Genomic DNA, 144179 nt, shown 5'->3' on the forward strand with positions numbered 1-144179 from the left:
ATCGTCACTGGCAACTGCACTGCAAATACATACTGTATAGACTACTGTGCAAACATTGTATGCACTTATTTGATCAAATAACTTCAGACTAGAAGTGAGAAACAGAAAAAACAAACTAAAACATATCAAAATTTAATATTTATTGTAAGCACCTTTAACGTTCAACCATCTCTGATGGTTGCACTCACTTACACGCAGTCTTTCAAGGTACAACTGACATGACAATGAGGAGATCAGGACTCTGTAGGGACGATACCATCTCGTTGCAGGACTGATAACATGTTTAAAGGTCCCATATTTGACACTTTTTAGGTGTTTTAATTTCATTCTTAATATCCATATTTGTGACATCAAAAAATTACAGAAGTCCAAATGGCACATTTGCTGAATACAGGTAATCTGGATTTCTCCATGGACTGAGGGTTTTGACACTTTCACAGTGCTTATTTAGCACCTAGACCTGCTTTATTATCAAAACAGACAATGAATTCTGAATCCAACAAGGGATCTTTAAAACCTTTCACACATGTTTTGTATAAAGTTGTATACAGTAATATACAAACTGGTCTTCATAGTATTGTGTTTTTGCTGTTGGTTTATAGTAAATCAACATAGATATGAGTTTCATACTTACACGAATTCATCAACTTTTGGTTAGGCTTTAAAATGCCAGTGGTAATTAAAACTCAAAGAGAAGGCAAGATGTCTTCATAAAAATTGAATATTTTTTTGTTTTTGCAGATCTTTTTGAAGTTGCCATTTCATTTCCCATTCCATGGGTGAACGTCATCACCACATCACACCACAACACAACGTGAATGCAGCATGCGATTTAACAACGAGGGCCAGGGTGCTGAGAAATGTACTCCAGGCTGCACTGCTTTGAAATAGTATTTTTCTAGTTCACATTAGTGGCATTTAAATAGTGGCAAAACAATTATTGATTAACCTCATAATAATCAGTCACCCACTCAATGTAATCATCATATATATTTAGTGTTGAAGGTACCTAAAAAAAAAAAAAAAAAAGGGAAAACTGTATGTTAAGGAGTTCATCATATAAATTAATTAAAGTAATAATGGGCTATAGTTTAATTATCCCTTAAACAGTAACACTTCATCTGCCCTGTATTTAGCGATTATTAATTGTATTTAAGCATGTTATAATTTCATTATAATTTATTATAAAGATACAAAAATATATTTTATACATAATCTGCATTTAGTGCATGAACCATTAATGGTTGACAATATAATAGAGCTGTGTAATACCAAATATGTATTTATGTTTTATATGAATATGATACAATACTGTTTCGAGGGTCAAGCATGAACCTTCAAGTTCAAACGGCAGATTTGAGCACGTGCGTAAACCATCTAAGTATCTATATACAGGCTATACATGCTAAATGATGTAGATGAGTCATAACTGTTACATAACTAATAAAAAATTGTTGGTTTTAACATCTTTATCATGAAGGACTCTTGACAGATTGATTGATTGATTGATAATATATTTAATTAGTTGTAGGCAGCCCAACATATGTTTGATTTCATATTTAGAATCATAAAACATAGAAAAACACAAGTGCCAAAGTACAATGTGAAGATGACCAGTGGTGATGCATTCACAGTCTGTAGGATGACTGAATCTCCTTCACCTCACTCTCCCCACCTGACGAGCTGCCACCGCTGCCTCCACCGCTGCGTTCTGTTACAATTACAAGATTAATGGACAGGTTGGATTTTGGTTCACAGGAATTAATTGTGTCTCATTTTACTCCCATACCCCGACAGATGAAACAATCAGGGCAGTAAACCTGGTGGTGATTCTTGTCAACTCAAGTGCAGATGCAAATTAATAGATGCTCAGCAGGCCATAACTTACACACAAGTGTTAGAGCACTAAAACATTGTTTTGTTGGTTTTCTCCATTACCTGTTCTCACAGTTAAGATCAAATTGTTGTGTACAGTAAACTTATGAGCTGAAAGTCTCTAACCTCGACAAAACAACGTTGTTCTTTCATTTCAGTGAAACATTGACACCTGCTTTGAGCCGTATCCTAAAATCCAGTGAACTAACCTGACAGATACCTTTAGTACGAAATAATACAAACACTGATTGCAATAGAAACATTCGCTCGATAAGAAAACAGGAAACAGAAAAGTGTCTGTTTATAAATCTGTTCCTGTTTGGCAGCTCAGTAGGACAACACACCAGCAGAGGCACAGGATGGCTGGTTGATTTCTGATTTTTGGTGTCAGATGGAAACACATAAAGGTTAAACAGCCACCGCAATCTTAAAGGTCCCACATTGTATTAATTAAGATTTCCATTTATTTTTTGATTGTGAAGCAGGTCAATGTGATATGTAAGTAATGTGACAGTGTCAAAATGCTCAGTATACAGAGAAATGCACACAGCCCATATTCAGCAACTGTAACATTTTGAACTCCATAAATTTGTAATGTCACAAACTAATGCTTATGCCACGTGTCCGCCCTCAGCTCAGCCCTCTGTCCAACCTTTTATCTGGAAGAAAACAGGGTGGTCTTTCCATTGCTTGCAAGTGTGGCATAAGGGAGTGTTTATTCCTCTCTGGGCCTTGGTGTCATCCCTCAATTACAAGGGCATCCCTAGCCAATCACGGTGGGCGGGCATCATATAAATGCAGTGGGGATTCCCTTAGCTCCCCCCTGACGTCAAACGCGTGTCCCGCTTCCGGTCTGCCTGACTTCCGCCGCTGTTGCAGGTATGCAAGAGTGCTGCTGTATTGTTCTGTCAGTCGTGCGTTTCTGGTGTTACATTGTCTGTCTGTGATTTTGTAGACGATCTCTTGGGCTCCCCTCATCCTGCACAGGTGACTCACCTGCGGGTCAGTGTCGGCAGGTCTCGATTACTCCTGATTTTATTATGTTATGGTGTCCTGCTTAGTGCTGTTTCATTTCAGCGTCACACTGTTGTTTTAATGGAGAAAACTCCTTTTAGCTTGAGCCGTTTTACTGTGCGTGTATTTTCACAGAGGATGTTTAGGTCCACCGTGGGGTTTTGTTTAAATAACTCAGGTTAGCTGATCATCCCTTCTGGATGATCAGCTAACCTGAGTTATTTTGTCTGTTTGGTTTTCTATTTTGTTCATTTTCTTTCTGTGACATGGAGCCTTGTTAATTGTGTTCTGTCTCTGTAGGAGCTGCTGGGCCTTAGGTGGTGGGATTGGTGCCTCCTGGTGTTGGTGTCTCCCTTCGAGTGCTGTGTGGTTTGGTGCACCCCTGGTTCTGAACCCTCTCGTGTGTGTGTGTGTGTGTGTGTGTGTGTGTGTGTGTGTGTGTGTGTGTGTGTGTGTGTGTGTGTGTGTGTGTGTGTGTGTGTGTGTGTGTGTGATTTTGTGCCCACCTGTGATCGGGGTGCCTCCTCTTTTTGGGATCCTCACCTTTAATGGTCCACCTCTCCACTGGTAAGCCGCAGCCCTGAACACTTCTTTTAAATAACTGTTTCGGGCTCTTTTATTAGTAGTTGGTGTTTAAAAAGATCTTGGATTGAATCACTGTTTTTAATATTACATGTCATAATAAAGAATAATTGTTTGTAATGGAACCACGTCTCCTGCTCATCAGTACAATAACCTGAGTGCCTTCTGATTTCTAGATACTGTGTGGGCAAAACTTATTCTTTAGGTGAAATTCCTAAGGTGGCGTTGTCGTGCTCTTACTAATACTATTGGTTAATGTTCTCATAAACTCGAACCACAGCCTCCTCCCACCACACAAGCAGTGGGCAAGCTCTCTACAAGACCAAAGAAAACTTGTGATTGGCTGCGGTGTGCATCACTCAGAGAAGAATCAGCCTATAAGAAGAAAGGGTCACTGATATCTATGCGCCTTAAAGACACAGACACGAAACAGCCTGTTCTTAGTAGAGCTTAAGAGAGAGGCTTATGAGTGGAAGTGTAAAACTAATTTGAGACGTTTTTTGGTATTAAAGCCACTACTGTCTCTTCTTATGGACATGAAGACTGCAAGTGAAATACTAGAAAAGTGTAAAATATTGGAGTAAATCTCCTACTACTTTTGGTCCGATGCTTAAAAGACACCGAAACTGGCCTTGGGTTTAACTCCACAAAGGATACAGCACAGCCTTTCAATCCCTCCTCACAGAGAATCTCCTGAACCAGGCTGCTACTGGCTCTGCAGTGTCGGCAACGTCAAGGATCCTTTGAGCCATTTTGAGTTTCCAGTGATGGATATTGGCAAACAGCTTGCCTCTGTGAGTAAGGATAACCTTCCATTTGATCAATTTTGCACCCGTCTCTAAGACTATACCCTCCAATAAATCAATAGTCTAGATGTGTTTGTCCTGGTGCTTTCCATTCTCCCCAAGCCATTTCCATACGCGTCCGGAACTACCTCCCTTTCCTTTTGCTACTCTCAACACATCATCTTTGATAGCCATGTCCTTTTGTTCTTTTACATCTTATTTTTAAGCTTATTAGTTTGCATGATCTAAAAGCTGTTGCAAATTGCATCGTCTGCTAATTTGTCATGATACGGTATTTCATAGCATTTCCCAGTGTTTGTCATCAAACGGTACTTCACACTTAGCTGTCTGTTTTGGTTCATTTTACAGAGAACAAAGGGAACTTTCTGTATGTAGCAGCAAGGGAGACGCTTTGTTTTGGGCTGTGAAAGCTACAAGAAATGGAAAACCAAACACTGAGGGAATTTGACTGAGAGTCGGGACAAGTGGCAATTTATCATCAAACAATGAAGCAAGGCACTTAGAACAACAGGACTTAGCGTGTTAGCGTTAATATTTTTCCATTAGGATTATTCCAGCCCGCAGAAAACAAAACATTTTTTGCTTTTAATTTCATGTTACAACAGAGTCATTATTTTGTAATACTCACAGGGACACGTTTGTAGATGCCGCAATTAAATTTCCTGAACAAAATACTTTTGGTGTGGCTGTGCAATCCCAGCAGAATTGCTGGTCGCCTTCTCTCTCTCCTAAGATTCAGTGGAAGTTGGTGTTTTCTAATGACTTCAAATAATCTCAGAGCGTCAGCAACATATACCAATTATTAATTAGAAACTGGAAATCCCCGTGAGATGTTGTCTTGTTGTAAGAAAAAAAGAAAAACAAAATTAGGTAGTCCCACAGTTGCCAAGCTGCAAGCCATTTCAAGTCCATCTTCAAATGCAGGGTATACTGCCAAGTATCCACAAGAGATGTATATATAGATAAATCAAAATATCTTTCCTCAGATTATATGGTGTCTTTATATACAGTGACAGAGTTACATGAACTTTTTGTTATGGGTTGCAGTTCCAGACAAACCTTCTGTTACTGCATCAATGTACGCATTTAAAATCCTGAAACGTCAGTATGAAAATGGAACTGGTACTAGATGTTGTGGTGTTAATGAATGAACATGTAGCTCAACAAGAAATGACCCAAAAGAAAAAAAAAAAAAACATGAAACAGACCATCGTAGTAAATAATAATTAAATAAATCAGAGGCTTTAGTAATAATTTAAAGCTGCTAGAACGTATTATTCGGCCACTGCTGATATGTGTTTACGTCATAGACTCTGTGATGGATAAATTGAGGGTAAATGGTGTTAAAAAGGTGTCACAACCCTCGTGACTTCACTCGGTAGTAAGAGAGTCTGGAAGCTCCATGACTAAATTATTTTAACCACACTCAAGTGAGCATCGGGCTAAACCAGAAGTCTCTGATGTGCATGCTCTGCCCATAGAGCATGGTCAGTTTGCATTAATAGGGCCAGTGCAGGAATGTAACCGCAGACAGAGGATGTAAAAACACTGTATACAGTGAAATATAGAGAGATTATCTGGCATTGGTAGGCTTAATCAGCATTGTGTGAACTCGTTTGGCAAGGGCCTGTATGTAACATATTCATTTATATGTAAAAGTCCTGTGCTAACCTATAGCTTCAAAGCTGTTAGAGCAAATTTATCAACAAAAACACTTGTTTTTTTTTTTACACATCCAGATACGTTTGATGCATCTTATTTGTTCAATGTTATCAACAACAAAAACAAATCCACTAATAGCCACTTTAAATTAAAGGTGTACTGGTATTTTTCCAAGGCTACAATTTTGTGGTTTCAACTAGTATTAATTAAAAAAAAGAGATTTTTTTTGTTTTTTTTGATTTATTTATTTTTACTGTGTGGCTATAGTTAGCACAAGTGCTTGTGCACAAACTTTCCCACCAAAACAAATTCATGTACTGTATGTTGAGTTTTGCCTTTTTCACATTGTTGCAGTCCACCAGTTTGAAAGACACCAGGGCTAAAAAAAAGAGTTTCACCTACTTTTTTACATGCTAGACAGGCATATTACGCACAGATTCTGAGTTCATAGATACACTTAATTTATTTGGAATAATACAATGTGTGATACTGGGTAATCATGTGGTCCATCAGAGTTGTTGACTATTTTGTTTGATTGTGTCAAGGAGAGTATGGACGTGTTCTGTTTTGCTGCTCACATGCAAACGCAGTCATTGTACAGGCGCAATATTGTGATCACGGAAGCATGTTCATACTGTGTGACTAACTGAATGTGACAATTCTAATTGCCTAATTAAAGCCTCATGGAGACACACTTAACTGAAGTTTACTATATTCCTGCAGTTGTTGCCTCTTGTTTCCTGAGACCTAAAATTACCCTTAAAAATGACATCCCCCCTGAGCTGAATATTTGGAATGATGTACAGCAGGGGTCTCCAACCAGGAGCTCGTTAAATATGTCAAATAAGTATGTGTGTTTTAAGGATCAATTTGCTATTGTTTACATAAAAGAAGCTTATTCAGCTGGTTTGGTGGACCCCAGCTATGTTAATACATGTTACAGTGTACTTCCAATTGGTCAGTTGCTGTCAGAGGAAAATAAAACGGTTGGAGACACCTGATGTCCAGTCTGTCTCTGCACTAGTAATTCAACTGTTGATGTACATTTATTGCACACGACAAACACTTTAACAGGAAACTGATTTTCAATCCAAAGGAGTGTACAGGACTATTCCACTAATAGTTGTTGAAATGAGAAATGAGGAACCCCTGTACAGCAACGTCTCTCTGAGCTCACACAGGTGTTAGCTGGTTGTTTTTTCATTTCTACAGCTGTCAGTGAAGGTAGCCATATCCCACCCGGAGCAGGTGGACTTGATAATCTGGACTTCCTCAAAAAGTCCACAACAGCAGGTGGACCGAACACATTCGAGGGCTGTCACACCAACCGAGGCACGTACCCCACCCGTGACTGGCTGGCAGCTGCCGTCCTAAATACTATTCAGTGTACATAACAAAGTAATACCAAACATTCCTGATAGTATTATTATTATGCTTCAATTCAAAGACAGGACTTCTGAGGCATTCAGCCACAGCCAATTACTGAATTTCTGACATTATTTCATCACTAATGTTCTTTCACCTGTTTTGCAAAATAGCAAACAGGTGCAGCATTGCTTGGTTAAACTCACATTTATACACATTAAGTGATTACTACTATTGTTATTAGGATTTTTAATTTTGGGGGTTTAGGTTGTGTCGATGTCTGCTGGAATTCACTGTAGGTAAAGAAAGTAAGGACATGAAGAAGAATCAGGGATGTGTTGCAATTCACAACATAAGGAGTAGATGTAAAGATTAAGAAAAGGGCAGAAAGGAGAAACTGGAGGAAAAAAACGAATTTGAAAGCCCTGAAAAGTGATGCTTTTGAATGCTGTTATTTGTTGGAAACTGCAGCAGCAGTAGTAGTAACAGCAGAGAGGAGCAGGGTAGTCAGGCAGCTGGACCGGGACAGAGATCTGAGGATGTTCCCAGACGGGAGAGAGCAAGTTGTCAGGAAAGTGCAGTAAGTAGCTTTGGCTACGTACTCTGGTTGGCTCATTTATCAATCACCATAGCTACTGAGTGTCAAGTAAACAAAAACTGGATCCAAGTAATGTATCATATGAATCAAACATTCTGGATATTAGATTCAAAATGAAAATTTAAAAACAATGTATGATTGCGTTCAATAAATGATAGAGTTCCCAGCAAGAAAAGTAAATTGTTTCAAAAAGCTTCAACAATTTGTTTATTGAGGACATGGACATACCTGCATAGCAGACTGTCTCTGAGTGAGGAATAACATGGGAAAAAGAATTGAACCCATACACAACACAGCATACATTTGATATCATTGGTATTTGTGATACTACTACATTTGAGATACTAGTAGACTGGTTTATACGGTACAATTTAGTAAAGTTAGGGTATTAACAACACTGTCATCACTTGCTGCTAAAGTTGGAGTGCAGACCGAAAACATTTAAAATCCCTAACCGTTATGACCGAGTCTGTATTTAGTCTCTGATTAATGTTTATTTGACATTTCTTACACTGAATAAACAATCAAAGTATTAATTCAGCCCAGCTGAGATAATAAACTGTAGACTGTTTTTTTAATTTTTATTTCCAGAAGTAGCCGTCCATCTTTGACAGTCTTGCTCCTCAATCAAAATGTTCTCCACACCTGCTTGCACTTAATTATAAGAACCTTTGGGTTTCTGCTATTGTATTTTACCTGTGATCAGCGAGGAAATTCATTAAACCTCTGTCTATGATCTTCTTCTGTCTGGGGTCTGGTGAAAAAACAGCAGGACGCATCTCTCATTCTTGTTAACCAAGTGGCTAGTGTTCTTAATGAGCACTATTAAAGGTAAAGTGTCATTACCGCAGCACTCTGTCTATTCATTACAGCCATCAATGTCTATTGATGTCTTTCTTCATCTAATCATAGAACTCTTCTGCGAGCACTTGCCGTCATCTATAACCTCTGCCTCCCATCACACCAGATTTATGTCAGATGACCCTTTTTGCCATTTTCAGTTTTTCTATGGTGTACCTGTGCTCACAAGGCATCAACATTGTCAAAGGGTGGTGAGATAGTGACAAGGCCTCTTGTTCAGGAATAGAGGTGCTTAAATAATATCGGTCAGTCCATTTCTTTGGTCCAAACTGAAATATCTCAACAATAACATTCAGGATTTATTTTGCTGACTTTGATGAGCCCTTCGATTCTCTAGCATCATCATCATGTCAAAATATTGATTTGTCCAGTGGTTTTCAAGCTATAACAATTTGGGGTTCAGTCGATTTGCCAACCTGCTGAACTATGACTGAAAAAAACAAACTGGGATCACGGAAATTAAACCTACTGCATGCTTCGAGCCATGTAATTTACAGGAACATGTAACTTTTTTTTTCAAAAACACATGGTTGGGGATTAAGAAATAAATACATAGTTGGGGTTAGTAACACAAGAACATGGTTGGGGTTAAGGGACAAAAAAACATGGTTGAGGATAAGGAACAAAGAACAACTCAAGAAATGTTTTGTCTCCCACCTGGATTCAATCCTTTTCATCCTGCATGGCAGTTTGCCACTAATGCCATTAAGCCATCCCTCCTGCCTCCCACTGCCACCAAAAAAAAAAATTCTTTGCACTTGGTGTCAAAACCTCTGTTACTGCGATGCACTACACCCCATCTGTCTAGTCCTCATCTTATATCCTTTACAAAAAAAAAAAAACATAATCTTTAGCAGCCCAATGATATTTTGTACATTATCCTGTTGTATTTCATTTGCGTTGATCTATTTGGCAAGAACTCAGGTCAGGATTTAAACTTGAGTCTTTTACAACATGAACACACCACCAAAGCACCTCACAAGTGTGGCACTGTCACGAGTCAAACCTCTGTGCTACATCAAAATCCTGAATATTAATTATGTATGTCATAGACTAATGTAATGTTGTGGTGCAGTCAATTGATTCACACCTCTGCATGGACCACACAGATGTGGAGCAGAGGGGGTGAGGCTCCCTCCTGCAGCTCTGTTGATCACCCCTTGCTTTCCATCCATCGCATTTGATCACTGTGTTTGTTAAATATGAAACTGGTGACCTCATAACGTACCTTTTTTTCAAATATTTTGAATATTTACAATGTTATGATGGCACGAAGCTGTCTGTTATAAATATTGTAGATCTTTATATGATGAAAATATATATTTACAACTCAAATATTTCAATTCAATCATGATCTTACAATACAAATATCCTTTTGATGCTAATTGTTTCTGTTAACTCCTGTTTCACATAGTCTATTTCATCTGCTGATCCGCCTTGTTATCTTAGGTTTACACATTTTTTTGTCAGTATATATTAACAACTATTCACCACCGGTTTAGTCAACTTTAACACAATGGATAAAGAACAACTCAGTACCAAACCAAAATGTGTTGTACACCTGCCAGTCCAATGGAGCGTGCCGTGACACCAACACGTTTCCTTCTAGTGGACTGACTGTGTATTACACGCTATAGTGTGATACCGAGTTGTATTACATGTGGGTGGGCTGTGGGGTGATGTGGAGTTAATTCATGAATATTAGTAGAGATGTAAGTTGACCCATCTCATCACACATTTCATTACCCCTTCAGTAGACACAATATATGTATATATATATATATATAAATACGTGAATATAAAAAAAAGTCTATCAATCCTTTCGGATACTCTGGATTCTCGTTGCTTCTGCTCTTCAACCTTGGATGCTCATTTGTCCCTCCATCCCCATGGCATCTTATTACATGCATCCTCTAATGAAGCAGGAATGGAATTACTGTTTGTTATATCAGCAGGGGTATGAGGACTGTCCTGCATAATTGGGAAGTAAGTGGAAAAGATATGTGAATATGAATAAATAAGCCCTATGTAATTAATGAGGACCAATGATTCGACCGGTGATAATTAAATCTGCCGTGTTTTTCAATTTACATGATTAAGATGTTAGTTAACGTTATGTTGTACCCACACGTTATAGGTTGTTCATTTTCAAAATGTCAACATATCAGAATTCTCAACACTGCACTTAATTATCTTCAGGAGCTTTAAAACTATCAGCTAAATCAATTAACTTTAATCTGCAACCAATTAAAGTGTGACTTTTAGGAATGCTAATGTGCCACATGTTGTACTTATATCACAGCCGGCTCAAACACACATGTCACCCAACATTTCTCAGTGTCTTTAAATGTGGGGGATTGACATGTTGGCTGCTGTGTTAAAAAAACATTTTCTTTCAAATTTTTATCAACTTGAATTTAAGTTTAATTTTTCTGCCACATTTTCTGATTCAAAAGGGGTCAGAAGTGATTTGCATATTTTGACATTTTAAACAATTCACAGTGGCTCTTAAATGGAGTTTTGAAAAAAGAAAAACAGCCCGAAATCAGCCGGAGCGGTTTTGAGGGTGCCAAAGGAAGGAACCAACCTCGGTACTCAATTGTGCCGTTAACATTATACTGTCGCATAAGGGCAGCACTTGACAATGAAGAACAATGAGTATTTCCAAGCCTTTCATGTCTATCCGCCTCATGCCTATTGAGTACAGCACTTCTACTGATATGCTATTTTAATGTTGCATTGACCAAGACAGCAGGGGAAGGTGACGAGGAAGAAGTAGGAGGAAGAGAAAGGAGTAGACAATTTTGCCAGTAAAGATACAGAACACACACATAAGCGGCTCCATTTCACAGACCACCCTAATATCTGAACTGCATTGTAACTCCATGATATCGCCATTGTAACCTTTATTTTTGCCCCACAGATTATAGCAACAGCTCAAACATTAGCGGGACGTGTTTGTGACTGGAGGGAAACTACGGTTGTTTCAATCTCTTCATCACATGGGAAACCGCAGGAGAAGGAAGTGAATGAGAATTGGTCTCAATGGTCCCACTTCCTTTAAAGTTGAAGTGTGACATTTTTTTTTTGAAACACTGAAATGGCACCAGATGGGTTCGATATATTACACAATTACGCTTTGAATGTGTCCATGCCTGTGTTCATGCCTCAATAACTGATCTGACAAGACCGCCAATATGCACTGACATTTGTCGGATACTTTTGAAAAACACTCATGATTGTAAAATTTAAAAAAAAAAATCCAATCATCCATATCCCATATGTTTTAAATTTTCCACCCAAACATAATTTTGAAATACAATAAATATCTGTTTTCATCAACAGGTGAGAGGGAGATCTGATAATCTAAAGCACAAGCTGATATTTCCAAGTTCCACCAAATCCAAACTGAATTAGAGAATACATAACAGCTTTATAACAATGACTCAGTAAACATTGATATTAGTGATTTCTTTTTTCAAAGATTCTCAACTGCAGCTCTTCATTTTCATTGAATATCCGACACCCTGCAACCTTCAAAAAATGGCAGAGAGTTGTGTTTATTACCAGGCCTGGACTTCCAGGGTTTTTAAAAGTCCCATTTTTAAACATTTCTGGTGTTTTCTTTGCAGTCTTGACATTATTTACGAAGATATGTTTGTAGTTTTCAGTATCAAAAACCATCCTAATCCAGTTTTACATCTCCTGTCTCCAGACTCTCACTGGAGCTCAGCTATGAACAGGATATTTTTTGTGGGTGTTCCTTAATACACTGCTCCAAAAAATAAAGGGAACACTTAAACAACACATCCTAGATCTCAATGAATGAAATATTCCAGTTGAAAATATTTATTCATTACATAGTGGAATGTGTTGGGAACAAAATAACATAAGAATGATCAATGGAAATCAAAATCATTATCCCATGGAGGTCTGGATTCAGAATCATACTCAAAATAAAAGTGGAAAAATCAGATCACAGGCTGATCCAACTTCTGTGGAAATTCCTCAAGTCAAGTCCAAATGAGTCTCAGTAGTGTGTGTGGCCTCCACGTGCCTGTATCACTCCCTACAATACCTGGGCATGCTCCTGATGAGATGACGGATGTTCTCCTGAGGGATCTCCTCCCAGACCTGGATCAAAGCATCAGTCAACTCCTGGACAGTCTGTGGTGGACGTGGCGTTGGTGGATGGAACGAGACACGATGTCCCAGATGTGCTGGATTGGATTCAGGTCTGGGGAACGGGCAGGCCGGTCCATAGCATCGATGCCTTCATCATGCAGGAACTGCTGACACACTCCAGCCACATGAGGCCGAGCATCGTCATGCATCAGAAGGAACCCAGGGCCCACTGCACCAGCATATGGTCTTCCAATGGGTCTGAGGATCTCATCCCGGGACCTACTGCCCTGTCTCCTGGTATCTCCTCCGTGCTCTTGACACTGTGTTGACAGACACAGCAAACCTTCTTGCCACAGCGTGCATTGATGTGCCATCCTGGATGAGCTGCACTACCTGAACAACTTCTGTGGGTTGGAGACACCTCATGCTACCTCTAGTGGTGAGGACACTGGCAAAATGCAAAAGGGACCAAAAACCATCCAGAAAGGACAAGGACAGAGAAATGGTCTGTGGTCACCACCTGCAGAACCGTTCCTTTATAGAGGTTGTCTTGATAATTGCCTCATTTCCACCTGTTGTCTGTTCCATTTGCACAACAGTAGGTGAAATTGATTCACAATCAGTGTTGCTTCCTAACTGGACATGTTGATTTCCCAGAAGTGTGATTGACTTGGAGTTACATTGTGTTGTTTAAGTGTTCCCTTTATTTGGTCCATGGCCAGAGATGCATACCAGAGACTTCCACCAGCTGAGCGGGATAACGTGTGGCTTGGCTCCACATCCTAATAGGGATAAAATAATTAAATTCAGCAATTAATGGATCAATTTCAAATGGTGAAACTGTTCATTTTGTGGAGGTTGTGACACTTAAAACATCCTATCCACCATTTTATAAATGCAACAGTAGGCTACAGCCGAGCCTGTGATGTAAGCACGTGTTGACACTGTTTTTGTAATTACTCCCACTGACAGAAGGAGGTGATACAAGTTCTGAGTTGCAGGTTTAAGTTAAGGCACTTAAACAATACATACATTAACAGATTGTGGTCGTGGTTTAAAGAAGCCAGCGCTGCCTTTTGGTGGAATCTCTGGTGTGAACTCTTTTGCAGGTTTTATGGCAGTAACACAATGCCGTGCTATTTCTATCTTTAAGCTGTGACTGCAATGATTAGTCAATTCATTTGAATTAATTTACTGAAAATGATCTGATAGTCATTTAATAATTTCAGTCATTTTCATGCAGAAATGTAATAAACGCTCTGTTGTAGTTTGTCCACTGTGTGGATTGACTGCTTCACAAGTAAAAACGGAATATTTTGAGAATTTGGACTGTAGATCCAATAAAGGAATATGACTCTATCCCCTTGCACCTTGCATGAGACAGATTGATGATATTTTCTAACATTATTAGAGATAATAATGAACTTATGTGTTGGGGAAAATAACTGGCAGATTCATGGATAACGGCAATGATGGTTAGTTCCAGCATATACCAACTTTTGAAAACAAGGCTTTCAAAGTGCCCCACAGTTACATTAATTGATCCACAGTGATATAAGGTAGAGACAAATCGTGTAACAATTAAAAATAGAAAAGAAGAATTTGTATTTCAATCTAAATCTGACAGCAGACCAGCGTAACGTAACCAGCACCAGGGCAATTCTGTGGAGCTGTAATTATAAAGCAAAAGTTCTGAAGTATTTGGAAAAGCTACAGCTACAGTTTTTTGGGGTTTAAATGAGAACATTGTGCATCAGAACGGGCAACATATGAGAAGTATGAATAGTTGGAGCTGTTGGTAAAAACAGACGGCATGTGGCTCACCTTATTCTAATGAAATTAACAGGATTTAACCCTCTTCACCCTGGATGTCCCTTTAACTGGACCAGGCTGAATCTGTCATTAAAACACAACTCAGTGCCATATTTGAAAGGTTACAGAGTGCAGCACATTCAGTGAAGAGGCTGCCTAATACTATCATGACTGAAAAAGGTGAAGTGTTTGTTGTGCTTCATTCCTGTTCTGACAAATTTGATAGAGTTGCAGCTGAGAATTTTTAGAACAGGTTCAATAACATCGGTGTTGACTGAGTCATTGTTAAAAAAAAAAAAAAAAAAAAGGCTGCTATTTACACTCTAATTCACCGTTTTGATGAGGTGGAAAGAAAAGGTTGATTCAGGTTTTTTTAGATCTCACTCTGCCTGCTGATACGGATAAGGAGGCTTGTTGTATTTCAAAATTCTCACAGTTGTCTCGTCCATTGAGCCTCAGGTTGTTCATGTTGGCCTTATATGGAGCTCCCACTCACTTACATTAATACAAAAAGAAAAGAAAAATAATAGCTATAAGGTTTAAGGGGTTAAAATGATTATTTTTTTATTTTTCAACTGAGAACCCAAAAGAACCTCTAGGTTTCTGAGAAGAGTCAGTATTTCCACAATCACAAGCAGTCGCTGGTCAGAAAACATGCAACACGCTGTCGTTTTTCTTGTTCAGACATTTTCCCTTGAAGGCATCTTTCCCAAAGTGGGAAAATATTTCACAGCATTTGCCATGGATGAGCTTGGCCAGTCATGAGCCAATTGGAGCTGTCAAGATGCAGCTAGTGCATAGCTGTGGGGTGTGTGTGTGTGTGTGTGTGTGTGTGTGTGTGTGTGTGTGTGTGTGTGTGTGTGTGTGTGTGTGTGTGTGTGTGTGTGTGTGTGTGTGTGTGTGTGTGTGTGTGTGTGTGTGTGTGTGTGTGTGTGTGTGTGTGTGTCTGTGTCTGTGTGGAGGGGGGTTGAGAGAGGTGTCTTACTCGCAACAACAGCAATGAAGTCAAGTAAAGCAAGGAAACGAAGGAACATTGCGTTTAGGTTAACTGGCCTCGGGCTGGATGCTGTTTCAAGGTGGACTGCTCATCTCGATGAGTAATAGATGTTGAGTCGCTAACTTGGCCAGATTAGCCGGGGCAGCGGTGGTGGGGCGTCTGGTTTAACAGACTCATACACTCAGAGGCGAGAGCGGTGTGACTATCCGTGAGAGTGGGCAAGCTGTGTGCTTTAAATGATTGGACAGTGACTAAAATAATACAAGCAAATCTAAATGAAGCAACACACTCACAAATAATCCCTGTGGTGGTGCCTCGTTGTGCAGAGCCTCGGCGGTGGAAATCGGCAGCACACACTGCAACGGCTCTGTGATTAATCCCACTGACAAAGCAGTAACTAATGATCGATTGAGGACGCCTGAGTTCTAAAGACCATTTCCCCTTCACTTACTTTGCCTTTTTCAAAGTCATCTGATATTTTGATCACTGGCAAGGGCCATGTCAGTGGAATTAATCACTAATTTAAAGCTGGAATATTTTCATTTGCACAAAACTCAGCTCACAGAGGGAGATTTTGAATGATTAGTGAGATTCAGATTCGCATGCTGTCAATTTGGCTTCAGCCTTCACCGCTGTAGTAGGTAACTTTGACCAAAGCAGTAAAACAAAAACATACTTTTTGTCATGTGCTGTAAGTGTCTCTGTGCGCTGACAGCAGGGCATGAGGCTGATGATCTGTGATCAAACTCAGCCTCCTCTGGCGCCTCCTACTGCTCCTGCAGCGGTCTGCTGGGATCAACAACCAACCACAACCCTGACGGACTGTCAATCATTCCCCCCCCCTACACACACACACACACACACACACACACACACACACACACACACACACACACACACACACACACACACACACACCCTCCAGAGGCTCTGACTCGGTCAAGCTCAATAACTTTAGTGAGCGGGATGTCGGACATACAACCAGCTGAAAAAAACACAAAGTAGAGAAAACAGAAGAAGACCAATGAAGAGAAAGATTTATAAGATAAATATGAACGTTGTCAGACGAGCCGTGATAAAACCAGTATAAACGTGCACATGTCTGCTCGACATGTGGTGCTCGACATGTGGTGGTCACCCTGCTTGGTCCATGTGGTGGTCACCCTGCTTGGTCACCCTGCTTGGTCCATGTGGTGGTCACCCTGCTTGGTCACCCTGCTTGGTCACCCTGCTTGGTCACCCTGCTTGGTCACCCTGCTTGGTCCATGTGGTGGTCACCCTGCTTGGTCACCCTGCTTGGTCCATGTGGTGGTCACCCTGCTTGGTCACCATGTTTGTCTGGTTCTCCAGAGTTTACAACAGTCTGCAGCACGTGTTACTGCGATGTAGCGGTCGGCTAACGGCGCTAATGCTACCGGTCAGCTCGTTTAGTCCGGAAGGTGCAGAGGACGTGTCTCCAAGAGACGTCCAGCCAGTCCTATCGGTCTCTCCTGATATGTGTGCGTCTTGCGCTCCCGCAGCTAAACGCTCTCAGAAGCGGCTTACTGCTCCTTCAGCGGATATCGCGAACGTTTCTGATCTCAAACATCTGCGCATGCTCGTTCTTTGACCGCGCAGATACTGTCGGAGACTTTTCATGTGGAAAAATACAAAGATATATTTCTGCTTCATGTTGGCTGCAGTGTTGACGTTACACAGCAGTAATGTGCAGCCTCGGTAGCTGTGGTCACTTCCACAGTGTGGACTGGTGCAGCCTCTTCAAATGCAGTCTGTGGTTTACAATATGTATGTTTGGATTATGTTTGGCCTAGACAATTGTATTTCTACACCTTTAAGTAAATGGTTTGTGTCACTTGATTCAAAATGACCACTGATGTTAGTAGATTGTATTTTAGACTGTGGTCAGCTGGTTGACCTCTCAGCTACACCACTGCCTTCCTTGTTACTGAAAACTGGAAGAGGCACACTGATGTATTAAAACACAAGCAAGGCCAAATTCTGACATTAATCAGGGTTAGTTTAACAAAGTATTTTTCCTTAAAGATGAACCTTTATGATCATTCATAAATCAAACTGCGATCACATTCCCAATTCTGTCTGCTCGTTCCACAGGTCAGAAGTCACCACAGAGGGAGGATGAGGAATCCTGACTTCCAGTATCGTAGTTTATGTTGCATTATGCCTCTGCAACCACTTTACGTTGTTTTATTCTTAAGCAAAATAAAGTTTGACAATATTTCTCAAGTGTTGTTATGACTTGTCTTTGATCATCTACTTAGACATTGCTTTTCAGACATTGCCTGTCTAGTATTTACCCAGTGATTGTAATTTCTCCAACTGTTCTATACTGTTTTAAATTGTCCAAAACATATTTGTATAAATAATACAAAAGGAATACATTTGTGTTTTACATTCATATAATAACTATAACTATAATCTAATCATTTTAGAAACCACACTTCATTGGAGAGATATAAAAAAAATAAAAAAAATAATCTGTTTTCAGTTTTGCACAACCCTCAAAGTATTGACACTTTACAGCGGTGACAGCAGCTATATCCTCCATCAGGATCTGTGGAGCTCACATCTGGCAGCAGGTAACAGCTGGCTGATGATGTCATGTTCGATGTCAGGATGAGGTCACTGGACAAACGTTGCTCCAACACTGCCTGACAGAAAGGCGGGACTGAGAGTTGTATTCCTTCAAATTCTGAGGTTAACTCCACTCTCCTCTCAAAGTTACCTACTACAGCTTTAAATAATGCGCTGTGAATAACAGCAATGCTGATTTTATGACAGTGTATATTTTTATGTTAAGCATTAATTACGGCTTGTGCTTTGAAGTGTGACACTGCGTTGTACTGGGTGGTGACAGAAAGAGAGGAAGACTGCATCTAGGAAATACTAGCATCAGTTACTGTAATGTGCTTTTTCCCTTTTTTTTATATTTACTTTAATATTTACGCTGATTTTAAATGAAGTGAACTCAGCAGTTATTTTTTATAGATCTCTCTACATGTATCCGGTATGCTCCGTGTGTCCGTCAATGAAATCCTCATTCATATCGAGAAAGAGAAACATTGCTCAACATTTACAGCCTAATGCATTATGCAGCAGAAGCTTTTAAAAAAGATGATTGGAGAATTCCCATCTGAAATGCAGCTGCAACATCAAAGCATGAGTGGGAGGAAAATTAAATGGTACAGAAATAAATAATAGTAGACTTGATGTCTTTGCTAATTGGGATCTCTGGCACTTGGGTCAAAAGGCCGCACCAGCTATAGCCTGAGTGGAACAATTGTGTTGTGTTGAGGTGGTAAGGTACAACAACATGTCTTGCTCTCAGACAAACTCTCTCGGCAAAGATTGTTTTACTGTTGTTTTATTGCTTTCCTGTATCTATAAATGCTGCTGTAGCGGAGCAAATTTTTCCCCTTGTGGGATTAATAAAGTATCTATCTATCTATCTATCTATCTATCTATCTATCTATCTATCTATCTATCTATCTATCTATCTATCTATCTATCTATCTATCTATCTATCTATCTATCTATCTATCTATCTATCTATCTATCTATCTATCTATCTATCTATCTATCTATCTATCTATCTATCTATCTATCTATCTATCTATCTATCTATCTATCTTATCAGTGGAACAAAAGGATGCCAAGGAAGTGTTTATGGGTTCAAATGAGTTTCACCAAGACATTCTCACAGGTGTAAACACACACACAAAATATGAAATCAAATAAATAATTCATTGTCAGACACTATACCGGCAAACATTTCCCGCTACACTAGTAGAGCCCCTCCCCCTCCCCCCCAAGGCCTGCTTGGCTGCTGCCAAGTAGCCGCACAAACACTAGAGGGCTCTCTTTATGGACAGCAGCATGGCCCCCTCTGCTGTCACTCATACACTCTGCTGCACTCACACACATACACTCACAGCCATGCAATGATGAGCATGAACTTTTCTCTTAACTGTCTTCATATGTGTTACATTCTCCCCCTTTCCCCTGTCTTTTGTTTAACTGGACTTTACTTTTATCATCATTACTAATATGTTGTCATTAATATAATTGCATTTAAAAGACATGTAACCATAGAACTGTAAGTGTATGTGCTGGAAAATGAAGTCAGCCTGGATGGATAGAACAGCTCTGTATTGCGCCAGCAGGGCCACAGTGTGTGTGTCCATCTGTTCACTGCTTAACCCTATCAAATGACAGTGTAAATGAGCAGGCTCGGCTTCGTTTCACTGGCCGCCTGGCCTATTCCATTTCACTATTAACCGAGTGAAGCGAGAGCCAACTCGTGCGTCGCCGCCTCCATTAAAAAAAAAAAAAAAAAAAAAAGAGTTAGAGAAAAAGAGAGAATAAAGGCAAAATGCAGTAATAAGAACATTTTGCCTGCACACACCGATGCGATATCTACAGCTGTTGGTGGCAATGTGAGACGATAACCTTTGCGCTCCGTGCCTGGGCAGAGCGGCATGCATTCATTTGCGCGCCTGTTGACCCGACTCCTCATCAACCCAATGAGCGCAGCGGAGGGGAGGCTCTCTTCGCCACCGTGCATCTCTCCTCCATCTCCTCCTCACTTTTCCAGTCGGCCAGCAAGCCTGTCGGAGCTCTTAACTACAACCCCAACACTGTCACTCCGCATTGACAAACTGCAGGAAGGATTTCTAGCCTCTCGCCTCCCCGCGCTTTGCTCATTTTCACACGAATGACACCATTGGAGTGTTTGGCGTATTTTGAAGGGGAGAAACAAAACAAAAAAGAAAACGGTGAAATAATGCAGCAGGAAAGGATGCAAGTCTCTCTAGTAAGTACAATCCGCCACCGTGACATGAACACCTAACAGGTCTTGTGCATTGGTGTTTTGTGGAGAGGTTGAGCAGGAGTTCTCACTGCCGCTCTCTTCATCGCGGGGGCTTCCGTGCAATTTACCCGGCACTTGCAGGCGCGAGAGCGGGAGCGACAGAGCAAGAGTAGAGAAAGATATGCAACTTCGGCTATCCTTTTTTATTCACATTTCATGTGCCTCTGTCGCGGTATAAGTCGGTCCTATGGGGCCAGTATGTGGCTTATTTGCCGTAAATTGGAGTGCGTATGCGCTCTACGGTGGCACAGTTGATGCACTGAGACGGACTGATTGGAAACATTGTCTCATCAAAGGCTGAAACTTCAGAGAGAGGGCGAATTTGGGCAATCGGGGTACGTGCTGCAGACTATTGCAGAGGCGTAAAGGCAAGTAGTAGCTCCAAAGTTTGTGGGTTTCAGTGTTTTTTTTACTCGGTGACTGGAACAAAAATGAAAATGAATCGCTCCTGAATGTGGATTTCCTACCTTGGACAGCTCCTCCGCTGCCGGCGCTCGGCTTGCGGCTGAGCTGTCTGGACCGGCTGCTTTCTGGCAGGGAGCTCTCCAACCCCGTGGTGCTGAAACCACTTGCTCAGTCACGCACCACCGCGACTCAAAATGCTCAAGAAAGGAGGAAAAAAAAAATCATACATTCATGTCAGTTATTTACACTTAATTTATATTCTTACAATCATTTTGTATTTTAAAAGCTTTCTGTTCTCCTTTTACTCGTTTTCACTTGGATATATATATTTTATTAACCTGGTCCCGCATCTTCTGGTCTCCAGGTCGGTGTCACAGTAACTCGGATGTCTCCCCACTTTATGAAATTGCAGTTGGCTTCAGGTGGAATTCGTTACAGCTTATTGTCCTTGGAAATGCGCTGCTGTAACCACGGAACATACGGCCACAGTGACACACTGTGTGCAGCAAAAAAAAGTTACCAGAACTAACACTGACACTGTGCCGAAAGCAAGCCGTTCGGTACTGCGATAGCGTGTTCACTTGCGTCAGTTTTTATCTGAAGACAACTCAAAGCCAACCCTTTGTGTCTGTCTGTTTTTTGTTGTTTTTTTACATTCTGTTGGAACACTGCATATCAGACCGAGCGGCTGAAAGAGTTGTTCAAACCTGAACTGTTTCTGATTAAAGGGCAACATTTACATTAGGCGACATCCTTTCTATCATATATTAGAGCGGTGTCACCCTGTTGTAATTCTTTTGTTTTGTGTGTTTGTTTGATTACAGTTTGTTAAAAAACAACGTTATGCTCGCTTATCAGAAAACAGCAGTTCCAGTGTGACATGTAACACTTTTGATTCATTGAATACATCTGCCTCTAAATACCTTCACAATTATCTCATCTGGTTTCCTTTGATATCAGTGAGCTGCAGCGCTGTTGACACGGCTCACCTGCAGTCAGCCTCTCTATCTAAACCTGGCAGTATTGCATGCACACATGCACAGATGTTGAATATATTTTATCTTAGCCTTTAACAATTTATAACCTGGAATCAATTGTCAAAACATTAATCATAAGGAACATGTCATTGCTCAAAATCTTTCTAGCCTAATCCCCAGAACAACAGATTAAAGCAGAGCAATCTGATATCGTGGGCTCAATAGCCCCAGAGTATAGGCATACCTATTTGTGGTTTAGTTGGAGCAGGATAATATGAAAACACGATTGGATTAAAGGGTCATGGCTGCTACAGATGGATCATTTGTAATGACGAACTGACATATTGACTTCCTATCGTAAAATGAGAATTTCCTTCCTGTTTAAAAAAAAAAAAAATCCTTCTTTCATGTTTTTTGCTTCGAGACAGATTTTTCTTCTGCCTCTCATTCTGATTTTTTTCAAATGTTTATTTGACTCCACTTTGTTATTCCTACCTCCCCCTTTCTTCCCCAGCTCCTGTCAACTCATCACACGAGTCAGAGAAAACTAACAAACTGTGATTGCTTCCTTACAGGTCTCCCCTTCGGAATAATGCCAAATGGATGCTGTGCTGAGAGCCTCACCCGCTCACCAACTGCTATGGAGGCATGCCAAGCCATGCGAGTGACCTTTATCACACCATGAATGGAAGCTCCGCCGTTCAAAGAGGACACAAGTAACCTTTTCTTGTTATCTAAGAAGGAGCTGTTGATCTGAGGAGAGGAGGAGAGGAGGAAGGGATAGAACAAGAGACGCAGAGAGAAGAGTCTCGTAAAACAAACAAACAAACAAAACACACGACGACAGGATGCCAAAGCGGTCCGAGGAGATGCTCAAGGATCTGTGGATGTCCTTGCTGCTGGTGTGGATTACTTGTGTTCCGTGCGTGTCTATGACTCCTGTCATAGGCCAGTCCAAAAGTACACAAACTGGTGGGTCCGCAGTGGTGGCGAGCGGTCTTGGCGAAGGACAAAGATTACTGAGCCGTGCCAAGAGAGGATGGGTTTGGAATCAAATGTTTGTGCTGGAGGAATTTTCTGGACCAGATCCAATTCTAGTTGGCAGGGTGAGTGCTGTGATTGTCAGCATTATATTAAGCTCGCTTATCGTGTGGAAACATTAATTCGGCCATTTGAATGCTCCCTCCATTTTTTTGTTTTGTTCTTCCCATGGGCAGTGGGAGGGTTTTGGTTGTCAAGGGGAAACAGAGATACGGGGACAAGCGAGAGAGATGGGGGGGAGGGGTGGGGTCACCGATTGCTCATGGAAATAATTAAACCCCCATCAAATAATGGTGGCACATTTTTTGCTTTTGCATTTGTACGTCCTTGAAATCCAGGATGCTGTGTTAGTCTCATGCAGCAAACACAGATAATTTGGTTGTATCAGTTATTTACACAAAAAGTTACATGAGAAGAATGTCTTCCTTTTTTCTTATTTTTAATCTTCCGTTTCACTCTGTAAAGACATGTGCGAGGGATTGTGCCCAACACAGCGAAGAGAGGACTATTTTAGTTACGGTTAGATTTTTTTGCATTGCGGCTCTGTAATGAACAGAACTGCGGGCTAATCCTGCGGCTGAAGGGCCACCTGCTCCCTGGCCTGTGTGGAAGTGTCGGGCAGGTTTCAGGGGAGTGGAAGGCTGCTGGCCAGCCCGGCCAAAGCAGCTTGTTCACAGCTCATTGCTGGGATACACCTGGGGAGAGTCAGCCTGGCAGCCACGCTCACATCCCTCCCTCTGAATATCACCCAGCCACTCTGGCATGGACAGAAATACAGGCCATCGAGCATAATATTTGATCTTGTTCAGTAATAGCTTTTGCAAACAGTTTATCAGCGCCTAATATTTGATGATGGCTTGGTACGCCTTTCTTGTTCATGATGTTTTGCCATTGTAGTGCATTGAAATATTTTTTTGAACTACTCAGACATGGCAGCTGACAAAACTGCAGCAAAAATCTGGTTACATTTTTTATGCACAGGAAAAATAAATTACTTGTGGTCCAATAAATCCTTTTAATTTCACTCCCCCTTGTTGTTTTTTCCCCCTCGTATCCGGAGTCTTGTCATATGGCAGCATCAATTAAACATTTGCCACCATGCGGGATTTGCACCTGTGTTTTCTAAATACCATACGAACACAAAAATGCTGTTAAGTGATGCATTAATTTTTCAGGCGAGTCAATTAGGCAGCCTCTGCTGGATTCGACAATGGCTGCTCATCAAAATGCTGAAACAAACAATCGCTCACCGGGGCCACGGTGACCATACGTGAGCTTGAACTCTAAAGGTTAGGTCGCAGCTGTGAGATGCTGAGCATCAAAGATTTGACATTTCACCTGGCAAACTGTTATATAGTCATTGATAGTTAAGCTGATTTTTAAAACAGGAAAAAAAAAGAAAAGACAAAGGATAAATTTAATGAGGACAAATGTGTGAAGAACACGGTTGTTATTTCAGTTCCATGCTTACACTCCGTTTTGCTCTGGATGCTGTGATGTGTGCCCCCTGGCCCGAGTGTGAAATGTTCTGCACATTGTCAAGAGAGGATTGGTGGCACAAAATCAAGTTGTGTTCCCAGTTCATGAAGGATGCGTTCTCTCAAGGCCTCAGCTAATGCTTTGCAAACTTGACTGTAGGATAGGTTAGTCATAGGTATCACCGTCCTCCTGTTGAAGGACAGTGTGAGGATTTCACGGCGGGGCAGGAGGAGGTGTGGGGGGGGCATCTCTGGGCGAAGAAGAACGCGGCGAGCCTTTTGCAAGGCGATGATGATGGGTTGCGTTCACTGCAAGGTTAAGTGCTCATGAGTATGCCTGGCAGAGCCAAGATAAGTCCTATGTTCAACCAAGATGGCACCGCGTCGGTTTAAGACCATAAATCTCTCGTCCTTTCAGATCCTCCGTCTCCTTTTCTTCCCCTTTCTCTGTGTTTCTCACACTTAATTAAAAAATGAATCAAATGGGTGGGAGGTGGGATTCAAATGGGTCATACAGCTGTCTGTGTTTTTTGCTCAATTTCCTCTGCTGCGTGTGAGGCCGTCTCTGTCTGTGGTTGTGGACCGATTATCAAGAAAGTCCAGGCCAAGATTGGACCCTTTCCATGCCATATTTAATTTTTTTTTTTTTTTTGTATTATTGCTTCTGCACTCGGAGGTTTAATTATACCATCGTCCCAATCTTTGTCTGCGACCGGACTCGATGACACCGACGTCGGGAATGAGAGTGAGAGATAGTGTTTGTGGCAGAGATTGTGCCATCGATTTTTAACGGCGTGTCATCCACTGTGTTCTCTCTCAGCAGGGACTATTAGCATAAACGCAGGCAAGGTGGGGGTGAGGGGTGGGGGTGTGGGGGTGGAAGTGTGGAAGAGTGAGAAGGACAGCCACAAGGCGTGACAGCCCCCCCTTCCCTTTTCCTGTTCTTCTTCAGCGCATCGTTTCTTGACATTGTGATTCACTGAGCGGCGCGTTCGTCAGCCCCCGTCAGTCCTGTTGGTGTCGGGGAGGCAGACATGCAGTACCTGTTAAAGTGAAGCAGGGGAGACAGCTGTGAAAGCTTGTTGCTCGGCTGTAGCTTAAAACGAACACAGCGTTGGAAGGGATTTTAGGATTACTCATCATGAGCCAGGAACGGTTCAGAAATATCCCGTCATTAAGAATAGAAAAAGGCAAATGGAGTGTGAAGGTAGATAGGCTTGAACATATCGTTCATATGGAACGAGCTCAGAGACGCACGTTTGCTCATTGTTGACAAAGAGAGAGAGATAGCAATACCACTTAAAGCGAGAAAAGACTCTCATGTAGACCATTGGACGACAAGTAGAGGGTAATTTTAGGCAAAGCAGCTCTTGATTTACCATTTCAGCACCACAATGGAAAAGCCGAGCCTGGGTTTTTAAATTAAATACGAGTTCTGTAGAATATAATGCTGTAATTATGTTGAGGGCTCCAAACCGTCAGACATGTTTTCCCACCACTTTGCCTCTTCAATCAAAGCTACTTCAATTATTCAAACATACAACGAAGCAACTCAATTACAGCAGGCCATTAAAGGCAAAACATCACCTTAGAACAAAAGACAAACAGTGAACAAATTGCTGTGTTTTCACCAAAGAGATATCAGAATGTGTTTTCTTTGTAGCGTGAGGCAGATTGATGACAGTTTGTGCTGGAACATCTCACGGCCTCAGACTTAACTTCCCTTTACTTTCAGCCAGTTGTTTCACATATGGTGTGATAGGATTGCCAATGATGGATTCCAGTGCTGAATTGTGGTGTAGCTGTGGCAAATTGACTGATTCCCTCATCCCGTTGTCCAACGCTTTCATCCACCACAGCATTGTGTGTGTTTTCGCACAAAGAGAATTGATAATAAAACATTAATATTCATCAATTCAGGTTGAACTGCGAGATTGCAAGGACAGACAGTGATACAGAGAGAAAAAAAAAAAGGCTTTGATTACTGATTCAGCAAAGAGAACGGATATGTTCGTGAGAAAAGAAAAACAAAATATCTTTGTCTTTCTTCGCGTATGTTCTAGAGGAAGAAAACACAAGCTTTATTCTTGCAAACAAGCTGTTTGACACGATTCCCAACAAAAAAGGCCGCAGCAGTATCAGATTGGAGGTGTAACGTAAGTCTGCCGGCCGTTTGGCCGGAAGCAAAGGTGAGAGTCCGTAGCTGCGGTGCCCCCCGAAACTGAAGACCCTTTTTCTAGTGCTGACTTGTTTGAAACGGTTCAATCTTTCCCTCTTGTTTTCCCCTTTGGACAAACATTCAGCTGAAACTGATAAAATATACCAGCTCCAATTCAACGGTTCAGTGTGTTCTTTGGAAAAGCAGGTGCCCCAAGTATGTATTTATTTATTTACTGCGTTGTGTATCTGATAAAGTGAAATTTCTATGGTTGAGATTTGAGTTTTTCTTTAAATTGTTGCCTCTGTTTACCAGCTCGATATGAACCTGAATGCAGCGTCTTTATCTTGCGTAGTTTTCTAAATTCAATTCAGACCTTTTTGTTGCTTTTGTTGCTCTCTGCACTTTGGACTGGTAGTACAAGATGTGGGACATCAGTCTATAAATACTGATGCAAGCTACTTCTGCTCAGCTGGATTGCCTCTCTCTGTCTCTGGCCCCCACCTCCACCTCCGCCCCTCGCTCTTTCTCTTTCTTTCTTTCTCTCTCTATCTTTCTCTCTGTGACGGGGTGATTATGGAGAGAGTGACTCTTGAGCCCGAATAAGCTTGCCTCCAGGGCTGATGGGGTGTGGTACAATGACATTGTCAAAATTTCTCCAAGTGTTTGGCTTTGGCGATGAGGCAGTGAGGCAAAGCTAAGGCGAGATTGAGTCCTGAATGCGATGCAGCCTGAGACTCTCCCTGGTCCTGCTGGCCGCCGCTTTACAACAGATCAAAGGCTGATCCGGCTTCTTGACCGAGTGGTGCCGGTCTGGCCTCTGATTAACGACGATCTCCCGCCTTTATCTACATTTGCTAAGGCTCCAACAGTTGAGCGGATACGTGGCTATGCCTGTGATTGATGGATGAGGAGTGGGAGTTAATGAGAATATTAGCCGAATTATTGCCAGTGATTGATAGCCATTATGACACATAAATTATAAGCATTGGCTCAGATATAATAAATTCTGAAATATAGCCCAAATTAGACACAGGTTCCAGTGCCATAGTGAGAGGGTTGATACGAAAAGCTGTCAGTAAATCCAGGAAAGGAAAGCCCATCAATGTTTGTTGGAATTCATTCCATTGCATTTGGTTTTCTCACACCCACAACAGCTCCTGGAACACAGCTTTGTAATCTCTCTTCAGGCAGCTCCACACACATCCGTATTGAGCTGCAGTCGAGCAGCAGCTCCTCTGTCTCCCAGCCCTTAGATCTCCATTGCCTCCTCATGTGTAATTTCCAGAAAAAGACAACAACAGCACACTAACATCCCTCTGTCCGCCGCTTCGTCCACCTTTTCCCCGCTCTGCTGCCACACTCCTCTGTTTCCCCGGGTCTCACCTGTACAGTATATCACTAATGCTAGCAGGGCCATTATATCAATGGGCCATGGTCACAGTCTCCCTCTTCCTCTCCAATCTCTCTCTCTGTCTGTCCCTCCTGGTCTGTAATAAAACACTGGGCCCAGCGGTGGCTCTGATAGAGCTGTGGGATCACATTAGTGCTGCCCTCCAAGAGCTTGACAGGTTGTCTATGGCTTTGTATCGTCATCCTGGTTCCCATTAACAAGCTGCGTATGTGTGTGTCGTACAGCGGTCCGTTCGGGAGTGTTGACTAAAATGAGATGAGCGGACGCAAAGGCTCGGATGGAGTATATTTAGACGCGAGGGTTGTGTGTGCAACGGTAAACACAGTGTGTCCGTGAAGCTTTATAGCCGCCGCATCTTCGCAAACATTTGCCGAGGTGTCAGCGTGGTCATATTTATGACAGATACCTCTCTAAACTGCACTCTATGTGCTATGAGCAGAAATTGCAGGCTGAAATCTATGTTTTACATTTACAGGTGACCTCATCCTCACTGGTATTATTACTTTCCCGGCGCGTTGGCATTGCGTGTATCTTAAACGTTACTGCCAAGTACTTATTTTTACCAGCCGACCTGAAGTATCTCTCACTCTGTTCCCCTCTTCATGTCTTTCTAAACACAGCCATACTTGTAAACATGGAGCTCATAATGTCCTGTCCTTCGTCTCGCATGTGTTTTAAATCACATACCGTGTGTTTTTTCCTTGTGTATTTTCATAAAGGAGCTGAAATCATGTTTCAGTTCAGTGTATCATAAGAAGGCACACGGCGCGTCTCATCCGTGATCCCTGGAAGCTCTCCTGTGTACACGCATCAGCTGCAATAATAGTTTAACAGGAAAGCACATTCATTCGCACGGCTTCAGAGTCCCTGAGCAAAATAACAAGCTTGCTGCTATCACTCACATCTGTGGCTCGGCATGATTAAATCCATGTTGTACAGTGAGCAGCTCGTGCGGGGGCCACTTCCCCGAAGCTTCTACATCAGTGCTAATTCATGGCAAATGTCCCCTTTATGGTTTCACCTTGAACTGCCTCCCCGCGATTAACTCGCTCCCGTGTCAGTGTTTGTCAGTCAGCGGTGTCTAACTCCTCCAACGGAAACCCAGAGAAGCCCCGTCCTCTCATTAAGTCCAAATCTCACCCACCCCAGCCCTCTCTTAACCGCCTCCCCCCCCCCCTCTCATCTCCTCCTGCCTCCCTCACACTGCCTGGCTCTCTGGGCTTGGCCTGTGGTGGCTGTGCGGAGGTGGAGCGCTTAGCGGGCTAAATCATCTGGCACTTTTCCTTGAACTTTGCTCTAACTAATTTATAGGAATTAAAGCGCTTCACCTTGGCCTGGCTGGTGCATTGTCTTGTCTAAATTAGTCTTGTTTCTTCTCAAAATGGGAGAGTTTCTGCTCTGTTTGGATTACATCATTTTCTTTTTTCAAAGCATCAAGAGATGCATTTGCAATTTAACAGACTTTCACCATCATGGCCTTTGCCTTGTGCTGACATTTAAATGATTGTTGATTTCTTAAACAAAACACCGACCCGTGTATAATTATATTTTAAACAGGCAGAAAAAAGATGACTAAATTAAGGCAACAAGTAAGCAGAAGGATGTTGGACACTGCCTACTTATGAATCGGTGTTGTGTTTTCAAGTCAAATCACCGGCCAAGCATTAGTAGCAGTAAATGAGGTTACAATTATTCAAATCTGATTATTCAAATCAAAGATTATGATTATCTGAAACCTGCTAATTGGCCCTTGCTTCTGACATAGTCGTTGCGGGCATGAGCCACGGCAGCAGCGGTAGTCGCTAAAGATTCCTGCTTCCTGTGCCAGTGTGCTCTTGTGTGCTCGATGTTTGGCTCAACTCCCCAGGCAGCTCCTCTCCTATGGATAGATCCCAGTGTATGTGAAATGCTGCAGGCAGCTGCAGGCGGCTTATCCCTGCGCCTCTGCTCCCGTACACGTCCCATCAGCCAAACTGGGACTGCCGGAGTAATCTTGTTAAGAATGGATGTTGTTATTGTGTGACTGGATGTGCATTTGGCTTCACGGTTAGCTGGGAGCACACGTGGGCTGGAGCCAGAGAGACAATGGGGAGGGAGTTTTGGAAGTGTTGGGGGGGAGGGAGGTGCATATTTCTGGCACTTAGAAGATGACAGTCCTCAACCCTTCTCCTCCGCCTCCTTAGTTCTCTTCCTCGCTTCTCTTCCTCTCTCGTCCCTATCCTCCTCACCTGCCTCACACAACATAATAACAACAAAGCGGCCTCAATAAACAGTGGAGGTGACATTTACTTGAAGATCGGTGTCTTCACCTATTATGGGTATTAAAGATGATGATTATCATCACTGCCTTAGTGGAAGGCACAGGGTTGCTCACCTCAATCACAAACTTGACAATAAAAAAAATAAAAATAAAAAAATACACAGGGAGAATCAATGGCTCCATCCTTTTTGCACTCTTCTCTCTCTCAATGCAACCCTAACTCTGGTATCTGGGTGCCAACAGACTGTGGCTTTGACCTTTCTCACAAATGAATTATTTCGGTTTAATGATCCCTTCTGCAGAAAGAACAAAAAGATAGCTGAAATAATAGCCAAGGGAGGCGAGGGGGAACGTAAAAGGGCAGCACCCACACCTCCCTCCCCCTCATGCTTTATTCTCCAAACCTTACTCACACTCTACCTGCGAACACACCTGTTTCCCTCCAACAATCCCTCTTCTATGTGTTTGTGTCTCTAAGGTGTGTGTGATACATCAACCCCGCGCTGTATAAATCAGCTGTCGTAAAGAAAGAATACCCTGGATGTAACGAAGCAGGTGGTGACGACGGAAACAAATGCTCCTTTGTGTGCGTGAAAGTGACACTTTGGATATTTTTTCTTTCCTCCTCCAATGTTTGATTAAGTCTCCGTTTTTTTTTCTTTCTGTCAGATTAGATGAAAATACAAAAAAATGTGTGTGTGTGTGGGGGAGGGGGGGGTGCATAAAAAATTCAAAACGTTATAATATAAAATCCAGATGAATCATGAATGCTTAATGGGAATCGTGCAGGATGTTGAACGTCTTCTCGAAGAATCCTGGCGTACGAGCGTCATCTGCCCGCGTGCACAACGAAGGACACGGCGCGCTACGGGGCCGCCCTTAGCTGCTCTCTCTCGATGGCAGCAGAACGAGGTGTTGAGGGACAATGAATAGAGGATGCCAGAAACATGTGAAAAGCTTTTAAGGACTAGAGGCCTTCTGTTACTGAAGTCTGGCTAATTGCCTTTATCCTAGCTGCAACTGCTTGTTGTTCCGCCCGTGGAGTGGACATGCATCGATGGGCTATCACATAAAATATTAACAAATCTCCGCTAACACCTGGCCTTCTCTATTGTGGTTTAATGAAATGCAGAGTTCGAAGAAAAACTTCTGCTATTATGAATAATAGAACATCCAATTAGTGTAACATCATCATGAGTTTAATGAAAGACTGGACTGGTGTAATGTTTGAGGAGTGTGAACATTTTGTTAAGTTATCAAAGCGTTGCAATGTAGTAGCGTTGCGGAGGTTGATTACTTATGACTTGAAAGATTAAGTGTGGAGGAATTAGTGGCATCTAGTGGTGAGGCTGCCGACTGCCACCAACTGGATACCCCTCTCTTCTCCCTCCCCTTCAAAGAGTGTAGAGAAACTCAAAAAACATGGAAGGTCCTCTTTAGGCCAGTGTTTGGTTTGTCGGTTCTGGACTGCGGTAGAAACATGGCGGTGTAACATGGCGCCATGGAAGACGACCTGCTCCCTCTAGATATGGAGGGATCATTTTAAGGTAACAAAAACACAATGAATCTTAGTTTGAGGTGGTTAATCACCAATGAAAACATATTTAAGAATATTATATTTCCACCAATAGAGCCAGCAAAATCCTACACACTGGACCTTTAAACCTTCTGGACTACTTTGATCAATGATTACAAACAAAGATTGTTCACAGGACTTGCAGCCAAACCTTTTTATTTTTTTATTTTCCATGAAGTAAAATAAATTATGATGCAATGATGCAGTTATTTAAAAAATGTCTTCAGATTTTCAAAAGAAAATAAAACCTCTTCCGTACATCATGGTAGAAAACGGGAAACCATGCTCGCTTGGCATCAGTTGACTAATATTGGATGATCAGCATTGCTAGCATGTAAGATACCCACAGTGAGCTACTGACTCTAGAACAGTGTATTGCATGGATGTTGATATAAGATGTAATTTTTCCTTTCTTTCAAAAAGCACACAGTTTGTGTCATTGTTTCCAAGGTTGCATTACCAACAGGGCAAATTAGGTTACTGCCCCTGAACCCCTGACCCAGAGCTCCAGGTTTACTCTATTCCCGTCGATATTATTTGATTAATTGCAATTTGTTAAGAATTTGTACCTCTGACAGGATGTCAACTGTCACGGGTCCAGTGTTCTCCACCTTGTGACACCACTCATACAATCTAGTTTTAAAACCTTCATAAATTTAGTTTGTATTGAGTGCATGTGTTGGAAAATTGTGTTTTATCCCCAAAAAATTGTCAGTCATTTAAAAACAGAAAGCCTCGGACAAGGCTGCATTATTCCACCACAGAACTACTGTAAGGCTGAAATCTCCTATTATATGAATATCTATGTATTATGATCATCAATTCAGTGTGTTGTTCAGTGTGTTGAATTAGTAACAAATGCCCAAATTGATATTTTCAAAGTTCATTATTTTTTCTGACCAAAAGTAAAACCCCTCAAATTTAGAATGTTTGAACAGAAAATATTCCCATTTGAGAGTATTTTTGACAGTTTTGCTCGAAATGACTTCACTGACTTTAAATCAATTATCAGAGTTATTGCCGTGTCAGATCCTGGCTGGTTAGTTTCTGGGTAAAAAAAAATTCAATGTTAAATAGGGGTTATTCGGGGCCAACAGCAAACATTTGCCCCAGGGCCCGTTAAGAGATGAATTCATCCATGGTTGTCCCTTTATAACAGTCAACATTTCAGAGGTTAACGGTTAAGTTTGTATTCCACGGGGAAAATTGAAAGCTAGGAAGCAAGGCTATCTGGCTTGGATTTATAAACTGGAATCACAGCTTTCTATCATTAGCAGTGATTTCTACTAGATTTTGGTCATGAAGAGCTGCTGAGTCATTCTTAGTTTTGTGTTCATCCCACATTATGCAAAGGAGGAGGTCTAACTAGTAATTTTAGCCAGCTTGAAGGGTTTGACTGAAGCAATTATTTTGTACTGCTCGTTCATGCAGAATTTGTATTGATCAAAATACGCAATAATATCAATCAGAAAACTGCCATATTGTAGAACACTATCAGTGCACTAAAGGGTGATTACATTTACACTTCTTTATTCCGTTTTACACAAATAAATACACAAATAAAAAGAAACATAACAGCCAATACTGATTCCTCATTCACATTTTTTTTTATTTCAATCACTACTATAAATTAGACATTACACATGTAGAAGTGATGTGGTCATAGAGGCAGCTTACAATTTTCTAAGTTTATCCCGCTCAGGAGTCACCGGGGGCTTGGCGCCTTCCCCAGTGTGCATTGGGCAAGAGGCGATAGATTGGCACCCTCTCAGGCTACCAATCTATCACAGTCGAGCACCCACACACACATTCACACTCACATTCACACCTATTCAGGCAATTTAGAATTTCCAGTTCACCTAACCTGCGTCTATGGGTGGAAACTGGAGTCCACGCAGCAACACTGTGCATCTCTTATTTGTTAATGTTAACTTTTGGTTATGTTCTTTTGGCGGTATACTAAAAAAAGAATAAAAATATGTAAAAATCAAAATAAAAGCTTCATTTGTTATTCCCTTCTGCAATTAATAATGCCATTTGAGTAATGCATTGAACTGAAAATCCCCCAAAAAACACACAATATTATCCTTTTTCTTGAAGCACTGAGCAGTGAAAACAAGAAGTAAAGACACTTTAAATCTCACAAAAACGAGGAGCAGTGTCGTGGAGGGAAACCCCCTCTGAGTCTCATGAGATGGCTCTCCTCGCCTCTAAGAAGAGGAACTGAACTCTGCCAAATGGCACAGTGCCATTTTATGCTACTTTCTGTGCTTTGTCTGCGTCATGAAGCTGCGTCGCTGCTTGCTGATGAAGACGAGAAGCAGCTGTGGTGAGGCAGTAATATTTTAATGGCTCCACAGATCTTTGAATGGTTTGTCATCGGGGGGAAACGACCTGGGCCAACCCCAAAACCATTGTAGCCTCCGTCTGGATGGAAGCAGTCGCACAGGTCCTCATTTCCTACCATCTCAATCTGTGCAGCGCTCGCAGTGTTTACAGAAGCCGGCGCCCGCTTGAACCACCACTTGCCAAGATGTGGCATGTTTATCAGCGTCTCTCTCTGCACACAGGCGCATAAACACAGATGCACATGCAAACACAAACACACATTGTCTATGTGTCTCGTTGAGTGGCCAGATAAGAAAACATGACATTATCTTTTGGCTGCGTCTGTGTACCTGTGCGCGTCCGCTCACACACACATGCGATTTTGTCAAGTGTGTCCAAACGGTGTGTGCGGAGTCAAAATGCTAATGCCTGATCTGTCTTGATGACCTTTTCTTCTTTGTTGATGCCCGGTGTTTTTATAAATATCGTGCTGATTTCCTGTGATGTGTAATTACCGCACTGCAGCAACACGCTGCCTCTTTATTAGTTTTCTGACAATGGCCTTCGTCTTCACCACTGAGTGCTGTGTGTGTGTGTGTGTGTGTGTGTGTGTGTGTGTGTGTGTGTGTGTGTGTGTGTGTGTGTGTGTGTGTGTGTGTGTGTGTGTGTGTGTGTGTGTGTGTGTGTGTGTGTGTGTGTGTGTGTGAGAGACCATTCTGTTGTCCCGTGTATACAGCCGAATCCTACAGCACACTAACACTCCACATGCTGCTGCTCACACACATCTGATCGAGACAATGGTTTAAGTGTGTGATTCTATTTATGTCAGTTATGTGCAACAATAGTCACAATATCCATAATATCCCATCTCTTATCCAGTTATTCATCTACAGGAGCTTTTCGGAAATGATCTCCAGGGATTCATAGATGGATCATATCCTGTCCAACACGCAGATGGAAATAGGATGGAGGGATTTAGCTGAGCAGATAACTGAGTGTGCCGCATTACTTCAACAAATATCACATCAGATCAAGTTAGGATTCGGATCAGGTGTTCCGAGCTGGATTTCTGCACACAATATGTGCGCTAACACTTACAATGCCAAAGCAGGAGAGAGATTCCTCTCTTTGTTGCATCACTGATGCAGAGGGAAAATTGCATGTCAAAAAAGGTCTATGTGCATGTGTAATGGGATCCTGCTCCGCACCGGCTCAGCGTTTGTCGATAAAGATCACACTCCCCAGGTTCGACTCCGGGGATTAGGGCAGAGGCCGTTTGATCTTGGTGGTTTTGCATCAAAATCACAAGTCTCCTCAATCCCGTAGCAAAGGAGCTGAGTTAGCTAATTGGGAGGTGCCGCCACACACTGGGACGGACTTACAGTGTAGGTTCATGTGGTGTCCTCAAGATGCCTTTGACAACAGTGCAATTACAGTGAAATTCAGAGTGATGTGTTAATGACGCTTCAAAGAGGAGGAGAATAGAGGAGTACTTTGAGTCACAGAGCAATTGATGCACTGTAACCGTGCTTTCAACTGGAGCTAACACACACTGCCTCAATACTGTACACATGTGAGAGCACAATGGCAACTTATCCCAATCACATCAGGCAATCAGACAGGAAACCAAACTCATCCATCATCCAATAGAAGCCGCGGTCAGCCTCGGTGTATCAAAGTGTATCCTGAAATGCTCTCCAGCTGCATTTACGGTCCCCTGAGTCCACATTGGATCTACATGCGCGTAAGCAGCCAACACAGCAAAAGCAGAGAGGGGTGTGCCAGTTACGGAACATAATTGCTACTAATGACCATTAGGAGTTTAGTTTTCATCCTCCAGGGGCCACAGAAAAGGCCTTTCGTCTTATCAGTTGATTAGAAACAAATAGACGGGGCCGGATCCTGCATATTAAGTAAACAGGGGGCTAACATGGTGTTACTCTATCAGGGAAAAGGCTAATGGAGTGACAGGAAGCTCATCTGCTGCTAATGTGTCAGCAAATGGACAACTGCTCACAAATCTCGGCTCCACTTGTCAAATATTGTGAACATTTTTTTCTCCTGCCAGTTGAAATTGTATCCGAAACCCCCCCCCCCAAAAAAAAACCAAACAAAAACAAAACACAAAAACACAAAAAAAACCCCACAAAAAAAAACCAACCAAACAACAACAACAGTGTAAAATCATTCCATCAGCCCTAGGCTTGGACTTTGTTTAGTTTCCTGCTCCGAACAGCATAATGCTGTAGACCTTTGCGCTGCTCTGTAGTAAAGGCACTTATGCTTTTCCAGCAGCAGTGTTGGCATCCAACTGTCAGCGATGGCAGCAAAGTTGTTTTTTCCTCTCAGAGGATTCATTTGCATTATGCAAATTAACAATTGATATGGATCTTCTCCCCTCCGATGAACATTTTGCACAGCAATTTACCAAGCAAGTAATTACTTATTGACAGAATGATATTACACAGGAAATTGTTGTATAAAATGGCAAACTCATCTCATTGAAATGGTGGCAAAAATAATAAGAATAAGAATAATAAAATTAGAAATCATCAGCTAAATGGACATGAGTTGTGGAGGCCTGCACTCATCACGCGCTCTTCACCACCACCTGTGGTTGCACTCTGGGCTCATGGCTTTGCATTTTAATTAATTCCAAACATTATCAAGGATACAAATTCACTGTCTCACTCCACTGCACTACGCAATGTAGTTGAGCTGCAGGAATATCAGCAATTATCCATATTGTGATGGAAAATGTATGCCCTGTTTGTGTAACCTGCATGTCACATTGTGTAGCAGCCACTGATAAAGCTTTCTTTCTTTTTTTCTGGTCTTAATGAGGTGAAACTGAAGAGTTGGAAAATGTATTAAAGTACATGATGAATCATATCAAACAACAGCAGCAATGCCTGCAGTTCAATACAGACTAAGATAAAGTGTAGATGAGGTTTCTCAACATTGTTTTTAAATACAACTTTTAGTTACGCCCATGCTCAGTTTCTTTCAACATGACTCCCTCTGTTGAATTATAAATCAAAGGCTGGATTTATAAATGCTAACACATAGTGTGCATTACTATTTTCATTTATTTTAATGGCTAGTTTTAACAAGTGCTTTATCCAGTTAAAGGCAACAAGAAAGCATCCAAAAAACAGACAGCATCACAACACTGTGACCTTTAGTAACCTTGACAAACAAGAAAAAGAAAAGTCAATAAAGCACTTACTATGACTCCAGCTCGATCTGTGGTCAGTGGGAGAAACATTAGATTTGTTTTTAACCATCTAATTCATAATGACCTATCTCACTCATATTTCCTTGTGCCTGTCCCCACCTTTGTTGCAAAAATAAATTATTTTCCAACACGTTTGCGTCAGCGCCATTCCAGCTCTAATATCGAGCATCCCGAGAGATTGGCACCTGGAGGAAAACAGAGGAGGGGAAAGAAAAAAGGGCCAGTGTGCAGCTGCATTTTCTTCCTCAGTAATCGAATCCCTCAAAAGGGGTCCATTTTTCTTCATCTCCCCAGGTCCACAGGACCTTTAAACAGACCAAGGCACCAAAAGAAGGCACCATAGAACACAATTATAATTCCAATATAGTCTTGTAAAGAAAATGTAAACAGATAGCCAGGCTGCAAAGCTGCCCCCATTTTCCCAGAAGACTGGTAATAAAGTAGAAAAGATGTAATACTGGAAGAGGCTTTTTACCCCCTGTCCTTTTCTCACTCCAGAAATTGAAAAGTGTGGCTCTGTGCGATGATGCTGGTGGAAGGGATGCTCTGAGATTTATGAAAGATTTAAAGTGGAGACAGAGCAGGGGTAGATTTTCCCAGCGGCGTTAATGTGCTTTTGCAAACGAACTTTAATGCACGAGTATTGATAAGAATAAACGGCGCTGTGCAGTGCTGGTATAGAGCCCTTCTTTCCAGTGCAGCAACTGTGCATGTTTGTGTCACCAGCTTAATTTCAGAGCCCTCCCGACTGCCAGGGGATGCAAACAAGCCACCATCCCCTCCAGAAATCGGAACAAGAGCAAATTGGTGGCAAATTTTGATTTGTAAGAGCGTGCATCTTTCCTATTGGCAAATCTTGAATTCTCAGAGCGAAACATTTTTATCCCTTTCCATACAGTAGTTTCCTCCTCTCTTGAATATTCGGTTTGTTGTGTGTTGTCTTGGGGGTAGCATTTGTTTTATGCCTGTTTTTTGTTTTTTTCCCCTCCAGTTTATTCTCCAATCATTGGAATGCAGAGAAAACAGCAATAGGCTGCTTATGATAATTTTCTGGCAGTGGTTGCAACTGTCCTAATAATTATTACTGGTAGTGGAAGCCGCTTGGGCTCACAGCTCAGTGTGTGTGTGTGTGTGTGTGTGTGTGTGTGTGTGTGTGTGTGTGTGTGTGTGTGTGTGTGTGTGTGTGTGTGTGTGTGTGTGTGTGTGTGTGTGTGTGCATACATGACTGGCTGTCTTTTCGTTGCTTCCAATCAAAGCATTTATCTGTCATTAGTACTGTGGCAGTCATGTGATATTAAGTATTTTCTGTTTGTAAAATAAGCTGCATATTCAGACGGTTTTGCTGGATTTTCATCTTTTTTATGGAAATTATTATCTGTTTTAACAAAAGATGTCATGGCAGATGCCAGTTGTGTTGTGCCCTGTGGGCTGTGTGGTGAGGTCTAGGGGGATGACCTTTAGCGTTACGGTGTGAATCCAGTCTTGTGGAGTTACACACTTTGCCTGAGAGAAGAGGCTCCCGCAGTTGGTCTGTGGAACGGCTGTGCGGCTGCACAATTTCCCACCGAGTGTAAATGACAGACAAAAAAAGAAAGGCATGAATGTTTGTTCTTGTGAGAGTGTGCATTTATGAATATGTGTGCGCCTCTTGTTGTCTGTCTGTGTGCGCGCGCGTGTGTGTGTGTGTGTGTGTGTGTGTGTGTGTGTGTGTGTGTGTGTGTGTGTGTGTGTGTGTGTGTGTGTGTGTGTGTGTGTGTGTGTGTGTGTGTGTGTGTGTGTGTGTGAAGCTCAGTCCGGGCCAAGAAGCAATGAGGCCCGGCAGGCCATGCGAGGCGTGGAGGAGGGTGTGTGTGTGACAGTTCAGTGTGAGAAGGGGAAATGGTATGGTGCTAGTGAAGCTAGTCATCCGTCTGCTGTGACACCCAGCGTGCATGGAAGATGTCCCCGGGACTCGGCAAAGGCAGAGAGGAAGTGTGGTCGTGCAGGGGAGTGGGCGGCAGAGTGGAAGTGTCATCCTCTCTGTAAGTGTCACTCTGTCTCGGGTTCCCTGTCTTCTTGTCGCACGTGGCTGCTGTGTCTTTGCTTCGCACTTACTGTTGCTTTCCAAATGTGCGACCACACAAATGCACAAACACTTTTTTTTAACCCGCTGAACCCCGGACTACAGAACAGGCCTTTCAAATACAAAGGTCTGCTTTATATTTAACACCAATTCTTACGGATGAAAGGAAAGTTTAGCGTGTAGCACTCATTTTCGGATATTAGTAGTATAAATGAAACTTGACAAAATCCCCACAAAAGAAAAGAAAGCATTGAAACAGGGATGGATTCACACATGCAGGTGGAGAACCACCACGGACGGTTTTCTCTCTTTCCCTTTGCACGGAAATGGATTAAAAATGCAATATGTGAACCACACACACATATTTTTTTGTCCCGGTGCTGAGCCCAAATCTGTAATGGGGATTTTTGTCTCGCAAAGGACCCAAACAACGCGGCAAAAATGTTCCATTACATTAAGAAAATTGTAACAGTTACAGCCTAATTTATCTCTTTGTGAAGTACACAGGTAAACATGTCTGTTTCATGTTTTCAGTGAAGAGAACTTCTTACAGAGCAAATGTAGAGGAAGTGTTGAAATCAACTCTTGGGAGGCAGTAAACAGTACCCAAAACATGAGGGCCATCCCATCTATTGAAGAATAAATGAAGGCTAACTTATTAGTGAGCACTTTCAGATTTGTTTTTTTCGGCGTTGTTGACAGGGGACACAGATGAGAAACGTGGAGACAGGAGGAGATGGATGATGTGTAGCAAGGGATATGTGGCACTGTGACATTCAAAGATCCTACTTGTGTAAACAAAAGTAGTATACAACTTAAAATTGCTAGATTTTTTTTTTTATTTGTCCCCAGGTCCTAAACAAACAAACAGAAATGCTTACGGTACAAATGGATAGGACGGAGTGTCCTTGTAACAAGGATTACAGAACGACAGTGAAATGACATTCTGAGACTTAATAATAGAATAAGTATAAGTCCAATAATATATTCATAATGTAAAGCTGAACAACATATTCGCATGTCCCCTCTATTGTACAGTTTGGAGATTCATACCGTTTTGCTAGTATGGTTACAGTTTGCAGTGCAGTTTTTGGATGTACAGACAGCCATTACTTCTGATGCTGAAAAAAATATCATAACGATACAATAGACACTACTACGCTGTAAAAATACTCTCTTACCGGTAAAGAACCCACTTTTAACATCACAATGACACTTATCCATGTGCATCATCACTGGCAATAAAATGTAGTAAAATGATCAAACGTGGAAGTACTCACTGTTCAAATAGCCTCTTTCAGAGTGAATTGTGGCAGATAAGCATAAACTGAAAATACTCAAGTACAAATACTAAATACACTGAATTATATTAACCCCGCATTCCGAATCACATGCTATTTCTTTTTACTTTTAGTACGTGCTGCAGCTACCCTCAAAAAATATGTACTGTTGCGTGTATTATGTATACAATTGGGACATATTACTTCATCGTAAAAATGCACCTTGAACTTTGACCCTCTCGGCCTCTGCTGTCCGTAGCGCGACATTTGGAGTAAAAAAGAAAAAGGATACGATTTGGAACGAGTACACTTCCTTTTAATGCCTCTTGTTCTCCTTCTCCAGCTTTATTTTGTGGGCAGAGCATTAGCACCACCAACTGTTTTGGCGACTCAGTCGTCAGGGATTGTGGGTCAGAACAGCCAGAGTAACATGCTGCTCTGCTTACTGTAAAAATACGACCGGACGTAGCAGGACATCCTGGTACTTTTGGCCTACTACACTTAACATACTGTGTATTTGGACATACTAAGTCTTTTTCTGGCATACTAAATAGTATGGTAGTATGGATACTGGAACGCGGGGTAAATTTATCCTCTGAGTAAATGTGCTTTCTTACTTTTCAGTTTGCACTTGTTTGGTCAGTAAAGATCAGCTGGTTTCAGGGTAAATAATTCGCTCTCTTGAAGTCAACATGAAGTCAATTTTGACTTCATGTTGCTGTACCTCCATCCTCTTTCCTGCATTACAAACACAACTTATTAGTGGTGTTTCCTTCAGTATCAAGTCTCTCGCAGGGGTGACCCAGTTGGGAGTGCAAGAAAGACAAAGAGAGATACAGAGACTGAGGGGGGAGACAAAGTTTCTGATATTTTAATGGCTCCTGCTTGCCAAGTGTGGTCACATGAACCTCCAGTGTTCAGACACGGCCTAATCAAAAGCTCCACGTGGTGTGAGTGACAGCATCAAAGTGCATCTGCATACTGGGGGGAATTCTCCCAACTTTCTGATTTCTTCACAATTAAAGTGGGTACGGGAATGGAAATGCACGCTGTGATGATTTCTTCCTCTTCCTTTTTTTGTTTTTATCTCTCCCTCTTTTTTCCTCTTTCCTACCGTAAACAACATGAGAGCATGTCCCATTTGCCTGTTATGTTTGTGTACATTATTTCCCAACCCTCAGGAGGCCCAGAGGAGGAGAGGGAGAATTAAAAAGGGAGACGAAGAGCTGGGGGGAGGAGGGAGGGATGTAGAAAAGACAGCAAGAGAAACACAGCTGAGAGGAAGATGGGGAGAGGCAGGCAAGTCGAGGAGAATGTGAGGGAGCTGCATTTTCGCACCATTACTGTTTGAAGAACATTTTAGCACCCTGAGAAAATATGCTATGTCGAAGATGAAAAAACAAACAAAAAAACACTGCTGCATGAAAACATCTTTCTGTAATATGACAGTGTGACCCACAGCAACAGCAGTTGACCAACACACTGTAAACACAACTTGCATGATTTCCCATCCTAAAAGACATTACACAGTCGCTTGTCTTTGTTCAGTGGCATCCAGCATCCCATCTCTGTCCGTCTTTCCGCTATTGCACATTTTGCTATAAATATTTCAGACACTACAAGCTCATCGTAAAAACAATTTTTGGAGCAGTAGCAAGCAAAAACTCCAGCAGGACAAAATTTATTTGTCAGGTTTATACTTTCTATCTCCACTTCCCTCCCTCCCATTAGCGGATTGGCTGCTCAAGTGCTGTTTCCTATCAAGGGAACTGCAAAACTCTGCATGAGCCAGAATGATGGAAATTACTTTTCTGGCTTCTCTATGTGCCACTCCTATCAGGCCAGGAGTGTATTTCAAATGTAATTGAGTTTGGTGCGTTCACAAAGGCAAAATGGTGTTTTTTTTTTTTGACCAGAGCAATGCACATTATCCTACTTATGGATATGCTGCCAAACCTTCAGCTTGAGTATATTCACCTCTATCCAAAATTCACCTGGAACTTGTTGGCAATGTCATGTGATTGGTTTCGTTTCATACCGGCATCCTTCAGACCTTCCAATCCGCCCGCACCTCTTCTTCCAAAGTGACTCCAAAGCTCCTCCATTTGGCTTTGATGTTTTTAAATGAAAAAACCTAAGGTTGCAACGAGTGTCCTGGCACATGCTCAGAGCATTACACTCGACAGCAGCCTTTGGGAACACACCAAATTCAATTTATTTTCCTGCCATCCTAATGACGGCGATGGGCAGTAAATGCAAAGTTAAACTTTTATTTTTTACGGGCGCTTACAGATTATCCCTGATCCTCTGACGTCCTTTGTCTTTTCATCCACGCCTCCCGACAGTGCAGGTCAATAGGTTTGGCCTCCCCGTTTCTGTGTATGTAAGCATTTTTGCCAGCATCTGGAGCGACTAAATGGATATTGGAAGCTGTTGCCGAAGCCGAAAGAATGTTGGACAATGGTTGAGATTGATGAGTGTTTGGGCGCTTTCCCTGTGACCCCACCGCATCTGGCAGGAACAAAGTCAGGCAGGTGTGACAGCCAGCATCCATCTACTAGTCAGCTGTAATAGGGAGGGGGCATTTGTACAGGGACACACACGCACAGACGCACACCAACACACAGGCTCGTTTTTCTGCACATTTTAGCAAGCAAGGGTGCACACACACATATCTGTTGCACACACACTGAACCAGAGTATGCGCACATTCATTCGGGCACGCACGTACACACACACTGACTCAGACAAAAAAAATAAAAAATAAAAAGCTTTCCTGGCAAGCTTCACTGTGTGTCTTTCCAGGAAGGAGTCATTTTGCAGTGCTGACTTCCTTCAAACGTCTGCGAGCTCTCATGTCTTATTATGGGAGACAAATGGAATGTCGTACTGATGCCGTGTCCCGACTCGTTAGCTCCGGACACGACAGCCATCACAACACATTTCACTTCACTGTTATCCCTTGGTTAAACATGTGAAGCCCTCAGATGGCACACATGGTGGGATTTGACATCAAATCATCTATATACTTCATATGTGGCTGATTTGGAGCTCTCTTAAATAATAGATGTTAGCATGTCAGTATTATTTCTACTTTATTTAAGGTCTCTGACTCGAACTGCATTAGAAATATATGACGTGACTTTTTTTTATGTGACATTATTCATTCATATCTTTAATTTTTTTCTGTAAATGAACATTAAAAAGATGTTTCCTCCATTTGCTTCAGTACCCTCCGATTCGGTGGCATCTGCTCTGAAACTTAACCAATACAATGAATGGAATTTCATTTATGCTTTTCTTTTTTTTAAATAAGTGAAAAATATTATTGAAAAGCAGCAAAAGAAACCGTGCCCTCGTTACTTTGACAAAATAATTCCGTCACCATGTCTCAGTGGAACTACTTTCTACCAAACTGTTCACAGTGTGTCCTGGTGTGTCATAATTCAACCCGGTATCGGGGCAAAATGTGAAATAGACACGCCAGTCCACTGCAGTAACACGTGAAATAGCCACGCTTTGCACTGTCGAGGCGTGAACGTTACACATTTTCCTGTAGTGGATGAAAAACCTACTGCACGCTTAGAGGCATGTGATTTACAGGAAAATAAAACATTTACATGTGATTGGGGTTACTGAATAAGCACATGGTTCAGGTTAGGAGAAAGACTATGGTTGGGCTTTGGAAACATAAAATAACTCAAGAAAAATGTTGTCACTTCCTGGATTCACTTCCTGATGTCCCGCATTGCTGTCTGCCACCAAGACACCTGACATTCATCCTTAGGCCACCAAAAAATGCCATTTGTAGTTAGTGTTACAACTTCCCCTGTTGCGGGATCTTAATCACATGATCCCACGTCATACGACATTGACGTGCGTTTAAGTTTCACGCTTTCAAAACATGTAACTTTCACACTGAGACAGACATTTACATGCGTGTAACTTTCACGCTTACGCAACGTTTAACTTCGCGACTAGAAAGCTCAAAATGCAATTATCTCACTTTTATATGTTACTTTCATGTTGGAACAGTGTGTGCTAGCACTTGATGGAAAGTCATTCACCTAAATTCAGCAAATAAAACACGAATCCGGATAAGTTTATTTTCATATATAAGTATTACGTGATCCTTTCTGAGTACAGGGGCCTGAGTAAAATGGCTTTCCACCTTTTTCTTATGCTCAGGATTAAAAAAAAAAAAAACGTGACAAAAATAATGTTGCAAAGCCTCTGGATGCAGTAAAGGAGGTGAATGCATATGTGTGGGGATGGATTTTAATGTGAAGCCGCTGTAACCGGGAACGTTGTTTCCAGAACTAGATATTGCAGCTGATTTATGTTTCAGCAATAATCACAAACAAAAAAATTATTTAATTTCCAAATCTCAGACAGACATCTGAAATCATATGCAAAAACACCTAAAAACGAACTTCACTGAAATATATTATTACATGTATTAGAGAAAATGGTAGCCTGTTCAATTCAATTGTCCATCTTTTTATTGAGGTCCTGAGCTGTAGCAATCAAATTGTAATCCACCTCTTCATCTTAACCAATTTGCCACACACACACACACACACACACACACACAAATAAAGCAAAATGCAGAAGGCAAGACACACATTTAATTTCAGCCCAGAGGATCCACATTGTCGATGACAGGCTGTCGTACGTTAGTATTCTAAACAGTATTCCTTCTACAAGTCTTTCACTAAAGGGGATCTTTAAAATTCCAAAATGAAGTGCCTGCTACAGTGTAATTATTATATATGCCAATTAGTCTGGCATTGTGCTTGCTTTACACACTGCTAATATACACTGAGGGGGTCATGACTCCAAATTATGTTAATTCAAAGTAACTTCGCCATCTTTCACTTCTTTAAATTTATTTGATCTTTTTTTTTTACACTGAGGTAATTTGGGTGAACAAACCATGTATGAGCTACAAATTATATTAAAAAAAAAAAAATACTTTTACAATGTAGCATCATGGTCTAGATGAGTATTTACCATCATATGAATGAAATCCACTAAAGACCACCAAAGAATCCATAGGTTTTTCTGTGTTTGTGTCTATTGAAAACACAGTAAACAAACCGAAGGCCGCTTTGCCCCCCTGCTTGTCTTCCTCTTCCAAAACGGGCTGGAAATAACTCGGTGAGAGTTGTGTGCTGTATGAGGAGGACGGTGACATTTAAGGAGCAGGGCCTAAATGCAGCGATGCAGGTTCCCTTTGCAGTAAAAGCATCTCTCAGCCGGGTGGTCAACGCCACCATTGTTAGAGTGCCTCACTGCGTCAAGCCCCAGGGTACTAGCTCCATCCAGCTCACCCCACCCCCTCACTCAACCCACCACCACCATCCTCGCCGTCACCATTCCCCTCCCATACCCATTGCTGGCATGGAAAATCCCCTATGAGCCTCTTCTCTGATGTAAATCACAGGTAGGGGAAATGTGAGCCCGGCTGATGCACCGGCACTGTGCCGTGAAATCTCTGTTGACATTACCGACGGGCGATTCCAGAAAAAGACACGGAGCGAGAGCCGCAGAGGTGGAAGAGAGTGATAAAAAGGGAAAGAGAGGGAAAGGGAGCGATATGTGTGGAGACGTGAGCATTTCAGAGAGTCACTTTTGACTTTCTTACTTTTTGACTCACTGTCTTGCCTTTGTCTTCAGGATGATGGACTTAAACTCAGTGGGCTGCACACTTTCTTCCACCGGTCTCTCTTTGTGATCGGGCATCTTGATTTTTTATTTTCTTCTTTGTAGGCTGACACAGAGAAACTACCTTTCTTTTGTCTCATAAAAAAGAAAGCGCTTTTAATTCAGTCGCTGGATCTTACAGCTTGAATACCCCCTAGACCTAACCTGTTTTCCCACTTTTTGTTAGGGAACCTTTTAACAGACAAAGATTGTTATTTTACCAGGACTGGTAGCTTTGTTATGTGATAGCAAGAAGTGCAAAGATGATGATAACTTGGAAATGAAATGAAGCTAACGAGGGAAATGGGTTACGAGAGGCAATTTCCATGCCCACTCCCCCTTCCCAAGCACCGAAGGGGAGAGTAAATGACTTTTACTTTAGTGTGAACATATTTGGCTGTACTTCATCTCAAGTGCAGAATTCCAGGAAATGCCCTGGCATGAATTCTCTTGGTTTTGTGCGATTAGAAAGGTCCAGTTGGAGGCAAATGTTGGCCCCCCGTTAGCCAAAAGATACGACAATGTGAGCGAGAGGGGATGTGTGGATGTGCGGCAGAGGGGAGGCTGGCCGACTTTTGTCTCTGAGTGATGTGGTAACGCACTCGGTGGTTGCTCCGCGTGGGGTGCAGGAAGCAATAAAATGAACGTGTCATCGCTGTTCACCACGTAAGACATCAGAGATGACTGTCTCCTTTCTCTTGTCTACTTTCTCACTGCTCCTTGTTTCTTTGTCCTCCCTCTCTCCCTCCCCTGCCCACTCTCTCTCTATGAAACATGTATAGTGGCATCATGACACACAGAAGGAGTGCTTGTGCTTGTAGCTGTCGTCCACTCCAAGGTGATCTGACATCTTAAAGCGATGCTCTGTGCAATTGCACATTCACTCAGACAAGCGTGTTGACGCTGCTGCCGAGCCAAAGGACCCCACCAACCTCCCCCCCACCCCCCCCCCTCTCCCCTCCCTCTCCCTTACCAGTCTGAAGCTGGCTGCCAAGTGCTTCCGCGAAGAGGATGGCTTAATTGTTTCTGCCACAGCCATGCCTCTTCTTCATTTTTCTCTCTTTCCTTCGTAATCCCAGGGATGGGAAAATGGAGCTGTTATTTGCATGTCTAATGATACTCAATATCATAGGCCTCTCAAAGGAGAAGGCACAGATGATTATTAATACATCCAATGAAGCCCTCGTTTATACTGCCTTTTGTTCTTAGGTCTGAACAAATACTGCTTTCCAATACCTCTATTCCAGAGAGAGATGTGTTGGCTTTGAATATGGCAAAAAAAAAAGACGGCCGATAAGTGCAAAGCCTTTGTCTCTCTTTGTAAGTTTGATTGCTGGCATACATTCTTGATGCACAAAAGAGATACTCAGTCGAAAATAATGTTGCTTAGATATTGATTGTACTGGAGATGAGATCAGTACTTTTATTCTTCTGTGTTTTACACATACAGGTCATTCTTTTTTTTTTTTTTTAATTTTTTGAGGGGGGTGTATAAAACCAAAAACCTGTTCTCACCTGGTGGAGGAGACTGCAGCATTTAAAGATTTGACTGATCACCTGCATTCATGGTACGTTAACACTTGAGAAAATAATGTTATAGCCTGCAGTGCAGGTTTAACAAACAGCCCACGGTAGAGGTTTGCTATAAGACAAACAAAAGTGCTTAGCCAGAGCTGTCAGAGCCCATTAGTCAAGCCTCCATACCGAAAACGTATTGTATACGGTACCTGCAGGACTTTTTAACTCCAGCAATGCATGCTTTCCAGCAGTGGCAGCTGGCATTGAAACTGACTAATTTGCAAGACTTCTCAGGTTGAGAACAATGACTCTGACAGCTCGAACAGGCACTGTGAAGCACATCTGCATTTTTCTGCCCCAAAAAAGTGCTCCGACTCTGCGTGCCTTCCAATTATGGAAATTTGAGTGTCTCTCTCTCTCTCTCTCTCTCTCTCTCTCTCTCTCTCTCTCTCTCTCTCTCTCTCTATATATATATATATATATATATATATATATATATATATATATATATAATAAATCTTGAAACATGCAGATTGGAGTGTAAGGAAAATCTGAATCAATTATTATTGCACACTGCAGATTTATGCACTCATTTTATTTACATTTTTAATAACATTATATATTTTCTTAACTCTTTACAGATTCACAATAGAGTAATGTAACCTAAAATCTCACTGTGGAATGGGCTTTGTTCTCAATCTCCATCAAGACCAGTATTTATTTTTAGAGTGTATTATTTGTGCTTTTAGGGTGTGTTGAGGTTTTCTTTACACCCTCCTCTTGACTTAAAAAAATCCAACACCCTTCCCACACCATGTTCAAATAATGAAATGTGTTAACAACTTTATACAACTTTTTAAAGTATGTCCCCTAATCTAAACCTCAAGATCATAGTTGAACTTTAGTATGCACCATCATAGACCTTCATAACACAGAGACAGTGTTCATAAATAGTTCATAAAGTGCACCTTTATGAACCATGGAGCAACTGAATTAAACTCTTTTTGTAATATAATTCTATAGGAAACCTAAAGTTTGGGTTTATAGAAGCTGGGATTCTGCTTTCCTGCTTTCCTGTGCTAAACACAAGCTCCAACACCTCCACCATGAAACTCAGCAGGTGGCGTGTGTTGTTTGTGACATGTAACAAGATCACAGGATCGCATGTTTGACAGATGAGTTTGTGATCCTCATCCGCATCAACACTCATTTACTCGCTTGTTAAACTACGAGCAAAAAAACAACAACAAGAAACCAAGAAAAAAGACTGCGAAAGAATGGGGGTGGAGTGGAGGGGAGGGAGGGTGAGGGGGGAAGCAAAATGTTGAAATATGAATTACAAACCCGAGCAGCACCATCTGGACCAAGAAAACACATCATAGTGGAGAGCCGGCACATTGAATTAGACTTGCTACGGGATCCATCTGCACCTCGTGAAATCAATCTCATTCCTTGATTTGATTAGGTCAGCCGCACAGAAGAAAGAGAAAACTGTTGTGCTCCTTGATTAAGCTTGTTTTGTTTAGCGCCCCTCCACATCCACCCACCTTCGGCATGCTGTGTATACCGATGAGTTTGGGGCCCACAGGTAGGGTAATGATAGTAGTCGAGGTTAATGCTAAAAAATCTCCCTCTATTTAACACGCAGCATGCGCACCGCAGCCCCCGTTACCCGAGCTCATTTACACTTTTTCACGGCTCTGTCTCTTTATTGTTCACAATATTTCTTTTGTTTTGTTTTTTTAATGTTTGTTTTGCTAAATCACAGACTTGAGACCTAATTCTGGCTGCACAGCTCGTCAGAGGACACATGTGGAGATGCCACGAATTGGACAAATACGTTACATTAGAAGTCTTTTTGTTTTTTACATTTACTTTTGTTTTCTGGTGTTGAGGGTTGCATCAAGCTGATTGTTTGTTACTCTCTCCTTCTAACAACAGGGTTTAATGAACAGGTGGTAAAATATCTGTCCTGAAGATTGCTCCTATACAACAGGTCATTCTCGAAGTGAGAGCCGATATAGCTGACTGGGTGGGTGCGTTAATGCAGAATTGTTTTTATTTTCCCGTTTTCCACTCTCTCTCTGCGCTGACACGTCACCTCCGATGATTAAAACGCATCCTCCCATGTATCCACACCCACAAACAAAAGGCTTTTCATGGATGGCTGAATTTAATTGTGTTGCCCTCTTGTACTAAAGGTAGTTGCTTTGACTTTGACTTATTCACCAAAACCAATAAAGCGCACAGTTGCAATGAATGCAACATATGTGCCATTTCTCAAAGTGCAGGGATGGACACGGAACACATTAGCTCTGATTGACCTTGGTACAGGTTGCACACAAATCCAGTACAAATTGTCTCTTTTTTTTTTTGTCCCATTAATTCATGGTTGTCCGAGGGGAAAAAAAAAAAAAAAAAGAAATAAAGAAAACAGGTGATAGCTTGCCAATGATTAGTTATCTGTCCAGTAAAAGGAAAATACAAAAACAAGGTGTGTGTGTGTGTGTGTGTGTGTGTGTGTGTGTGTGTGTGTGTGTGTGTGTGTGTGTGTGTGTGTGTGTGTGTGTGTGTGTTTGTAAAAGGTATAACACTGGGAGCCTCTGTACTGATTGTAATTACTGTACCTTTTCTGAGAGGAGATGGCTTCAATTACAAACCATCAACTTTTCCTATGTGTGGGTCATGACACCATCTCTTTCACATTGTCTCAATAAACCGAGAGTGTCTGCAGTAATACTAAATGAACAGGGAAACATGTAAGGCACTCTTTCCTCTTTTTGACCTCCGTGAATACTGTGTTTGACCTGAGAGAAGCAATATTGATTATTGTTCTATTGCCACAGATGCTCACACATCCCTGTGGCTTTAATCCCATTAAGGCCAGTGCAAGAGAACAACAATACCCCTAAAAAAACCTTAAAAATAAGGAAAGTAATGTGAAACAAATGATCTATAGTTGTTCACTACAGACTTAAAAATGTATGAAACGTATAGCAATTAAGTAACACCTTTGAGTTTTGCCTCATTTCTGGAATGAAATATTGTGGATCTGACAATATATCAGGCTTTAATATTTCCATTTGAAACGTTTCATTTCCAATGTGCCAGCACCACGGCTGTTCACTATATGGTTTCCTCCAATAAAGTATGTTGCAGTTCACACCAGAAGGGAACTTTTCTGTCCAATTTGATAAACCGCTACGTGCTATGAGACAGACTGGAGGGAAAATGTTCCCAAGAATAGCTAAGTGTATCATATATCATGCATCGCGCCATCTGTTCCGTACATTCAAAATGTTATTGCAATATTTAGAATTACAGATTATTCATGTAGGTGTAATTAACAGAGTCGAAATCCAACAAATGGGAGGAAGCTACAATTAATTCCCAGACATGTTTGAGGAGAATCTATCTGGAGTAACTATTTAGGCTTCAGCTGCCTGAGGGTGTACAGATGGAAAAAAAGGAAAAGCTCTAATTTTATCAGTTTTAGCAATGAGTCACCCCCTATTGATCTCTCATTGCAATATGAGGCCCTGTTAAGTGAAGCCTTTGGATGTTTTCTATTAGACTGCATTGACCACATGAGGAGAACTGGGCCATAATAACTGACTGCGCTGAATAGAAAAAGGTCAACATCTGGTTGCTACAAAATGCGCTATGTAAACTAGTCCACACAGCGCATTGGCCTTGGGGTTCCCATACATTTTACATAACAACATGCAATCTACTCCATATTTAATGCCTAACATGACATTTTCCACCAGTATGATTGCCTGGTCTGTTCGTGCAATCTCAAACGAGCCCACACCAGGATGGAACTAAGCATGACATTTAGAGTCAACACACTGATGCATTATACAGCACCTTTTAATGCCGCTCTCTGCCTTTGCCAGTTCGCCACATTAAAATGTGCTCAAATGCTGTATATTATTATAATTATCATTGGTGGAAGATGACTAAGTACTACTGTACAATTTACTGGTATGAGATACTGTACTGCTTTCTGCTTCCTTATACCTCTAGTCCTTTACATTTATTTTGGAAATATAGTGCTTTTTGGACGTATTTTCAGTTTACAAGAGTACAAGATTTTAGAATACAATGGATTGTTCAAACATCTTCTTCTCAGATGGTTTCATTTGAACAACTGTGCAATGCCAAAAAAATAAAATGATCCAATATTTACAAAAATAGCTGAATAAAAAAAAAATGTATTGAAATATTTTTTTTAGTAGTAAGTGAATATAATGCAGACAACTATTATTGTACTTAAGCATAATTCGTAAAAATATAGTTTTGTAGAAATCAGAATTATTTTGGAGGGGCCTGACCCGTGCTTTGGAAACCAGAGGACTAAACTACCTGACTATCTACAGTATACACCGACATCAGGACAGCGGAAACTCTGTACGTCTTCCGCCGCAAACTAAAAACACACCTCTTCAGACTTTACCTTGAATGGTAGAACTTTAGTAGAACTTAAAATGGCACTTACTGATAGAACTTTGTAGTTTGGCTTTCTTGAAGAAATTGTATTTTCTTGATTCTTGTTGTTCTGGGTTTTGTACTCTCATGGTTGAAATGCACTTATTGTAAGTCGCTTTGGATAAAAGCGTCAGCTAAATGAAATATAATGTAATGTAATGTAATCTGGGTACTTCCTCCACCACTGATAGTAAACACAGTTCTGGATAGAATTCTGCAACAGAAGCCATCTCTGACCCTTACCAATGACTAACAGAGGTAGAATTCGGGAAAAGCAGTCGGACGCTCTGTGTACAGTCTGTTCCAGCAGACAGTAGCTGACAAGCTGCATCACAGTGACAGCATCTCCTCCCTCTCGCTCCTCGCTTCAGTCCCCCTCTCCTTCTACAGTCCTGCTGGTACATACATGGGAGGAGCACACGTCCTGTCTCCCATTTTGCCCCGACAAGGAGCAAAATCATTAGTTTCCTCTATAGGGCTACACTTAAGGACGAGGAACCCCGGCCCAAGGCAGGGGCAGCGGTGTGTGTGTGTGTGTGGAGGGGGGGGGGGATTATGTGGGAGTAGTATCTGTAGAATCCTCCTCATTAGGACACAGTGATTGTTCAAGTGATTGTCGTAAAAGCTCATCTTCAACAGGGACTGACATATTTCCTCCTCCGCTGACAGGGTAAGCAGTGCCATGCAGCCCCTGATTGGGAGTTGTGGTCGGCAAATAAAGGTGTGCACATGTGTGTGTGTCTGTCTGCGCTGGCTGAGAGCCCTGCAAAATACTGCCATAGGGGAATTTCTTTAGTCAACCAAGGCTTTCTTCATCAGTCTGAACTGCAGCTTCTAAACACACATTATGGATGTCTGTCTTTTTCCACAGTGAGAGTACAGCAGCCACGGCAACAGCTGTAATAACTTTCCCAGCCTGAATACACACGCTGTACCCTCTGACAGCATTATTTCTTATTTGTGGCAGAGTCTGTTTACATCCATACAATAATGCAATCGCTGCTTACTTTGGTTACAAGTAGAATGAAACCACGCACGACAGCTGTCGAACATTTCAGCACGATTCGAGATGTTGAAAGGTTTTGACTTTGCAGCCAGGTGAGACAGACTGCCCGCTAACGTCTCTTCTAATATTGTTACCAGTCAAATGTAGAATCAACACGGGCACTACTGCAGTCTGTGTGATGTGGGATTTACTGTACTGGTGTTTTGTGACTCCAGTGTGCATTGTAGCACATAATCATCAGGACCACAGCACATTGTTACCCATTATCAGCTTGTTTCCTGAATGCCACAGTCAACGTCACTGATTGTTGGTCGTGTTTTAGTTGCCCAGGCAACTCAGTTAATGACAGAGACCTGTCAGTAATTGCACTCTTTGATGACCATTTGTGCACTCCAGAGCCAAGGCTGTCTACGAAGTGGGCGACCAGGACATTCGGAGGACACATTAGTGTTGGGAACCGTAACTGCTTACAGCCAGCTCACCTCAACTTGCGGGGACTTTATAATTAAAGTGGCAGCTTCTGGAAATATGAAAACTGAACGTGTGAGTTTTCTTTTTCAAAAGAAAGAACACATTGTGCCTTTTCTGTAAAAGAGAGGATTTACTTATCCACGTATTTTTTCTTAGTTGGCAGCTATAGTGTAGCATTGAGACGCCGATACAATGATGTAACCTAATTATAAAGTCAAACTGTTCACAAGCAGACAAATCAAACCTCTAAATCAGACGATCCTCACACTCTTCTGCTATGATCTGTACTAGGTTTAAAGGACCAGTGTGTACCAATATTCATACTTCTGCTTTTGTTCGTGTAAAATAATCCAAAACTAAGAATCCTTGTGTTTCTGTTATCTTAGAATGACCCTTTCATATCTACGTCTATCTATATTATGTATAGTTTCTCCTACAGGCTTGGAAGAGGGGGTTGAAGTGAAGGGTATTCAGTTGGTTGTTGTCTGCAACCCCTATACTAGATTATATTAAACCCTACACACTGCTCCTTTAAGAGCTGTACCTTCAAGCGGGATTTGATCGATACTTCGACAGGCAATCGTGGTATAATTCATGAACGTGTGATATGTAATCACGAAGCATTGAAGTCAGGGGCATTTTCAACGTTTTATTCTTGAATGAGGGTCATTGTGTTGGACTTTGCACCCAAACTTTCCAGAGATACGGCACTCTAAAATGGCCGTCTGGTTCGCGATTAGGTGATTGTTGTATCTGTGCTCAGTATATGACTCCCCCTTTGATTTTGTATTTTGTATTAACACATAGTGTGTGTAAAATATTCACGAAAAACCTACTTCATTAGCATGGCTTTAATTGAAAATGTTTAATCCCTTTTATTTTGTATTGTCATTTATCCATTTAATTACTCTCACTTTTATTATTTTGATAAAAAAAACAGTCTTCACCGTTTATTTGCACTAATATGTATACAATGTGTTTTAAAGTATGATTTATGAATTGATTGATTAATAGAGGGTGAAACAGTCTAACAGAGGCCCTATATCGTCATAGCTCTATCAATTTAATATAATAATTCATACATACATTTATATTTGTAGAGCTTCAATATTCTAACCTCAAGTGTTAGCTTCTTAAGGGACATTTAACTGCATCCTACATGACAGGTCAGGAGGAAGACCATGAGATACAGTCAAAAGCTCTGAAAAAGTATGAGTGTTTCCAAAAGCAGGACTCAGTCTACATGCTCAACACATATTCAAATAATAATAACACTCTAATACGAAAGTAAAAATGCACCAACCTGGTACAGGCATCTGTCTTGACCTTGGCAAGAGAAGGTGACACCATTTTCCGTTCACTTACTCACTTGTTCTGGATGGGGATGAGGACTTTATTCCACAGTCCTCATCAGCAGATTGCGTTTTCTCTTGTGCCTTGGAACTGTAAATGTACAAACTTCCCACAACTCTCAGCACATCTACAACTTTTCAGCCATGATTGACTTAAATGTTGGGATTAACAGCTCATTTCTAGTGGCAGGTTTTGGCGTGAACAGACAGATTTCTACGAGACTTAAGCATTACGGTGCATACATTAGTACATGGGTGACCTGACTTGACACTGCTGGTGCCAAGTGAAGAAGTAATGTGTCAGTTCTCAGCACACCAGGATTAAATCCTCGATGCTTGGCTAAAAATATGCATGATATATGAATCAAGCAAAACTTATATGCAAGCTAAAGTAGACCATTTGCCCCCCTTTGTGGGCAGCACAGACATGCGGTCATATGTACCGAGCTGCAGGCATTACACTACAGAAGTCACACGTGGGATAAAAAAAATTAATAAGATGACAGATCGTCATTAATTTGAGCTCATTTAAAGAGTTTCTCAGCGTGCAGGATGTTGCGAGGCATTTGTGTTAATGAGCTACATCATTCATGTGAAATGATGGCACAATTAGGAAAACAAAAGTGCAAGGTGTGACAATTTAAGCGAATGTGCTTTGTCAGTGTCTGCAAACAACACCTCGGAGACAGTATATGCATAAAAGTCAGCGTATGAAAACATTGCGGGGGGTTCTGGATGTCGGGTTTTTTCACCAAAGATTTCTATGTAGCTATTCTGCACCTTAACCGCACTCCCACAGGAATCACTGCTGAAACACTGCGGCAGGAAATGAAATTAAAGCTGCTGAATACAGATGTTTTGATGCATGCTTGTGTGCTCGTTTGTGTGTGTTTTTGAGAGGCATGTATGTTTATGAAAATACAAACTGAAAAGGCTGCCAGCCGTGCCCCAGCGACACTGAACGTTGTTGAATTTGTAAATGTTGCCTCTCTCCTCCCCTCTGAAAGTCACTCACCTCGGGGATCAAGAGGCTTATATGAAAGGTGACTTACAGTAGAGGAAGCGCTCTGCCTGTTTATGTGAATAAAAAGCAAAGTTCTTTGCCTCCGTCATGTCAAAACCTCAGTGTTTCTCTTTCTCTCTGACCTCTTTCTTTCCACTCCATTGTATCTCCCGCCCTTCCAATTTACCTTTTTAACATGAAAGAGCAGAAGGATTTGCTCGTTCCTCTATCCGCAGATGTTTGAACAGCCTTATGTGGCATTGTCAGACTCATTAGTTATACTCAGCCCGTGTGGCGAGTGGGATCCAACCACTCAGCCTTGCACGTAATGCAGCTTTAGTGAACTAATGAAACTGTAATTACAAAAATAATGAGTAACACGCAGTATTGTCCAGTAACTTTGGGGCTAGTTATTTGTGAGCATGAATCATCGTGTGCAGTTTCCTCTTTAATTTTTTATGGATTTTTCTATTCTTGCCGTGTTATAGAATGCACATTCAAAGCACATTCAGTTTCTTCATTCTGTGAATTTCTGACTACAGGGAGCAATAGACCCCACAACTTGTGTTTGTATGATGTATTTGTGATGTATAACGAGGAACAATGTAGGCTAAGGTCCATTTCCTGTGCTACTTATAAAGTTATTGTCCCCAGCGGGCCTCATTTAGCAAAGTGTAGGCTATGTAGAGCCACGTTTAGTATCTGTGCTACACTAGTTTCCACAAAGCACAGGAACAACAGCAGCAAATTATGGACATACTGTACACTTATCTGCATTTACATGATGAGAACTTCTCGAATCTGCTGAGCACATCAAGTTGCATTCATTAAAACACCCCGTCTGTGTTTACACAGTGGATCAAACCGAGGACTCTGCTGCACCTTTTTTGTTTTTGTTTTAACTGCATCTCTTGTTTTTTCTTGTGATTGCAGCTACACACAGACTTGGATGTGGGCGGCAAGAACATCAAGTACGTCCTGGCAGGTGAAGGGGCCGGCACCATCTTCGCCATTAACGAGTTAACAGGTGACATCCACGCCATGAAGAGGCTGGACCGCGAGGAGAAGGCCGAGTACACGCTAACAGCCCAGGTCGTTAATGCCGATACGGACGAGCCTTTGGAGCCGCCGTCCGAGTTCATCATCAAAGTCCAGGACATAAACGACAATCCACCGCAGTTTATCGAAGGCCCGTACCGTGCGTCTGTTCCAGAAATGTCTGCTGTTGGTAAGTCACCATAGACAGACCTCATTTCTGCTCTCTGCCTCACACAGCAGCCTAATCAGTGTGTGAGATTTCTGAGACGGCTGATCTCTAATGGGCTATTGCATGAAAATAATGAGTGAATAAGAACAAGAGGAAATGAGTACGCCTATTTACATGCTTGCCTGCTATGAGTATTTTTTTGGCAAATGAAAATACAAGAATGATAAATCAAATCAAATCACTAAGACTTCACTCAGCGCTCAGCGCTGCAAATGAACAACGGGCGTCCGTGTCAGCGTACGCTTAGTGGTAGACTGTCTACAAATAGCCCACTCCCAAACAACTAACAATATACAAAACACCAGCCATTGCATTGTAAAAGTATAAACAACTCACCACATCAGTAAAGAATTAAATGTTACACTAAACTTCCACACACAATCCTGCAGACGCTGAAAAAGCACCACCGGCACATTTCAGACATGCTGCAGCAGCATCAGCAGCTGGAGATGCAGCACTCACCCTTCTAGCATGCATAAAATTAAAAAAAAAAAAAAAATGCTATTCTCCACTTTGTATAGGTCAGGGGCCACACTGTCTTATGATGTAAACCATTTGGGAATATGTGGAATTTGTACTGCATTTATTTAAAAAAAATTCTGTGCGCAGTCAGTTTTGTGGTGTAAGCCGGTCATCACTGCATAAATATTTATGGGGCGATTACACAGTGTAATATTTGATAGACGACAAAAACTGCAGAGAGGGAAGTGGGAGTGGGATCCACTGTGGATTACCTTGTGTTGTATTGTATCAGAGGCATTTGGAATTGGTTGTCTGACTTCTTTTTCCCTTTTCTTACACAACAGTGTTAGTGTAACAGACCTCACTGAAGAAGAGTCTGTACATGGAGGCTTTTTAATTCCTGGTTTACACTCAAACTAGAAGTTAAGCTTGACTCCACTGACTGATGCTGATTCCCATGTCATCCTTCAAGCCTGCCAAAAAGTTGTACAAAAGCCACTGAAAACACTTTCCTTTGCACTGTATGCTAATATATTCATACATTCTCATTCAAATTCCATTCATGCAGTTAAATTACCACCGCGTGATGATAATGTATATCTCATCTGGGATTCGTGGAGGCCTCTAAGTGGATTGTTACACTGTGTTTTTTTCTTCGGGGGAGCCTCACCACTGACCCTAGAGCAGCAGGAGTCTTGTAGAAAAATGTTTCCATCAGTAGCAGGACGGAGATCAGAGTGTGTTTTTATGCTGTTTTGACATTGGAGGAGTTCAACAAGGGTGCTGGGGTCTTTTGTTGGGCGGTATGCGCTTGTTCTTGTGTTTCCTCATCGAGTTTCCGCTTGTTACCTGTCACGAAGCTGACATAACATGCTAGGGCAGATGGGGTTAGGTATGTAATGGAATCTGTTTGGTAAATCCCATCTGTAGGATGCGGCCTTTATGTCGGTTTCTTCGAGGCATCGCTGATTTAGCGTCAGCTTCTCGTGACGATTGTGGCTGATTCTTATTAGCTGCTGCGGCGGTGGCGAAGGAGCCAAAAGGAACAAAACACAATGCAAACGTATCCATGTAAACACAGAATAACAGTGAAGTCTTCTTGTCTGAACTCTGTTACTTGATCCCCGCTGCCTACTTCTTTGGATCTCAGTTGAAATGTACTGCTCTCTAAGGGTTTTATCACTGCAATGCAGGGACAACCATCGTGATGGGGTACAGAGCAAAGTGGTAGTTGACAGCACTCTGTGATTTGCCAGTGGGAATAATGCATAAGAAATGGAAATCGGCATCTCTTTGTTGATTGTTGTTCCCTTTTGTCACTACTGATTAATTAAACATTCACGAACGCTCAGTTGTTTCTCATGAAAGGCTTTTTCTTCCAGCAACCAGTTTTCCTCTTGTTAAGTTTTCATGTGCTGCGACATTATGGGAAGAATTAGACACTCTGGACAAACAAACAATAAGTCATTCATCTTTCTCGCCTCGTATTCATAAATCACCGGCTTTCTTTACGGCGGTGTTTCATCTTCATGACGCTGAAATGAGACTTTGCGAAGGACTCAGTGGATTACAGGAAGTGCGTTGAGCAGTGGATAACTAATAAAGTCTACAGGAAAGAGAGCAGAAAATAAACAGATGACGGTTTGCTGCATATGAGCAAATCTCCGCAGCGACATGAGGCAGGGAAATGTAATTATGGCACATGCTAAAAGATGCAGCATTACGTCTGGTATTGGGTTCAGACAATGCTGAGCGTGCTGATGTATTTCTGCTTGGCGTGGACCCACCTCCGTCGAATAATCAAAACTCTAATCCAGACCGTAACAGCCTGCTTCTCCTGACGATGTTATCCACTTACGGAGCTTGTCAGTTCCACTCCAGACTTCATCAATGTCTTAGCAGCTCCTCGCTTATCAATTGTGTATCCACACGGTATCAGAGAGACCAGGGACAAATATCAGCACCCGCCTTTTATCTGTCAAGGACTGTAGCTAGATAGAAAAACCCCCTCATTGAATGTCACCATCCCCCATAGGAAGCGGTCCCAACAGTCGGATGAGATATGTGACATGGGCCACCGAGGTCGCCATGTTTCCTGTGTGCGGAGTAGCACAGAGGTTAATGGGAAACGAAGGAGAAAGACCTTTTGTTCTTCCTTTAAAAGGGCCGGTCGGATAAGACGTGTGGATTTCTGTGACTTTTCTCTGACTTTCATTTCCTGAATGGCTGAGAATAGAGGTGACTACCATTTTAATTGTTTGGAGAGAGGATTGTCTCCCTAACTACAATTGCAACAATGAGGAAGTGAAGAGCAAAGGTGTTCGCTTTATTGGAGGAGAAATGTCCAGTCAGAAGAGAGTTTGATGTCATCGTGGAAGTTGCCACAGTTAAGTATTTTTGTGACTGCATCGTTTATGAGTAGGTGTTTCTATATGGCGCTGTTGTGAAAGGGTGAAAGGCATCTCCAATGCAGCGTTCCAAATGGTGTACTTACGTACTAACCCTCAATCATTTGAGTTCATAAGTGCGTTCACATTGTCAAGTACAGAAACATGCAGTGCACTACAAGTACCAGAATGATGCACTCAAAACGGTCCGAAAAATAAGTGTCAAACGTTGGACACTTTCCACCCTAAACGGTCGCCAGCTTGGCTCCGTAGAGGAAGTGGCGGGGCCACCGACGTAAGACATTTTCAAATTGAAGTGTCTGACAAGGCTGCCCCTGTTGCAGAACACCAATGAAAACAGTTTCTTTTTCATTTATTAAGTGTGTTAAACAGGGCAGGTTAAACATGTTTATTTCTGAAGAAAATATACTTTGGCGGGTGATCTTTCAAAATGCTAAGGTAATTTCCGGTCAGAGCAGAAAGGCAATGTGCAATTTGAAACAAAACTAACATGTAAGAGCACTATTTTGTTTGTGTACCATTTGGAAAACAGCTCAAACACACAGCCATTAACAGATGTTTTTGGCCATCTGAGGGAATCAGAACAAGAAACCATAATTCCAGTTTATACAGTATAAACGTGGCGTATTGTGGCTCTACGGTTCTAACTTTTCTTTCCGCCTCCATTTGAGAGATTTAGTGAAACGAGGCATTGCATAAAACAGCGTGTGTCGGGGCAAAAAGTGTTCCTGGCAGCTTTTCTAAAACCGGATTTTTACACGAGTCATTGTGAAAGTTTGGTTTCGAGTCTAAAAGTAAACGCAAAAAAATTGCCACCTGGAACAGCCCTTCTGCTATCTGCATTTGGGATCTCCATCTGGGACAAATTGGCGGCTGACCTAATCACCTTGCATCTGATTACATCATCATGACGATACACTGGACCAGTCTGGCATCAACAGGTCCCACTCTTTGCAGCAAAAAGATTTTTCTCATCAGTTGGCAGCAGAGCAGTGAGCTCAAAAACACGACCAATTTCCCGAGGTGCGTTATCTTTCAGGGCGGTCCTGTTGTTTTTCTGCCTCTGCCTCCGTCCTCTGTGCTGTCTTCCATTTGATTTGGCTCCTTGTTTCTGTACTCCACATCAAATAAATATTGCCAGCCATCCTCCTCATAATGGTCCATGGGGTGATCTGCCATTGCATTTAGCTGCTGAGTTTCCAGAGTGAGCCTCTCACATGTGAATAAACCAGCATGTGCGGATGAATATGCAGGGTGATTAGGTCAGCCAGGAAGTCGCCCCAGATAGAGATCCCAAACGCTGGAAACAAAATGTCCGTTCCAGTCTGCTTATTTCTGTGATTATTTCCAGACAGACTCAAGTACAAACTTTTACATGGATTTATGTTAAACTTTTTTTTTTAATCTACAGGGAGCTCACGTTTTTTGCCTTGATGTACGCTGTTTGATACATCTCATATTAAGGATGCTATATATACACCTACTATTAGTTACCTGGATCTGTTGTGTATGACTGTGACGTGCTCCTGGGTAATTTGTGTTTGAGTTATTTAGAGAGGTTTTTTTTTTTTTACTCATTGTTTTGTATGTTTTTCCTACTGCAACATATGTGTTAGATATCTTTGTTTCTTTGTGTTTTATCAGTAGGCTGTATTGTAAAATTGATGCGGCCTCCAGGTCTGAAAAGTGAAGCTAGTGGAGAAGTGCCTTAATGTGCAATACCACTGAATGCCAATAGGGGCTGGCTCCAAACAAACTCTGGCTCCAATAGACTCCCATTAAAGAGTGTGAAATTCTCTCGTGAAATCACAAGTCGACACATTTTTCCTTCACGAGTCATTATGATGTCATTAACTAAAATCAGTCCTTCTGATCACTGTTCTTTTTGTCCTTGTGGAAATAATTCCATAAGTATGGTCAGGGCCCTGAAAAAGAGAGATGGTGAACCAAGGCCCGACTCGAGACTTTAAAACGAGAGTTTTACAGACCAATAGGGTTGTTGCCAGCTGTTTTTTTTTTTTTTAATCTATCAGCTCGTATTTAATTTTGTTGCAGTGTGGTATTCAATAATATGATGAGAAACCACAGTGTTAGCTTTTATTCTTGGTATATTGCTAAGAAAAACCCTTTCCCCATTACACATACTCATTTGATATTGTCAGTGTAAAGATATGAATCCATGCAGGTCTATTCATATACAATCATTTTTTTTTCAGATAATCTGATTGATTTTGTTTTATCTGTTTCATAAACCCCAGGTTTGTGTGATATCCTCTGCCTCTAATCCTCAGGCAAATAAAAGAACACAATTCATTATCATATCATTTCATCAAATTCATATGTGATATACCTTTCCATGTCTCTACTATATTATCAGTTACATACGTAAAGCTGTTAGTTTTGTTTCAGTGTCACTTCAGTTAAAAGTAAGTTTGTTGCCTATTTGAGCCAGCCTGGCCATGACTGGAATTTTAATTATTTTGCTTGGATTGCACAGATCTCCCAGGATTAGTCCATCCTGTTTTCCTGTTAATGGGGTCTTCAACTTTAAGGCCAGTACAAGCTGACAAATTCCCCCGTATGTCTGTCGACCATATGCTGGAATTATGAGGCTCCGCCACCCGTCTGCAGTTAACAAGGGGGTTGTGATGTTGCTGGAAATTACAAAGTCTGCTTGAAGTAACGCTTCAGGTAATTAGGAGGAGGTCGCTAGACCCTCCTCCCTGTGCTGAGGGGGGGTGCGAATGACAATAATTGCTACACTGCGAGACAAACTTGCTGAAAGTTGTTTTGTCAGATGGAACTCATGCGAAAGATGCCCCAGGAGTGTTGGGCTGCGAGGATGCTTCATTATCAGGGCGATTAATAAACGGGCGCGCAGACAGATGGCCCGTCTTCTCTTTGCATGGGCCGTGCTCTCTAAAACCCTGGCAAAATGAGTACCTGTATGGAAGCACAGATCCTCGCCAAATGTGTCAGGAGCTGCCAAATTGGAGCGTAGACATAAAATTGAAGTGACATTAATAGATTACCTGGAGTTGATTTGCATTTTCAGAGTTATTATGGGCGCGGGTAACAGGACTAACACACACAGGCCTTAATGATGTTTCTGATTACGCCCTCATCACCAACGGCAGCTGCGAAAATAAGTAAAAGCTTGTCATCCCGGATTTGGACGATAAATGAACAATCGTGATCAAGGGGAGACGTATGGAAATGAGCAAGATGTAGACCTTTATCAGAGCCGGTCGTCTCATGCTCTCAACGTGGAGCAGAAAGTGCAGCGCGATTATAGATGATTTATATGTAATACGCTGATTGTCAAATACTGTGTCCATCTGAATCTTCGTATGCATTTCTATCTATCTATCTATCTATCTATCTATCTATCTATCTATCTATCTATCTATCTATCTATCTATCTATCTATCTATCTATCTATCTATCTATCTATCTATCTATCTATCTATCTATCTATCTATCTATCTATCTATCTGTCTGTCTGTCTGTCTGTCTGTCTGTCTGTCTGTCTGTCTGTCTGTCTGTCTGTCTGTCTGTCTGTCTGTCTGTCTGTCTGTCTGTCCTACCTACCTACCTACCTACCTACCTACCTACCTATCTATCTATCTATCTATCTATCTATCTATCTATCTATCTATCTATCTATCTATCTATCTATCTATCTATCTATCTATCTATCTATCTATCTATCTATCTATCTATCTATCTATGCTTTTTGTTTCTTCTCGTGCTTTTTTCAGCGTATTGCAGTCAGTCTGCCGGATCGATAGAAGGAAAGCCGAGATATTTTCAGACCATTTCATGCTCCACTTGGGCCAGATGTTCTATAAAAATCCCCGTCCTTGATATACCAAAAAATATGATTGTTCTATGCTGATCTCGCAGTAAATCTTGAACATGCTGTATCTTAGTCTTAGAAAGTGGGAGTCTGAATGAATTAAAAGCAGCTTAACTTGAATAAAACCTAGCAGTATTTCAGGGTCACAGCAACCCACATAAGTAAAAGAAGCACATTTATAGTGCATCTTTTATCTGGCATTTCTCTGTTGAGCTCGGAGCTCAGAGCTAAAAGAGAGTGTCTGGTGTTTGTGTCTCTCTCTTCTCTGATCCTAGACTTTGGTCTGCAGCTTGGCAGATGGGCTGAGTGGCAGGGGGCCCCTGGCCCTTTAACATAGTGGGCAGCTGGGCTAGAGCTGGGCCAGTGCTGGGCCAGGGCACATCTGACGAGCAGGCTCCTGGGCTGGGCAGGGACGCGGTAGACCGGGGCTGTGATGATGGTGGTGGGTGGCTCACAGGCTGAGCTTGGGTGAGAGGGGGTCAGAGCAGTGAACCTGGCCAAGCCTCGGACTCTCTCCGGCCTGTCTAACTGCCAGGAAGCGTGCATGCCAGCCTGCCCTTCTCTGTGGCCGTGCTAAATGGGGATAGGACAGGCCTCGGAGGCAGAAAAGATTTAACTGACATGCTGGAGTTCCTCTGTAAATAACCTGCTACTCCTATCTATCTCACCTCATTTGGCAAGAGCATCTGCACTTGAGCATCTGTGCATATGTGCACGATTCTGTGTGTGTGTGTGTGTGTGTGTGTGTGTGTGTGTGTGTGTGTGTGTGTGTGTGTGTGTGTGTGTGTGTGTGTGTGTGTGTGTGTGTGTGTGTGTGTGTGTGTGTGTGTGTGTGTGTGTGTGTGTGTGTGGGTGCATTTGTAGGCTTGTCTGGGATACTTGTCACCTGCCATTTGCCCAGTTAGTCCCCTTTTCTTTGTGCTTTGTGAGACTGTTCTCACCAGCATCCCTATCCAGCTAATTGTAAACTCAGCATCTCTTTGTTTCACACTGGGACATTTTAAAATCTATAAAAGAAAAAAAAAGGTAAAGTCAGATATTTCCTCAGCTAACACATATGATCTGCAGTTGAAAAAAAAAACAAGAAACTAAACAAAACGTACACACAGGCACAGTCACAGATGCTCGATATCACATACAAATGTGTATTACTAATTCATCAAATGTTATTTATTATCTAATGTACCTCTGAATTATGCATGTAACACCATCAGTCATCTGGTCCAGATACAGTAATAGGAGCCCTTTAGAGCCCCCTGGGGCATTATTGTCTTCTTGAGATTTCAGGCAGGCATGCAGGCATGCACACACTTCACACGCGTACGCTTGTCTACCTCATGCATGCATGCAGATGCACACATGCACAAGTGCACTAAGACACATATAGCCTCTCTGTTTTGACATAAAGCCACAGTGCAGACGTGAAGACGCATCTGTTCAGGTGTAATTTGTCCCGTCTCCCCTGTGTAGCCTGCTCTCTCTCTCATGCACAGACTTTTTTTTTTTCTCCTTCACTGTACTTCACCCTCCCTCGCGCTCCCTCCCTTTTGCTCGCCATCACTCTCCTTTGCTAAGCTAATGCTCTCTCTCACTCTTCCCTTGAGGCTAGAGGGAGAACAAAAAAGTAGCTGGCTTCTAGGTAATGAAGCCCTTCAATGTGATCTGCATAAGATTGCCTCCCTTGCTGGCCGAGCTGCATTGCCCCAATGAATAGCAAAAGACTCTCAATGAGACGAAGGACAAAAAGCTGCCTTCTCCTTAGCCACAGTTTCATCTCTCAAACAAAGTCGCCTTCTTTTTTTTTTTTTTTTTTTTGCTGTGACCATGACGTAGAAAGAGAAGAAACATGAAAAGGACGGAGATAAATAACAAACAAAGTTCATGAAAGGAAAGGTAAACGAGAGAGAGCGTATGTGTTTATTCATACGTGCGCATGTGTGTGTGCCTGTTTTTGTAATGAGGAGCAGGATGCGAATATTCAAGGCTGCCACAAATGCCACCCTCTGTGTTGTCGCACTGAGTGGATGTGATTAAATGAATTTCATGCAACATGGTCAGCAGCAGTACAACGGGACATGAGGAAATCAAAGGTTAAAAATGAAATTTGTTTGGCTGAATGCAGTTTTTTAATATTCATAAGGCTGCGTTGTTAGAATTAATACATGAAAAAAAGCTTTTTGTCACACACACCGAGCTTGTCACGTCCCCAGCTTTCTGTCCTGTTCAATTAAGCTGCAATGATTGTAATGAAAGTTTGCGCAGCTTTGAAGTGCATGTAAAACTCATCTTTCGCTGTCATGCTGTCACACACTGCTGATCATTCTATCAAGGTCAGTTAATCAATCTGAGTGAAAACAAGGACACAGAAGCCTCACTTCAGCAGTGCTGCAGGGGAGGAGAGTGGCTGATTCAGTTCAGCGTGTCATCTCCAGATACTGTAATGCCTTCTAATGACCACTGGTGGGCAGAGGGGCAGACTGCGTGAAATGTACGTGAATGGATGAATGGATGAATATTTAAGTTTAGCTCATTTTGCCCAACCAACAGTTCAAAATGATATTTAAAAATGTTACCTAGTTTTCTAAAAAATAATCATATCCAGCATTGTTTGCAATTTTCTAACATGTTATTAAACTGAATGACTCATAGTTTAAGGTATTATTTGAGAGTATACACAGCTGATGGACCAATAATGAAATTAAATGGTAGTTGCAGCCTCAGTTGTGACCATCGATTTTTTAATCTGGTCAAAATGGGTGTACCAGCCTCAGTTATGTACTGGTCTTGAATTTTAATTGGTATTGTTCTGATCAGTCATTTACAGCAGTATTAGAAACAGCTTGTGTTCAGTGAAAGACCAATTCATCCTGGGAATGGAACGTTTATTACAAGGAGCACTTCTTATTGAAGACTACTGCAGCCACGTAGCACTGCATTGCCATGAAGTTTGGGAATTTAAAGTGGGAGATTTAAAAAAATATGAAAATCAATAGGGAGGCTGAGACGTGCTAATCTTTGCTTAAACGAAAAAACATACCTTGGATCCCTACAATTCCCACAATGCAACTCAACACAGTCTTTGGTTACACCAATAGATTCTAGCTTTACAAAACTCCGGTGACACAGTAGATGTTATGCACCTGTTTTCACCAGTACGTTGTGAACATTATAACTAACAACATTATGGTTTAGTATTTTATTTAAATAGCCTTAATTCTTCACCTCCAGCTGTCAGAAATCACATCCTGTGTGTGGATGAGCCACAGACTTCTGAAATCAGCCTCTGGTTAGCTACCCTCATGCAGCATTGGAGGAAAGAATGGGGACGAGTGTCCGGGGGTACTTGTTGGAGCATGATGCCTCCATCAGTCTTTAATTCAACTTGAAATGATTTGACCTATTTTATGTAACTATTTGTGTTTGTTTGTGTACTGTAAAGCATTTTTCACATGTTTGTTTGTTTGTTATAAAGCAACACACGTGTACCACAAAGTACGCTGTGGCATAATCTTGAAAATGTTTGTTCTTTATACAATATTCAACCATTTGTGGCCACAAACATTGAACCGTTTTGTCCCCATGGCCATGGCAGCATGTAGGATATCCACATTTAACTCTTTACTGCACGTTAATATGTATTATAATAGAAATGGCACATATTATGATTACTGCTTCACTGCCATGAAGAGTGGACTTTTCAACACGTAGATATATATTATAAAAATAGAAGAGAGATGAATGGAACGTGGCGATAAGCCCCGCAGTATTCCTTTCAAATGTACACCCAAAAAACACCTCAAAATGTATTCAGTTACAGCTGCTAACCGTAAGGCCAAAATGAACAAGCTTGGACTCTATGGATAAGAGGCACTCGGCAGAATTTTGAAATACAATAAGTCCCTCCATCCTCATCATCAGGTCAGAGTGGAATTTGAAAAACACCAGCCAAAAAATGTCATTTTTTTGTCAGCCTAAAAAAAACCCCAGTAAATTGGAGAGTAAATAACAGTTAGAGTTTATTGCTTAAAGGTTCAACTTCTGAGGAAAAACCTGTCCCGATGTAAACCCAAGTCATCACAGATGACAAAGAAAGGTCATTTGACAATGGAATTGGCATTTCCCAGCATGTCTTCTTTCTTGGTAACTTTTGAGAATAAAGCAATCAAACTAAAAGGCTCTAAGTGATGGGTAGAATTAATAGTCTAATCATCTTTAATAAAACATGTAGTTTTGGAAAAATTCCAATATCGAAAAATAAAGATACATAAAAAGGCAATGACTTAAAACCATAAGTGTTATACACAGGGTGGGAAGAGGGTGTGTATATTATAATGCAAGGCATAGCACTTTTGTAGTTGAATTGCTTTTATAGGTCATTTCATAATTATACATTCTTGCACAGACCCTGAGAATGTCTCAGCCTGGTTACACTATACCTGCTGTTCTTTTGATGGCATCTTCACTGAATGTGCTACGTTTAGTAACCTTTGAAACACTGCGCTGGCTGGGTTTTTATAACAGATCAGGTCCGGTCTGGTACACGCACCTCCAGGGTGGGAAGGGTTAAGTGACTGATTTGGCTCAGCAAGGGTTAACTCAACAGGCGTAGTCGACAAAAGCAGAACTCATGTGTCATACGTGCATGTGAGATGTATGAAGTTTGCAGTGAACGCCAGCAGCTGCCTTCATTAGGCCGGGTTCATATCACGTCTTACTAGTGTAGCTCAGCTGAAACAGTCATTGTCTCACTCAGTCAGTCTTACACTTGCTCACTAATTGCCTACCGGCCTCCTGTTCTACAGAGAACACTGAGCTGGGACCAGTCGCTGCACTTTCTCTCTGCTATAATGTACAATGAATTCGTCTTTACAATGCTAGATAACTTGTTAATGTTGTTTTTGATGTTCCTTAATTATTCATGCATTGTTGATTTGTGTTTATTTATACACAGCTCTGTAATTTAGCATTAGTCGTTTACTTCTGGGGGAATTCATTTCAGATATTTTATGGACATGCATTTTCTGTTGGTGAATTGTTCAATATGACACTTGAAAACTTCCATTTCAAAGGTTTGTGGAAGTCATCTAACTTTGCTGTCTGTGTGTGTGTGTGTGTGTGTGTGTGTGTGTGTGTGTGTGTGTGTGTGTGTGTGTGTGTGTGTGTGTGTGTGTGTGTGTGTGTGTGTGTGTGTGTGTGTGTGTGTCCTTATCAGCTGCGCTACATATCAGCCAGAAGTGACAAGGGACTGTTTGAAGTCATGCTGGTGAGTGGGAGGTCCTCTCTGCATCAGCGCTATAGCAGGCAAAGTGAGGAGGGCTCCAGTTCGCACCTCCGACTTGGCAAATGCTTACTCATATCTGCTAAGATGCCAGGAAGCTTTCTCATATGCATCCTTCAGTACACAGCCGTGGCTCACCTATTAATTATTCACAAAGCGAGTTGTGGATATTTAATGTCGTGTTGTTGGGCCTTTCTTCAGCGCACTTCTCTTGCTCTGCATTCATCCCTCTTTGCTCCTTTGCGTTTATTTCCTGCTGGATCTAGTATTGTGTGCGTCACTCCCACTTACACTGGCTTTTTTTTCAAAAATAGCAGGAACTTTTGCTCTCTGGCACTGCGGCCAAAAGTGTGTGTGTGTGTGTGTGTGTGTGTGTGTGTGTGTGTGTGTGTGTGTGTGTGTGTGTGTGTGTGTGTGTGTGTGTGTGTGTGTGTGTGTGTGTGTGTGTGTGTGAAAGTTGGAGTCTGTGCACTCATGTCATGCTTCAGGTGATTTTACAGTGTTGAGCAGCATGAACAGGATCCTCGTACTCCCATCCCTCCATGCCTGCATTATTAATTGTCTGAGGTACCAACCATAGCTATTTGGACCCTGCAGGCACCTGCACTCAGTGCCTAAAATTAAAAGCAGCAATTGCCTCCCAATGAAAGCCATAATAACACTCTTTAAAGTTGCATTTTGCTCCTACAAAAGAGCATAGACTTAATTCAACTACAAGAGAAATAAAGCAAAGAAGGCATAACGAGAGACAAAACAGGGGCTTAACAAATATCTTTATTAGCTGTTATTGTGTGTTGTTTTATGTGTGTGTGTGTGTGTGTGTGTGTGTGTGTGTGTGTGTGTGTGTGTGTGTGTGTGTGTGTGTGTGTGTGTGTGTGTGTGTGTGTGTGTGTGTGTGTGTGTGTGTGTGTGTGTGTGTGTGTGTGAGTACATCTCAAAGTGGCTCCAGCCAAGATTCATGTGGCACAGTGTAGCTGGTAGTGGAGAGGGATCGGTCAATGCAACATAGATGGGGGTGGAACACATTCATCAAGGTGGCAGAGATTTGAGACTGGAGAGGCCCATCCAATCACCGGCAGAGAATAAAGGGGAGAGGCATAAAAAGTCTGTACAGCAAGGTCATTTGAAAAAGAAGCTGATAAGACGAAAGGATCAAATCTCCAGTGCGGACGAGGCCCTCCTCTTGATGTCTGTCCCCATTAACTAAAGCCCTCGCCTGGCTCGTACAGTCGCTGCCACGCCTCAGCTGTCTGATACAATGAAGGCTAAGTAAAAAAAAAAAAAAAAGAAGAAAGAAGACTCGTCTGCCATGTTTTTACTGCTTTCATTTTGTCATCAAAATTTATGAATCCAGTTGCAGTTTTTTCTTATTTTTTATTATTTCCTCCTCAGGAATGACTTAAAATGTTGTGTTTTTATTGTGTTTTATTGCGCATCGGTACTACATTGCGGTCTTGTTACCGTGTGTTTTACCCTCCTGTCTTGCTGTCGTGCAGGCGGCTGATTTGTAGCATCACTCAGCCCTTCTTGTGCGCTGGCTGTTTGCGTATTGGAGCATTGGCGGCTGTATTGCTCTCAACGCTGCAGTATGGATTTAGTCAGTTTGTGGTTTTACCACAGTCACAGTCTGGCGTCCACACACACACACACACACACACACACACACACACACACACACACACACACACACACACACACACACACACACACACACACACACACACACACACACACACACACACACACACACAGTCAATCCTACAGCAGGTTTGCTATGTCACACTGGGGGCTGCTGTGTAATTGGGTGAATCTGCTCTCCTGCACGCTACAGAGATAGCCCTTTAAAATTTCACTTCACTTCTGGGAGTGTAAACAAACCTTGGGATTACTAGGGGCGTAAATCCACATTCCTGCATTTCTGTCGCTCACCTGTTCTGTCATTTTCACCTTATTTTTTATTTTTTTTGCCTCCTTCTGAGAGTTTATGAGTGTGTTATGCGTTTGCTCAGTGTGCGCTGGGGTGTGTTTGTGCATCTGTCTGTCTTCCCATGATTTGAGACTGTCAGCATGTTAACAAGTACATGAATATGTGTCTATTTTCATTATGGACATTCCGTCAGTGTGTGTCGGTAGGTGTGTTTTAGCATGTCTGTGTTGCGGGCGCTTTATGTGGCAGCGTGTGGCTTTCTGTCTGTGTGTTCTCTGTGATGGATTGCTTGTGAGACGGCAGCATAGCACCGCTCTCACCGGCTGACGGAGGCATTAAGTCACCAGTCACGTAGACGTAATACGTTTCAGCATTCCTCTGGGAAAGCGCTTTAACCCTTCTCCCTCCAGGACGGCTGTCAGATGACAGCGTGTATTACTTACAAGGGGGCTCGCCTCTAAAACCCACAGTATGGCTGGATTCAATTGAGTTCAGTGTCTTAATGCAGTTGTGTGGGAGGTGGAGGACCTCTGTCAAACGTTACTTTTAGATGGGCCAATTGCTGGAGCTACAGCCTACAGGCTGTGTGCTACCACCGTCGCTGAGAGGCTTGAGTTTTTATTTTTTCATTTTTTTTTTATTTCACCTCTACAGGCTGTAAGAATAGAAAATATGTAATCGACTGAGAACATCTTCTTGTACTGCAGCAGCCTGGGGGAGTCGTTGCTGAGGGAGGGATTTCAGTGCTTCCCTCCAACTCTGTCCTTTGTTTTTTAAAGCAACATCATCCTCACTGCTGCTGCTGTCCCCCGAATAAGAAAATAACACGCTCCGAAAGAACCTTCACACTGGCACCTAAGGCTAATCGACTTCTTCCCTCACACATGTATAACCTCAGTGTATAGATTTGTTAGGGACAGTAGATCATTATACTGCTCAGGTTTGCATGGACTTTCAGTTTTTGAGTCACAATACTTTATAATGCACTCATCTATGTAAAACTTTACTGAACTTTTTAAATTGTATTTTTCCCCAAATAAAAAACTGAAAACAAAAGTAACAAAAATAAACAGCAATGACAACACAGCCGTGCAGCCGAATACATAAATGCGAATATATGTACATAAAAGGCTAAACCTACACACAGACACACACACGCAAGCACGTACATATACCTGTACAATTACTGTAACAATGTGATGCTCGGCAACATTCAAACAAAACAAGGGAGTAGAGATGAGGTAGATTACAAGGAGTTTGGGGTGGAGGTGGGAGTCGTCTGAAAGTGTGGATGTTTGATCCACGCATGTGTGTAACGCCATCGAGTGTAAGAGTGAGCCAGGCTACGAATGGGTTGGAGTCATGGTGAATGTGACTTCCAGTTCATGAGCATGGTTTTCTTGGTGATGATTGCGGTTACAGAGGGTATTCTGCTGGTTGTTTTGTTGAACGTGATGTTGGAAATGTCTCCCAGCAAGCACAGTAGACAGAGTTTCCATGTTCAGTGTAAGTTTAGTCATTTTGTCCTGACTTGCATTCAATTTTTGTCATATCTGGTCACCTACTTTGTCATGTTTCTCAGATTACCTTGTGTTTTTTTTAATCATGCTATTAGTAAAATCCAGTGTTAAGGTTTATTAATGAGTCATATCCCAAAAAGCAACCCTTTAGGTTTCCTCACCATCTGACTGATAGTAGCCTTGTAAGAATATATAAAACAAACCACCAACCCTCATCAAACTCACATTCAAATTTTGCTAAATTCTGGTCATTATAACCAACCATCAACTGCTTCAAACAAGTGGTGAAAGAAAGGGAAAAAAAAAAACCCAACTCAAATACAGAAGCTTTTTTCTGGAAAATAACCCTAACTGTTCAAACTCTGCCAGAATAACTATTTTGTGTTTATAGGTTTGAAAAACTCATTGTAAGAAACTTGCGTGAAAATGTGTTTTCAGGGCCTTTAAAAAGATTCACAAGCTACAAAAAAATTAACTGACTGAATTTACTGTGGCAAAAATATTTCTTTGTTGCTTTCCTTCCATTAGATAATGTTCCTCTCATTGAATCGGCAAAGCTTCCTCCTGTCTGCACAGTGCTGCCTGTTTCTCTGTCTCTGGCTTTCAAGGGAAGATTTCTGAGTTATTCTGCAGTTCTTTTTTTCTCCTCACTGATGTGGCCTGATGGTTGGTGGACATTCGCTGTTAATGTACTGTGAGGAGCTCAGACTTGCTAGATCGCCTGGGAGACGACAGTTTGTGGTAAACAAGTATCCTCGAACAGGATGTGTAGGCGAGGAGTCAGCCAACATGTAACCTTTCTGAGTAAGTATTCCAAGTTACGTAGTTAAGTCGACATCAACACCTGCGTTACATGTGTTCTTGTGACTCGTCACATCAGATTTGGTCAAACTCAGGAATTTGAATTTGAGACCCTTGAAATACTTTAGAAAGTCTACAGCAACAAATCTATGAGCCAGGCAAGGTGCTACGAGGGGGATTCACATGTCAAGAGAAGCGGAACATCGCCGTCCAAGATTGGGGGGAAAAAAGGGGTCTAGACCATAACCAGGTGGGTTTTCTTTGACAGTCACGAGTTTGTGCACCCTGAATTTGTCCCCGAGACTATCCTCACTGGGTTCTATTGTGATATCATGGGGCATCTGCATCTCGGTATCATGGCATAGACACGCCCTTCCCTTACAGCAAAATGTGTAACTGTCACGCCTAGACATCGGCAACCATAGCTATCTCACGTTTTGTTGTATATGAGGGAAAAATATGGGTGCCAACCACCTGAACTGTGACATAATAGTACTTTGATTATCCTACACCTGCTCACAGTGCCTTAAAACGGTCAATTTCTCAACCACAATAACACAATCGTTCCTACCCACCGTTCTAAATTGCCTTTCGTACATACAGATACATAATCTGGGTGAGTTTTTCCATCGTGGTTTTTCTGCGGCAGATGTAAAAATAGACTTTGTCCACCTTCCTTTTTGTCAGTGTTCACAATCTCACACAGAATATCTATGATAACACATTGTATTGTATGCAGTGTAATGTATTTCTTCTAATTTATATGTGAATGTTAATCCTATTCTGTTGCCTACAGTTTTGCATGTGGCAATATGTACAGTAGTACAGTGCAGCACTCATACAAACACACAGAAATACTGTACATCCACACACATAGCTCAGCTGGAACAGTATTGGCATACAAGCCTCGTTAAGGGCATTTTGGCAACAGTGTGTACATAAGTAATTCATTTCTGGTATTAAGTAATAACTTTGATCTCTGGTTTCTACAGTATGAAACTAGTGCTGATGTGGTGCTTTAAACATATTAACCGCAACTTCATTTCCCACCGCAGTTTTACATTATGCTGAAACTTGTTTTTCTTTTTTCCTTTTTTTCCTTTTTTTTATTAAGGGAGCATAATTCACATTAAACACCCTCGCCCCTGTGGCAGAGTTCTCAAATTAAGCAACATTTTGTTCATTTACCCATGATAAAGTTGTTCATTAGACAATATACTTTGCCTTATTCTTTGTTATTACCTTGCCATTGTAAATGCCTTGGGAGCAATTAAACATGTGAAGTGCCCAATTTTCCGTCCTCCACTTCCAGTCCTGAACTCTATCTGCATGCTGCACACATTTCCTATGAACTAATTAAAGTGAATCAATGATACAACCCTTTAAAATGGTGGCATATGTCACGGCCATCAGTAGGGAACAAAGGACCCTCTTAATTATTTTGTTCCTGCCGTTCCTGTAACTGGCTTGTCAAGGCAGCAGAGTCAGTAGCCATCTCCTTGAAAAGGGGATGTCATATACACACAAAGACATGTACTGTACACACACACACACACACACACACACACACACACACACACACACACACACACACACACACACACACACACACACACACACACACACACACACACACACACACACACACACACACACACGTAGACAAGCATACAAACACATACACAAACAGTGTCCCCAGTTTCTCTGTGACGGCTCCCTCTCTGTCCTATAAAAGACTAGTAATTGTACTACAACAATGACAATGTAAGTGCTTAAGTGTGACGGTCCCCTTACTCTTCAAAAGTGCAGCATCCCTTATCCATCATTGGCTCTGGGGAACAATTTCTTGGATGCTGACAACCATATCTTATCGTCAAGATATGTTTTTTCCTTGTTGCAAGCCTTCTCTGGCCCACGTTGTATTTGGTCTAATTTAAAAAAAAAAGTGTGTTAAAGCCTGATATAAACACATATACTCTGATCTTTTCAGCCTCCGCAGGAGGTTCCTCATTCATTTACCCCGTTCCTCGGCTGCATTCTGCAGCCTTGCTGAAACATGCAGTTTAGCATGAGCATCCTGTTATGAAGACTGATGGGCTGAGGGAGACCATGTATTTCCCTGCCTTGCAATTATTTACTCTGCCTCCCTGTAATCTGAAATACTTACAATTTCCTTATATACATATACAGCATGATCGTGGAGGAGATTCACTACTGTTAGTCAGAGCCGAGGCTGTGGAGAAGCGGAAATGGTGACAAATGAAGGTGATGGCGTTTTGAGGCTGCGTTGGCAAATGACAAAAAAGTTCACACATGCCAGTTGTTTATGAGCGTGCTTATTTTGTTTAAGGGTTTTCCTTCATGTCCATCTGCAATGTTGCCACAAATGCTCATCTGCTGCCCAGGAATCTAAAACTGGCTTAGACTACTGAAGAAAAATCCACTGGCGGTGCTCCAAGTATGTCATCTTCTCCTCTGAGAGAATAGACGGACGGGGATGGATGGATGGATGAAAGGATGCCTCGACACGCTTGTTTTCTCCACCTCGTTACAACCGTTTTCTGTGTTATCAAGAGCTTTGGCCCGCCACACTACAGCACAGCACTACACTTTGTGTTTGACAATACTCTGCCTCAAAGTGCTAATCGCCTCTTAATTCTTGTGTCATTCCCCATCCGTGCGCATGCATTTCAATCACATAGGTGGTACTGTCCAAAAATAGTGCTGGCAGCACGGCCTGGAGAGATGGGCTGTCAGTCTCCCTGTCTGATCATGAGCTATTATCCTCTCTGCCCACAGACAGGAGAGAGAGCTACACCAGTGTCTATGTGATCATGATCAATACATAATCACTTTCCTGTCACCGCAATGGCGCTATCAGGGGACAGTCCAGCCCCACAGACCAGCCATTTTAGAAAAAGGGTTTGGCGCGCCATGTTTCTGACCTAGAAAGGCAGGAAGGGGGGGCGAGCGTTGGCTAAGTGAGGGCTGGACTCATTTAAACAGTCATTGCCGTGGGAGTATTACATTTTCAGTATGCTTGGATTCATTACATTATAGTTTGTGAGTGCTGTTGTAAGAAAAGTGACACTTATGAGACCCTAAAAATATTTACTGACCAAGACAGCCTTCTGCGTAATATAATATGACAGTGGGCTGCTATAGTAACACACAGTTAACTTCATTTATTACATGACTTTGTTGAACAATTGCTTTAATTATAGATGCAGTTTGAGCTTTGCAGTTTCCAATTAAATAGATTTCAGCACATGAATCATCACTCCAAAGTCAGGACAACTATTGTTGGTAGTAGTCAAATTGTTACTGACAGCAAGTGGGGAAACAATAAATGTCAGTACAATGTAAAATTTACCTTAGTTCGTGGAACATTATGAAACCAGTGAGAACAGATGATGAAATGTTGGATTTAAGGTCAACACGGCATCACAAACAGACATTCAGAAAAGCATGTATGTCTACTGCGGCAGGAATGCAGTGGCAATAACATTACATTTGTCACAGTTATGATGCATCCTAATTGCATGTTTCTTTAGCACTTACATGCTGATCAGGTCCACGATGATCTCATGCTTGTTTGTTATCAAGCTATTTGTAGTTTGTCTCACGTCATGGCACTGCTACCTAGACTGTGACCTTTTATGAGGTGTGTTTTATGAACAGAGAGAGCTGCATGTTTCACAATAGGCAGCTGAGGGTTTTTGAAAGAGTCTCCCAACACCACATCATTATAACCAGTGTAAGATGCATTGACTGATTTTCTTTTTCGGCCACATGGGAGGCAGCACAATAAGCTCTAAATTAAGCAAGAAACAGGAAATCACCTGAACAAATATGGCAAACAGTACACATCCACATAGAGTTCATATTCTCTCTCCTTATGGCTCTGCTTAGAATGAAATATGTGTCTGTTCAGCTGCTAAATGCTTTACTATGTTCTCCATCTAATCATTAGCTGTGTCTGTGTGCTGTTTGATGTGCAGACAGTCCACAGTCGGGTTTAGCTTTTTCGCTGCATGCTGTTGTTTATTTAGATTCAAGACTGTAACATTGGTTAGAACAGTCCTGACTATGCAACGAGATATCAGAGATGTAGAGATAGGCAACGTATTGTAGACGGTAGCTGCTAGCGTTGATCTGCTCCAGTTTTAGCTGTTAACTGTTATTGTTTTTTTGTTTACAGCAATTAGTTTGAGCTAACACGGTGACGTCGTATAAAAGCAACGTGCTTTGATAAAGAATTGATTAAAAATCGGTGAAGTTAATCAGCAACGAGCAACAAACCATCCCGGATTCCTTGCTGTTCTGCAGACTGCTCCTGCTCTGCCCTCCTCTCTTTTTATTCCTGTCTTCCTCCCTCTCTTTCGACCCCCCGCAGCGTAAAGCCAGTCAGACATAAACAGTATTGTTTTACCCGGGTAGGGCTCACAGCAGGTCACTGTTAGCCCCACGCCTCATGCAGCCCACAGCTCTCCCCATGCCTCAGTGATATCCCTTCTCTCCGGCTCAGTGCCTGCATACATATGAATGCCCCCTGTCTTCTACCCTTCACGCTTCTGAGCTGGTCCAAGCTGAGACGAGCTGAGAAGTTACACGGCTGCCATGCTTGTTGAACAGAAGGATGTGGAGGAGAGTAGTAGCATTCCAGTGCTCGTAAATGAACTGTAATGACACATTCTTTGGAGTGATTATAGGTATGATGGTACTCGAGCTGGGAGTGCTCCCCTGCGGTGCGGTTTGTTAAGTTGTACTGTGTATACTGAGGCGGAGTTCTGGGTAATGTGAGGGGAAAAAAAAAACATCTCATGTTGTTGTTAGATGAATTGGAAAATTGTACTGCTGCATATCTAAAAATTAGAACGAAGACTACATAATACTTTTGTGACATGCAGTGATTTACACTTTGCAAGGACACTTCATTGTGGAAAAGCCCATCGCACTGTAACTCTGACAATGGTGTATCAAGTGTCAGTGTCAGTCCACTAGAGGATACCGTGGCAGTGTCAATGTACGTGAAGTCATTTATGTAACATATGTTATGTAAAATGATTTATTTTAACCCAAACTAGGATTTTTTTTTTTCTGAACCTAACCAAGTAGTTTTCATGGCTAAACCTAAGACACCTTACTTTTAATGTCTAGGTGAGGCAAAACGTGCCACCGACGGTATCCTCCAGACAGGTGTGTTACGGTGTGAATACCGGGTTGTAATTTGACAAGAAAATACAGTGTTCTGCAATTTCATCATTTAGCAGCCTGTTTGATGCCACTATCTGGCCTATCTGGGAATATTACGGTATCATTTTTGCATTTTAGACACTTAATCATTGCCTATGTATTTCCTGTACGTCAACTGAAATTTGATGTTTTAATGGTGGAGATACTGCTGACAAGTAAATCACAAATATATGTGGAAAAAAAGAAGCCCTATTTATAGATTAAGCTGTAGAAAAGTGCAGCGTTTAATTTTCAGATTCATTTCCTTTCCTTGCCGCCCCCGCAGTGTACAGTAAGTGTCTGCAAATGAGCATCCCGTGATGGCTTGGAGCGCCATCTTTATAACTCTCCGCTGTTTGATTATCCTTGCATTACTTCTAAGGAAATAAACAGACTATACCGATGAAGCTGTGTTGCCGGATAATGCGTTACAGAAATAAGCCGCAATGTCCTTCCCCAGCCATTGTGTGTCACACGGTGCTGCATCCCCCAATTTATCTCCTTTCTGGTTCAAGGAAGATTCCTATTGATTTCCTATCACTGAGCCAGTGTACAGAGTAAATAGGAAGTGTGTGCCCTATTATTTCTGTCGGTTGATAAAACATAAGGCTAGACCCCACGTCTTTATTATGAGGCCCCTTTAGCCGCAGCATGCCCTTCAATCAAAAAAAAAAAACAATGGCTGTAAATTAGATGCAAATGGTTCATATACTGTGATGACATCTTTTGAACATGATATGTGTTTGAGTTGTTGGTGTGGTATTAAATCCTGTGAACTTCATGACATGATTAATGAGATTACACTTAGTGTGGGAAAACAGCCGTAAACGCAGGCTGTATTTTCATACATGCTTAATGCGTGTCACCCTGCGGGCCACTGCCCAAATCAACAGAGGGAGATTTGCTTTCCTGGGAAAAGGCTGTGTGCAATCTTTCAGTGTCTGGGCATCTGCTAGACAGCGGGAGAAAAGTGAGACAAATCCATTTAGACAGGGAAATAGCATGATTGCACCTACTTCTACATTTCTATCAGGACTGACCAGGAATGGTGTAACACTTTTTGAGGTAGAAAGGGTGCTGAAGCAGTAAAGTGCACAGGACATCAGTTTCATTCCAGTGAACATCTTACAGTGTAGGCTTTCTACATGCTTAATTCCCTCCTGTGCGGATTTTTTTTTCTTTTCGTTTTAGCAACCATTCAGCTCTGTTTCATCCCTGTAAGTTTATATTGTAGGTGTTGTGTTGCTATTATTGTAATCGCCACAGTGCTACAGGCTTCAAATGAAATCCAGAGACAATACCCGCTCCTACATTTGAGTTCCTGTGCCCATCGCCTGGCCTCCAGCTGCATCCATTTCTGCAGTGTCCCTGAAATTTCTGTGCATTATCAAGTGGAAGGACGAGCTAATCTGCACTGATTTGAAAGAGGACCAAAACACTGGCTTTCCTAATCCCTCATTTTTTTTTTTATCAGGGGTGGTGAGGAGCATTTTACCCCTGTGGGAGGGAAAGAAAGACGGAGCTATTTCATGCTTCACCGGTTCCACTGTTTTTATGAAGATTTTTTTTTTTTCCCTATCCTTACTGCCCCACTTCAATCCATAGTGTAACTGGATTTATAAAGCCTGTTTGCAATAGTCAGACACCTTTTTAGAAGTGCGAAGGTACTTTTCATAATTAGGGATGTGTAGACGGCCTTCTCCCTCTGTAGTAGTAGTAATTTAACTTCAAGGCAGATAAGGCTCTGTATCTCTGAGAATGGGAGGCGCAATTTCCTTAGCTGTCTTTCATTTTATTCATTTGACAATTGGCAAACACCTATGGCACACAGAATATAATTTGCTGTCTGAAAATACCGCATGAGCGCACCAATTTGGATTAATGCTCACGACTGTGGGATATAATTCATATAATAATGTTTCCTTACATTCTGTCAACCCATTTATTTGATATTTTATTCACTTCTCTAACGTGTGTGGGGAAGTTCCACACCAGGTGCTCAATTGGAGCTGGAAATATCACGCGTGGAGAACTTCACATCGAGGTGTCGTTCCATACTGTGTTTTAATTCATAGTAATGTGAGATTTTTCAACAACACACATGCCGCTTCTGTTGACTACAGTTAATGCAATGATATGCAGTGATCATAGCTGCTGAAACGTGATCATTATCATGCGTACTTTTTTATTTCATGCAGATTGAGAGTAAGTTACCTGAGGGACATTTTTTTAATCTCTGACATCAGGTCCTTAGCGTATACTGTAAGTGTAATATGTTTTTTTTCCACTGGAGCAAGCAGAAACACAGAAAGAAAAAGAGCTCATTGATCCGCTGTGATCTAAACACTGCAAAAGGCACGGGGTGTAACAAGCAGTATGAAATTTACAAGGTAAGCTTTAGCAACACAACAGCATGGGTCATCATAAGACTATGAATTACTAGAACACCTCTGTCTCAGTGGACCACTTGAGGCTCCCTCACTGTGAAATAATTGGGTTGCAATGGTGAAACTGTGACTCCAGTTCAAGTGCAAAGGTGGCTTTTGCTTTGTTTTGCTGTTGCAGGACCGCAGACACGGCGGTGACTATTAATCAATGGCTGACACATGTAGCTGATGGCATATGTTTCACAAAAAAAAAAAAAAAAATTGTCTTTAGTGTAGCTCTCGTCATGAGAGATCCGTTCTGTTTTGCAGTAGTCTGACTCAGCAGATTTAAAATGTTGCTTTAAATCTGCCATTGGGCGACTATTTGAGTCAACATTTTTCTCCCCTTCCACTATTTGTGTGTTTGTGTTTTCAAAGTCCCCATAGCAACGGGAAACAACATCCTCCGAGCGAGCAACCTACACGCTGCAAATGGTTTAGTTTTGTATTTGGATCATGTGATAATCCAGGCCCGCTTTGGTTTCGGGAATTTAACCATTTAAATGCGAGGGCTCGCCACCCTGCGAGCGAAAAGAAGTTCCCTCTCGATACCATGGCTGCATCCTGGGCTTAGCACCTTCTAAAGGTGATTGTGAATGGTTGAAAGATATACAAACAGTGTTTTTCCCCCACTTTGCTAGAATGTTATAAGGTGCTGGGAATATTTGATTTGGATTTCAAATATGTATTTTCAGTTTGTTTTCAACTTAGGTTACATGTATCTTAAATTAGGGTCTGTTGGGGACAGTTCAAATGCTTGTAGGTGGACTCCTAAAACACGATGCTGGAGCCAGAACTTGCCCTCTGCATAGGTCTTCCCACTACAAGCCTCTCTGTCTGTGGTGGACAGATTCAGGTGCCGGTGGCAGGACCTGTGCCGTCTGCAACGAGGGACATCCCCCTTTGTTGTCAGAATACCTCTAAACATCTTTCACAGAAACAATTACCATACCATCTGTAGCTTCCTTCCAGCGCGCTGCTCACTGTCAGCATGTCAGCTTCTTTTCTCCCCTTCTTCCACTCACACACACACACACACACACACACACACACACACACACACACACACACACACACACACACACACACACACACACACTGAGACTGATGAGGGGCTAGGTCACAGTGAATTAAAATGGATAAGTTTAATTGCGTTAATTGGCTCTTTATATTCAGATTTCCAGTGCATTTCTTTTCTGATACCTTATAATAGAGCTGTGAATGGTGGATTGAATTGTCTCTTATCTATTTTCTGGTTTGCCTTGAGCATTTGATGGAGTCAGAATATTGATAAAGGACCTTGCATAAATTTTCCGCAAATATCATCAAGCTGCTGTAAAAAAGGCACCTCATTTCTGCTACACTGAGAATTGTTGGTGTGAAGGTAATGGCCACATGCCATGATGTTAAATAATTTGTGATATTCAATTAGCATTTTAAAAACACACGTACCAACTGTTCCACCAACATAGTCAAAACTCTCAACAGAAGGTGAAGGGTTTTATTTGTGTGTTTGCTTGAAGAGATGCTCAAAGACGTGATTGTCTGACAGCCTTCAGCAGAGTATTTGCAGGCATTTGTTGTCTGTGTTTGTGGTCTGGAAGAGAAACAGCTGTGAAAAACATGCAAAAATGTGATTTGGCAATCAATACATGTCATCACATCTCGTGGCTATCTGTCCACTCCATTACGTATTGTATATGTACGGGTTGGAGAGATAGTCTCTTCACTCAGAGAACCAATATCATAATGTAACCACACATTTTCTAAGATCTTGTGACATTTGCCACAAATAATTGAAACCTTGGGTCCAGAACTATTCATACACAACATTGGAATGTGAATTAAACTTACGGAGCGCCACATTGCCACATACAAATATTTGTTATTTCTATATCGAGCAGTCTTACTTTCTAAAAAGAGACCAAATGCTCGCTTGAAGCAGGATGGGGTAAATGAAACTGGATTTTCGAAAGAAATCAACCTGACTTAGGGTTGAATAGTGTCACCCTGATTGCCTCAACACTTCTTTTTCAGCTTACAGATAAATGGAGATGATTGTCTATCAAGTGGCAGTTCATAACTCTGTCCCGCTGCACCACAGGTACCCCGGTTACCAGGGTAACAGCTACAGATGCCGATGATCCAGTGTACGGGAACAGTGCTAAACTGGTCTACAGCATACTGGAGGGACAACCATATTTCTCCGTAGACCCCAACTCGGGTAAGTGCTGCTTCCTACTTGTTGCTGATTTTGTGAGTATTATGCTCAGGGCACACACTGTCAGTACATTTTTGACACATTGGTTTAAAGAGCCACCTATGTAGGATAGGCCATGTCAGATTACTTACCACAACCAACTTAAATATTACCTAATGAATAACATGTTAAATACTACACATGCAGTAGTACAGAGGTCCACTGTAATCACTCTGACTTCAAAAAGGAGACACAAAAGGAGAACACCTCTTTGGGGCCGGCAGAGCTCTTTGTGCTGTTATTCATTGTTTGCCTGACAGAGCCTGACGAAGATCTCTGTGAGATCCAAACTTTGCCTCATTAAATTTTATGGGAGCTAATAATACAATGTGAAAGTCCTTTATCTGTCTCTAACCAATGGAGAGCATAATGTATGACAAAATGTAATGAATGAAAACCACGCCCATAATGGGACAAAAAGGGAAGAAATAGGCTTTACAGTAAGACAGTGATTACATCTAAGGATTATCTCAATAGTCTTTTTTCTTCCGGACGGGCCCGGCACATCAGGCCAGAACCTTTTAGTATTTAAACATTGTCCTTTTTCATTACCGGCTTCGACACTGATAAATGAGCTTACAATGTCACCCCAGGTAAAGTTGTGGCCCGTCACTTTTTGACAGAGTCTCTAGGTAAGTACATCCAGCTGACAGTTTGCAGTAACTTTACCACAGGAGGGTCAAACGGCTTGTTCATAGATACAAATAAATCAACTGGGGCCACTTTTAAACGGGCAGTTTTGCCTCAGAAAACTGAAATATGTTGACAGTCACCTGACTAATAGCTAGAAAGTATCTTGTACATGTAGCATTCGAAACCAAAACTACTTCGTCTTGCAGTTGGAAGAGATCAAGTTTTGAGTTAAAATAAGTAGTTTCATATAAATGATGTTACATTAATCACATACTTTACATAACATATGAAAATGAATACGTTACGTGATGTAAGTAACTTTCTGACTTGACTTCATCAAAATCCAGACTGACTTTTGCTTCCTCAGATTCAAACACCGGTCCTCTGGGTGACAGTCCTGTGCTTGTTCCATTCAACCACCACCAACTCGAGTTCCTCCAGTCTGATATTTAAAATTTACAAGATCTTTCAAAATAGATTAAACCACCAAATGAATTATAATTTATGAATATTTTTGTAATAGTTTAACATCACTTTGCAATCATTTCTAAATTCTCTGAGTTTTGGCCGCTCGTGTCTCTGTGCTGCCAATTCTGTGGATTTGAATGAAAGAGGAAGACTGATGGGACAGCAGTGAGCTTTTAATGTACATGTGCGCTGCCTGCGGGTGCTACAGGTTGTACGACTGCCAGCAGGTACAGATGCAACAGCTTCCCCACCTGCTGGCCCACCTGAGGCGATTTCACTTTGTTTGCTGTGCATTGTGCTTAAAGTGCATACGTTTTCTGAAAGGACAAAACGTCTTTCTATGGTGAGCCATTCACAATTAGGCAACACGTGACTGTGTTAATGACTATGTTGTTCACCACTATGTATATGTTTATAATATTATGTAACCTTACATCTAATCAGGAAGCCCATAAGGGACAGCATTATCAAATGCATGCTAAAGGGGGCCTGACAATGTTGGTTATAGCTCAGAAAGTTGTGTAACAACAACAAGACTGCAGGTAACTCAGCCCATCTGTTTTATGAAACGCTTGTAGATTAACGCTGCATGAGGCTGCTGTTAACTCAGGCTGCCAGGCTCACCGCCTCCCTTTGCAGCTGCTCACTCATGCACACTTGTGCTTCAAAACATAAACCGTACGCTGGGGCAAACATGTCTATTACTGCGGGCACTAGAACTAAACTGGGGAGGGTATGGGTTTAATTGAAACATGCAATATGAATGGAGCAAAACGGTAAGAAAAAAAAATGATGTATTAAATCTGAAAAAAACAAACCAACACAGAACTGAAATACTGAGTGAAATAGAAATAAAGTCTACACACTGTGGCTCCCGGTATATTAATAAAGTAAAAATGTAGATCGCATAGCTCTAATTAAGTCTGTGTTAATGAAATGACAAATGGAAAATACTATATACCAATAATATTACTAATAGGTGATTGGAATCTGCTTAATGAAATATAATAATGAATGACCTTTTTACTGAACCAGTATTAATGGGGCTGAATAAGACCGATACATGCCTTTCTCAACAGGAAGTATATGTAGGAGGCCTCTCATCAGTGTAATACATCGAGACACTAGGTTTTATTATTATTATTATTATTATTATTATTATTATTATTATTATTATTATTATTATTATTATTATTATGTTGGTGCTGGTTAAGCAAGGTCAACTGATCATCAGTGACTTTCAGCAACGGGCGGCATGAAATTCATTGTTGAAACTACAAACAATAAGTTTCATATGAGCAGAGCTCTGCTTCAGTTAGCTTCCTTTAGCCGACAGCGTGTCCTAAATGCTAAATGGGCCCGTACTCACATGCTGCTTTGTACTGTAACATCATTGAGTAATGAATATGCAATAATAATAATAATAATAATGACTTCTTCCGTTCACAAGGCAAAGTCTTCAGCAGCGTCATCAACCCTAAAGTTATCTCAAAACAGGTTCCAGATTGGATCTTTAATTGCTTTTTCAGATGACTTTTTAACATGTGTCTGTAAGCAATATGATTAAATAATGATAAAATTACATTAATAAGAAATGAGATGGAAATCGACAACTCACAATTTGGAAAACAGCACACAATAAACAAGCTCCAAGAAAGGGAGCCCCCAAAATTTATGTGCATAATTAGAACGAAGACTTTGGGCTCGTCCTCGCTGCTATAGGCGTCACAATCTCAAAGCATCTGCAGCCAGGACATGGCTTTGGAAAACGCGCTGAGCGGACAATTTAAGGATTAGCATTCATGCCTTGTGTGGTTGCGGAGCACATGCAGATGGCTCATTCAAGTGAACCAGATGTTTTAATGAATGTTAATGAAAAATAAAAGGTAAGGGGGAAACAACCATTAGAATGTGTTTGACACTTACAACACTGCATTGGAAATGAAAAGCATTCAATAAATAAACAAACATCGTGCCCCAATTCATCACTTGGTTAATGGTTGGTGAAAAAATAAAAAAAAGTTGCGGCAAATATCTATGGAAATGAGTGTTTGTCTATCCTCCCTTTTCAGTGATTAGGAATTAATTTGAATAATTAACGATGATCAACAGAGATGAGAGTGTTGCTTACAACAGGATGACGGAAGTGTGTGTGTGTGTGAGTGTGTGTGGAAGATTAAGTGTAAGTGACTTGTTTATTTTGCTCTTTTCACTTACGGATCCATTTGTTTGTGTGACTAGAGATAGGTCGGCCATGGTTCCTCTTACCAGTTAGAGCTCGCACTAAATTCAGACTCGTGATACATTTGTACCGCACGGTACGGTGTGTGGAGTATAAATGTTGCTAATACATACTTAGCAGAATCCCATTTGTAATTAATTATTTTTATTTCCAGGGAAAAAATGGGAATGAGGAGAAATAGTTAAGAAATACAGAAAGATATGATATTTATCCTGGCAGCTGTTGCCAATGACTTGATGTTTATCATGTTGCATTTACAGTGTTTTCACTCAATCTGTTTTTAGACTTTATTGTACATTTACAAGTGAGCTGTCCCAAAACCTAAAACCTGATTTTGATATAAGTGACTACCTACCTAATAACAATAATTTTCTATAAAGATTCATATCGAGAAAAGTATTGTTTGGGATCAGTATCAAAGTCAAAGGATCAGTACTGGTACTGGTATCAATACTTTTTTTTAATGATACACAGCCCCAGCTGGGCATCTAGTTATGTATTTGCAATATGAATCTATGTATCTGACATTCAGATTACTGAGTATCTTGTATCTGATCTTGTTACTGAATATTCTTAAAAAAAGATCGTAACCTCAGGCCCGGGACACACTGCCTGCGTGGTGTGTGCGTTACCTGTTAAGCGCTACACAGCTGTGGCTTGGTTGCGTGTGTTTCTCCACACAGCTGCGGTGCTGCGGCTGCAGGTCCAACCATTGAATCAGTGAGTTTCCCTTCGATGAAGGACATCAGTGTTGAATTTTCGAGGTCCAACAAGTGATGAGTTGTAACCAAAAAGCAAGCACGTGATTTTTGTCTACCCTCGTTGAGAGCGAGACACACGGACGCCGAGAAAGGGAAGCAATGCAAAGGCCCTCTGCCTTCACCTAATTAAGTGTCACCATGGTATAATTGAAGCCTACACTGGGTTTTTGCTTTGATTTTACATCACACATGTGATCAAAGAGGGTTTCCTTGCACATCTTAGCTGGGAACTGCACACAGCTCGTGTAAAAAAATAGAGGCCGGGTCTATTATACTAAGGAAAACAAAGAACACCCCCCCCCTCCCGCAGCAACAGGTAACGCACACGGCACGCAGGCAGTGTGTCCCAGGCCCTAATGTTCAGTTATGGGATGCTGGCGACCTTATGCCCTTTAACTATTAAAAATACATACCGAGTATAATATTGACTTGGTAACAAATGCCTTTTTCTACATTTATATTCAAACCAGTTTTGTGGCCAACATTAGTACTACCACAACAATTTTCGACACATTTGGTTTCCATCGAGGAAAACAGCAAAACACAGTTTAACAGGACAAATATTTGATTTTAAGATTATTATCATTTGTATGCACACAGCAATGATGTGTGACCAAAAAAATAAGAAGGTGGAGCAAATGTCAATAAAATAAAAAAAAAGGCAAAATTGACATCACACATGGTAGACACAAACCTCTGGTACATGGTTGAGATGTAAAGACGGTCTGGGAGTTGTGGTCTGTGGCCCCACTGCAACCATATGATTCAAATCCATTTCTTGTGCAGATCCCAACAGTCACCGAATGCTCAATGTTTGCCATGTCCGGCCTTTACTGTGAAGATGTAAATCATTTGTAGAGCTGTTGGAATGATGACAATAGCGACACGTGATGCTTAAGGTTGGAGGGAAAATATACCCTACCCATATTTATTTAAATTAAGTGTACAATGTATTGCTCCTTCCTCAAATGCAGTCTTTCTGATGAGGTGCCCTTCCCTTTATTTAGAGCACTGTTGTTGTGTGACCTCCAAAAGCAAAACTGACCCTGAAATTGTGCTTTGTCTCTCAGAATTTTTTTTTATCTCGAGTAAAATGCAGACACAGACAACATCCTAACCCCTCCCATGTTTTCCATCATAGCCAAGCATATTATCATTGTCTGAGGCAGCTCAGGACCAAGGCAGGGTGTCATGCCAAAGCCTGCCTATTATGAGGGGTTTTATATTCATTTGATGATCCTGCGGGCCTGTGTTTCCTGAGTGGATTATCCGTATATGCCGGTGCTGAGCCCTTTTTATATTCAGCGCTGCGGCAGAGTCAATAAGGTCCATTCTGCATACAATATTCAAGATTATACAAGACAGACAGCATAATTCACACTCAATCAGAATACAAATGACTGCAGACCGCGGAGCAACACATTCGAAAACAAACAGCTGATTCACAGTGCTGGGACTGGCTCAGTCATGACCACCTCACGACACGCACACCGACCGGGCTTTCTCACAGAATAACCCTGCAGGGAATTCTTTACCTCTGCTTGGTATGGACTCCTCGTTTTGTGAAGTCATGGTCTAAAATAATGCATGTTATAAAGTGGGGAGTGAGGTGGGCATGAAGGTGACTGTGTTTTCTCGTGCTTGCATGCGCATGAGCATCATTAAAATGATGTGCAGAGTATATCAGTCATGTTTGTAATTGCATTAATGTGATATGAACTGTTTCCACCTTCAGCGACCATAAAAATTGCTCTCCATGGGATGGACCGGGAGATGAGAGAAGAGTATCTGGTGGTCATTCAGGCTAAAGACATGGGAGGTCACATGGGAGGCTTGTCTGGAACTACGACTGTCACCGTCACGCTAACCGACGTCAACGACAATCCACCCAAGTTCTCTAAAAGTAAGTATCTTCACAACCTGAAACATCCCTAATCGAATGAAGGCGAAAATCGAATTTCTGCTGCTCTAAATGAATATTTCTGTGATTGGTCATAATTGGGAAAAATAAATGTTAATTTGTAAATTTCATCAAACAGGTTCCTTGGAAGCTAATTCCTCTAACTGCTGCAGTGTGTAATGATGATGCAGTACTGCAATATGCTTCCATAATTATGTTTAATGTGATCAAGATTTCAAGAAACCAAAGAGCTGTCTGTTCCTTCCCAGGTTTGTATGAGTTTGTGATCCCTGAGGACCTACAAATAGGGAAAATGGGTGGCAAGGTGAAGGCAAACGATCGAGACATTGGTGAGAATGGCAGGTCGACATACAACATCATCGAGGGAGACGACCAAGGCATGTTTGAGATCGTTACAGACACGCAGACACAGGAAGGGATTCTCCAGCTAAAAAAGGTAAGACCTGGGATACTTTAGGGAACATTTGTTCACTTTCTCTCAATCTGTAAATTACTGTTTGACAATGAAATCCATCAGATATATTGGTTGCAAGGCTCAGGCCCTACCAATATGCACTCACTAATAGGGCTAGGTACCAAACTTCCAAACTTATATCGTACAGACTAAATTGCTTCAGTACTATTTAGTACTGAAAAAAATGGCTATCGGTACTAATTTTCGATACCTTGGCTGCATTCGTCCTGACATATTTTCTATGTGGGTAAATAAGTATTCACCATACTATTTTATTTTATTATAATTATTTTATTCTATGTTTTCATTTATTATGCAGGTTTAACCTGCCTACATAGATAAAATCACTCGGTTTCAACTTTTACACGTGGACTTTTTTGACTTAGCTTTTGGAGAAGGCTAACTTCAAATATTAAACATTGGAGCCAGCCCTCTGAGGAGTTTGGAGCCTAACGGAGCACTTTTTTTTTTTTTTATGTCTAAAAACTTAAAGTACAAATAAACTCAAATAGTACTTTCAAAATGGTTATTGTTAAATGTGAAATGCGAACCTTCTGAGCATGGCCATTATTTGTAAAATAATGTACGTGGAAACTAAGAGGGCTACATTTTTTGTTTTGTTTTTAAGATAATTTTATTTTCACATTAAAGTTTTTCCTGTTTAACTGTAACTCTCTTATCTCAAGGCAAATTGTTACATATTGTGCACTGATTGAACGTTTTTTTTGCTGATTCCCACATTACTATACAAATAAGAGCAGCTGGACTGAACCTAAAGTTGCCTGTTGTTCTTTGCAGTTCTAACACATCCGCACGAAAGAGCTACAATTTGGCCCTAAAGCAAGCAAGCAGTTGCTGGTTAAATGCCTTGCTCAAGGATACATTGGCAGTAGTTTAGAGCAGAAAAGACAATGCTTATGAAATGTGATCATCAAGATGTTTCCATGTGTGCTGTCCTGAGGAAAACAACTGAGCAACATTCCTGTAAAAAAAACAAAAAAAAACACATCTTTTACCTTGAGGCAAACGCATTAGTGCATAATGGCATGGTACTGTGCAAGTGCTCTAAAGATAATTTTCAAATTATGGCACACAAGACACATGCTTTGCTGCTGATAGAGTATCGCCGAATCTCTGTGATTTCCGCACACTGTCATACAATGTAATAAGTTCCTCGATATGCGGTATGAATATTTCCTCCAGGATAAAGCTTCTGAGGTTTGAGCCAAGATGGCATTGCCTTGCTTGTAGATTTTTAGAGCATCCAAATCCCATATTGTGCTCAGTATAGAATAATATGAAATTTATGTTTGAAAACCGCGACGCATTTTAATAACACTGTGACCTGTAACCACGTCTAGATGCAGCTATTTTTCAAGGGCAGCTGTGGAAAATCAAACTGAGGTTTGAACACATGCGATCAAAGATACCACGGCACATGCTATTTACATATGTAAATATGCTGTAGTGAAGAAATTTCCCCTAGGGGATTAATTAATAAAGTGTATAAAATCTAAAATAAAAAATCTATTCTTTATTCTAAAGCTATAGAAGTTATGCTTCTGAGAACATGTTTGCATGTATTAAATTATACACGTGATGGATGGACGGGTGTTCCTAAATCTTGAGTCATGGTTGGTTCAGTGTCTGCCGAGAACAGCTATACATCACTCAAATGCGCAGTGCCATTGTGTTGTGATGTAAAATGACAATACCCCAAGGACATGTGGTGTGACTTTGTCAAAGTGTGAACAATGAACTGTGTGGGAGGCGGAATATACAAGAGCTAAGGCAATCTGCTGGGATTACAATTCACTGCCACTAAAGAAAACACCAGCGCGGTAGAACAAACTTGACACAAAGTCATAAAATCTCGAACTGTTGACAAAGCAAATGTCAAATGTGTTAGTCTTTTAGGAAACCTCCACTTCCGTGTCCCACAGAGAGACTCACTCCTCCCATGTCTGCTCAGCTTTCCCTCTGTGGTCCTGAGTTGGCTGCCAACATAACTAAATCAAGATAGATGATAATGTGCCTGGAAAGTCGGGATGCATTTGCACACTTGATGTTTTTGCATCCCTCCACACGGCAACGTCTCAAGTTTATACGAGTTGAAAGAAGCATTTGTTTTGCTTTTGCTCTTTTGTTGTACAGTTGTATACTTTCACCACTGTGACCCTCCAACCAGGATGACAGAAGAAAAGACTCAGTGTAACTTTTTCCCCCAACACACCCTGTCCCCGTCAACAGCTCTACAAGTCTATAAACTGCCATCTAATGGCAGTCCTTTGCGGCAAGGTTAAAACATATTGATCTAACTGAGGCTGGAGAGGCACAAACCAGGGGAGAGATTCTTTGCTGTTTGAGTTTTAAGCTTTTTATCTGCTTGCCCCCAGGCCTTTCGAGGGATGTTAGTGGGACGCTGAGCTTTCACCCCTGCAGCCAACGCTGAACTTTGAAGTCTCTACATGGCCCGTGTGTACATACTGATTTGATGCTTACGCTCGAGTGAGACCGAAGAATGACACTACGGGGTTGTGTGGGGCGGGACACGACAGCGAAGGGGTGTAAACACAGGAGAAACGAGAATGTTTCGTGTTGCTGAGTTGAAGTCTGCGTCCTCTGTTTAAAAATTAAAACTCGTTCAGCTAAGCCATGTGTTTAACATATGAGGATGAAGGCTGGCTAAGCAACCTTTAGCGCATGATGTCTGGGAGATCTACCGTTTTCCTTTTGCACTCATGAACATCTTATAATCAACAGTAGCTGTGCAACAGTAGCACCATGCATACTAATACAAATCAAAGTGTCTCTCCCTGGATTATTCAGTCAAAGCACTGTGTTCGTTTATTGAATTAATAATTTGAGTAGGTCAAAAATATCCTGATTCCATTGTTAGGGTACTGTACAGTTTTTGAAAGAGCAGCACGCATACATGCTTTATTGGAGTTTGTAATTGATATTGAAAATACATTTAATTAAATCTAACAAGGGTAATTAAAGAAGCTGTTTACCACTATGTTTTCCTTAAAGTGGATTTGGTGTAATTAAATATTCTAGCAACAGTGAAAGCCCCCCTCTCCCCTTTCCGCTCTCTGCTAGGACACTGGGAACAAATGTAATGAGGTGTTTCTACACGCTGTCATGAGGGAATAATGCTGAAATATTTTGATAAGGGAGAGGCAGAGCGCAGAGAGCCATTTTTTTTTTACAATGAATTCGAGTACTTTGCTATACTTCTATGAAGGTGAGAAGCAAATGACAAAAATGCCTTCTGCTCTTAAACCTGTATTTCAGTATGTTTGTTTATCGTGTTACTTTGAGTAATATGTAAGTCATTGGTCTTACCCCACAGAGATTGTACGGCCAAGTCTGAATATAGCATTGGCTGTGGAGCATGTTAACCTCTTTTAGCTTATTGTTTTGTTTTAGAGGACCACAAGATATGTTTTTCTCAGAATCGGTGGAGAATAAGGCCGAGATAAAAGAAGAATGTTTGACTCGATCCGGTTACCACGCAGCCCAGTAGGTCCACCAGGGGGTACCGTGTCAGTTTCAAGTTTTGGCTCGACTATGTGTGAAAAGTACATGCACATATGAGGTCGAAGAAGGAGGTAATGCGATTAAGCATAAAGAGCGATAAAGTCCGGGCGGGGAGGTACGTCAGGTGTTGTTTGGTGGATCAAACCAAGGACGTTCACCCAGGAGACCATCCTTTGAGTGCGTGAGAAAGTGATGTTAACTTATTTTAAGTAACGCAAGTAACATATTTAGCCTACATAACGTAGTTCTGTAACTTACGTTACCTACATAACATTATTGACGTAAAATAATTTCCTCACCCAACCCAGTATTTTTCCCTTAGACCTAAGCACGTGGTTTTTGGTGGCTCAACCTAAGACACGTTCACATCTACGCCAGTTAAAATGTGACACCGACACGGTGTCGTGTGTTTCACGTTTTGCCGTGATATCAGGTTAGACTACAACACAACTCCATAATGACACTAATGGGGCCACTTGTCAAACAGTTGGATGTATCTGCTAATGTTGGCAAAACGTTTCTGGTAACAATTTAAATACAGCATTTCGATGTCAAATAAATAGATAATGTGCAGGCTTAATATGATAGTCTGTGTCCACACGTTTGCTCCGATTATACTGCTTATCCAACTTCCAGTGGAAGCCAGTGGATGGCCTATAATAGTGTCAACATGTATGAACTGTAGACACCACCCAATTAAACCAGTCTTTGTACCTATAAATGGTTTTCGAATAATCATCCATATAAAAACCTGAACCTTTCCCATCTCTCCATTGCCATATAATCACTCTGAGTATCCAGACACACCTCATACAGGCCTCTACTCTCCACTACCCTCCGAATTAAAGTGTAATCCATTGGCTCGTGGTCCAGACACACTCTGTACTTTCTCAGCACAGACGGCAGGATCAGAGAGAGAGAAAACGAAGGGATGGAGGAAGGAGGGGTTGGGTGTCAAGTGAGGAGGAGGGTGAGGAGCAGAAGAAAGGGAGGTTAATAATAAAAGTGTTCCAAAGAGCTTCTCTGACTGTGGAGGAGTGGGGCTTGGAAAGACTTCAGGGGCTTCGGTCGCTCTACCAGTACCCTGATGCCAGGAGTGTAGGAGTGTGGAAGTCAAAGCCCCGGGTCACCTCCAACGTTCCCCTGGCTGCTGCTACTGTCTCAAATCTGGACCCCCAGACACCCTCCCACCGACCAGCCCCCATAGCTCTCAGCACCGACCCTGTCTGACCTCAGGGACATTTTCTCCTCCCCGCTCCCTTTTCCTCTAACTAAATACATTTCTCGTTTTGTTCGTCTCTCTCCTCTTAGTCCTTGTCTCTCCCCCAAGCCAGCTCCCGTCCCCTCAAGCGGCAAGGCCCAGTTTTGATTTCCCTATAAATCCTGGTTATGGAGCGTGGAAGTGACTTGATCCCATTATTCTAGTAGTATGAGAGCGACCAGAGGTGATTCAGACTGAAATTGTGACAGTCTAGGGTGTCCTCGGAGATGCCGGGAGAGTAAAACTGCGACTTTCCTCTTTCTTTTAAATATTAATGATGAGCCATCTATAAAGAAAATACTGTATGTCAATTGAAAAGAGGGATTAAAAAGATATGTCAGTTACACAATGACATCCCCTGAACAAAATGTTTTTATTTCTCTTTGGAAAATTACACCTTTCGTTGATAGTCTTAAATAAGCACCTGTCTCTTTTTTTTTTTTATGTGAGCTGGATGTCATATCAGTATGAAAGTGCTAATAATCTGCTGTCACTAAAAGCATTAGCAGGGAGATTTGTGTTCTTTCATGTATATAAAGCTTGGAAAATATTTTCTGGTTGTGTGACTCTCAAAATTAAAATTACACTGACTGATTGATTTAAATCACAATGGTAATCAAATGCATTCTGTTTGCTGTAATATCAGAAAACCACAGACCTCGTCATAACAACTCACAATCTTTGTCTCTTTAAAATAAAGTTCCTTGGGTGTGTAATTTGTGTGTGATCGATAGGAGCATATTGGGATGCAACGGAGGATTATTTTCATTATAGATTAAGCTGTTGATTATTTTCTTAGTTCATAGATTTTTTTTTTTTTGTTCTTTAAAATGTGTTTAAAAAATGTCAACCAGTGTTTCCCAAAGCCAAAATTGCAGCCTAGCAATGTTTTGTTTAGTCCTGAACAACAGTTTATAACCTAAAGATATTCAGCTATTTATTATGGAGGACTAAAAACACTGTAAAACATTTAAGATGTTGGACTCAGTGAATATTAGCATTTTTTTCATAAAGAAAATGACTCAAAACAATTGATTTACAAAATAGTTGTAGTTAAATCTTCTGTCGATCAATTAATCTCTTCATCACAGCTCCAGTAGCAGCGTGAACGGCAGTCTGCCTCAGTGAATTTTAGGATAGGACTGCTGGGAGGAACTTCAGTTAGAAATGTTCAGATCTTGCACATGGGGACGTGAAGTTGGAATTGCTTAATAAAGTATTCCCATTGCTCTAAATGCTAATTTGCTCAGTGTAGCATCTTTCTGAAGACGTGTGAATCTTAGTACTGTAGGGCTCGTTTGAGTTTTAACACAGACGGAAAATAGTACCTCAGATACAAACATAAAAGTCCTCCTTTCCAAAATTTGTTTTTTTTATGTAAGTGTAAAGATATTTCTACGTGCACATACCTAAATATCCAAAATAAAAACTCTGATTATGCAGAATCACCCCCCTTTTGAGATTATATTGCTGGAGCTAGTTGAGTCGGAGGTAACATTAACTGTTTTATACCCCGATGTCGTCTTTCATTACACATTCCCTGCATGGTGAACACCCATATCTTTCAAACACCTATTAGTGTGTGTAATGCTGGCTTTCCGACTTTGTACTCTCTAAACCGAGTCAAGGTAATCCCAATGACATGATCAGAGTATTTCCAGGCTCCCTCCTGAGCCAGAATACATTAATACTATTTTCAAAGGCCGATTAATACCGCTCATGTCAGATAACCGGAATATAGGATGCTCCTTTAATCTATAACAATGCATTGTGTTTTATATTATTTGTCTGTACATTTTGAACAGGGTCACAGTCAGATCAGTGTTGCACTTTGTACAGTAACTGAACTACAGTCCACTGGATTGTACACAGCATTAGATGACGTTGTTATTTTGATGGCTATAAAGGACACATCTGCCGAACAATGCGATGGTCCTTGAACACTTTTTCCTCTCTTACAGCCTATAGACTACGAGAGCAAGAGAGCCTACACACTCAAAGTGGAAGCGACCAACGTCCGCTCGGAGCCCAGCAGCGGCAGCCCCTTCAAGGACACAGCGACAGTGAAGATTGTGGTGGAAGACTCAGATGAGCCTCCTGTTTTCTCCAAGCCCATGTACCTACTGGAAGTGAACGAGAACGCCCCCATCAACACGGTGATCGGGACAGTCACCGCCAGGGACCCGGACTCCAGCAGCAGCATGGTCAGGTGAGATGCACTTAACAGGGAGCTACTGACAGAAGCTTTCACTGCTTGTTAACTGACCAAAGCAAAACAGAAGCAAAATTTACCAAAGAAAAAAACCTCTGTTGTTTAACTTTAAGAAATGATGGAGAGAATAGGTTAACAAATTAGTCTTTTCACGCTATAATGACTTGTTTTAATAAAAGGGTTGACACTAAGGCATGCAATTAAATCTCGTCATGTCCCTGACCTTTGGAGCACATGCTGGTGTCTCTTGCAGAGAGGAAGCGGCTCCATGATTGTTCTCATTTCCACAGATGTACCACCAAAAAAAAGGAGATTATGAGTCGAAGGCAGGGCAACTTTCTCTTTCATCGTATGACCAGCCGTGCTTCACTCCCCTCTTCTGTGACTTATTCTCGGAAATACCACAAGGGCACCTTGAGGATAGGTTATACAGGCAATTTCTCTCCCTCCATCTTGGCATTTCATTAATTCTCCAGTGACTTGCTGACCGCATTCCCGGGACAACACTCAACAGGTTGTGTGTAATTGCGCAGAGAGCAGGCTGGGTTTCATAGATTGGCTGAAGCTACAGAGCAGGGCCGGTTCATTCTACTTTTTCTCCTTTTTATTTTGTATTCCTTTTTCTGGTGGCATCCTCATGTTTAGTGATGAGATTGCCAGGAGGCATTGAGCCCTCAGGTTGCATGATGTGCTTCCCCTGGTATATTTCATGTATAATGACATCTTTTGCCAGGCTGTCCTTATTCTGTGTCACGGCGTTCCTGTTTGTGGATGCCAGTCTGTGTTTCACGTGGGTTAGAGGGAGATAAAAAGACAAAGTAATCAGTTTAAAAAATGGCAGAATTTCATCCGACATCTTAAGTGTATCGAAGTCCACTTAACATTAAATCTAATCATTTCATAATTGTATTTTGTCCTGAAATGGGTGCAGTATTAATAGTGGATTCTGTTAACCCCCTCGTACTATTTGCTCTCTTCAGTGGATCATTATCGAAAGAAAAAGTGACTAAATAATGAATGAGAGCGGCTGCAGATGGCAGCACCCTGCTGACATGATCTCTTTGCCCATTTGCTGCTATGAAACTGTCCAGATATCAACATCCTGTCTTGGCACTTGTTAAGTGTTTTGAGCACGATACAGTGTGAAGTGAGTCATCAGCTGCCATTTTTACACATCAGGTTATGTGCCTTTTTTAGTAGTTTCTTTCTCCCCTTCTTTCGTTTTTAACTCAGTACACACACTGTCCTCATTAGGCTTTTAATCACCATTTTTTTTTCTCACAAATTGTGTTGAGAAGTCGATGTTCAGAATGAATTATTGCTCAAGGCCTCCGTGTGACTGTCAGAGAAACCGAAAATAGCTTTTTTTTTTCAAATGTTCTTGAGAACTATTCAATATTTGAATAAAGCTCATTCTCAAGTTTTCAACTTTATTCTGAGAAAAAAAATTGAAGAAGTAGCCAGCAACTAATACAATGCCGTATTAATCTTTTGCCAACTCATGTAAAGCCACTGATCATTATGGGAGACATAAATGCTAAAAAAAAATGACACACACAAGCAGACATTTACTTCCCACTTTATGTTGTGTCACAACAAATTGCCTCATCGCAACATGTGATTTCCTTTAAAGTCCGATCATTCATTTGTGCCTTCACCCTTTTTGTAAATCTTTCAAGATGATCTCTCACAGATGTTGAGTGTTTTATTTGTGGAGGGTAAATGAGATGAAACAAACTATTGTCATGGAGGGCTTAAAATGACGCATCCCCCTCACCAAACACCATTTGATTTCACTTGCATGACGGTTCGTATTAGCCTGTAACTCTGAGCTCCGTCTGATGAAATGATTACATTCTGGGGGATTTTAATCCCTCTAAATATATTGTCTGACAGAAGGCTGTAGCCTCAGTAATGCCTCTTACAAGATCACAGGTATGTTCTGAATAATTGGAAATCTAGATGGACAATTCGTCAAATAATGACACTTATTTTTCATTTTCATCATTGAATAATCCTTCAGTCTGAGACATCATCAAAATGTGAAAAACACTTGCTCAGTGTAGCATCTTCCTGAAGACGTGTGACTCTTAGTACTGTAGGGCTCGTTTGAGTTAAAAAAAAAAAATGCAATCTGGTTTTAACTTAAATGTTTTGTGTCATCCACTGTGCAAACACATGGGACAAAGTTTGAAAGATTGAAATGATCAGTCAATTATTAAATGAGCGGCTGATTGTTGTTTTGTTGATTAAAAAATGGAATTGATGGTCTTTCTTTAGGTAAAGCAGCCAATAATAGTGATAGAAACAGAAGTGGAAAGTGTTTTTACATTATTCAAATTATGTTTTTCTGCTGTGAAATTGATTAAAAATACGTAACTTATTTGACCAACCCAATCCTTTATGTATTTTTCAAGAGTTGTCAGGAAAACTTAAATAAGGTGAAACTCAGGTCTAGCAGATGTTCCACACACACACCACGTGGTTGGTCGACACTCGAATCCCTTTTCCTCTCCCTTTCCGTGTCGTATTTTCTTTTGTTCCAAAAAGAGAACGGGTTCCTCAAAAGCAGCCTGTAGTGAGGGAAGGTGGATCTATAGATTTAGACTGGCAGCAATAATGGCCACATCAGCATGGATGCTCTCCCGAACGAGCTCTCGCCTCGAACCCACTGATCAGAATCACTCTCCGTCCTAATCCCCTCCTCCTGCCGCGCCACACCAGACCAAGTCTGAGTCGAAACCACTCGGGGCGAGTGCTCTGGTGGGCTGCCATGTCCTCTGCACTCAGGAGACAAACAACCCCATAGCTGTACTTAATGCATCCAACCAATAACATTTCAGGTGCACTCCATGAAATACTCCCTCAGTATTGCTTCTCTCTGGAGCCTGTGCTCTGTCGTTTTCTACCTGACTGATCACAAATAAAAAGCAGTGTGACATCTGGCAGTCACTAAGGTTGTCTGACACGAGCTGCTGGATTTCACAGAAGAGCCGTGAGTGTATTGTATTCCAAAATATTGATACTGGGAAAATCTGTGTTACATTTTAAAGAAGTTTAGTTTTCAATCATCGTCATTATTCTCTTTTTTCTCCTCTTTGCTAATATTTTTGCGGGAAGTTGAAGGGACATAGTGGGATTCTGTAAAGCTTGTTTCTTTCTGCTGGCTTTGCTATGTCGTTTTAACACGGCTGACAGCTGACATGCTGCATATGGTAATACAAGCAGTCAAGTAAAGGAGATGCCTTTGAAACAAATGGAAATGTAATGTCAGTCAGGCCAAGACCTTCTATTCTTCAGGGGGGATTTCTGTTGTTTTTGATGTTTTGTGTTTTTTTATAGATTAGTTGAAACTCTCGAGGAAAATCACTGTCCCGGTAAAAAAGAGCCTGAGAACCAACCTGAATAAAATGTAGTGTTCAAACACAAACGGTCAGCATTCAGGGGATGGCAAAATTAGTTCTACATCTGTGATCGTCCCGGTGGAATTACTGACCTAATAACAAGCAGGAATGAGCAGAGGCATTTTGTTCTCCGCGGGGGGAAAAAAAATGTTCTCGATCTCTTCACCTCTTCTTTCTCCAGCTTGTGCAAGCACGCATTCACAGACATTCACACTCTAGCTGAGATTTTTTTTTTAAACCAGCACCTGTATACATGTGTGAAAAAGTACAAGCACACAAGCACACAGTAACCTTTCCGTGGCAGTATAACCTTTTCTCTTTGCTGTACACAGACAAATACATACCATGGTAAATATTGTGTATATAGTGTGTATAAATATGAAACTGTCGAGTGATAATGTGATTTAATTGAGGTAGTATTCTCATTCAATATTTTGACCACTGGAGAGCAACAACGAGACGGCCACAATTATTTATCAACCAAATTAAAGTGACACTTTGTGAGAAAAAAAAACATTTATTTCACTTACAAATGAAATGTTGAATTCACAAGCTATGAAACACAATTAATAAAATGTATTACACTCAGTAAAGTCTTGCTTGGTCTGGTAGCTTATGGTGGCTAATGTTAGCTAACTGTAATTATGCCACTGTTACACAATATTTAGCATTTATTATTATCATGTAATTATAACTTGTGGCCACGGGGCTTTTCAGTACAGCCGATAAACCTAATCCTGACATCGGGGTTCATTTTTCACATTGTTTTAATTTCTCTGCAGAGCTACACTAGATATTAGTCATTATACAATGATAATATATCATTATATTATCATATAAACATAAACATGAAACATGAAACATGTAATGAATTGCTCTTTTAAGTTAAGACATGCTTCTGTTCTAAGTGCTTTACATATACTTCCCCTTACATTTACAGTTGGGGTTCAATGTGATGCTAAAAATGCTATTGCCTAGTTACTGTAATGTTTTTTTGTTTGTTTGTTTATTGCCATTAATCATATAATACAGAAAGCCCGTGTTTTGCCATCAGAATAATGTATTCTAAGTTTACGGAGCCCATTTCTGTTTTTACAGTCTCTGGCTGATAAATGGTGTAATCCTGGCTACTTTTTTTTTTTTTTTTTTTTTTTTTTTTAAGAAAATCTGCCTTTCAAACCCGCCAGCAAGTTGTTGGGGTTCATATGGTTAAAAAAAAAAAAAAAAGTCACCATCAACATCTTTTATTTTGTTTGTCTTTTTTGCCCGTGTATGTTCTTAACTGGAAAAATGATGCGGGAAAAGAAAAATGAATGGGTAGTTAGCGTGAGCAATGATCACCTCCGTGGCTAAAGACACAAAAGATTGGCACCCTCAGAAGCTCAGACAGAGACGATGTCCTGGCCATACTGTTTGATAGACAGGTGATCTGTGAGAAATGCAGTCTGCATCAGTGCAAGAATCAACAAATGAATGGAAAGCAGTCTCACTAATTACAGCTTATGTTGTTCGATGCACAGAACAGCTTCCGTCCCACTGTTGCATTTTGATGAGTGTATTATGTTTGTTCCATGTTGACGCTTAATATTTCTGGATTGTCTTCTGTGTCAGTTGTTAGAGAGCCACTCTGCTAAAAAACATTTGTCACAAACAGTCTCTACATGATGTGTTGCTGAGAGACGGAGGTCAGTCCAATGCCATTTAAATGCTCGTGAAAGATAAAGCAAAGCTGAAACGACCCGGATAAAATAACACACACACAGACGCGCGCACGCATTTGCACCCGTTCTCACATCACACTCAGAAAAACTCCGCACGTAAGACGCTGGATATCATTTTTTATTTGCTTTTAATTCTTTTCACATCACGTTGTCAGTTTGAGTGACAGGTGGCAGAACATTTCAGGGTCTGTCTCCTCGCTTCCACGTGAGGCTGTCAGAGTTTGACTGGGATCCACTCAGTCTGCAGGAGAGAGGCTGCTCCCAGGTGGTTTGCTGCTGTCTGCCTGTCTTGAAAGTGCTCTGCGTCTGCAGGGCAAGAGAGAAAGAGAAGGGGGGTGGGGGAGGGGGTTGGGGGTGGGAGAAGGGTGGGGGATGGTGGGGGGGGGGTGTGTGTGGGGGGGATCCTTATGGACCTCTCCCAGCCCTGCGTCTAGAGGATTTTACACCATTTCATCTCAAAAATGGAAATGTCACGGCTCGGTACATCTCCCCAACAATTGGAATCTGGGCCAGTGGTTTATTTATTTCATTTCCTACCATTCTTGTATAAGCAGCACCCTTCTTCACATAAATAGTTGTTGTGACTTTGTCTTGAGCATTTTTCTGCCGCTGTTTGTCTTTGCTTTCCCCCGTGTCCTGTCCCTTTCCGCCTCTCTCCCTTCTTTCTCTCATATAAATACCGCAAGGTTCCTGCCAACAGGTCTGCGCTGGTAGGGATGAGCAGTTCCAAAGGAGATGGTGTGAGACCCGGGGTGAGGAAAGAAGGGAAGCGGGGTGAGCAGGGCGCCTGGTGGCCGAGGCATGCCTGTGTGGGGATGGGAGGGGTGGGGGGGATTGCAAAGAATTGGATAGGGGGATTGGATTAGAAAGAGCTTGAGACCCAGCTGGATGAAAAAGAAGGAAAAAAAAATACTTTCTCACTGTTAGACGGGGAAGAGATTGTGAGGGAGGATGTGAGAGTGAGAGAAAGGAACAGAGACAGTTTGTCCTGGAGGTATGGAACCACTTGTGCAGTACATGCTGTAATTAGCTCACGTGAATCACAGCGGCCTTGTGTTTTGGGTGAGTAGGATGTTTATGATAGTCACACAGTGGCAAATGAAACGTGTGAAAGCAAAGATGACCCATAATGACAGATTCTTTTTTAATCATTTTTTTGTGTGGGCTTGTCCCAAGAATTGGCGCCGTGCACGATGCAACATGAAAGAGCGATTTCACAGCTTCAAGTGGCATTGGAAAATTCTCTTTTATGTGCATTCCAATTTCATACTCACTGCCTCTTTTTTTTTTTTTTGCTTTTTTTTTGCTTTTTTTCTGGAGAGTTTTATCTGTTGCCACTGTATTTTTAAGACTGCACAAAAAGTCAGTGTGTCATCAGCAGGGTCACAGAGGGATGGAATCTAACAAAAAAAAAAGAGGACAGTTTGACAAATGTACCCCAGAACGTTTTAAAGTGCACTGATTTATTTATTTACAAAAGTCCAAAAAGAAAACAAAATCACTTTGCTAAAGCCAGTTAAGGTCACTCACAGGCAGGTCATTGGTTCATCTCCATTACATCCATTATCCCCTCTCGCCCCTCCCTCTGTTGTTAGTGTTTTGTGTGACACAGTGCTGTCCTAACTCATTAATGCAAAGCCTTTGGGAGCCATTGAGTGTTGACAGATCCCAAACAGGGTTAACAACAACACATCTCTTACCCCGACATAGCATGTACTAATGTTTTTTCGGTCGGAGGGAGGCGTCGTCGTGATTGGGGGGGGGGGGGGGGCTTCTCGGACATTACCGGGCTTCAAAGCCCCCTGCTGCTCCTGTGACGGCTGTAATTATTCCTCAGATGATAATTATTGATTTCCGACTGTTTTTAATGCGCATTGATCTACAGGTTCCTCTCGATGAACAAGGCCCCCTGTTCACCGCAACACTCAAAGGATTGAAAAAGATGCTTCAGTCAGTGAAAGCGTTTTGGCTCAAATTTCTCATGTTTGTTTATCTCTGCAGGTACTTCATCGATCGGCACACAGATATGGAGAGGCAGTTCAACATCAACGTGGACGACGGGAAGATCACGCTGGCCAAACCGCTGGACCGGGAGACAGACATGTGGCACAACATCACAGTAACTGCCACAGAAGTCAGTAAGTAACCTCTCCTGGCTCTGTTCTTCCATGTTGGTCCTTTTGAAACGTAATGTCCTATTTTTTTAAAGTCAGCAATTATCACAAAATTCAATTCAATTTTATTTTTATAGCGCCAAATCACAGCACAGGTTATTTTCAAGGCACAGTAAAGTCCTTACAATATAACTTTACAGCATTATACAGAGGAACCCAACAATTCAACAATTCCTATGTAAGCCAGGAAGAAAAGAAGAAGAAGAACAACATTTAAAAAAACGGAAGGAGGAAAAACCTTCTTTTAAAAGGAAGATATTTTCGACAGAACCAGGCCATCTGCCTCGACCGGTTGGGGTTAGCTGAGCACAATTATTTCTTGCATGATCGTTAGACTTGTTTCCATTCATCTGGACAAAAAACATCTGGATGAAACTAACAGATATTTCCACCACTTTTCCCACATTAGTGGTTTGACTTGCACTCTTTTAACAACTTAATCTCCTCGTGCCCACTGATTTTGATTATTAGTACCTGTTATTGTCAGTCATTTCTCACTACAATTTTTGTTGACATAGCCTAAATACCAAACAGGATCAAATTCTTATTTATATGTTCCAATGTTCAGTGCCAGTATGGCTCTATTTCTTTCTAAGGTGTATTTATAAACAGTAATTAGGCTTATACATTATATTATAATATAATAATGGCATAAAATGAACAGAAAAAAACGTCATGAATCCCATTTATTTGTATGACCATTAATGGTCAACTAAATTGAAATGATTGTGACAGCCCTACAATTAAACATTTATTGGAACGCAAGCTTAAAAAACTGTGGAAACACACAATAGTTTCTTCCTTCATGAGCTGTCTCAGTCAAAGGAGTCATTGACCTGCAACACACAATCCTCTGTTCAACAGTATGGCGCTTTGTAAACCGGCAATTTTTAATCGCTGCGAGAGTATGGCACAAACAATTAGCGTTTGAATCCACAGAGGCATTAAATTTGTTAATTTGCTGAGTTTTGATTGAATTAAACAGCTCAGTAGTCAATTTGTGGAAGTGCAAGAACATTAAGATGTATCAAATAAACAGTTTTAAAGACATGCTCCGGAGTGGATTGCTCCAACGCCAGCATCCATTACAGATTAAAGACCATCTGCGAACCGCAAAACTCACTGACTACGTAGAAAATCTTGCCGGCAGAGATACAAACAGCTCCAACTATATGTAAGGCTCTATTTGCATACAGATTGTTTCAGGGGGGCTGTATGTTGTGATAAAGCTTAATGTACCCCTTTAAGCTATTGGGATAGAAATTTACACAGCTTGTAACTTTTTTTTTTCTGTCTGCTTCTGCTATATCTCTCCCTCATTCTCTCTGTCTCATCCTCTATCTGTCCCTTTCTTTCCTTAATCAAAGGAAACACATTAATTGTCAGTAGAAATGAAAGCCCAAACACTGTCATAATGTTTTGGCTATGCAGTCGCGACAAATCCCACCATCGTAGAAGCATCGTTAGAGGAGCTGAATGTGTCTCATTTGATAAGCTGGTTGTCTCGTCATGTCGCGCACTCATACATTGAAAGCGCATTTTCATGCCTCTTGGCAGAGTAACTGTGGCTTGAGATAGTCGCATCTCTGAGAACACCTAATAGGAATTTGCCAAAATAAATATGGCAGTTTTGCTACTCTGCGCGCATGGGGGTGGGAGAGTTCGGTGTCTTCTCTGGCGTGAAAAGGAATAGATAGATGTGTTCCCAGTTCTATCCCGATGCCATTTGCCACCCAAACGGAGGTGCGTTCTGCTGCCTCGCACCAGTTGACATCTGACTAATCAGATTCTATTCCCTGTCTGCTGCCGGGGGGGAATCGCTTGTGTGGGGAGGGGCTCCGACTCCCCTTCCCTCTCCTCTAATCCATCTATCACTGTCTATCAGACTGTCAATTTCCACTCACCTCGCTGCTTACCTCTTTTTCAGCTCGTCTCCGGGAAGGGCTGAAGGCCTTGAATTTCCGGGGCGTCTCGTCCTCTGCTTCATATTTAGGATTTCTTTTTTTTTTCTTTTTATTTCAAAGATATTGAAACAGACGGAAAAAAAACAAATGTATATCTGTAAAGGAGATCAAATATTTCATGCAAGTACATGTCGCAGTGGCTGTGGCAGTTGTTTATTTTTTATTTCACAATACCAGCTAAAGTGTGACTTTTGAGAGATTCCTGGTGTAATCCACTAATCATCAGCTCATTTTGTTACACAGGATTTGTATAGCTACAGCTTCACTGACTAACTGATATTGATGAGTACATTTACTGACTTTATGACTCCTTTTCTTCTTACCTGTTACACACAATTTAGCATTTCATAGATAAACATGATGATGTCTCTGAAGCAGCTGACTCAAGAACATTCACGCAAATTCTGGCAAACAAATTTTAGTCTAAAATATCAAGACATTGCTCGTGCTCTCATTCAAATACTAAACAAATCAATACAATTTTATTAAAAAAAAACAAAAACAAAAAACACAAGTGTCAATGGTCACACTGACACAGCCCACTTGGGGACACATTAATACATAATTGCTTTAAAAGTTGGCATTCGCACCACTGATTAATAAATACACCCATTCATGAGGACTCTCGAAAGGGACTGTCAATTACCAGTGATGAATAATTCCAATCAAAATCTAATCTAATTAAATTGCCTTTTATTGTCTTTTTAGACTTCAGTTACCAATGACTCATTAATATGCATGTTTAACCCCCATGTTTTAAACATTACAGTGTACAGGGGATTTTCAAAAGCGTTTTGAATGGGAATTTTTTTTTTTTTTCCTTTGCTGTTGCCTCGAAACCTGTTTTGCATCGTCGATACCAGCCGGAATATAGATTGATGTGTCTTATCATCTGTCCTCCCATCATCCCAGGAAATGAAGTGAGAAATAAAGATTGAAAATAAAGGAAATTAAAACTAGGTCATGTAATTTACCTGGGATCCCATGTGTTACCTTGTTGTTTTCTTTCTAGTTGCTTTTCTATTTTCTTATTTATTCATCTCTATTTTTCTTTTTCCCCTCTTTTGACTATCTATCTATCTATCTATCTATCTATCTATCTATCTATCTATCTATCTATCTATCTATCTATCTATCTATCTATCTATCTATCTATCTATCTATCTATCTATCTATCTATCTATCTATCTATCTATCTATCTATCTATCTATCTATCTAATCTATCTTATCAGGAAATCACAGTCAGATATCAAGGGCAATTGTGGCCATCAGAGTAATGGACATTAACGACAATGCTCCTGAATTTGCCACCGAATACGAGGCCTTCCTGTGTGAAAATGGAAAACCTGGACAGGTAAGGAAAGAAGTGCCTCATTCATCAAAGCCGTGATCTATCACTCTCTTACGCTCCGTCCTTTTCTTTTTCTCTCTATCCTCCCCTGTAATGATTGGCCACAGTGAATTATTGGCTATTTATTTCACTGGGAAACTACAGAGGTGGGAGTATGGTCCTTTTTCTCTGCAGCAGTCCTCCCTCGACATAGTGTGCATGGAGCAAAGGGGAAATGAGAGCAGTCAGGATTGATCAGAGTGGATCATAATTCAAGACTGTCTTTCATGTCCTCCTCCAGATGGCACAATGCTTCCTGCAGCCAAAAATCCCGGACAAGTACTTAGCATTCTCTTTCTCATCAATCGACCTCATTCAGGGGACCTTCGTACTTACAATAGGGAGCTTTATTGAAAGGAGGAGAAAAAAGCAAACTGAAAAAAGGGAAACTGTCCTGCAGGGCCTGAATTCTAATTCCCAATCAATCATAAAGACGTATAGCGTGATAAGACCTATGATGACAGATTAACAGATAGAGCCAGGAGCCTGAAAGTGTGCCAGACTAGACAGGACCTCATTGATAATAATCTCAAACTCCAGGAATGAATAGGCCCTATATTTCATCAGGTGTGATCCAGCCACTTTTGCACTGAGGCACTCTGCATTGGCAAAAACAGAGTAATGAATAAGATGCCTCCTCTAATGGCTTCGAGCCCTCCACTGTATATATCCTTGTCTCTCTGTTTTCAACACAGGTGATCCAGACTGTCAGCGCCGTGGACAAAGACGACCCAATCCAGGGCCACTACTTTGACTACCGTCTAGTGCCGGAGATGCTCAACAACCCCAATTTCACCATCAAAAACAACCAAGGTGAGAAACAAAAGCAATCACTGCAAGGAAACTCTTTTGTGGCAGAATGAGTGAAGTTTCTCGAAATTTTTCCAATGGCTTTCCAGTCTAATCTCTAACCCGCGGCATGTTAGCCATACTGGAGATGAAATCTGGTGGATCAGTGTAGCTCACAATTAGCAGATGTGAAATTGTCTGGACACCAGCTTCTTTTTACTCCCCAGTGCATTTTGAGGGAAACTAAATGAATGGGATCCAAATGGCATTTCCTGGTAGTCTTGCAGCTCCGTGTAGGGTGACTTCCTAGGAGCTGTTGCAGCGTGGCAGATGGTACTAAATTTATTTGCTAAATACTCTGATTGGTTTATTTGCCATCCCCCCCCCCCCGTCTTTATTCCATTCCTCTTCTCCTAGCTGCCTCCCCTCCATTACTGGCTCTGAACAGGCTGTGTTCACAACGACGTTGTGTAATGTTTTCAGCTCGGGGCAAAAAAAAATCTTCATATGGTACTAGCCTTCTGTTTTCATTGCGGACGCTGCAGGCTAACTTACTGCAACCTCTCTCTGACGGGGGAAACAGTCCATAAAAATCAGGTCATCAAGTGGACGAGCTTTTGACAAAAATAAAAACCTTTTACGTTTGAAACAGATACATTATCAGTCAGGAACATGAGATGCCAGTATAATAATCACAGGCAACACAAAAATAGTTTTGGCCAAGTACATCGTACTTCATCTGACACATTCAGCAGCAATTATAAAGGAAATAAAAGCACTTTTTTTTTCTGCCACGTGCAAAAATCCCATCAAAAATTGAGAGTCAGAAATGACACATTTACAAGGCACACACTCGCTGCAAATGACTTCGTCTTGACTATGGATCGACCTCAAAGTGTATAAAACATGCAGGCTCCTGAACCTTGCCCTTTTGTTAAGAGGGGATTTAATAGTTTCTTAAGGTAATGTAACAGATACAATCTCCTCTAGAAATGTTTCACCACTAAAAGCGCAGCACTGTGCTACACCAAACAACAAAAATACTTCTTCTTTTTTTCCTCCCTTGCCTGAAACCAATATAAACATGTGTTGTGGCTCAGCTCTATATATTACATACAACAACACACCAGCCACTTGTCTACAGTATTGTTAATTCCAAACAGAGAAAAAAGCCCATCGCACCGTATCCCCCTGCACTTCAATGACTATTTCCATCAGAATCGGCAGCTGTGGGAGACACTTCAGTGAAGAGCGTCGGGCTCCTGTGAGCCTCTGTGTGCTGCTTTTGTTTGCGCTGATGAGTCTAATTGTAGGGATTGCGCAGTGAAGAGGTTAGGGTTTGCCCGCCACGGGGAAAATGGCGAAGGTTTTGACCAGCTGTATACCAGATATCAAGCACGCTGACAACTCGGTGTTCAGTCGGCATGGTTGCAGCAGAGCAGAGCATCCCATTAGCTGAGACAACACTGTAATGGCAAAAATTCGGCCGATAGAAACTATTTTCCTGACTCCATGATTAACTTTTGAGAGTGGAAATGACACAATGTGCCTCTTACAAATGTTAAGTCGAACACATTCGGAATAATATGCACCCTTGCTAAATTTAATACACTCGAGGGTTTGGCAGCTGCAGACGAACTCGTTCTGGTATCACTAGTAGCTTGTGGAAGATATTGTTTACGACTGAAATGAAGACTAAATGAGTTCACTGACTCCTCTCTCTGTAAGCAAACATTACATCATGTTTTAGGCTAAAGCATGACACATGTCAGTGCTTCCTGTTTAGTAAAGGTTGCATAACTGCAATTCAATGTTGAGGTCGACATACAAACCTGTATCACACGTCTGCATTATATAAATCTGTCATTTGATGCAAAAAGGGAGAAATTAATACTTTATTCCGGTCAGTATTCTGTTTGTTTTCTGTCCATGTCGACAGATATTGAACTTTTTCATATGGTTATATTCAGCGTGTCAGAAGAAAGCAGTCAATTTCATTATTCAGTCATTTGTTGGTAGGGACAACTGCGAGCCACAGAGACTGAACGAAACCTGAGGCTTTGTCGTGAAGACACTTTCTCTAGCTACAGAAATGGAAATGTGTCTTGTGTTGCCTCTTGGCTTGCTGAACCAGCTACCACACAAACCGCTACCGAGGGAGAAGTGCTTGCTTACGTAATATTGCAGGCTAATTAGCGTGTCAGCAATCCATTGGACAGCTTAAAACCTTACCTGCAAATGTCAACGTCAGTCAATTTAGATATTAATCGGTGTAATCCTTATTCCTTAAGATCTCTGCGGACACGACACTGTTCAGAGCTTGTAGACTACGTTCAGTTAGCTTTCATAGTGTTGCTGTGAATGGTTGTCAGTCAGACATGTAGCCCGGCTCTTATACTCAGAGACATGAAGGCAGTACTTCTGATGCATCTCCAAAAAAAAACGTTTTAATTATCTTTATTACGGAATGTCTGTGTTTATTTTGAATGAACTGACATTGACCAGTTACAGCTTATATTTGCACATTAGAATTGCACATGCTAACATTTCCATGCAATTAGTACAGTGTGAAGAAATCAAACACACAATGAGTGAAGTTTTTTTTTCTAGACAAAAACGGGTCAACCGACATGACCTGTTTTGCTTCTTTCAGTCTTTTCATGTCAGGTTGTGAAGCATTTAAGGTCTTCTGGTTTGGCATCCATGAATGTGCAGTGTGTAGCTGCACGCATAATCTTAAGAGACTGCAGAAGTTTGAAAGTGTTCAGGCTGTTAGTGTCATTTCTGCTGTCACTGCTGTCATTTGTAGCCTCCCACATGTTAAGTTATTCATAGTCAAATTTTTAATTCAAATGAGCCTTTGCTTTTCTCATGACACAATTAATATTTCAATGTACACAGTGTTCATCAGAATCCAGCAATCGGTAGATGAAACACTGTTCGCGTGCTCTAATATATAAAGGATATTAAAAAAAACAGCATTCGTGGGTTCAGTCTGCTTGAAGGTTATCTTCGCAGCTGTCTTTCTCTTTGAGTAGCAGACTCCTTCTGTGGATGGGCTGACGGGCAAGAAATGTTTAATTCAATTTTTATCAACAATAGTTGCCAAGAAAATGCAGATGACCTGTATACGAGGACATGCCCCGACGGTTTACTACACTATTGTTGATACTTACACACTCTGCTTTTATGCACTGCTGAATGATCCAAATGAAATAGGACATGTTGGTGCTCACAAAGCAGAGCGAACTACTTTGTGGCAGCACTCTTAAGAAAATAAATCTGAGCATATGTTCACATCAATTACAGATTGTGCAAAGCAAATAATTCTATCATGAAGCATTCCATCTCTTGATTAAGTTTGCTCTGTCAACGCAGATGTTTCAACATGGCCCATTTCTCTATATTACCAGATCTATTTTCCGTCTCTCTTCAGCGCACCCTCAAGCAGTGAGGCAAAGGTTAGATTATCAGAAATCTTGTACGTTTTCCATAAGATCAGCAGGAGTAGATTCTTATGGGAATGCGAGTGTTTGATAATGCGAGCAGGGTAAGCAGTGCCAGCTAATGAGCAGACATCTTCACAGAAGTGCCATCAAAGAGCAGCTGGCACCTTTCTGGGTCGACATGTGCCATCTTCTTAGCCAGTGTCGCCGTGGTCCCTTCAATTCCTGGGCTTTCAAAGAGGGACAACAAACTCGGGCTCACCTTCCTTCAGAATTCCCAGATTGGCCCTGTCGAGAAACGAAGGAAAGGTGGCTGAAATCCATCTGCAGCACTGGAATGTGAGAATGCTAAAAAGCCTGGTGACGGTTGATGTGAAATTAGTTTACCCTCATGCGCACTGATCTTCACACAATTTAATAATAGAACTTTAGTCTGTCACCACCATGAATAATAATGCTTTTTTTTTTCACACACCCGTGCAAAAATTCATCTCTGGCTTTACCTCTCTCTGACAGACAATTCAATCAGTGTTCTCGCCAAGCATGATACCTTCCGACGACAGAAGCAGGAGATGTACTTCTTGCCAATCATTGTGACGGACAACGGGAATCCACCGATGAGCAGCACAAACACCTTGACCATCAGAGTCTGCGGGTGCAGCAAGGATGGCATCGTCCAGTCCTGCAACGTGGAGGCCTACGTCCTACCTATCGGCCTTAGTATGGGGGCCCTCATCGCCATTCTGGCCTGCATTATCCTCTTGTTAGGTGAGCGTTCTTTTTTGTATTGTTACATTATTACCATAAAGAGGTTTAATGGATTGATATGAAATCTTCTCTGACTAATCTGACTTGATCTACTTCAACTCACAGAAAATCCACTTGTCAAAGCTTGACCTAGATTTTTCTATTTTCTTTCCTCTCTTTCCATCTTTCTTTCTGACAGTAATAGTCGTACTATTTGTGACCCTGAGGAGACACAAAAACGAGCCACTGATTATCAAAGATGACGAAGACGTGAGGGAGAATATTATCCGCTACGATGACGAAGGAGGCGGCGAGGAGGACACGGAGGCGTTTGACATCGCCACGCTGCAGAACCCGGACGGCATCAATGGTTACCTGCCGCGCAAGGACATCAAGCCTGACCTGCAGTTTATGCCAAGGGCGGGCCAACACTCGGGCCCCAACGGCGTGGACGTGGACGAATTCATCAACGTACGGCTCCACGAGGCAGACAATGATCCGACGGCACCGCCTTACGACTCCATCCAGATCTATGGATACGAGGGCCGGGGATCCATTGCCGGCTCGCTCAGCTCACTGGAGACAGCGTCATCAGACTCAGACCAGAACTATGACTATCTCAGAGAGTGGGGCCCACGCTTCAGAAGACTTGGGGAGCTCTACTCTGTGGGTGAGAGTGACCGTGAGACCTGACCTTTGGTTTGTTAGACAAAAAAGACCTTTCAGATTTTTTTTCTGTCCACATACTTGTGTATTAAACGCTAGGGGTTTACTGGCTTTTAGAAACAGGTGTTTAAAAAGAAAAAAAAAACAGTTAATAACAAGGGAGGCCACCTTTTTGTATTCTTTTTAGAGTGAGGTATAGCAGTTGTCATCCACTACGTCAAGCGCATTGTAATTGTTGAGCCAAACAATGTCTTTATTAGGAGATCTATGATTCTTGTGGAGTGTAACTTAGATTCCTTTGTGGAGTGTCTAGCAGTATTATGGGTGTTAGTCATTTGCTGTGACTGCCGGTAGCAGAAAAAACCTGGCATTGCTGGTAGTTGCCCAATGAACAGATATTGCTGGGTTCTCTGGAGCTTGAGCGGACACCATACTCCATGCTCCATGGACACCAAGCTGGACTACAGAAGCTGCAGAAGGACTCTTGTTTCTTGTCTCCCGAAGCCACCCAGCTGAATGGTGATCGGAAAAAAACTGACAATGAAAAAGCAATATACGGTCTACATTACAATGATGAATGTATGTATGATTTGAAACAAAACAAAAAAAAAAAGCAAAAAGACAAAGCAGTGTTGGCTTTAAGGTGGATTTGTTATCATTTGATATGTTCTCTGGTGGCCACATTTATAAACTATCTAAAAGCCCAGAAAGGCTTGCTTTATACAACTCTTTGTATTTACACGCTACAGGTGTGGGTCGCAAGTGTTACTAGCCTATAAAAGACTGAAATGAAGACAAAAAAGAGAAATGTAGAAACTCTGAGGCCTTCTTTTTACAGAAGCAACATTAAATACAATTGTAATCTACTGTTTTTTGACAAGGGATGTGTTGATTCTTCATTATTGTTCTATGAGTTTTTGTATATCTGTTCTTAAGTCATTTTTTTTCTGTGCTGACTATTTGAAGTGAGTGTGTTTAGATTATTTAACATTCAACAGTTTTTTCGACCACTTAAACACTAATTCATAACAGCCAAACCATTTCATGAATTTATTGCAGTTGATGACATAGACTAGATGTAAGCAGGCAAACAAGAGCTCTAAGTTACTATAACATTACCGATTAACTAATTAATTGGGACTGCAGGTATGGGACCTTTCAGACACGTGCTAATTCTGTGTAAAATATATCTCATAATATATTCCGAGGTGCAGCCAGTGAGCGTCCGAGCACAATAGTCCAATTGACACCTAAGTACGTATGTGACCAAACATCCAATCTCATTTAGGAAACACAGATTGCATTATAGCCCAAGAAAAGTGAAAACACAAATCCAGACCATGTGCATATTGTGCTTACACTGTATGATATCAATAAAAAAGTCTTGTACTGTACATAGAGTTACTGCTAACGTCATTAGCTTTCAATGAGGTGGTAGGTTTTGTCTCTGCACGTTAGCTCTTGCACATAATGATAATTTCAATGGCACTACAGCTGCGTGCATACTCAGTTTGTACTGATACCGTATTATGGCAGTTCTCGGTAGACTAAACAATATATATGGAATAGTCCTACATGCAGATCATATTTTCTACTGTGCTTTAATGCTTATAAATGTGTATGTTCAATTATTTACTCCCTGTACTGTAATCTAAGATACCCTGTATTGTTTCCTACTTTGTGAAATATATTTTTATAAATATTGCGGAATGAGTGTGATTTTCTTCTGCAGGTGTGAGGTCACCAAACATCATCATAGACAGTGTTGAAGGGGTTCTGCAGTAATGTTTCTCATGAAGGTGAGGCTAGTTGCAACAGGAAGCACCAGTCAGCCTGTGAAGATGGTCGTACAATGTCTTGTGAAGTCTGAGAAAATAACCCTGATGATGTCATAGCGATGTCATCGGGGTTATTCAGGACTGAAGGGTACACATTTAAAACCGAAAGCTTGTGTTACAAAATGCATAGCATGACCAGGGCTGAGCAATTAAGCCAACGTGCAAGTGCTTAAAACTGTAGTTCCTAGAATGGCCACTTGAGGCAGTCTCAAAAAGCAAAGACCTTCACTGTTAAAAAACAACAACTTTTCAACAGAAATAAACACGTTTACAGCCTGGCACAAACAATGGTTTTGGTCTCTGTATCTTACCTCCCAGTTCATAACATCTGTACAGTGGCTGAATTTGTATTTAACTCACCTGTTTAAATTGTACTAAGGCTGAGTTATGAATAATTAAGAGTGAGACTGCTCTGGGTGAGGTCGATGCAGTCACATTTGGCTGGCTACCTGTCGCTTGAAAACACCAGGCTCCACCCACACACCACCTCTTTGCCCTTTTCTGGATTTTCTGGAAGTAAGGCGGAGTCAGACCCTGCCAAGATGGCGACGGCCAAAGCCACCTGGAACTGAGGGTCAAAACCACTTTCCAGGAAACGTAAAGGGTGACGTCACAGAGCATAGCTCCATTTAAAAAAAAAAAAAAATACAATCTATGAGCTTGACCCATGTTAAGAACAAAACATCCAGATATCTCAGACTCTGCTGCTTGAATTTTTACCATTCGTCTTTCAAATCTGCCTCGAGTCCCCAAATTCATTGGGCGTACAATACCATAATACATCTCTCTAAAGAAGCTGGTATGAAGTCCGTTTTCACAGAAAAGTGAAGGCATTTTGGCTGAAAGTGGATACAGCAAAAAAGTAAATTGCAACATTTCATCACAAAATAGCTCCTGGAAAGCCTTGAAGAGCACAGACGAATATCCGACAACAAAATCTAGGAGCAGGAAACACAACCGCAGCCATCCTCAAAACAACTCGATGGATCGGTCGGATCCCTGGAAACGCTTCTGGTAGGCTTATGCGTCATCAGGCAGCGTGATAAAGACAAAAGCACCCCTGTTGCATTGTATTTCCCAGACTGTTCTTCACTTAGTCACCTAGCATATTCTGGCCCTGCACTGCTCCGATGCTATAGAAGTCTGTTTCGCTGCCTTGTCACTGATGCTGTGGGAAGCAAAAATGGACTTCTGACCCACTTGACTCAACATTCTATTATTACAGCTTTAGACTGAACCTGCACCCCAAAAGCAGCAACAAGATAGGAAAGCCCATCAACAGGGAGAAAAAAAAAGAAAGTCAAATGCTTATCATTTCCCCCTTCGAGCCGCATTCCCTTGGCTTGAAAATGTCTCTTGTGTTGAAGGCAACCTTTCATCCCTAAAAGTTGCAGGTTTGCTCGTTCAGAAACTACACTTTCTTAAGGATGTGCTTTATCAGTTTGACATCACTAAAATGGAACAATTCAACTTTTAGACGGATACAGCCGATAATGCAGGAGGACTGAACGTTGTGTGTCTCCGTCACATCGATTGAAACATAGAGGTCCTTTTAAAAATCTGTGTAACTGTGATACGTATTCTTGACTCTCAGTTGTCACCATCCACAACATTCTAAACATTATAGTGGAGCCTGATTCAATTAATACAACCATTAGGTTGTTATCTGTAATTATCTGTCTCATCAAAGGAGATTTTTTTTGTGTGCTGGGAGACCATTGTGTATTAATCCGGATTTGTTATTCCCATCTCAGCGAGGTATATGCCCAGGGAGATTAAAGTTTTACAGTCCAAAGTCCTTCATTGTATTAATTAGTTAGTATGTAAATTGTGGTTTTGTGTTACACTAATACTCATCTGCCCATCTCAGTGATTATTTTCTTTTAGTAGGAAGAAAGATTAGATGTAATGCAGTTTCCCATGTTCTTCGCCCCTTCTTTTACATTTTTAGTTTCCTTTTTTTATCTATTTCTTTTTCAACATTGTCTTTTCTTAATCTTGTTGAAAGATTATACTTTTGTATAGCTCTATCTGATATTGAGGCTTCTCATAAATAACAAAAGCTTTTGATCGTATCAATTACTGATGGAACCTCACTGAACTAAAAGGCACAAAATCACACTAATCCACTTGAACATGCGCCTATAAATAGAGAGTGTGCAGTTCAGACAGGGCTAATGTTGCTGTACTGAAAAACAACATGAATAGTGACAAAGATGCATTTCATTTTGGAAATCAGAAATACTGTAAGTCTTATCATCCGATTCCACATTGCACCATACTGTACCTTTTCTTTTTCCAAACTTGTGGTGTTGGTGTTTCAGATGCCTTTGCCCTCCAGTATTGGAGGTGATGTTAAGCCCGTAGGCTGTTATCTTTAGGCACCTAAGCCATTAGTCAAAAATCAGCCGCAGAACATATTTTACCGACTGATATCTATTCAATATGATTTTTTTTTTTTTTTTTCAGAATGAGCAAACCTGGCAGGTCAGCAGACTCATTTGTAGTCAATCTTCATGCACCCCCGCTGCTGTGTATTGCTGCAGGTCTGACAGAGGTTGCCTAACTAAACAGTAAATCAAATTACGTTCTCACTTTTGTCACGTAATGGAAGTGTCCCTCGGGTGACAACCTTGCGCTAGTTGTTCCCTGCTGATATGTGCCAGATTTTATATGGCAGGCCCGTGGCTCCGGCTCGTGTGGTGTAGAAACTGTAATTACTGTTGCCTGGCAGAGATGCCCTCAATTACAAACAAACTTTGGTGCATACAAATTAAGAAGGCTGCTTTCTGTTCTGGATTTTGAGATATGGATATCATGTTTTGCTATGTCCCACCCCTTGTTGTTTTTATTTTGTCATTTAGCATTGTGCTGTTTTTATTTCTAAATTAACCCCTTTAGGAAAGAAAAACTGGACCGTGGACTCATACAGACCCCCGTTTTCATCGCTGTGTGTAATGCACATGTGCTTCGATCCATCAAGTGCACAGCAGACAGCATGTGGCACATGAATTATATTTTGCCTAAAGCTCCAGAAACTAACCAGTCCTCCTAAACTGGAATTATACCTGGCCCCAGGTTTGCAATGCGCCAATTAGTTTGTGGTAATTTTATCAAACACTAATTAATGTATTAATATCCACTATGTAAGCACATTATCAACAGAAGTAATAAAGGTTGTAAACCTTAATTTTTGTACAAACTCCTCCAGGGCTGTCCAGCAAGTCCACTTATTGCATTTTTTTTTTTTTTTAATCTTAAGCCATAGTGAATTTAATTTACAAACATGACATTTTCAATATTAATCATGAGCGAATCAGATTTTAAAACAATGTGGCAGGATTATTAGTCAGCCTCCCTGTGAACTGTTTTATAAACTGGTTGATAATAATGTGATGGATTATATAAGAGCTACACATTTTATGTGAAGAGAGGTAAGAAATATCGAGTTCCATCCAGAGAGACTCAAATGAGAGACAGGTTTAATGAGGGAAGAAATGCTGTTGAAGAAGTATGTGACGAGTAGGCAATCAGATCCCATTGTGACATCATCATTTTAAGGGGATAGACGCTGGTGGTGGAGGAGAGGTGAAAAATGATGCTGATGATCTGGCTCAATGTAATGCGAGGCAGGACTACCGATGAGCATGGTTTTTTTTTGTGTGTGCCTAAAACAAAAATATCTTAATTTTCTCTCCAAAGTGAAGCGAAACGTGACACTGACACAATATCCTCTCGTGGGCGACAGACAGGTGTATTATACGCTGTGGAGTGATTGGATGGATTTCGTGGAAAAACGCATGGACTGATGAAAACTGGAGAGAAACGTGGTAGAAGAGGGTTGCATTTGTCTGACACTGAAATGCCACTTAAAAAGGAGCAGTTTTAAACATGATGACAGCAAAATGGTTGGTTGTCTAATTGGTTTGATGGCGGTTTCACAGCCCTCGGTCTACTGATGTGATTAGAAAGATTAGTGGTCATCCTAAATGAACTTTCACTAAGCTTCATGATGAAGGAATTGAGCAAAGAGCTGATGAGGATGAAAGCTAGATGCTGACCTGTTGCAGTAAAGTTAATCAACATATCAATATTTTGTTTCTTAAGTGCTTTATAAAGTGTCATATTTAAGTATTTCTATGGTAAAAACTTCAAACTCTGACAAAATTCAAACAAAACGGTCTCCATCACCACATACCCAGAATATACAGTCGTGTGATTTGTGTTAACTGTCCCTTTAGGGCTCTCATCATTTTGCCTGCAATTGTGATTACATGAATCCTATTCCCAAACAGATTTTTACTAATTAAATTAACACTGACCAACTGAAACACAATGATTATGGGGCTGTAGGGGCCCCAGACATCTGGGGCCCTTTTACCTCCAAGAATTTAGAACATACCTCAAACTGCTGTTTTAGGATTCAGAAATGACTATGATTAATTCTATGTCTGTATTTTAATTAACAGCAATGTTCAGAGTGGCTTTGTTTAGTTAAAACTAGTTCATTAGCCCTACAAACACATCCACATTACTGAATGAAAAAATGAAGCCCTGTGCAATTTCTCTTAGACAAATAGTTTTCTTACCTTTCCTCTCAATAACAAAGTCCCAACAGATTTCACAAATAAACCCATTTCTTTATTATATGAATTTAGTCCCTCATTATGATTGAACTTATTCAGGCAGGATAACCTTAACTGTAACTTTTTAATTATGTTCCATCAAACAATGTTTACATGTCTAATTTAGTCCACTTTGATCTTCTGAGGTTGCTGCAAGAAATGTTCCACACTATCACTACAAAAGAAAATCAAAGTAAACAGTATGATCAGGTGAATATACTTGTAGTGGAATAAGTGTCTAAACAAAGGATAATGAAAATCATCCAGGATTAAAGGCAGGCTGCCTCAAAGTTTTTTTTTTTTTTTTTTTTTTTTTACCCAGAATGGACTGAGTGTTTTTGGGGGCCCATTAAATGTTCTGTACTGGAAAAGAATTACACTAATGGTCTGACCAAGCTTGTGTTTTCACCATTGGTCACTGGACCGCCAAACCCCACAAACACCATATGGCCCCAGCTGCTGGTCCAATTCATTCTGCAAGCAGTTTTCAAAGTTGTGTTGACATGAAGCACTGCGTGGCCAAAGCTAATTCAGCAAACTTTAACATGCAGTCAAGAAAAAGTTTGCGTTTTCCTTCCCTCTGGTTCGCTTGACCTGTGGCAAGCGGTAATTAAAACAGCAATGACGTGATGTTTTTGTTAAATAGAGTACAAAGTGAACCTGCAAAACTAGTAAAAAAGACAACGTATCTGTGTGCTGAATATTTTTATGTGCCAGCATCCGCAGCTGCTGAGCAGGTGGAAATGCAGGTGGGTGGAGGACAGTCGAAACGTAATTGTCTTGGCATTTTAGTGTGTAAATGTATTGTTCCAAACTACAACTGAACATGATGGAATGCAAGTTATGAAAGCCTGAAATATGTACACAAACCTGAGTAAATGTTAAAATGTTGGCATTGTGTTGCAACTCTATTCTTCCCCGGGATAAATACCATGGTCATTTCATGCAGAGTAAATTGTGAAAGTGAAAATTCCTCTTGTTACATCTTTAATTCAACACCAATACATTTTTGCTTTCTAGTTTGAACAGAGGCGAGGATAGACGTTGTTTATATTCATTGGTCGCTTACACGGTGGTCCTAATCATGCACCGTGGCGTGTATAATTGACCCCCTCTTGCAATTAGCATTAATTAGCACCTCTGTTGGTGGATAGCACAGCCAGCAGAATTGCACCATAACTGTCCTGCCGCTTCTGCAGTGCACCGCTGTCTCGGTTTCAGCCAAAAAACTGCTGGAACCTAAATCAGTTCCAGAGTCGGCCGGTCCCCTCACAGCTGCTCGCGGAATGACGGGAGCTTGGCCCTGCTGGAGTACGGAGCGAGTCTCACGAGCAGATGCACGAGGCTGTGCTTGGATTATCTTTGTTTGAGACTGCTCGGTTGGAAGTTATAATAGCTGGTTACTCCGCTGCTACGTCATGACATCATGTTTGGTTTTTTTTGTATTCTTTTAAGGGAAAATAAAATCATGCTCAAAAACATCCAAAAATAAAATGATGATCTGCAAATCACGTAAAGCCATACTGAATTGAAAATAGACCAAAGGCAGCATATCAAATGTGGAAACTGTTGTTGTAGTAATGCAGTGGAAGCAGTGCACTGTAGAAATGTATTAGTTGAAACATACAGGTCTGCAATCCTTTCCACAATGTGACGGGGGAAAAAAAACAAGCTCAGTCTGTTCACCTCTGTATTTAATGAACTGAATGTACAATTACCACACAAATACATAACGTCATCGTGAGTTAATAATTTTTCATGTTCACACTACCTTTATAACTCTCAACCAATACTTTGTTGTGAAAACAGTTTTATTTTAGTCGTTCATCCAAAACTAAAGAGACGAGGACCTTCCAGTACATTTACAGAAACAAAGGCCTGTTGCTCTTTATCTCTAACTGTGGCGATAGACTAAGAGCATGGACGCCTTTGCTAAGAGCATGGACGCCTTTGTGACAATCGTCATGGAAACACCTGCTTCTTGCGAGGTTGTTTCAAGAGAATAATAGTGCAGCTCATGACAAATTATGTGTATTCTATTTCTGTTTTGTTGATAACACTTCACAGTAAAGTACAACGTTAACAAGGGACAAGAAAGGTTGACTCTACTTGAGGGGGGTGTAAAAACAGTAAGGAACAGTAAGGTAATCACAAAGTAATGGTGTATTGAGGACTTCTCAGTGTGACGCACCACTTAGCTTGAGGGAACACAAGAAACAAATCTAATCTGCACGTAATAAGGGAGTGATGATTAGTTATTGGTTATAGGCCATTTAGCAGCAGATTCAGAGGTAATCATGAACGATCCATTAAAGCAGTGGTCAGACTTCAAGGAAGTAATGGTTCATTAAGATAGTATGTTGCAGTCTGTTCTCCAGCAACATGCCATTTTGGTCTTCAGTTATTGAGGAGTTAATGTAGCTAATCGTTTAGCATTATGTATAAGCAGTACTGTTGTATTATTGTTGTATTATTTAGCACAAAAAAAAGGAGATTCTTGGAGCCACTACGGTCAGGCCAACATGACTTAGACCCACATTGTCACTTCAAAGTGAGATGTACTGTGTTTGTAGTGCCTGTTTGTGGAGAGATACTTGCCAGAGGACTATTTAGAAGTGCCTTTTGCTTTTAGTTTACCTTACTTATGTGACAGATGGGTGCAGTTTGCTATGTGGGGCAACTCTTCCAGAGCGAGAAAGTTTAGACGATTCAAAGGAAAGTAAATCAAAACGGTCCTCTCAGCGCTGCAGCTCATGTGACACGACTGAGTTTAAATACCACAGCCTACATTGATGTGTGTATCTAAGCATTCAACAAAGGATCATAATGGTGCTCTGTTGGGGGCTGCATTTTTTCACCTTCTAGTGGCGGCCGGATGGATCAAGACAAATATTTGCGCTGGCATTCATGGTGCCCAGATGATGACTCATAATGATCCCTGGCCTTTACTCTAGATCCGGGATCAGGATTGATCTTGTACTGGACCCTGCTGGAACAGGATCTCGGACCTCCCAGATTGGCACTGGCACCTATTTGATTGGATCCATCGTCATTATTAAAATCGGTAAGTGTTATATTTTTTGCATTATTTATTGTTATTTCTTCTGCCTTTCTTTTATTTCCCAATGAAATTAGTTATAAATCGTTACTATTTTTTGTTAGTTTGTATGCTTTTTAAATCTGATTAAAAAAAAAAAGCAAGAACAAATGACACTAGTTTTATGCAAATCATATGAGGAAATGTTTCTGCAATTTGAATCTCAGAAAAAAATAGAAAACTGGTGAAAATCCAATGAAACTGGTTCTGCTAAGGACAAAGTCAGCAACAAAACATATTCTAACCACCTAAAAAAAAAAAAAAAAAAAAAAAAAAAAGTTTGACTGAACTACATTTACAATATGTTCACCAGTTTTTCTTGCCATCAGTCAGCTCTTTCTGACGGGTATCTGGCTTCTTTGTATCGCTATGTTAATGGCCACCAGACCTTTGACAAAAACAGTAGTTTAACATTGTGTGACTTTGGTGTTACATGTTCAAAAAACACAGTCACAAAAAAAAGCTGCTTGTACTAACTAAGGACTCAGTACAGTCTTCAATGTGCCATCAGCATGACTGTTGGCTTTTAGGGATTTAAAGGGATCTATTGGCAGACATATCATATCAAGAAGCCTGTTTTCATTAGTGTATAATTGCCTGAAAGTAAGAATCATTGTTTTTGTTTTTTTTACATTAGAATGAGTCCTTCATATCTTCATAGGGAACAGGTCCTCTTCTATGGAGCGTGCCATGCTGCACCGCCATGTTTTCTACAGTAGCCCAAGAGGGACAAATCAAACATGGGGATGGCCTTTTGTGTTTGTCGGGAGTCTTGTAGTCACTGTAGATACTCTTTCAAGCTTAGAAGAGGAGGGTGAGGAGAAGGCTATTCAGTCTGTTGTTGCCTGCAGACTCTTCGCTAAATGCCACTAAATACTACACCCTGCTCCTTGGCTAAAGATTCTGTATAAATGTTATTTTTTTTGTTGAAGTATCATCGTAAATCTTTTTTCCGCAAGTCAGATATTCTATTTCAACAGTTATTCCAAATTTGTTGAAGCTATTTTCACAGGCTTTATGTATATATTGATGTTTGCTGGCTTGTAATCCTGTTGGTTTAAACCTAATATTTTCCCCCTAAAATGTATTATTCATCCTGTGAGATGTTTTGATGTGGGAAATGAAAGAGTTGGCGGGGTGCTCCTTCCAAAGCCTCAGGTAAAAAAAAAAAAGAAAGATGACTGCAACTAATCTCCACCTGGGCTCTGTTATAAATGATCAATAACATTAAATTCAAATCTAAATAAAAGGATCTGCACATGTGGATGGGAAATAGAAAGACTGTCTGTCTCCCTTTCTATTTCACACACATATAAACCCTTGTACATCCAAAAATCATCCTCAAATTTTGTTTTAAATGAAGTAATGTATATGTATCATTGCAGCCTTACACAATGTGACACACAGAGCTCAGGGTTTCAAGGAGCACATCAACTCCAGGTTGTGAGCTCTTGTAGAGATGTCGGCTCTGTTGCCATCACCTTTGATCGTGATATGCATATTTCATGGCCAATGTAATGTCAATGAGTCCTAGACTAATCCACCTCGGAGCCATTGGGAGCACACCCAATGATAAGGGTGAGTGAACTCAAACAGACTGAGATAAATATTGTATTTTACGAGAAGGAGAGAGAAAGATGCGACGGGGCCGAGGGACACAGAGTCAGCGGGAGGTGAGACAGTACCAAGGATAGGCGGAGAAAGAAGTATTTGAAGAAAGGAGACAAGAGGCAGACGTGGACATGGAGAGATAGCGGGGGTGAAGAAAGGGGAAGAGGGCGAGGGTTATTGCAGGCCAAATGTTGCTGTCTGGAGACACTGCGCGCTGGTTGAGTTGAAATTCTGTCCAGTTTACACTTTCCCTGTTATGTTGACCCTGAAAGCACACAGTATTCAGGTCAACAGCAGCCTGTTTCAAACACGGCTTTGAATCATCTCCAACCCATGCATCATTAAAATCAATTAATTTTCCTAAATAACAAAAAAAAAAATTGACGAAACGGATTGAAAGTTCAGAAATTTGATTTAAATCTTTTATAAGTGCTGCATGTTTTAATCATTACAAATATGTTCTCACCCTGAGATCATGTATTTTCCAACATGGCCATTGGGAGACAGGTCTAAAGACACCCTGGTGAGCTGGCAAATGGCTGATGCCTTCCACGCAACGGAGCAGCAGGGGACCACAGGAACTGCATCGGCTGCCAGATATAAAACCCATTCATAGGAAGACAGAACATGTGAGGCCTACTAATTTGTCAGGCATATAGGCTTCCTTTTTTTTCTCCTTCCTTTCTTCCTCTGCCTCCACCTCTCGCTTCCCCAGTAGCTGGAGCTTCGTAAGAAAGGAAGTGTACTTCACTTCGACATTCCCATGGAAATGCGTTTGATACTTAGAAGCGTTTGATGCACATGCATTTTTTTTTTTTTCTTACCTCAAAGCGTCCTGTCCTCGTCCTCTGCACTGGCTCTTTGGAAGTGATGTGACACCAGATAAATTATTATGGGACCTCCATCCCTCTGGCAGTGAAGGGAAGAGGTTATGTGTTAATACAGGAAGAGAGGTTGAATTTTATGTACAATGATTAGCCTTTTTAGACCTAATTACATCCTTGGGGACAACAGCACTCCTCTCCTCCTCTTTGCTCAAAACCTTTTCCTCTGTTCAGTCTCCTCCTCGTTCACTCCACCGCTCCACCCCCAGCTCCATTCTCCCTTTCTCTCAGGTAATAGACACTCTAAATTCCCTTTTTCTTTCAACACTCTCAATTTCCCCCAAATACCCCAAGTCAGCCTGAACCGTCTACAGCGGTGTGCATGAGAGTAGGGGAAAGAGAGGTAAGGGAAGGCAGAGAAGCAGGAGAAAACTACATGAACATTGCTGATTTTTGCTACCAACAGACTTGAAGGGCAGGAGAGTGAAAAACAGACGGAAAGAGAGAAAGAAGTGATTTACACTACACTGAAACCCTCCTCCCTTGATTTTGCATCAATTCCTGGCTATCTCTCAGCTGCAGATGGAGGTGAAGGGAACCCGATTCCACCTCAGTCTGAAATCTGAATAAAACATGCTCTCTGCTTTACAGTTCAAGGCCACTATAAAGGCACAAGGGCCCCTCTAAACTTGCAGAAGTGGGGCTCCCACTCCACACATGCAAGTCTGCCATGCTGTTATGGGTAATGGAAGTGTGATGGTGATCATCGAGTATAAACGTGATACCTTTGGGGAAATAAACTGTGTTCTACTGTGACATATTTCCTATTTCTTTCAAGAAAATCCTCTAATTCAGGTTTAGAAAGTTGTTTTTATTCAGTTATGTAAGGAAAAAAAATGTCTTAGATTTAATGTTCATTGTGGACATAAGTTATTTATATAGTTATAACAGAAAACAAAGAGGGTAGTTGTGGAAACAGTGTTAAAACAAATCTAATATTAAATGTACAATTACCATGCTGCCAACATGCAGCTATTGATGCCTGCCTCTGCAGCCTCAGGCAGAAAACCCTTCGTCTTTTAAAAGTCTCATTCACATCTATTCTCAATCAACAATTATATTTTTGTGCAAACAGTCCAAGAGTCAGTGCCAGTGCAAGATTATTTTTTTTAAATTTTATTGGTAATGACCCTTTATGATCCCAAGTTTTGAATGATACATAAATATAGAAATAAATGAAAATGTAAGCCACAATTTTCTTTGAAGAAATGTATTTAAATAATAAAACTAACATTTTAAAATGTCTTAGGTCCCCCACAATGTGTCCACAAGTGTACCAAATCTCAGATTACATACATATAAAGTATTAAAAATTAAAAGTGCTTAAAGACGCTTTTATTAATTATTAAATAACAGTAGTAGATAACAACCTCTGGTTAATATGTTTGTAGATTGTAAGTTGCCAATGATGTTTGAACTGAACTGTATAAAATACAGTCTTTATTTTTTTTGTTAATGAGCACCTTTTTCAAAAATGATGTATGCTGCTAGGGGGCACTGCAGAAAGAGGTTCATGTTCAGGAATTTATTCAGTGTCCATCCGAACCCTGTAAAACCTAAATACATGTTTCATCTCTAATGGGCCCAATAGAAAATGAAGGGGAAATGTGTAAAACGTCTCCAACACCACCATATTTTAAACACAAGGTACGTAACAATAAAAAAAAAACTAAAACAAAATGCTGGAGGTGTATACGTACCATTACATGTAGTAGACCTATTAAAATGTGTACTAATCCAAATGTACACAGTATAAGCAGTATTTGTAATGTAATACTAATACAAATAGTATAATTGTATAATGCACTGTTTAATGTGATGAGTTTACAAATGTGCAAATAGATTTTATTGTGATGGGCCTAATTTATAGTGGCTATTTTTATATTTCATAACAAGTCCAAAGCTTGTCACGCTGTCTCACTGTCACTCTCACTCTCTGCGCTCCCGACATCTTCTATGACTGTTGATGGCATTTTCCAAGAGAACTAATTGGTCAGTAGGTGTTGCTTTTATATGTTTTGAGCACAAGTTATCACGGTGATGTATCTTGGAAAGAAGTAATGACCTTCATGGTACTGAAAAAACAGTGTTATACCTGAAGTAACCTTAAAAACCACAAATCCTGCTTGGTAGTAAAGTCCTCAAAAAGACCTAAATATAAATAATAAGACCAGCAAGAAAACATGAGGATGTAACTAAATACAACTTAACATAGAAGAAACAAAAATGTGTCCACAAAATTACAAGTATATTGTAAAATACTCCCATCATATGATTTTAAGAACATTTGCATACATTTTGTTGATAGAGGTGTTTCTGACGTTTTCATTGGTTGATTTTTTTTTTTTTTTTTTGCCTAAAATTTGAAGAAGCATTTGTGTGTGGATTTCTTTTTCCACCAAATGCGTCTATCAACTCCCGTTCATGATTTCACATGTATTAAGTTAAAAATGAAGTCAATATGACTGACTGGGCCAAACATCTTAGTTTGTTCCTTTTTTAAAGAAATCCTCATCTCTAATGGGCTGAGTACAGTGAAACGGAAAACATGCAACATTCCCCTGACACCAATAACAAGACATGAAGCTGTGATAATTGCAGTTTGATTGGTTTTCATGGAAAAGCTGATGAATCCCACAATTTTGTCCAAAGATGGAAGAAAAAAAAGAACTGAATTACGGCATTCATCAGTGTGATTACTTCACAAGTGTAAGTGACACATAAGAAACCACAAAGAGTTTAACATTTCAATTTTAATTGTGTTCTTCTAGGTCTAAATAGCACACTCTTTCTAAATGCAGCTCTGGGAGCGTGGAAGGAGCAAGTACTAACTGATTACTTCGATGACTGCAGAATGTGCTGCGAATTGGTGCGGCAGAGCAGAACTGAAGTGAGCATCCACTGATTGGCTAAGTATGCAAAGTGCTTCTGTCTGCAGTGTGCTGCGCTCCACACACACTACTTCTCAGAACAGAACAACCATTGCATTTGTGTAGAATGCAACTTTGCGTGTCTTTCAGAGGTCTAGTATGATTTTGCGTCAAGCACTGTTATTAGAACTGCCAGAGGGATCATTTGGGTCAGTATTTTTAATGAGCTTGCAGTGGTCATTACCACTGGTGACCAAAGAAAAAACAAATCATTTTCACATTCTTCTTTCTGGATGATATTATTTAGACTTCGGGACTGTAAGACAATTATTATTATGGTTGAGATGATGGGAGAGGAGTATTATGTTTGACCCTTTAAAAAAAAAAAAAAAGATCAAACAGGACTATTAATATTTGTCTTGACCAAGAAGAAACAAAACACCCTCCCTGCTATTTAGATTGCAGCTTAATGGAAGAATATTGTTTACAAAGTTCAAATCAAGCATTTGGAGTGTAATTTTAAGATTGCAACAATTATGTTAAGCATTACAGATGTCACATCCTGTTTACAATGCTTTCATGACACTTCCAATAGTTTGGACCAATAGCTACTAAACTAACACTCTTTGCCACTATCTCTAAATAGAAACACAAGCGGTAGGTCTGTGGCTACTGAGGGCCTTCAGATGTACAGGTACTGTCGTGCTAGACATTCATTATATTACATGGTATATTATTGCTATATAATGCATTTAACCATAATGCAGCACCATTATGTTTCAAAATACAGTGAGGATGATTTCTAGCCAGAATTAATAGAAAGGTTTGGAGAGATTATTTTATTACGCTCAATCGCAACATACTGTAGATATCCACATCTACTTTAGTCAAAACTAATGTTTAACTGAAGCTCTACTATGTCAAAAGTCCTCATAAAAAGACATGATTGTTGCTCAAGAACCAGATCAGTATAGTACCACAGTGTGTAATACACCTGTCAGTCCACTAGAGGGTACTGTGTCAGTGTCACGTTTTGCCTTGTCCCGGCGTGGACATTACACGTATGTATGACCAGGGTAAAAGAAGGAGGTCATGTGATCAAGGTAATGTTACGAAGGACATTTGAAGAAGTAAAAAAAAAGGGGCTTAAGTCCGAATAGCGTGATAAAGTTAACCCTGGATTTTACCCAACAGATACAGGGTTTGAGTTTGTGATAACATGACGTAGAATTCTATTAAGAAACCTTTTCCTGATCCTAGCCAAGTAGTTCTGGTGCCTGATGCTAACAACGTGTTATTTTGTCACGCCAAGGCGAGACAAACCATGACATTAACACAGTAGGCTGAAGTAGACAGACAGGTGGATTACATGCTTCGTGTGTGATACCGGGTTGCACAAATGTTTATGGCCCATATCGGTTGAAGCTATTTTTGGATACAATAGTTGTGATAAATGCTTAAACGTTTGTTGTTGTTGTTGTTTTCTTTTTACATTAAAATATCCATAAAGACTAAACAAAGTCTCCTCAGCACAGTAACAACGGACTAACACCCCCTTTGCCCCCCCACCCACGCACAATAATATCTGTACAGTTTCCAGTGCAAGGAAACACAATCGCGGCAAATTAAATCTCATACAGTCTGTTCATATAGAGAATGCTGGAGGAAAAAACTAAACTAAACAGATGCATTAACCCTGAGTTATCCTTGCATGATCAATATGTCAGAGCTTTGGCCTTGGCTCTAATGATTAGGCTGTGCTAGTATATTAGCTTGATGCATTATAAATCCAATAACTTTGTCCAGCAGTGTGTGTTTGTCCCAACATAAAAAGCTGCGACATAATAGAGATCAAGCAGAGTATTTAGTCTTAATTTTCTTCAGCTCTGTTAGAAAAAACATCAATTATTAATATTCTTCTGTGCGCACACTCTGAATGTGTTTATGCCTTCTCTCTCTCTCTCTCTCTTTCTGTCCTCCTCTGCTGTCTCTAATTAAATGGGGTGAAACAGCCTTGTGTTTCACTTTTATGTGTTTCAATTTTGTCAGCAACTTTCCCCACAATGCACCCATCTGAATTTCAAATGATAAATGAAAATTCGGCTCTTAGTGAAGTAATTCCATTAAAGGCCCACATTATGGAAATAAAGACAAAAACCTACAGTATGTAATTGAATTTTCTGCATTTGGTTTCTCATAGGGACCTCAGTGGATGAGACCATCTATCGAATGTACTAATATTTAAGTGCCTCGTCTTCCCTGAAAACCACATTACTCTGTACATAAATGAAACATTTTCATTGAGCCATTCCTCTACAGCGTATTTCCTTTTTACTTTACTTAGCCTTGCATGAATTCGATATTTGGAATTTATTTCCACAATAACCAAATCTCTGTCTCGACTGGACTGCATCTTCTTTCTACCCAAAGTTCGACCAGATTTGATGAAGTCGAGTTTCGTGAGTTTCAAACTAACAAACAACCTCTGCATCACTTAGAAGATTGATGAAGCCCACATTGCACGTTTGAATAATGTGTAAGACATGACAGAGGCCACTGCCAGAGGTTATTTTCATGCTCCTGGCATGTGTTTGGGTGGAGCGGTGGCAGCTTTAACAGGGATATGGATCCCGGCCTGGGGAGATGTCTCAGCCTTGCTGTTGGATCATTATTCCGATGGACAAAGCCTCAGTTATAAATAGGTTCATGGAGTTCTTGGGCGGCACACTCTTTGTTTTCAGGCCGGCCCTATTTGTCTTATTGATCTAAATATGTGTGACCACGGAGCTGCTGTTAGGAGGACCGGCTGAATGGATGTTTAGGTGCTGTTTTCACCTTATTTCAAAAAACACGTATTTGTTGTATGACATTTGGATAATTTTACTCATATTTACATAATATTTGACTACTAAAGCTCCAAGATGTGTTCCAAACATAATTAAGTGTTTATCTTAAAGCTATAGTGCAGGACTTTCATGAATGCTTGCTACATTCAAGCCCTCGCTTGAATCTCTCTGTATTTTACACTGTACAGAGTTTTTACATCTGTTATCTGGTGCTGCTGACCGGAAGAATGCATACTGAGCATGCTCTATAGACAGAGCTTGTGCACCAGAGACTGAAGCCAGCCAAATTGCATTTTAGCCACTATGCTAAAGTAAATGTGAATTAAATAAATCTATCATGTGGCTTTCCCAATGTTACATGTTAAATGGATCAAATTCTTATAGTAAAACGAGTCATTTTGTGGCAGTTATTTTATTTGTCCACCTTGTACAACCATAGACTGCATTTAAAAATGGACGTAGCTCTGAAAAATGAGGCCGATGCAGAAGTGCCATAAGCTGCAATACCACCTGGTGCCGCGAGAGGAAGTCATTCCTTCTCACTATTTTTCTGGCCGTCCATCTGAAAAAAATCCTGTCACTAATTAGAAAATAGGCTTGTTTGATTGACAGTCCTGCGGTGCAGTAAGGTTACAGCTATCGGTGGGCGGGATGTAGTATCACTGGGTTTCAGATCAGATCGAGACAGACTGGTTGCCGCTTGGTACAGCCACAACAGTCGTGACAGAGTAGGCTCAATGATATTTCTGCTCATCAAAGGATACCAAAGGGACATGAGGTTGAAGACCTGCAAGCTTTGTCCAGCTACCTCTTTGTACTCATTTACAGTTTTAATTCTAACATTGAATTAATTGAGTTCTGAATATGAAAGCGACCGATAATCGAGATTCATTAGAAGAAACAAGGCAAATCTGCAGCTTCAACAGGGAGGGAGTGTCCTTGATATAAGTGCATCTTTAAGATCGATGATAGTACAAAGAAAAACTTGGTGGTATTCGTGAAAAATGGTCTTCTAATTCTAGCCCTCCACCAGTGTTTACAAGAGTAGGTTAATTTCTGCTGCGCAGCATGGTCTCAGTGAGGGCTGAAATCACAGATGTGCTCTACAGGGCTCCACATGGTTACACCAGCGTCAGCAACTTTCCTACCACCTAGCATATGTGGAAACTCAGCCTGGAATGCATCCATGAGGAAGAGAGCAAAGGAAGCTTTGCTGACCCCAGACAAAATCAAATGGAGGGAGGTGACGGATGAAGGGAAGGATGGAGAATGGGGAGCACTGTGTGTGTGTGTGTGTGTGTGTGTGTGTGTGTGTGTGTGTGTGTGTGTGTGTGTGTGTGTGTGTGTGTGTGTGTGTGTGTGTGTGTGTGTGTGTGTGTGTGTGTGCGCGCGCGCGAGTGGAGGGGGTGGAGGCCTCCATTTTCTGGGGATTCAAATATGGCTGTAAAACTTAAACTTAAAACTTAAACCCTTATCTGTGTCCTCAAGGTCTTACAAGCCGTCTTCTAAACAGCTACATTTACTTGTACATTTGTTTGTTAACTAATGATTTTGGACAAAATGTATGTACAACTACGTCCTATTTCCGGCCTCGCCACCCCTGAAAAAGACTTTTGTTCAAAAGAAAACACCTGTCCTGTACATCCCAGCTTCAGCAGCAGTTCTTCTTCTCTTCTACTCCCGTGGCAGCTCGACTTCCTCTCCTCCTGTTGCTGTTGCCGTCAATGGATGAAGACAGACTACTTGTTGAGGTCGAGAAATATCCTGAGCTATACGACCCACAATCCCACTATTATAATGGCAAAGGCACAAAAAAAAAGATCTTGCCTGCTTTTTTGCTGTTTTTTTGGTGGAGAAATAAGTAGAAGTAGAGGATGTCTGCACATGTTGTTAAGCTGATGTAGTAGACATTTTATTAGTGTACTGGGATCCCTTTTAATATAAAGAAAGATCCTTACACACATACTTTCCTTTAGTGATGGGGGACAGTAGTTTTTTTTAGGTTCACGGTTTTTTATTTGAGGTGTTGGTTTGAATTGAGTCCTTTCTTCCATAGTTTTGTTCTGACTAAAGAATGATAGTGCGTGGTTTGCATGTATCTATAGGCCTTAATATACTGTACTTCAAAGCTCTAATTTGCATGTGGCCAGCTGATTTTTGGTAATTCTTTTGCAGTAGTGACGGTACAGTGGAGGCCACAGACCTTCATGAAAGGGAAAAGGGAAGGTTTGCCTTTAGGTACATTGCACAGTTGTCACTTCTGTGCAATGTACAGACCGTTAGCGACCGTTGTAGTGTTGCGTGTTCCTCCAGCATATAAAACCTACCTTCACCTGTTAGAATGAATCAATTAGTAAGATCAAGCAGCTCTGCCAATTAGAGGCAACATAATGCCACAGAACCGCCTGGAACCAATTGACGTGAGCCTATATTTGCATTACCTCACGTTTGTTTTTTTTTTATCCCCGAAAACTTCCCACTGTGATGAAATCTGGCTTTTAAGATCTTTTTCTTCTTCCCCACCTCGCATATTAAAGGAGAAATATGTCTTCCCAGTCACCACCTAACATATTGCCCTTAAGCTCACATCTTTTACAGAAGCCAATCACAGTCATTTCCATTTCATGTCCATGACTGGACTCTGGGCAGGAAATTGTCTCGTGCTCTAATGATGCCGTGAAATGAAACTGCGTATTGAAGTTTAACACAGACTGTAATAGAAATGAAAAGGGGGAAACTCATAAAAGTGTAGCTGGGATACAAAAGCGTTTCTGTGTCTGAGTAAGAATCTGCCTTTGTGCTGCATTTACTTGAAGTGTATGTGTGTGTTTGCGAGTGTTTCTAGGCCAGTGTGTGTGTGTGTGTGTGTGTGTGTGTGTGTGTGTGTGTGTGTGTGTGTGTGTGTGTGTGTGTGTGTGTGTGTGTGTGTGTGTGTGTGTGTGTGTGTGTGTGTGTGTGTGTGTGTGTGTGTGTGTGTGTGTGTGAGAGAGCAGTTTGGAGACTGGCTGACCTTTATGAGGACCTCCCTTACTGAAGCTGTCCTGTAGTCATATTAATATTACCATTTCAATACACTGCCAAGCCTGGCTGGCAATAAAATATTCAGCTGACCTTTAAGGCAAAAAAGACTTAGTTAGAGACTGTCATATCATTTAACCTTAAGACTGTACGGTGTAAGTGTGAGCTGTGTCGCTGTGTGCCCCTCATTACCAGCCACACTCTGACAGAGTTCTCTCTTTAACTGAAAGCAAGCCTGTGGCAAAGGGACCAACCTACTGTTCCTACTGAGAACCATTTATTCCATCTCTGTCTCTGCACGTCGAGGCACCAAATTGAAGACCCAACCTGACGTCTTCCTGTCATTCATCTGAAGGGTCCTCTTTTAAGTATGCATGTGATTTATGTGCATCTGAGGAACATGCAGCACGTGTACAGTATACAGCATTTTGTTTGAACCTTTTAGGAGTGAAGGGTTCTTTTCCTTCCCACCTTCAGGTTAAGGCTATATACTCTATTAACATACGTATTTGTTTTTTTACCACACATGAAGTCATTTAACGAGGGGATTTAGTCAAACTCAACACTTTCTGAAAAAAAACAACCACATTTACTTGGATACATTTGGAATATTCAGAGCAAAAACACTTAGATAGTCGACACGAATAAATACACAGTGCAACAAAAAAACTCAACAGAAGATCCAAATAAGACATCACATTCAAGCTTTTGACTGACAAGTGATCTTTAGGTCTTGTAGTGCAAAAAAAGCTGGCTGGCAAAGCACTAATGAGAGAGAAACAGAAGAGGAAGCTGTAATGATGAAGATAATGACTGATGGTGTGACTCTTCTTTTGTCCCTGGGCTGAACTGACAGTGAGTACAGAACAGTAATGAATGTAGGTCAATAACCAGCTGCTTACATGGAGATATCTTAAAAGAGTCATGTAAAAGAAGGAAAACCAACCACACGCAAAGGTGAGAATAAAACAGTAAATGTAGAATAACTTAAAAAAAAAAAAAAAAAAATGTTTGTGTTGCCCTGTTACCAAATAGTTCCACAAAAAAAAATACACCACTCAAGCAGCCAGACTTAGTATATGCAAGTTTGCAACTAAAGTCCAAGGTAAAAGGAGGCAGAAATATATGCATGCACTCATTTTCATGAGATTCATAAAGTTGTTCATTCCTGTTTCTCATTCATCGTAACTTTGAAATCATGAACATGGACTCTCATTTAAAAGTTTTGTTGTCAAATTGTCAATAAGGATCACGTGCGCATGCCTGATTTCCACTCTCACAATTTTTGTTTTAAGTTTTCTATTTCATTTACATAGCACCAAATCACAACATAAGGCCCCTAAGGATACTTTACATTTGTAAAACCAGGACCTTACAGTATTATAGAGACAACCAACAATTCCCATAAAAGCATTTGGTGACAGTAGAGACACCTGGCTGTAAAAAAAACTGTAAAATGTTACGCCATGTGATGCAGAGCAGCGGAGACCAGCATGAAGGAAAATAAACCCCATCAGGGCGGGGTGCAACACAGACAAAAAGAAAACGCAGAAAAAGACTTGTTCAAATGTTGCGTTTAATAAGAGAAGAAGCTAAAGTTGATCTTGTTTATGTTCAGTGTCTGATTTATGAAGCAGTTCACTTTCTGCTGTACAAAGTTGATGTGCTGCTCCAATAATCAGCCACCATCATAATTGTTGTTGTTTCCTTCTGTATCAGGTAAATATAACCTTGTTTATCAAACCAAGATGAGACAATGTTCGAAGGCACTGTGTCTCAGAAACAATTACAGCATTTCTTATGAATACAAAAACAAATGTAACCCAAAAAAAAAAAAAGATTTTGTGGCAAATGCCCTGCATAATTCAACCTCCACAACAGTAGATGGCGCTATAAGGCGACTTAAACATGAGCAATTAGGATTTGGAATATGCTCAACAAAAACTAAACAACCAAATCAGATACTATCAGTTTTAACTGTATTTTTTGTATTTATTTTATTTAACTGATTGAACCGTTAACAATTTTAAGTTTTACGTTAAGTTTTCAGTACAGTCATTTTCGCTTCCAAAAACGTAGGTCTTTGCAGCACATAATGATCCAGTAGCTGATTAACATGATAGCTTCACATCCCAAATCCACAAAAAAAATCAAATGCCAATCAAGTTGTTAATTTCCTGTGCAAACAGGCCTCTTCAAAGCATTTAGTAAAACAACTTAAAGTCAACTTTAATGCAAATGTTATGGTTTATGGCCATTTATAAACACAAAGGGCACAGTGGGTCATGGACGTGTACGTTTTTTGGTTGTTTTTTATTCCTCTTCAGCTCCTACAAAAGTTACTCTAGTTTTCTCATTGATTTATTATTTATTGTATTGTATTGTAGTGTATTATATATATATTTTTTTAATGTTTTCTTACCGCATCTAAAATTTAAAGTTTTTAAGGGTTGTGTCAAGTCTGTGGTCATTTTAGAGTGCGTAGTGGATTGTTCTGTACTGGACCTCAGTTAACTATCCAGTACTAACAGTGTCTTCGAATCCGAGCAACGCCCTTTGAGTGTCGTCCAGCATCAGACATCGTTCGTATCCCTCTCAGACTTGAGTGAAATCTCCCTTTTATTGCAACATGCAAACGGATCACTGCGTACAAACATATGAGGACGAAGAGGCCGTTCATCTAATCTTGCATTCGGCATACAGAGACACATGCTGGTGTGTGCACACCAGAAGTACAAACACACAACATATGCATAAATAAAGGCACATATCTACATGGTGCAAACACTGTTGCACACACACACACACGTACATACAGGGAGAGAGAGGGAGGAAACCCATCTGCTTGGAACAAACACAATGGATGCATGCCCTTTGGGAGTCCTGGCAAATGAATACTGTTGACAGAACAATTAGCATCTTAGAGACAGGATAACCTTTACTCAATACATCATCTTTATTGTTCTCGACCTTCATTCTCACTCCATTTTATAGTAGCCCTATATTCCTCTCTGTGCGTGTTTGTGCATGCGTGCTTGTGCATGGCCGTCCGCGTGTTACGAAGCGCTTCTCCGAGGCCGTGTGTACGAGTGTAAAGAACAGTGCTGGAGCTGGGACCCCGAGGAACATGTGAAGTGTTTAATGTGGTGAAACAGGTGCAGCGAGACAGAAAGGGCAGCCCAGCCAGAGCTAGTAGGTTAGTCACACTCTGACCCTCACATCACAGAGCTGGCAGCGCTGTAGGCAGAGATGAACAAATTGCTCTTTCCTTTTCCTTTTCTCCTCCCATTCTCTTCCTCCATCTCTTTAACGCTCTCTCACTGACACACACACACACACACACACACACACACACACACACACACACACACACACACACACACACACACACACACACACACACACACACACACACACACACACACACACACACACACACACACACACACACACACACACAAAGAAATAACACCATCACCGACAATCATGTTTTACTTTCACACTGATGTATTAGTTTGGTGATAATTTATAGCTGTCAAAGATATAATGTCCAAATGGTCTGTTATTGTTAGTGAAATATTTGAAGGATTTTATTTGACAGCTTAACAAGTTTACTGCTTCATGTACACACAAGTTCCAGGTGTGTCGTGTATCAGCTCTGTCCACGTTTTTTATACCCACAGGTGGCACGGCTTTTATTGTGGTTTGTTTATCTTTTTTAAAACGAATCCAGAATCATACACATTCTTGTACTTCAGTATCTGGACAATGAACTTCTCATCAGCGGGTGTAGCATGGAAGGACCTATAACATTTAGATTGTGGGTGGATCTACGTATTACGTATGTTTAATTTCCATTAATATTGCGAGATACAGCATTTAGCGATCAAATCCAGTAGATAGCATTAAAGTTTAATAGAAAAAAAAAGGCAAATTTAGAGGTACAATAACTGCATCATAATCCACATTCACAGGTACCAGTGATCCTGGGATACACATGCACATGTTTAAACTAAATACCAGAAGCAGTCGTTATGGGGCACCAGAGGTGTACTGGGAAAGAAATTCACCCCTGGACTTATCCACTGGGCCAGTAAAGAGGCAGACAGGGCCAGTAAAAACGTAATGGATTTTTGATGCTCCACCCGCCCACCGAAGCAGTGGCCCTCTGTTAATAGTTCAGTTAGAGCTCGTTATATAAATAAAGGTTGAAAAAAAAAAAATCAAATTTGATATTTTTATGGCTCCTATCGAACTCAAGGCTATAAATAAATTCCAATCAAATGAAATCCATTATCCATAACCTCTTTATCCTGTGCTGGAGCCTATCGCAGCTGACTGGGATAGGCGTGTTACACCCCTGACTGATCACCCATACATCACAACACAGAAAGACACAACATACCTAGAATCTCCAATTAAGCTAACAGGCATGTCTTTGGATGATGGGAGGAAGCTGGAGAAAACCCACGCAAGTATAGGGAGAATATGCAAACTCAACACAGAAAGGTAGAGGTTGAAACCCAGATCCTTCTTGCTGTAGGGCGACAGTGCTAGCCACTGCACCATCATGCCACATATCCAATTATTTGGCAATTGATTTTTGCTCGGCCATGCCGAATTAGAGCAGCTGACTCAAATCTGAAGGATTTCACTTTAATCACGCTCATAACTCAATCCTCCAAGTGACAATGCCTTAAGCTCGAGTCTGCTCGTCACTGTTTTAGTAGCTATGTAAATCCTCCTTTATTCTGAACTACATAAATTTGACCTGAACTGACTCAACAAACCCGGATGAAGCAGAAGGATAAACTCATGACCAAAATGTCCAGAACACCCATGATTAATTAACACCTTCGTTACTCTGTATAGTTGTGCACACTCAGTTTTCCTGCACCATTACAGGATTCTTAGCTACCTGACATGTGGGCTCACTTTCAGTTCTAGCTCCAAATGAAAAGAATGTAAATAATCTTGTGAGACAGTCTGCCTGTGTTTTCTGTACCGCAACAACAGAGCTTCAGAGCTCTTTGTCAGATGATTCCAAGGCTCAGAAACTCTGTGATGTCATTCCCTCTTGGAGTGTTTTGACGATGGTGGTGAGCGCCGTCTCACATGCTGCTCTAAAATCTTCCGTCGATGTTGAGTTAGGTGGAGATCTGTTGACTGTGGAAGCGGTAGCATATAATTCAAGTCGATTTCATACTCAAGATACTCACTGACCCTTCATGGTCTTTGTGGAAGCATTCGTTACGCGAAGTTTTAACTCTGTGAATAGTAGTAGTTTATGGACTAGATTTGGAACACTTTAAGTCTTTGGATTAAACTATAGAACATTTATTTAGAGTTGACTTTTTTAGACTGTCCAACCTGTTCAGGAGTGGTTGGTTTTATCATCAGTGTTTACAAATGAACTTGGTCGAAATCGATTTTCAAAGTTATTGTGTGCAGCAACAGGAGGATGGTAGCTGAATAAATGTATTGCATCAGATCCCCAACACCCTGTGAAGAAGTGTATGCTCCAGAGGCGAACATGTTAAGAAGTACACAAAATTATTCAATTGATGGCTCCATCAGGGAGACAGCCAACATTATTCTCAGTTTGATTAGTTTTTCCTTTTATTCAAACCGATCAATCAAGTGAATTGTACATTCACAGCACTACACGGGGTTCCCAGAGGAAACTGGGCCTGTAATCACTGTTTATTGCACTGCATTAATCTTGGATGTGCAGATGTGTGATTTAAATTTTTGAATTTTAGTTGCTTTGGGAAAGAGATACATGGCTGCCAATGAAATACTTATTGAGCTGTCTTTTTGTCGGTGCTCAATAGTACTTTCTTTCTTTGTTTTCTTCATTTCTGTAGTATTTTTGGGGGGTTTAGAGCAATTTTTTTTGGCTTATTTTGTCCTGTAAGGTTTTGTCCTAAAGAGAATGGCTTTAGGAAATGGAAACGGACATGTCTTAAAAGCACTTTCTTGACCTTTGGGCTCCATTTCATTGGCAGAAAAAGTCTGAGAAACTAGTAATGTGGGATATTTTTCAGAGCATATTGATTTTATCCAGCACTCCAGGCAACTGTTTGATTTACTAGTGAAGGCTTGCCTCGCACCATATGCCATTTATGCAGCATTTAACTGCTTTTATTTATTGGAGCCAGTGATTTACATTTCCTCATGTTAAACCACCCACAGGATGACTTCAGCATTTGAGGGTTGAAAATTGGATACCAGTTACACTCAAGATGTTGCATTGGCTCTGAAGGCTGAAAGGCTTTGTCAAAGACATGAAAAACACTCCCCCGAAAGGTTCAAGGGATGCGAGCGCCCTCACCACCTTGAACGGAAAATGGAGCTAATGAAAATAGTTGCACTGGTGAAAGTTCAAGGCAGTAAGATTGGAGTTTGCAACGTTTCAGGGCAGAACAATCCGATCCAGACTTGGAAATGCGACTCATGGATGGCTAATGGATTGGAAGCAGGAGAAGTTGGCATGTAAAAGCTTTGACTTGTGCTAAATACAGGGGACTGCAAGCTCCCCTGAACTCTCCTTGCCCGACCTCTGACGAGATTTGAACGCAATACATCCAACCTGTTTATCATCGATAACTTATCATTAATGCAAAAATGTACTTCAAGTGGATTTGCGGATGGTTTCGATCACAACCCTCCATCAGCCTGTTGATGGAGTGGTATATCACAGCCAATAGAGAGCTACTTACCTCGTATCTCCTTCCGAACTGCCTCCACACAGAAATGTGGAACCACCCAGACATGAAATGTCATAAACTCATTTGTGATATTTTTCTCTCTTAAACTGAACATGCAATAAAATACTCAGTAAATATGGTCAAGATAAATCCAGGGCCTCTAAAGCTGTCCTTTTTTGTGTATTTAATTTCACACATATTTGCACAGAGAAATTACATTTTACTTATCTTATATAGTCAAGGACCACAGGTAAATACCATATTCCGGATTTTCCCTTTGGATATTGAAACATGAACATGACCCTGGACATTTGCTGCCTCCTATTGCTTCCACTGGTCCACTGCTCACACAGACTCAAATAATATATATATATATATATATATATATATATATCATGCAATTCATTTGAACTACCAGAATACATTTAGGAGAATTAGGTTACTGTTAAACACTGACAATGTTGATGGTTTTAGAACACTCTTCAGCATCTCTGAATGTATGAAAACAAGTGACCCAGCGGTAATAAGTGTTTGAACAAACGATCAATGGTGCTCTTATTCATGTAATCTATGATGAGGTTGGGTAAAACATTTTTGGACATTGTCAAATATTAATGGATACATACAATCAGACAGATTTGCTGAATTTACATTTGCTGTAATTTATCCAATTAATACACTTTTGGCTTATCTACTGGTATTATCAGTTCAACTTCAGTTGCCATAATGATTAACTGTACCATAAATAAATGTATATGTTCTGTTTGGATCAGCACTCATCTGAACAATACCTCCAAAAACAAAACACACACACATGGAAAAGTACAAATTATGAACGATGAGGAGAGTGTGACATTGGAAATTGTTCTGTGTCTCGATAGAAAGAGCATGAAAGTCCTGCAAATTTCCGACCCACCCAATCATTGCGTGTATTTGTGACGTCTAACAAACATGTTGACTGTTTTTCCTTAATTAATGATATTACGTGTAAATTGTGGTAACGACCAATATTGATCAATCTGAAAAAAAATAGATATATTGTCCTCATATTGTTGGCCATATTTCAAGAGTCTAACCAAAACCCCACGACAGATGTTGTGAAGTCTGAGCCCTGTTTTGTACCTCATCGCTGTGTCCTCTGCAGAATAAGAAGGTTACACTTTGCTAGAGTGGATTTGTTCTTGTTTTCTTCAGTGGAGGTAATCCTGGCTGCAGAAGAGATTTCTTTTAAAGCCAATTAGAAATACATACATGAAGAACTTCCTGCAATTGCAGTAATGAATGCCCTGAAACAAACTGCTAAGGCTGAATTGCTGTTGTTCATTTTTAAAGTTTGAAAAGCTTATACTTTTTTCTTGTTATGGAAGGTTCTTCTGAGATTGTTTTTGAACTGTCAAGACTTTCTTAAAGCATTCTTCACACATCTTCATTGCTCAGCCTGTTGTTCTGAGCAACATGACAACTGATTGGAGTACAATTTTCCTCATGTTGTCCTCTGGGAGCTTTGCGAGGCCTGACCCTAATATCACCACACCAGTTATTCAGGGGCTGAACATATGAAATTGCCTCTTGATGTCAAGGCATTTATAGGTGCGAAAGCAGTGCAGCGACATGTCAACACCTTGGTCCACTATAAAACCAGCATAGTGCAGGAAAAGCCCGGCGAATATCCTCCACCATATGTAGGAACTGCTACTGAGAACAGATGCAGGTCGACAACGGAGCATATGCACAACTACTGCATTAATGATGTATCATAATCGCCGTTGTAGTGAGAGCAGGACAACTGTAGTGACCATCAGTGTGAATCCCAGCAACATGAATAAAAATCAGTTTTACCCACAAAAAAGCTTTACCTGATTATTTTCCTTCAAAGCTACAGAGAGGAAGTTTGAAGGACAACAGAGGTGTAATCCATCTCTCTCTCTCTGCGCCTCCAGCCAATAGCAGGTAGATCGCAGACTGACTGACAGCTCGCAGTGAAGCCCCTCGAGTTTGGGTCAGATTCTCCAGCCACAAAATTGACCTTGAAGGAAATAGCAGTGTAATGTTCTAGCCTATATTACGTCTGATATACACGTTCTGACTCATTCTTCTTTTCCACCAGTGTCGGGATTACTCAAACGAAGTGTCAACTCATAAAACCTACCTACAGCGGCTTAGAAAGACCCCTCCCTAATGTAACTTTGCGTCAGTTTGAAACGACTTAAGTGTGCAGAGTTATAGTGGCATGCGGATTTATGCCAGCCTGTAGTGAGGGGTGTGAACTGCATTGCACAAATAGTGTACACTGGTGTGAGTCGTAGGTGGTGGGATTTTAGAGTCCAACCTTGTATTAGTTTTAACATCCCCCCACATATTAAATATGTATAAACAGGTGAACAGTTTTATATTTAGTGTGAAAGTAAAGCAACACATATCAAACAAATGTATTTAGATTGACTCTGTAGTTTGTTTATTGTACTAAAATGTAAGGTTATTTAAAAAAAAAAAAAAAAAAAAAAAAAAAAAGGAAGTTATAAATTATTGTTAATGTTATAACAGTCTGCAGTGAAAACGGTCCCTCTAGGACACAATAGTGATTAGTATTTTTAAAAAAATATATATATTTAAGGGTTTTAATGTGCCATAAAGACAATTGTACTTTGTATTGTAATGCGTTGATTTTTAAGGCTCATTGTGAATTTATTTTTAACTAATTTGGGAAATTTGGTTAAAGAAGTTACAGAAAATATAACAAGGAATATATTTGCAAAGTTTCTACAGAGGCTTGGTGATCCAAAACCGTTTTTTGAACAAACCTGGCTGATCTGATTGGATGTTAGTGGCCTTCTCTTTGAGTGATTCCCAGTCGAGTTTTTTTTCTGGTGTTTGGTCCACTCGACTAAAAATATATCACAATCCATTAGTTTGCACTTGATAAAGGTTTTGTGCTTATGCGATAACACCAAGTGGTAACCTACCTTGACATCACCCACTGGTCCGTAAACTCCTTTTTTGAAGCCTCCAGTCTGGCATTTAGTTGTCGCCGTCTGTGTTTTTTTTTTTTTTAAGTGCCAGAAGTGACCATATTTGGTTGAGCTGTGAACCT

General features: G+C 41.0%; 1 protein-coding gene across 2 annotated transcripts; it reads left to right on the top strand.

Moving 5' to 3' along the window:
• Nucleotides 1-20126: 20126 nt before the first annotated feature.
• cdh8 (cadherin 8) lies at nt 20127-115291 on the top strand. Of its 2 annotated transcripts, none has more exons than XM_069690283.1 (12): nt 20127-20528; nt 22543-23073; nt 57283-57577; nt 83637-83756; nt 89632-89799; nt 90066-90253; nt 97037-97284; nt 104414-104550; nt 107784-107905; nt 108637-108754; nt 112693-112944; nt 113123-115291. In XM_069690283.1, the coding sequence occupies exons 2-12, from the start codon at nt 22816-22818 to the stop codon at nt 113614-113616; spliced, it is 2400 nt and encodes a 799-aa protein (XP_069546384.1). In that variant the 5' UTR covers nt 20127-20528; nt 22543-22815; the 3' UTR covers nt 113617-115291. The 2 variants fall into 2 exon arrangements, with proteins under 2 accessions (XP_069546384.1, XP_069546385.1); XM_069690284.1 differs by having other exon boundaries at nt 113129-115291.
• The last annotated feature ends 28888 nt before the right edge of the window (nt 115292-144179 follow it).

This window comes from Brachyistius frenatus, unplaced genomic scaffold (genome assembly GCF_029030835.1).
Source record: "Brachyistius frenatus isolate BFR_SWC_R1_liver_20210118 unplaced genomic scaffold, ASM2903083v1 Contig_9, whole genome shotgun sequence".
NCBI lineage: Eukaryota > Metazoa > Chordata > Actinopteri > Embiotocidae > Brachyistius > Brachyistius frenatus.

Excerpts from the sequence above, each read along its gene's own strand:
- cdh8 (XM_069690283.1), top strand. The coding sequence starts at position 22,816 with ATGCCAAAGCGGTCCGAGGAGATGCTCAAGGATCTGTGGATGTCCTTG. Across the intron at positions 97,285-104,413 it reads TCCAGCAGCAGCATGGTCAG|GTACTTCATCGATCGGCACA; the intron begins GTGAGATGCACT and ends TTATCTCTGCAG. Across the intron at positions 108,755-112,692 it reads CACCATCAAAAACAACCAAG|ACAATTCAATCAGTGTTCTC; the intron begins GTGAGAAACAAA and ends TCTCTCTGACAG.